Source organism: Protopterus annectens, chromosome 5.part0 (assembly GCF_019279795.1).
Source record: "Protopterus annectens isolate FY-2018-M chromosome 5.part0, PAN1.0, whole genome shotgun sequence".
Lineage (NCBI taxonomy): Eukaryota > Metazoa > Chordata > Ceratodontiformes > Protopteridae > Protopterus > Protopterus annectens.
Window position 1 is genome coordinate 560,363,526 of NC_056735.1, and position 144,179 is coordinate 560,507,704.

A 144,179-nucleotide genomic window follows, 5' to 3' on the forward strand; every position below is an offset into this window, starting at 1 on the left:
AACCAACCCAGGGGATGTTGTCCCCCCTGGGGGCACACAGAGACTTGTTCCTGTCTCCTGAGGTCAGGTCCAGGGTCTGTTCCATAACTGGATCTACAGGCACACGTGGTATGTGCTACATCACCTTGAGGCAGCCAGCACACATTCACAGGGCCCAAATCTTCCTCCTGCTCAGCCTCCAGGCCAGGCACCTTCAGGATGTGGACTGCTGTTGTGAGTAGCAGTGGGTGGGAGGCTTGTTCCCATTGTGTCCATATTAGGGCCCATGGGGCGTTCACATCACAGAACACACACACCATCCAGGGTGTTTACCCACCAAATGTGTCACATACCACCCCTGTATGCTGTCCCCTATATCTACCAACCCTGACCACCTCCGCAACTATACCCGCCATAAATCCCCATATTCCCATTCCATACTTCACAGACAAGGGCAATGTCATCCCAACAAGGGGTTCACATGTGACAAAACCGTCCATGTTGCACACACTAACAGCTGTAGATATCTGTGTGTATTGCTATGTGTGCTGTTTCCTCGCACATAGCATGCAGCACTGTGGTAGTAATATAGGGGACAAGTATTTACATACATATATGTTTGTGTGTGTGCTTGTATATATGTAGACATGTGCATATAGGTATATATCCATATATGTGTAAATATATGTGATGTATATATGTGCTCATATATATGTCTACACATGGGAATCTGTATATTTGTGGATATATATATATATATATATATATATATATATATATATATATACACACACACACACACATATGCATACCTATATGTGGAGTACATTCAGACATCAGGTCCACAATCTCAAAACACCTGCCTGCACAGCCTGCTGTTCTGCCTTGCTACAACACCAGGATGTGGACTGCTGTTGTGAGTAGCAGTGGGTGGGAGGCTTGTTCCCATTGTGTCCATATTAGGGCCCATGGGGCGTTCACATCAGAGAACACACACACCATCCAGGGTGTTTACGTATGTGTAGGGCCAGATTGCAGGTAACCCTATTACACACCAATGGCAATCCTGCATGTTACATTACAGGTTAACCTGAGTATCCTGCAAGAGGTGGGCTGTGGAACCCACATGTCCATCATAATGGCATTACTTCCACCATCAGCTATTGGCCATGTAATATACATACTTCCCGTTACACAACACAAACTATGATGGCTTACATCTTATCAGTCAGTGCTGCTCTGCACAGTTGACGGATATGGCCCACTACCCACAGGGATGGACTCTATTGTCCTTAGCAGTTGTTCAGCTGAACATCATTGCAACAACTACACCTGAAGGCACATATAAATCATTCCACATCATCTATCCCATTATTATGGACCAAGTACTAAGGTCAGTTACATACATGTATAATTCACATACCTGTTATGGGAATGCAGGCTCTTCTGGATGATTTTCTTTTTTTGTTCTGTGCCTTATACACATTCTCTCTCTCTCTCTCTCTCTCTCTCTCACTCTCTCTCTCACTCTCAGTCTCCCTCCAGTAAATGGAATGAGCTGCTTTGCATAGATTGCAGCATGGAATTTGTAGGTGATGCACATGATCAGGTGATGGCCTCTGCACCAATCAATGTCCTTCACTTACTACCTGCATGCAGCATGCTGTGTAGTACTTCCAATCACCACTGTCTTGGCAACCAACTAATATAAATCCCTACATCTTGTAGGCGTGGTCCCTTTACCTTTCCTGTATGATGGACATCATTCCTGTGTGTGGGCAGCAGGTTAACAGACAGCAGGTAGCAAACTCAGGCCAGCTACATATCTGTAGGAGGTTCCAGAACTGCAGACAGAGTGTGAGTAGTGTTGTGGTATGCATTGTATAACACAGGTATTACAGGGCTTGTGTGTACATACTAGTTTAACTTGGAATGCAGTCTGTCTGCATAGCTCTCAACTGTGGGCCTATTCTCTTGATGGCCAGAGGTGTGCTTATTATGTTTTGTCTGTCCACCACACAGGTCTTGTGTCAGATATATCACTAGCATATCATATATCACTATATCACTAGCAGTGTGTGTGTGTTGAGTGCTATCAGTACATGGCTACATCAGTTTCTGTTTCTAACTTCATATGCCTGACTAAAGGTATGCTGCAGACTATCCTGTAACACCAGCAACTTGCTTAGTGTATGAAAACAGTTTTAGACATATGGGCCTGTGTTCCAGCCTCTGTCCTCCACCTACATACCAGGCTTTGTACATATGACATGCTGTCCAGGGGTTGTTATGTAGTGGGCTGTGAGTATGTCATGCTGCCATTCCTGCCATCAGTCCACTGCTGTTGTGTCCCCCACACATAATGTAAGGTTGGGTCCATATATGTGTGGGCTTCACCTACACAATACATGAAGGCCTTTATGCACTGCAGAGGCCACTGTATGTAACAGTGGTATATGGCCCTATATTATTGAGTCGGGGGGGTGCACCATAACTAACCTAGGCTGTTACAACATGTGGGGGTATCAGGAGTAAGCTGCCTTAAGGTATCTGGATGTACATTATCATGCAATTCACCTTGGATAAATGCAGACCTACTGCCTCCAGCCCTACAGACTGTTCTGTTTGTCAGTGTAATTATGATGGTGTCAGTTATGCCTTGTTATGTAACAGATACATCCCATTGTGTCAACTGAGGTCTTTACCCCCTAAGGATTGTGTGCAGAGTGTAGCTAGAGGCTGCTGGACTATACATCTGCATTACTTACTGTTGATTGTTTGGTTTTCTGTGGCCCAGTCTGTCTTTACTACTGTACTACTTGAAGGCCTCAGCCTGGACAGCAACATATGTAAACCTTTCCAAACTACTGTATTAGTATAACTGCTTCACAGTTGCATTAGTCTGTTTATATGGATGCCGCTGTCTAAACAGCTATATGACATGGCATATACAACTGTAATAGTACAGAAATAAAGCTTTCCCATGTATACAAACCTGTGTATGGTGTTATATCCTTTGACATCTCTGTGGGTATATGTTGCAGGCAACAACTGTCATTTGCATGGGTGGCTCATACAGTGTCCAGTTGGTAAGGTGGTAACGGTAGGCATAGTGGCTGTTCCGCATTGTGTGCACCTTCTACATATGTATCTTCTTATACATATCTGTGTGTGTGCATGTGTAGTTTTATATATATATATATATATATATATATATAAATATATATATATATATATATATATATATATATATATATATATATGTATATCTGTATCTGCATATATGTGTCTGTGTATATGTATCCTAGGGATGTTGATTGCTTCCACATTGTACATTCCCTATGGTAACCAGACTGTACTGCATGATATGTTACTTATACTGGCCTGACATTATACAGGTGGGATGGAGTACTGTTAACATCCTGTGCCTATGTTGTGTCAGGTCCTGGTTATGGGATCTGCAACAGTTGTTAGTGTATTGCAGGGCAGATGTGTTTGGCTGTGGGGGGGATACCTATTCGGACAAGACGTATGTTGCTTGGGCCCCCTCAACCCCATTAATGGTACATGTGGAGATATATGTTTTTGTTATGTTCGCATTTTTATCTACAGATGTATGTCTGAATATACCTATATAGATATCTGCTTATATATATATATATATATATATATATATATTGCTGTATATGTATATACATATATATATATATATATATATATATATATATATATATATATATATACACACATATAGATGTAGACATATATATCTATAGACGTATGCATATGTGTGTATGTATGTATGTTTATATATACATATATATATATATATATATATATATATATATATATATATGTATATATATACATATAGTCTACTATCAAATGACTGAAAATCAAAAGACTGAATCCCAAAAAGACTGAAAATTCAAAATATTGAATACATTTTAATGCAAGGGGCAACCCCCCCTGCTCCTCTAATGTGGGGGCTGCACCCCCCACACCCCCTGCTAAATATATATATCAACTCTAAGATCGCACAACAGTGGAGAATGGGGCAAATTCCATTATTCAATATTTTGAATTTTCAGTCTTTTTGGGATTCAGTCTTTTGATTTTCAGTCACTTGATAGTAAACTTTCTCTCTCTCTCTCTCTCTCTCTCTCTATATATATATATATATATATATATATATATATATCTTCTTGTCCATTAAATAATCCCTCTTCCCCCTCTCATATTTTTCCCCTACTCCATCTTATGTAAGCTCCTTCCTTCACCTAACAGGATATTCCCCTACAGAGCTCCCTGTTGTATCAAACTGACTGTCCACTAGGTGTCGCTCCTCTACCATTTTGCTGTCTCTAGTTTTTTTCCCACTCTTCTCCTTATCTCATCCATATAGTTCATAGACAACTCTTCTACTGCTCTCTGCCTCAATCTTCTCCCTGGATTACCTATCCACTTCTCCACTCTACTTATACCCATCTCTTTCCCTCATAAAGCCTCTGACCTTCTTCTACTGTTATTTCTTTTTATATCTAACTACAACTCTAATTTCCTGTCAGTCTTTTAACTTAGCATAACAGTGCAAACTTACCTTCTGACTCTCACACTCTACTGATTGTTTTCCTCCCATTTTTCCTTCCTTTGGCTCTTCCTGCTCCGTTCGCCCTGCGGGCTCACTCTGCTCCCCTACCCTGCCCCCAAATCTCACCCGCCCCCAGCACCTCTACATTTATTCCTGACTTACCCATCCCACCCATACCAATTAAATAATCACAGTACTCTCCTTACTACCCCTCCCACTCTTACTCCTCCCAATCCACTTGACCCGCACTTTTCACTACACTTAGTCTCTTTTTCTCCCCCTGTAAAGACTCACAACCCCTTCTACTTCCTTTACCTCTCCTCCTCAATTTAGCCTGCTAACTTCCCAGACATTTCTCTCTTCAATCCCCCCTTTCTCCAAGTATGCCCTCCCATATCCTTTATACTATCCATGTCCCTTGCTCCCTTCTTGTGCTACTAATTCCTCTTTATTTTGCTACTTCTTACTCTTCCAAAACAACCCAATGCCTACCTCCTACTCAAGCTATCCCTTGCACTCACCTGCAACCACTTCTAGCAACCCACTTCCATACAATATCATCCTCTCTTATTCCTCCTAACCTACTGTACCTATTCCACCCCAAACTTTTCTTCACTACAACTAATACATTCACTATTAAACCACTACTAGCCCCAAACAGCTTCCTTCTCAATAAACCCAAAAGACTAAAAGTTATTCCCAAAAATAACCTAGCCTTATCTGGAGATATCCATCCTAACCCTGGCCCTTGCATCACAACTAACAGCTCCCTCCCGCCACCCCTACTTCATCCATTGCACACTCCCATGCCCCCTCCCTCTTCTTCTTCTACTTCCTCTGTTAACACCCTTAAGTTCTTTACAATAAACGCCAAGATCCTTAATAACAAAATACACCAAATACAAGCTTGGATTAGCCACAACCAACCTGACATCCTAGCCATCTCTGAAACCTGGCTAAACCCCCATATTGCTGACTCTGAAATCCTACCTCCTGGGTTCCAAATCCATAGAAGTGACTGTTTAAACAGAAAAGGTGGAGGCTCTGCACTAATATACTCCAACCTTCTTTCATTAATCCCTCAACAAACTCCAATTCCACAATTCAATAATACTGAACTAACTGCTAGTCTCCTACAGCTAAATAAACATAAAAATATCTGCATTATCTCCCTATATATTTCCCCAGGTGACAACAACTCTACCCTTGAAAATATTCTTCACTGGTCCTCAACTGAAATAAAATTTGAAACCTACATTCTAGGCGATGTTAATATTGATTGGAATAAAATTAACTCACCTTCCCCCTCCTTATTCATTAACCTCTACAATTTCACCCAAGTAATTCATACAACCACTAGCCCAAAAAAACACCATCCCCCAGTATCCATCATCGACTGGGTCCTAGTCTCCCATCCAAACAAAATAACTCTCTCTGGTACTATCCCAGACACCTTTAGTGACCATCTCCCTGCTTTCATACATTGCTCAACCAACACCACTAAACATCAACACCACTACATCCACACTCGTAATCTCAGCAACTTCAACCCCATAAATTTCTCAAACACTTTTAAACATATTAACTGGCAAATCCTAAATACTCTTCCCCTTGACAATCCAGTAGAACATTTTAACTCTATCTTCCTAAAAACCCTCAACTCCCAAGCCCCACCAAGAAACAAACGAATCAAGACTAATTCTGCTTCTTGGCTATCCAAAGAAACTAACAAATCGTGCATTGCAGGGACAAATCCTGGAAGCTCTACCAGAAAAATAAGATGCCTTCTACCTTGCTTCAATACACCCAACTTCGCAACCAAGTAAAAAACTAATCACCTCTGACAAAAAAACTACTATAATAAACTTCAGTCCAACAATAACAAGAACCCAAAACAATTCTGGAAATCTGTTAATTCCCTACTGCATCCGGGATCCAGGAATAATCCCTGCCCTGACACTAGCATAACTGACTCAGAACTAAGCTCTCACTTCAACACATTTTTTACAGAATCCATAGCTAATCTAACCAAATCTTTTCCTGACAATAATCCATCCTACTCTCTTTCCTCTACTCCTAACAACCCTCTTAAATGTCCTCCTAATTTCCAGCTCAAACCTGTTCCAACTACTTTCATAAAAATACTCCTATCCAAATTAAAGCCTTGCTCAAATGCCCCTGACAACATACCCTCCTCCTTCCTCAAATCTGCTGCTGAAGGTATTGCTCTCCCTATCAGCATCCTAATTAACAGATCATTAAAAGAGTCATATGTACCCAATCTTTGGCGATCTTCCTTCATTCTACCTCTTCACAAAGGTGGCAAAAACACCAATATCTCCAATTTCCGCCCAGTTGCCCTACTCTCACCAATATCAAAAGTTCTAGAAAAATGTGTCCACCACCAACTTATGCCTTTTTTAACTCAGAATCACCTCATAACTCCTACCCAGCATGGCTTCCACCCTGGCCACAGCACCATTACTGCCTTAATATCCTTCTTAGAAACAGTAAATTGAGCCCGTGATTCTGGATTACTAGTATCCACAGTACTGCTAGATCTTTCCAAAGCTTTTGATACTATCTCCCACAAGCACCTTCTCTTTCATCTCTCCAACCTTCATCTCTCCCCTGATACCATATCCTGGTTCTCCAGCTACCTATCAGACAGATCTCAAGCTGTCAGATGGAAGAACTCTACCTCCTCCTTCTTGCCAACACCCACCAGTGTTCCCCAGGGGTCCATCCTCGGACTCATGCTTTTCAACATTTTCATTAATAACCTGCACAATAGTTATCCAATACGCTGATGACTCTACCTTAGTCTGTGCCGCCACTAACCTACCTGAACTCCTGACTAAAACTCAAATAGCTTTTTACACTACCGAGAACTGGATGCACCACAACCATCTCTCTCTCAACTCTAATAAATCTAAAATACTTCTCTTCCCTCCCACCAGGGCTTTCTCTTTCGACAAAAATGCTTTCAAAGTCCTAAGCCATAGCAACACTGCCATAGAAGTGGTCCCTTCTGCAAAACTCCTTGGCATTACCATAGACGAACACCTTAAATTTGATATCCACATCCAACAAAATATAAAGAAAACCCACCAAAAGCTAGGTATGCTATATAGAAATAACCACTTTCTCTCCAACTCCTCCAGGCATACTATAGCAACTACCTACCTCCTACCTTCTTTACTATATGGAGCCCCTCTTCTAACTAACCTGTCTTCTTCCAACACCTCTAAACTCAAAATTTGCTACAATAAAATCTCCAAATTCACAACTAAATCCAAAAATTCTACTCACCACTGCCTTACCCTACAATCTCTGAACTGGCTGGAACTCTCTAACCACCTAGACTATATCCAACTAACCTCTGCTCACAAACTTATATTCTATCCAGATAAATGCCCAGCTTTAACAAACATCTTTCCCCCTTACATCCCAACCAGATCTCTGAGATCTGAACACCAAAATTTAATCTCTATCCACAAACCCAAACGTCCTGCAGGCCAACTCATTCTCTCTTTCACTGTAGGCAAAAAATGGAACTCTCTCCCGCTTTCACTTAGGACTATACCTAATTCTGAATCCTACAAGACCCAACTTTACTCATACCTATCTACTAAACATAAATGTTCCTGCTTTCACCCTACATAAATTCATAGAAATTTCCCCTTTGAGCGCTCCATACTCCTACTCCTCAATGCACTATAACCCATTTTTCTTTTTCCCCTAAAACAAACCTAAGCTACCATTTTCAGATTAAGCAAGTTCTCTCTCTTGACTCCAAGTATGTATATATTGTAAATATCAAGTAATCCACATATGCTTATTTTTCATACAGTGGAACCTTATTGCTCTGAATGTAAATACCTGCAAACTGTGCTACCTTTGTCTAAATTGCATTATTATGACAATTTATTCACTTGCTGTACCTGATTGTATGAATTTATATATGCATTTTACCTTAGCATTATATAACCTTTTGCAATTGTATTGCTTATTGGAGCTTTTCTCCCCAGGTCTCCACTGAAAATGGGCACACTCTGGCCCAGTGGACTTCCCCGGTAATCAAACTGAAATAAATAAATATATAAAATAAATATATATTATATATATATATATATATATATATATATATATATATATATATATATATATATATATATATTTATATCTATATCTACATATATAGATATGTATATATTTATTTAGATAGTAATATATGTACATACACACATACATTTACATGTTTAGATACATTTCCTGTACTGTTGAATGACTGGGCTGGATGATATGTTTGTGAAAACATCAGGGTTATGTATATCTGAGATGGCTTAGTGATAAATCAGTTTGGCTATGGTGTATAGGGCCCTGGGTTTGAGCCTTGCAGAGGCTGTTTATTTTGTTGCTGGGCAGAACAAGGGCCATTGGATACAGTGTGATTAAGGTACTTTTAAGCAGTTGTAATCGGGTTTGCACGGGTTTGCATGGAGGTAAGCACTGCTAACTAGCGGTTACAGTTTCCTGTCCTCAGCTTCTAAATTGCTTAACATGTGTAGGCATTGCTTACCCCTGCGCAACCAGGCTTAAACCCGCTTACTGTTGCTTAAAAGTGCTTTCTCCTGCTTACCCCCACTAATTTCATTAAAAGAAAAGAAAAAAAGGGTTGATAGGAAATTGGTGAAAAAGGGGCACAAAGAGGGAAAAACAGTAGGGAAAATAGCTAGGGATGTGCTGGAGGGTGTAGGGAAGGTCCATAGCTGCCCATTTCTTTTACAGCAACAGCTATGCACATACACTGACTTTGGAGGTAGATTTGAACACTCAAACCCCTGAGAGAGGGGTGAGGACAACATTAATATGTTGTGATGCCAATTAGGCCAAATTACATGTGTCCAGTGGGCACGTGTGAACTGGACAGCTATGTATAGGGTGTATATCTGGGGAGGTAGGTTGGGTAGGTTAACAGACAAGACAAACAAGATGCATACAGGGGTGGTATATGACACATGTGGGAGGTAAACACTTTGATGAGGAGGGATGTTGGGAAATCGGAAGCCCATGAGCTCCCTAGTGGAAACAGTGGGACTGAGATCCCCACCCATGGGCAGTCACCACTGTGCCTTCACGGCCCCAAAGGTGGCTGTGTTGGGGGCTGAGTCAGAGAGCCAGGCCGACCCTCTAGTCATGACATGTGGCCCTCGAGCTGGCACAGAAGATCTCCAAACTGCTGATCGAGCTCTCTATGCACCATGACCCGGACCTGGCGACAGGTGACAGCTTCCTGTCTGCGCCCACTCCCAGGGGGGTGAGCCCTATCCCCTGACGTGGTTCCACCAAGAGGTGGTGCAGGACCAATGGATGAGAAGGTCCTGGGTTGGGCCTCAGACATGCTGGTGCCTGGTGCGACGGCCAGCTGAGGTGGGACAGGTGGGTCTGCTGGGACCTGCATTCCCATATATGCTATGGTGTTTATGGTGTATCAACATATGTGGGTTAGTAATAGTCAACACATTTCAGGGTTAGGTATAATAGCATGCATAGATATTCCCATTAACCCAGACAGCAGATACGGAACAGTTGCCTAGCAAATGGAACACATGCATATATGGGACCACAGTGGTAATAAAAACAGCATGCAGGTACATTGATGGCACCATGCCACCAATGTTGGAGTAATTCAACATAGCACATGTATGGAAACAGATTTAAATAATTATCAACAAATAGGACATATGTCCCAATAGAACAGTGATGTCATCACATACCGGTTGAGGTGGGTATTTAGTTTATTGTTGGAGATATAGTGGGTGGAGAGAAAGATGTCAATTAACAACTAGTATAGTCCTGTAGTTCGCACTACTTTCCTAGTCAGTGCTGTTATCTGTACCTTACAAGTATTATTACACTATCCTATTGCCTTAGTTTGGGCAGTGATATGGTTATCGTCATCTTTATACATGAACTGGTTTTACCTGCAGTATACACCTCTTACCTGGTATACCTTTGGAGGAAATGTTTGTTAACACTAACTGTTTCTACACATACTCCCAGATTTCAGGTTGATGTTGTGCACATACCTGTCCATTTCTTTCTGCACAGACTCTGGCCATGTCTTGACCACATGCAGGTGAACTGGGACATATCTAGACTATTGCCCTCTTCAACTTTTAGTGACCTACAACACTCTTATACATACATTCCTACACAGTTATATTATGTAGCACAGTTTGGGTGACAGTGATCAGTGATACCTTATTATTCAGAACAACTGCAACACTCACAATTCCATACAATACCAGAGTAATCAGTACCAGTACAGAGTATCAAGCTTTTTATTTCTCGGCACAGTGTTTGTATCTGACGTACCTGTGGGAGCAATGTTTGTTAGCACTACCTGAATGTTGCCACACAAAGTACCAGATTACACATTAGTGTTATGCACATACATCTCACTCTGTTACTGTACACACACACTGGTCACAGCTTGACAACATGGGGGTGTAGATAGGACATACTTGGCTCATTATTCTCATAAAAGTTTCAGGAGTTGCTAGAGTGACAGGCTTGTTGTCATAGATGTGTGACAATCAGTTGTATTCCCTGTTTGCTGTGTAAACATCTGGGATCATCCCACTGACTTCCCAGGGGGACAGGTTGACAGGCAGCAGATATGGCCCATACAATGGACATCCTGGTCTTATCTGTACAGTTGTGGGGTATGATTCTGTATGCAGCCTGCTTTCACTCCCAGGATTCAGAGCATAATTGTGTCTGCTAAATCTAAAACACTGTCCATCACAGTTGTGTGTGCTATATAGATATTGCTGTATATCGCCTATCTGCTTTCTGTCTTATAATTCTCCTGTGGTTTTAAATTCTGACCTTGTATTATAACACTCTTATACAGGATTTCCTAGACAGTTATATTTTGTAGGACAGTGTGGGGGATAGTGATGAGTAATACCTTATTATACAGAGCAACTGCATCAGCCACAATGCCATACAATACCAAAGTAAACAGTACTAGTACAGGGTATCCTTCTTTTATTTCTGGGCACAGTATTCGTATCTGACAGACCTGTGGGAGCAATGTTTGTTAGCACTACCTGAATGTTGCCACACACTGTACCAGATTCCCCATTACTATTTTGCACATACATCTCACTCTGTTACTGTAGACACTCTGGTCACAGCTTGACAACATGGGTGTGTAAATGGGATATACATGGCTTATTACTCTCATAAGATTTTGGGAGTTGCTAGTGAGCCAGCTTTGTTCTCATAGATGTGTGTCAATCAGTTGTAATTCCTATTTGCTGCCTATGCACCTGGGATCATCCCACTGATTTCTCAGCGGGACAGGGTGACAGGTAGCAGATATGGGCCACTTTACTGGACATTCTGGACATATCTGTACAGTTGTGGGGTATGATTCTGTATGCACACTATTACCACTGCCAGGATTCGAACCATGGCTGCGTGTGCTAAAAATGCAACAGTTCACTTCTCAGATGCATGTGCTGTTGGGATTTTGTTGTCAGCCTTTTCACTGTTTTCTGTATATGTGTCTCTCAGTTGTACTAAATGACCTCTGGGGATTACACCAGTCATATACAGACATTCCTACACATTTTATTTATGTTGCACAGTGTGGGTAACAGTGTTTAATACAACAGTACTATTAAGTGATTGCAAATCTACATTACCATATGATACCAAAGTATACACATGCAGCCCAGCAGTTAGACCTTTACTGTCAGGCTATTATGCTTTTATTTACATACAAACTATATGAGACTCTTCCTACCATATTCCTCGGTGTATGCTGTACTTGCCTTAAACAATATAGGTTTTATACTGGCAATTACCTTGCTAATGCTTTTAGGTTTATTTCCTCTGACAGTACATGCAGGAGTATTACTGACCTGCCTCACGTCGCAACCTCTCCAGGTGACAGCCATGGGCTTCCTGGTTTGCGACCCGCTCACTTGTCGCTGTGAAGGACATAAGAGGAATATTTAGCCATACCTATCCATAATATACATGAGCTGGCAATTATTACACATGTAGTGGATTGATACTTACACATAGCTGGGACAGCCTCTGCCATCCTAGCCTCTTGCATCCACTGCTCCAAGAGGTCCCCCTTATACCGCTTCAGGTCGGCATAGTGATGCTTGACCTGCTCACCAGTTTGGAGTATGCCAGTGGCACTGGTGAGGTCATGGGCAAGACAGTCCCAGGCTTCCACCTTATATTGGGAACCCTGGTACTGGCCCTGCAGCAGTCTCTGCTCATGGTCTTTGACAAGGAGTCCTGCCATGACTCTGGACACCTGGATGCCCCAGCGCTACAACCAGAAGTGCACTCCCTCTCCCCTTTCTGCCATGGTGCTAGCAAGGGGGCGCTACAACCAGTTATGAAATGTATTCCCATCAATCAGACTAGCCACAAGTGTAGGAATCCAAACCAGTAAATCCAAAAAAAACGGATACGGACAGGCAGGAAAAAATGACTTTAATAAAACTTGATTTAAAATCAGCTTAAAACAGTTAAATAGCTTGTAAAAATATTTACCAATACGCTCAACAAGTCAATAGCTTAAACAGCTAAACAGCGTGTAAATAAATTTACTATATACGCTCAAGAAACAAATTAAATGAATAGTAAACAAGTAGGTAAGCGCTTTCATTTGTCCTGAATGACAAACTTCCTCTGACAAAAAATGCATCATTTCCTTTACTTTTTAAAGCTATAATAAAATTAGGTTTACGTTCTCATTCGCCCATCTCACTGATGATTTAATAATGCCCATCTTCTTCTCATTAGGGTACCTACTAAGCAACAAAAGTAACCTAAACATTTCCAATGACAGTTATTTTTTTTTGTTTTTCCCTTTGTTCTATTTTTTATAGTAATACACTATAAATATATATGATCGTATTTTTAGATCATATAAAAATAAACATACTTCTTATACACATGGTGTATACTATACTGCACATGTATTTTAATAACTGTCTATTCATTTAATTTGTTTCTTGAGTGTATATAGTAAATTTATTTACACACTGTTTAGCTGTTTAAGCTATTGACTTGTTCAGCATATTGGTAAATATTTTTACACTCTATTTAACTGTTTTAAGCTGATTTTAAATCAAGTTTTATTAAAGTCGTTTTTTCCTGCCTGTCAGTATCCATTTGTTTGGATTTAATGAAATGTATTCCCACCTGTTGGGTTTAACTAAGGCCGAATTCCCACACTTTGCTGTGTTTGGCCAGTTTTGAAAAGGCTAAGCTATGGGCAATCCTGCTTACCTAAGGTTGGCATTGTTTAAAGGGGTATACCACTTGGCACATTGAGTTAGCTGGCCTAAACATTGCTTACACCTCCTAAGCTGGCCTGTGCCATGCTTAGCGTTGCTTAAATTTGACTTTGCATTATATTTGCTTTTTGGCATTGATTTATTCTTCAGTACATCTTATATATATTTCTGGTATCCATGATTCATATGTACATACACTGTATGAGGTCCTTGTGTTTAGTAGGGGACATCAACACTCTGCTACATTTACACCTCACATCTGGACATACTTCAGTACTCCAGTTCACATATTTCTGTTATGTAGTGAGTTATAGAACATTTGACTGTATACTGATTCCTTTCAAATGTTCAGTTTGATTTTACTATAGTGAGGATTTGTTTGGTGATACCTTATTCTTATGTACTGCTGTGATGGCTTGGTGGTTAATTACTGTGACTATAGTGTATAGGGTCATGGGTCCAAGACCTGCAAGGCTGTTTATTTTTTTTTGCTGGGCAGAACAAGAGCCATTGGATACAGAGTGATTAAGGCACTTTTAAGCACTTGTAAGTGGGTTTGCATGGGTTTGCGCGAGAGTAAGCAATGCGAAACTCCGGTTTAATATGCTTACAGAGAGTTAGCTTCAATATTACTTAATCTGTGTGCGTATTGCTTACCCCTGCGCAAACGGGCTTAAATCCACTTACTAGTGCTTACGTATGCTTACTACTGCTTAATAGTGCTTACACTTGCTTACTAGTGCTTGCTCCCACATACAACTGCACTGATTTAGACAGTAATATCTAATGGTTATTGGGAAGGTGGGGAATTTGTGAGCTGCATGGAGTTATCATTCATTACACATTTTACCTTCCATTTGTATCCATGATTCCTGTGTGCATATACTGTATGGGGCACATGTGATTATCTGTGGACTTTGCAACATTATGACACTGACACCTCACATCTGCATTTAATGCCTGCCCATAAGGTGAATGCTTTGCCCACTACACTATTGCTATACTGCTTCATCTGCATATATCTTCCTTGTTATCCTCTTCAGCCATTTAAGCTGTATTAACCATAGCTAAGTGATGTGGAAACCCGCACACCTACAGACGGTTAGCTTTAATCGGATTCATAAAATAAAATGGTATGTTTATTTTCTTTGTATTTACTATTGCTGTTGCACACATGGGTGGATGTTGCTGGGGGTATATGGACACCTAGCTGCTTCCATGAAGGACTAAGCTAGTCCTGCATGGAAGATTAGTAAATCCAGGGGATAGATGATGGGATGGGAGATATCAAGAACAAAGTAGGGAGTAGGGAGCTAAAATGTATCCTTAGATTGAGGGCCGACAAAGGATATTGATTAAACACTAAAGTTTCAGTAAAACCCATTCTAGAGTCTAGAGGGGTGAGACATTAATGGTATATAGAAGGTAGCTATAGTACACATCCCACAAGTAATAGATGGTTACATAAATACAAATATATGTCAACCTACATGAGTGTAGGTTGATGAAATAATGATGGGCATGAAAATATATGTTTGCATATATTTAAAGACTTTTGTATTAAACGTTAATATTTTAATTCAGTTTTTAATTTCATTAATGCATTTGATGGCATATAAATATTATATATATATCTGACGTATGAATTCCATGTGCAATATACATATAGGATATAATAAGTGAGTAACTTGAATGTTTATAATGACAAATGCATAGAAGTAATATGTTAATGAATCTACTTATATGAATGCAATTTTGAATATGCGTAATGTTTCTTATTATTGAATATATTTACAGTGAGTATTTTTAAGCCCAATATTAGCGTCTGATACACAAAGCCATATATGAACCACAGGCATGTATAGAATATAATAGGTGATGTCCAACGGTGTTGGATGAGTATATAGATACTAGTTTACATTTTTATTTTTATCTCCATTAGTATATACGATAGCATATAAGTCTGATGTATATATTAGATATATGAATTCTACGTGAAATACAAACATAATATGCAAGTAAATTTAATAGTTACGGTGAATGTATAGAAGCATATCCAGCTGAATATATATTTGTATAAGTGCAAGTATTATGCATCTTTAAGCTGATATAAGCAGTTGATATACAAAGTTTTAAGTGAACTTTATGCATATAGGTGTATAGTCTTCTATATTAAGCATTTTCTAGCCTGATAAAAGCGTTTGATATATAAAGCTCTACATCAACTATATGCATATATGGAATATAAAAGATGGTCAATAGAATGTTTAGTAAAGCTGTATGAATATATAGAAGCACATGTAATGTAGAGAATATATAAAAAGTTATTAAGAATTCTATTATTAAGTGTTTTAGATTGTAGCTTATATATTTATATAGTTCATACATTTTAGAATGAACAATTATGCATTAGGCTTAGTGATGGTTTATATATAATATACATTAAGCAGCTGATATATGTATTTTAGAAGTACTTTTTTTTTTAAGAAATCTCAGACCAGATACCGAGTGAAGTTAGGGAGCATGCGTTTGACTACATTGAAAGTTACAGGATGGGATTACAAGCAGCGTGTGAATTTAACCTATGAAATGTAAGTGAAATGGTATTTAAATGTGTTTGAATATGTTTATTTCATTGATGGTCTGAGAAAGCCACCAGGAAGGTGGTGAAAGTACTCACCTTATTTTATTTATATAAACCATTTATGTTTTTAGAGTCGTACGTTTTGCGACCACTTTATTTTTCTTGCAAAATTAATACTTAGTGTGGTACCCCATAGCAAAATCTACATTTTTATTTTAGTTTAATTTAATTTACTTTAAACAGAGAGTTACAAGCAGCCCTATGGAGCATTGTCATACTGAGCTAAGAAAAAAATATATATCAAAAAGCAGAAACTAACAGACAAAACAGTTGTAAAATTACAAACAAGAAAATTCCTGAGGGGATTACACACATTCTATCCATGTACAGTTTATGTAAACTATGAAGACAGTAAGATAGTATGTTACTATTCAGGGCTGTAATTAGGGCAAGGTGAAGGTAGTGACTGCTACAAGTACAAGGTTTTAATGTACATTATCAGCAGGTGTTAATGGTGCGGGATGCAGTGCCAGCATTGCTTTATGAGTGCCAGTACTGCACTTGTGGTCATGGCTGAAGTGCTGAAGCACTCACTGTGTAGTAACTGTATGGTAATAACTGTAGCAAGCAGTGTCTTACATTTGTTGCATGCAGCTTGTGATAGTTAGTTTTTTTTTTCGATAGATAAGACTTTTGGGAGGTGCCATATTAAGGAATTTCAAGAGTTGCCAGGAAACCTAGCTAAATTTCTGTTACCATTACACATAGTTAGACTTTATATTACTTTTATGTATAATTTTGAACTCAGTAAGGATGACCTTGGCACAGGTATATAATTGATCTATTGTCTTTTGAAGGTATCGTTGCTCCTTAAAAGAGCTGATCTTTGAGGTGTCTTTAGCATCACCTGCTGGATTGCCTGACTATGTGTGCATGATACCTAGAACAGTAGATACAAAGATAGTAAAGTGCACATGACCAAGGACAGAATCCTAAGGCACATCCTAAAATACAGGATGAGGGGGCTGTGAAACAAAATCACATTTTAACACAGGATTATCTATTCTTAAGCCAATTCTTTATCTAGAACATTACATAAAAGTGAACGTCAATGGAGGCTCAAATACCTCTCATTGTAAAATTGGAGTCATATCACATTTCTTGACTACATCAAAATAGGTTAATTTACCTGGAACACCATTGTCAGTAGCTTCCAGCAAAAGGCTAGGGAAGCTTATTAAGTTGAATGTATATGAGTGACCCTTTGTAAATTCATGTTAATATAGAAAGACAGTAAATGTAAGTTGAAAAGTATAACCTTAAGTAACAAGCTTTCAAAGCATTTACTAATAATGCTAGAAAGGCTGATGAGATTATAGATATTAAATTCAGTAACATCGCCAGCTCTTGTGAAGTGGTATAACAGTAACCAATTTCCAATATTCAGGGATGTATCTAGATTGTACGTTTAGATGGAAAAATGTGTTACACATTTCAAAATGTAATATTTGACTTCACAAGTAAAACGCCCATTAAAGCCATCTAGAACCAGAGCTGTTTTCTGTCTGATTTTATACAGAGATACCTGAACTCAGTCAAGTGGTACCATTGGGCAATCAAGACAGATGACAACTGATGGTACCCTTTTTAAAGAAAGTATTAGTAAATAATCAGTGAGACTTCTGCTGTGTATGAATATATTATCAACTTTTACTGACAAGTGTTTAGTTGTTTAGCAAAAAAGCTTAAACATTTTTAAAAGTGTGTTTTAGTTCTTAGCTTTATGAGATGCCACATTATATACTCTTAACTTTCATTGTGTTTAACTTCAGGGCCTTTTGGAATGTTTTGTACCTCATCTTGTTTATGCATCAGGGAACATTTGGTATATGGCCCAGTGCTGTTTCCTATTCTTATCAATCTTATAAAATGTTCTGGTGTATTTCGAGCTGTCAACAAGATGAAAAATACTTGCAAGTACATATTTTGTTTCCGATTCTTTGATTTAGTGAAACATTTCTAGCTGTCTTCTACAAAAAATCCACATCCTTGTATTAGTCTCACACATCAAGTTCCTGTAAAATGTAATCATAATCCATCCAGCAGGACCTTCTTACCTGAGTGGGTTTTGAAAGCTTCATACCTTTGGTATTGGTATGATTCAAGATACACATATGTGCCAGAAAATGGTTTAGTTTCTGAATGTTTAGCACTGGGTGAGATAAAATGATATCTAAGGTACTATGACACCTAGACCAAAAGATTACACTTTGAGTCAAATCATGTTTGGCCATGTCTTTAATTACTTGCTTGGTTTGATGATGAAAAATATTTCCAAAAAATAGGAGTGCATTAAGATCACCCACAGTAATAAAAGATTTTATGGTACATACAAAAATAGTTCTAAATTACTGAAGATAAAGTACAGAAATCTGGAGGTTTAGGAACTGGCCAGGGAAGGTAGAAACAATTGCCTGCTGCTGACTACCTGCTCCTATAAGAGGGATTTTCTTTGGCTCTAATAGAGAACTTTCACTTAATGGCTGCTGGGAGGATCAGCAAGTAGGAAACAGATCAGTGACATGCACTCATCCTGGCAAACAACCTCACACTGCAACAGGAATTAGTGTGTAAATAAAAGCAGGTATGCATTTCTGGGCAAGCATTGTAGGTGCTCACCTCAGAAACGTAGGCATTAAGCTACCAGGTGGCTACTCTGTGATCATTACAAGCTAGTTATGTGTTCTAGTAATGGACAGCAAGATTCACCTCTCAAGCTTTCCTTTTAAGGTAAATATTTTGACATATGTGTCTTGAACTCATAAAACAGATGATTACGAGTGCTTTGCCGATCTTAACATGGTTATTATGTGTTTGAGACATGGATGCCAAGAAATTCACCTTGAGAGTGAATGGCAAGGAGGAGGAAGATGAGGAGGTGCATGTGGAAGCAGGGAATGGAATTAGTTACTCAGACTAAGTAGGAAATTAAACTTGGTGAGGAAAACTTGTCATCAACAAATTAGAATCCTGCACCAATGGTATAATGTACATCAGAGGACATACAATGTAAAAAGAAGGGTTACAAGAAATACTGAAGATCCTTTCATGATAGTGCAAATATGTGATATATGTTATGGGGATGTGAGGGTATATGAGCATATGGATTAGAATTTTGGATGAAGTGTTAAAGATATATGGACAGCTTCTACAAAAAAGTATTTGTAAAGCTGTTTATTTGGGCTTAAGATAATAAAAGGTGAGACGCGAAGGAGAAAACAGTTTTGATTATTTTGTATGAGGGTTAACATAGGAAATCGGGAAAAGTAGAGAAGAGTTTGAGAAGGCAGATTATGAAGTAGAATAAAATGGATACAATATGATGGATACAATATTGCAATGGTGATGAAAAACAGGTAAACTGAAGTTAAACTAGAAAGAAATGTAGGATTGCTACAGAATATTTATTTGAGATAGGAAGGGAGGGAAGAAAAAAGATGGATAAATCTTTAAAGGAAGAAAACAAACAAAAACATGAATGAAGTTAACAAAACCAGGAGAGAGTGTGGAAGAATCAGAACAAAGGCATTGCTTTATTATTGTATGAAAGCATTATAGGGAACATTTTGGTCAACAATTTGGATTGCATGTTTATGTAAGTGGTTATCGGTGAATTAAAATACAACATTGGCATTAAAAAAGATTTTGTGCTCTATTACAATGTGCAATTAAGGCAATTAACAAGAGGGAAGTAAAGAAGGAGTGAAAAACTTAGCAAATGATCTGAAGTTAAAGATAAATGAAAGTTACATTTTTGAATAAAAAAACCTTTTTCACCAATAGGAAGACATCCTACTTAGCCCAGATGCAAACAATTATTTTTTGGGTTAGGTGAATTACCATTGAATCTACAGATTTCCTTCACTGTTGCGTGCAGTTTATGGGAGTTTGTAGGATAGTTAGCTGTAATAACAAGTAGTGCATATTCCAGTGTAGGGGAAAGGACTCTTTTCCACAGAGCAAAGTTGACTTCTTTAATAAAATGGTTTTGTAGTTGTTATATTCCCTTAATAGTCCACATAATGTATTTAACATTGTTGAAAATGAGCACTAAAGGTCAGTATACGCTTGAACTTACTGACTATATTAGGAGTCTCACCACTTGAAGCAAAGCTGATTATACTAAAGCTAGTTTAAAGGTTTTTGAGCAGCACTACTTGTATTTATTTATTGAAGGATATAATGAGACCAAGTTACTTGAATTTGGTAAAGATTTTTTTTCAAAGCCTGTGGTTAAGGGCTTACTGATAAGTACTTGTAAATAGCTAACAATTCATATTGCTGAGTCATCAGCATATATATATATATATATATATATATATATATATATATATATATGGGTAACAATGGCAGCAATGCAAAACATGATGGCATTTATAAACAGAGTAAGGGGAAGTGGATATTGGGTGATAAGTGGGGTATGCCATTCAATAAATGGCATAACTGTGACTGATTTACTTGACCATTGAAGGCTCCCCTTGAGTACACAGCATTTAAATCAATTTAAAGCAAGTTAGTTTTGGGGGAAGAAACAGTGGGAAAGGCCTGTTTAAGGTCCACATGGATTTATTTATGTGTTTATTATCATTGACCAGGATAGTGTGATAGGGCAAGAACCGCCCCCCCCCCACTTCAGTGGAAGCCTGAATAGAAAAGCATTGGACAATGCAAATATAAAATGTACACAGGAATGTTCTAATATCTAAAGTTCCAAGAAAAACACTACAAAAAAATAGACAGGATACAAGAATGGTCTAATACATCGGGTTCTAATTAAACATTGCATCATAAGGCAAACAACACAGAACAATTATCTGATATGTAACATTGTATGGAAGCATGGTATTACTATAAAGACCTGTGAAAGCGGTATTCCATTTATTCAACATTAAAATAGTATAACTTTATGTTACAGAATGGAAGAAAAGGAGTAAATAGGTGAAAATAGTGAAAAAGTGTGATGAAGCAGCTGGAAGATATGAGAAGGAAAAGTGTCAATTTAGGCAAATTGAAGGAAAAAAAGGAAAAATTTGTGGAGAAATGTGATGACATAATACAACTGTGCAAGTGAGCTGTGATGCATGCTTAAGGTGTGTGTACACCAATGTCTTATAGGCATGGCAGTGGCTTAAAGGTCCCACGTTATCTTGATGAGGTACATACACTCAGCCAAGAATCACTCGAGTGTTTTAATTTGGATATGAAGCCTTTTAATTTGTCTGTCTTAGTGGGTGTGGTAACATGTTCCAAACTTTGGTGGCACAGCACAATGGATCCCTCTAGTGACTTTATTAGCATCAGACAACTTACCTTTCTTACAGGTTTGGGATAATAATGAGTAAATGGTGATTTTTTTTTAGAAACTATTTTATTGTTTGCACATCAATCCATAGCTTTTAAACATGGATATATGCAGCTTCTTCTAGACAATTTGAGTGGAAATATGAAATGCAGAGTGGTCAATAGAAGGATTTTTTGTCAAATTGTTTCAGGAGGAGATAAAAGATAATACATTCTGCAGGTATTTCATGGCATCATAGTCAAAGAAGTGGTACTATTTTAGAGGGAGATGGCAAAGAAGATAGTACAGGTCTAGATAAACTTAGGGGACATGCTATCACACTCTGCATTGCTGTATCTGAGTATAGCTTTAAGCCACTTAAAGTATAAAGGGGTGAAGTTAAACAGCCTGGAGGAACTAGGAAAGGCAGCTCAAATGTGTTGACATCCAAAAAGGAACAAACAACTTCTACTGTTGACAGAAGTTATGGATATGTACTCATTTTGACATCTTAAAAGTGCAATGATGTAATTATTTATCTGTTTGCTAGACAACATATGACATACCAAAAACTTTGAGATTTCCTTGGAAACATGATTGCCTTCTTTGTTATTTCTTTTCTTAGGGGGAGTAATTTTATTAGTTTTTTATTTTTAAACATCTCATAACTATTCCTGTTTGAGCATTATTAAGGCAAGAAAGGTTAGTTGTTTAAATTTTTGAAGGTAAACAAAACTTTTTTTTTTCTTATAGCAAAAGGTCTTCAAAAATCAATGACCAGTTTTAAGTCTTCCTGAAACTTATAATAATGTCTATCCTTTTAATGCAGGAAGACATTTAACAGATATTTTAATGTAATGCAACAACTTCACAAATAGATCTGCGGTGTATTAAAACACCACACTATGTGACATTTGAGAATATCAGGAAATTGAATGAGGGGGTGTATGCAGTAAAAAGGAAGGAGAGGAATATAGAAAACTAACTTACAGATAAGGAAGGCTGTCTGAAGATTTTATCTTGGAAAAAGGGAGTAGAGGTAAAACTCTGCATGACTTCATAGAATACATGCAACAGATTGAAATCTTACACTTTCAGGAAACTTGGAGTTAAATAGAAAACGAGGTTACAATCAATGGATATGGAATGTATGAAATTAGTGGAAACTGGTAGAACCAAAGGTGGTCTGAATGCTTTTGTAATAATAACTAAATGACTGAAATCAACAATGATTTATAAATCAGGCATAAGTTACAGTGATAAAGACAGAATTTAAAAATAGAAAATATATTTTGGGGAATAAATAAATGTGAGAAAACAAGTAGATAATGAATCATGAGAGGACCTTGAAAATATTTTGATAAATCTTTAAAATAATGAGCATCAGATAGATTTTAATAAGTTGCAAATATTGTAGTTTTAGAAATGGACAATATAATGTAAGTATGGATATTAAGGAAAGACGGCAATCACAAGATTAATATATAAATCATGGAGAAAAATATAAAAATTTATAGGGAAATTTAATTTGCAAATACTTATTGGAGACGTGAGAGAAAATGGAAACATACATTAATAACATGGATAATCTGTAATATATTATAACAGATTCATACAAGTCAGTAAGACTACATATGGAATATTGAACTGAATTTGATTGATTGCCTATTCAAGTGAAAATAGATATAAGTAGCTGACTACAAAATGAAAATCAAGAGGAAAAAGTAGGAATTTAGTGAGAATATTTGAGGGTTAGTGTTACTGGCTATAAATAAATGATGCAAAAATATATTGAATGTGAATGTCTGCATATATAAATAAAAAAAAGATAATTAAGAAATTGCTATAAACAACTTATACTTCTCTTCTTTCTTCTTTCCAATGAGAGCTCACTCAAGATGACTCAATAAATGCCTCAGTGTTTTTACTAAAACCTGTCTCCATAAACTTCATTAGAAAACTTAAACCCAGATCAACCTCTGCAGATAACCTTCCAGCTAAATACCTTACATTAGCTGCAGAAGCCATAGCTTATCCTGTTGTGATCCTTATCAACAGATCCATTACAGAAACACATGCTCCAACTCTCTGAAAAAAAAGTCTTTCATCATTCATCATTCTGCTGCATAAATGAGATAAATCTATTGAAATGTTTAACTACCATCCCAATGGGATCCAATCCCCTTCTCCAAAATATTAGATAAATGTGTCTATAAGCAACGTCCTAATTATCTTCTCCCAAATGAATTACTAACCTGAACTCAACATGGCTTCAGGTCTGTCTACAGTACCACAGCCACTCTACTTTCTGTTTGGATACTGTAAATCACATCAGTGGATCTGAAAAACTTGTCTCCTCAATATTTATAGATCTCTCAAAAACATTTGATATTGATTTTCATTCTAAACTCTTACACCAATTGTCTTTTTTTGGTCTTTTCTCCTCCTCTGTCAAATACTTGAAAAAGTGATTTATGTAACAGTAAAAAATCTGTAAAATGGCAATGCTACCTATCACTCTACATACCAAATATCACTGGTGTGCCCTAAGGCTGTATTCTCAGTCCCACATTTTTAACATCTTTATCAATAACTATTATACTTCTTCCTGTCAAGGGACTTTAGTTCAATAGGCAGATGACTCAAATATCATCTGCTCCTCCAAAAACCTGTTGCGTCTTTAAAAAATAATGCAAGAAGCTTACTCTTCTCTCAAAACCTGGCTTAATAATTCCCAGCTATTAAAAAAACAGACTCCTCCTCTTTACCTCCAAGATACATTTTATGGCCAAGTCAAAGTTTAAGATTCACTTGCAAAATAATCCAGAAACTGAAGTAATTCCACATAATAAGTCATTGATGAAAATCTAAAATTTGATCTTCATACTGAGAATAATGTTAAAAAACATGAGAAGCTGTGGTTGCTCTAGAGGCATAAAAATTAATAAACTTACAAGAGTCATTCTCACAAATACCCACTTTTTACTTTCACTCTTATATGGAGCTTCTTTTCTTATTAATCTCAGCATTTCACTCAAATCAAAACTAATTTGCTACTAGCTCCACTTATTATACCCATTACTACACTTCCCTACAATCCCTCAAATATCTTGAACTACTGTGGTGCTTCACCTATCAACAACTCTTTATGGCTCGTACCATTTTTTTATAAATCCACTGCCTTCCCTCCCCTCATTTCTGTTCTACGTAGCAATATCCCGACAAGATCTTTAAGATCAGAAGACAAAAACTATTGCATAAACATAATAAATCAGCTGGTAAAAAAAACCTTTATTATATCTCTGTAGCCAAAGAATAACTTTCCTATTAATAACAGATCAATCCCCAACCTCCTGGCCTTCAAACACATATTAAAAGAATTCTTAAGCAAATATGCTCCTGATCTAAACCTGGTTAAAAGTATTAGCACTTTACCCTTCCTAAGCATCAGCTCCTTATACTTCATAACATGCCCATATAGTTCTATTGCATTATTACTTTTATGTACCTAATATACACCTATATTTTCCACATTTTTCTCTCTTGCTTTCCCAAACTTTCCATCAAGACTGCTTTCTCTGTTTATCTTATTCTACACCTTCACCCTATATCATCTTCTTTCTCTTCTAACATCACCTTTCCCTGAATAACCCGAGCACATTTCAGCTGTAATTGACTTGACTTCTCTTGACTTCATTTGAAATACTTGCACATTTGCCTATCACTCTATCTTTTTGTCTCATCTGCTTGTCAATGTTTTCTATCTGTGCAACTGCTTTATTCAAACAATTAATGCATATTGCAAAATATTATATCATTGCATATTTCTCTATGAAATTTGCTGCATTTGGAACTCATCCCCCCAAATCTCTGCTGAAAATATGCAATCTGGACCAAGTAGGACTTTCATGGTAAACAAATGTCAATAAAAAAAAATGTAAGAAAGAAAGAAGAAAAGAAAAATGATATAACTGTGTACAGATAGCTTTGAGGGAAATGAGGACGAAGAAGAAATGTAATAGATATTTCACATGAAGAAGGAACGTTTTTTGGGGGGAAATTTAACAGTGAAAAAAATTGCTAAACAATATGCAAGTTGAAAAACAATAAAGCTCCAGGTCCAGATGAAATTCCAAATGACTGTCATAAGCAATCAGCAGAAAAAAAACAGGCCTTGGTATGAGAAAAAGACTTTACATAAAACAGTTTTTTTTCATACTTCATAGAATTAAAGCATACAATATTTCCTATTTATAAAAATCAAGCAAATCAGTCTGAGAATCTGTCATCTTATAACTTAATTAGTTTCTTCACTCATTTTTTACAGATGTTATTATGTAGCATTTAAACAAGAAAATAAAACATTGAGGGTTCTCAAATGCCAGTTTGCCTATGCTGATCAAAGACTGGTAATTTTAAAGTTGTTATTTACTAAATCATTTGATAATAAAATAAGTTAACCTTAGAAGTTAAATGCTATTTATAGCCTTTATAGATTTAGAACCTGCTTTTGATAACATAAATAGGGACATTTTATTGGAAGTAATGAGAGAGGGATCTCTTTAGGTTTAATGTCAGTGATAAGAAAGTTAAACAAAATAAATACAGCCTGTGGAAAAATATCTATAACAAGGCAACTCACTTGTCAGTTATACATTAAATAGGGAGGTAGACAAGGATGTATGTTGGCACAATGACTGTTTTTAATATACATGGAAACTGGTTTAAAAAGTTACTATAAAGAAAAGATTTACATGCCTAAGATCAATGGGATCACATGTCTTGTAATCTTTTATGAAAATAATATGATATTGTCTCTTACAAATTGAAGACTATACAGTTAAATCAATAGACTGAAGAAATATTTAATGGTTATTGACTTAACAGACAGCAAAAAGTAAATATGAGACCTTTAGTTATATGAAAATGGAATATCAAATTTCCATAAAAGGGCAAGAGAAAGATAGAGTTTTGAGCATAAAGTACTTCGGTATAATTTTTGCTGAAACTGTCAAATGGAATATATATATTCATGTTTTGTAAGTGCAAACCCAGGAATTTATTAAAGGGCTGCCTTGCACTAGAAAGCCCTGCTCCCACAATGTGGTAATTTCTAATTTAGAGACATGTTAGCCATGATGAGGTAAGACCTCATTATTGACTACTTTGCATGTCTCTGAATCACATTTACTAACATGACAAACAGATCAGCATTGTAATAAACTACTGCTTATGTGGGCACTGACATTCTCACACATACAAATAACTTTTCAAATGAAAACATACACACACATATACTCACACCAAACAATTCCTGTGCCTGTGCCTCTGGCCAGTCTTCCCTCAGTGGTTTTGCTCACCCCCAACCACAGTAAAAGTTTATGTGTGAATAGGGCATGCCTCTAGAATCCCTGTGACTAGTGTTTCCCCCAACACCTGATCCCAGTAATGATGGTGTCATGAAGGCACTTAAATATAATGAATCCCTGGTGTCTAGTGATTCTCCCAGCACCCTGATTCCAGTGGTGATCTCAGTGCTGTGAAGGCAATTAAGTAACTAGTCATTTTTGTCATCTAGTGGTTACCACCCCCCCCCCAATCTGCATACCATAGTTGGTTTGGTCGCTGAACATGGCCATTTGACCATGTGCAGTATTGGGATATGTTGAGACTGGCAATTTTGGTCTGCACAGCTGAGCAATTTCTTTAATTACTTGGCAAGTCGATTCCTTCCTGGAGGTAGTTCCAGGGGTGAGAGTACATGGCTGGTTAGCGTATACCTCCCCCCATCTGCCTCATTAGTATTCAGCGTTGCACTGTGCTTCATGTCTTTTTGCACTGTGCAGCAACACATTAGCATGGCTTCTGAATAGCAAAACGTGCATACAATGGCACATTGATGAATTATCCCATTATTTAAAGATAAATGTATGAGGTGTATAAACTAGACAAAAGATTAGGAAGAAAAGGTATCAAACTATTGATGTTTATGATGAAATGCAAAATTTATTCTATAATATAATTTGGTATAGAAATATGGTGATTGATCAAGGATACCATACACATTGATGAAAAACACACATCAGTTAATTAAAAATATTTTCAATTTACCAGTGTCTAATATCCATGAATAATTTTGAATATGGGTGGAGGAAGAAATTATGGAATAACATCTTTGCCTAGCTAGATTAGGATTATGAAATCTGCAAAGCAAGATTTGGTGAGGCAAGTGTGGGCAGAGGAGAAAAATTGGAATTCACAGTGTTGAAAATAATTCAGAAAATAACAATCTGGTCATAAAAATATTTACAAAACAGGGACTATTGTATTTGGAAGAATATTTATAAAGGGCACCCAAATAAGTAAATCACATATTCATCATTTGTGAAAATAATTATAAAGGATTGTAGTTCAAGTGATAATGAAATAATAAGACAAAGCAGATATTCTGATTTTTTTCACAAGAAAGTTATTTTCCAAAAATAATATGAAATGTCAAGATGGAACTGAGAACAGTGATGCAGTAACAATTTATTTAAAATAGAAATGTGAGCCTTTTGAAAACATTATTCTAAATAAGATATAATAAAGAAAATTAACTCCAACTATGTAAATGTATATTAGTGAAATATACTGTATTAGTACTTTTCTACTTGTATTGCAAAGTAATCAGGAAGAAAGCTTTAATGAAGATATTGGGCTAAGGCTATCAAACAATTCTAGATGGTGAAATGGAAGATTTATGCAAAATGTTGTTTAAGATATCACATTGCAATACCATTTTGGATAAAAAAACATAAGGAAAGAAAATTAGGTGGTAATACTAAGAATTAATGAGATTAGGCATGAGTGCATTATGAAATGTTGATGTTAGCTGATTTTTAATTGTTATATGCATTGCATTACTTATTTTATGCAATGCATGTTTTCATATTGTAACAACCTATATCATAACTATAACTATAGCTAGAACTAAAATAAAAATAACTGTAACTATGACTATGAATATAACTATAATAAATTATAACTAATCTATAAATATAACTATAACTGTAACTATTGTAATGCAAAATTTTAGTCAGTATGTCTTGTGACATAATATAGGCCAATAAATGCACAATCTTTCAGTAATGCTGCAGTTCTGATGACAGGAGTCATACATTGCAGTTTCAAAACTTTGCCTGAAAAAAATAAGGTTGTTATCATACACTAATCAGCTTGCAAGGATGGGTGCATGGTTGAGAGTAAAACTTTTGTTTAATATCAGCATGCATTCAGTTTCTAATAATGTTCTTAGAGAATAAGCTTCATCTAATGGGTTTTAATACAACTTTCAGTAAGGAGAATTATACTAACAAATTTGTCAATGTAACATTGGCATTAAGGTCAGAGTAGATGTCAAAATCATCCATGATTATGGAATTTTGTTTGCTCATAGGTAATGAACACACATTTAATAATTTTCTAATACTTTTCTGGTTATCAGTAAGACTAGCGGGATCTAGATTCTACACCAACTCAATAAATAAGTTAAGGCCTCCAATAACCCAACATTCACAGGGCAGTCAGCTTAGGTCATGATTATCATGATTATCATGTTTGGCAAGACTATTATTAATGCACTTGCTTTTGGTCCTGAACTTTGATTCTGTATTTGTTGATACAGTTTGCTAATTGTATGATGAAGGAAATTATCTGTTTTTGGCCTTTACTTGGTTGATATAATATGTGAATTGTGATCCATGGAATGGAGTATCAGAATGGGAAGAGGTGGTGATGGAATCCATAGAGGCATTCAAGATGGCTGGAGACAGATGTAAGATTAAAATGGAGAATATGGGCAATGGAGTGGAGGTAGAAAGATTTTATACTTAAACTGTAGACTAGATAGGCCTATTGTCTTCTTCTGCTGTCAAACAAATGTACTGTAAAGCAATCCAGCTTTTAGTATGGCTTATTTATGTTTATACCTCTTGTCTTTGTTTCTATATTCTGTGAATGTCCAGCTAGGCTAAGACATTTACACTTGAGGCCCATGAGGAAAGTTTCATATATGAATATTAACATGATCTGCAGTACATGTGATGAAGAATATAAATAAAATTTCAACAGGGCAATCCGACAAATAACTTATCAACTTGGGGCAAGTATATTGTACTTTATTAAAAGTTCTAGAAAATGCTCATATTATTTATTACATTTTCAAATATATAATGGCTTCCAGTGTGACAGCATAAATAAGTTATACTTAATAATTAACCTTAACTTAATTGAAGACAACATTAGAATGATTTAAAATAGTACAGACTAAGTGGTGGTTGAGGAAAAGGGAAGAAGATATGGGAAACAGTGGTAAATTGACCAAAATAATCAAAGGTTTAGCAGCAAATGAGCAGGAAAAGAAAGAAAGAGATTGGAAAAAAGGTGAGATATGCGACAGAACTGAGGGATGTTGTTATGGAGAATGAAGGTAGAGTCTGAAGCATATTAAGAAGGGAAGTATAAGAGACAGTGTTAAGTATAGCATATGTAAAGATATTATATTATAATACCCAGAAGAATAATACGTTAAGAGGTAGAAAGTATGTCCACTGAATGATGTTGTAACAGAGTGATAGGAATGTGTCTTGTATAGCTGGTCTTGTGAGATATTTATAAACTTCAGAAGATGAGCAGTTCTGAAATGTAGTGGAAAGCATTCCTCAGGTTAACAACATGGAATTATTAACTATCATCACTGTGTAAAATGTTTGACTTTAGTAATTAGGGAGTTAGTGAAACAGACAAAATTTCATTTGGGATATGTACATAGACATGATTAAAACAAAAACATGCATTTTGTAGAGGATTTGGGGGGAGTATTAATTTACACATATAGAAATATGTGTGCATCAGAGGGTGGTTCATTTGTAAATTTAGTTATTTCATGATATATGCTTTCAAGTTTACTGAAGGAGGCTACCAAAATGTTAGTCAGAAGAACTTAGCCACAGTGATGTTTGGCCAGAGGTGTTGCTATCTTCAGTAATACCGATGTGTTGTTTGATAGAAAGTGCTTTGATTAGTAGACTATTTATTGAGAAGTCTTAGGTTTTTATATGGAGGTGTGGATATAGTATGATGTAGCAAGGAAGTTCTAAAGTAATACTTTCCTTGCTGGTGACTCATTTTATCTTAAGATAAACCCTTTCCAGTAGTACTCAGACAAATTGCACCTGAAGTTAATGGTCAGGTTAACTGATCACTATATTTATATATATATATATATATATATATATAGAGAGAGAGAGAGAGAGAGATCATACCTGTCAACTATCCATATTTTTGCCTCATATTTTTAGTCTGCTCCTTAGAAAACTTGTCATTTTCTGGCAAATCACTGGGATGATCGGAGGACTGAAGTCACTAGATAATGAAATACATTTGAGTTTCAGACTATAAATGCTTCAAAAATACATGTTAACACAAACTCTGCTACTCTAGGAACTTTCTGAGTCTAGAATAAAATTTAGAAGAGCAATATTTAAAATTTGTACCTATTTTTGAGCCTTTATCCCCCATTTTGTCATTTTTTTAAAACACCTTTAATGAATTATCAGTTGTGGCATAGGCACATTTACATTTATACAAAAGTAATCATACTGTATCAACAAATTAACATTAACAGAGATTATACTTTACATATATTGCTATATATCATATAAGCAACATTACACAAATTATTCAGTTCCCACCCTCTTTTTTAAAGAAGAAAGATCTTTAGTAAACCATCACTTACAACAAAAGTAATTATACTTTTATATAAATGAAAACAATCCACACCAACACAATCCTAGTTGCAAGGATATTACATCACAAACCATGCTGACACATTCCCAAATGCAAACATTATACATCATTTTAATCTACACAATCATTTTCAGTCAAACACTACATGGCTCATTTAAGGCCTGCCTTTTTTTAAACTACATTCCTTCCCTGCATGTATTGTTCTCACAATTCCCATTTTTCCCTATGTAGTTGGCATCTATCCTTTTCTAAACATTGTAATTCCAGTTGTTTTCTCTGTTATTATATTTAATGTTTCTAATATAGTTGGTTTAGATTTTGATTTCCATGTTGTAATAATTGCTTTGCTGGCAGCCACCATATACCATGTCTAGGCAATTCCGTTTCTGTATCATACCTCAAAAAATCATCTCCCTTGTCACACCAATCCACAGCTTTGTCCAGATTTTCTTGCACTAAGAAGTTGTGAGGTATGATGTGGAACTATGTCAGTTGATCAAGTTTTCAGAAACTCAAAATTTATATTGACAAGAAGATATGATCAAATTTCTGGAAACTCGAACAGAAAAAAAAAATCTATCTTTTGATATGGCTTTGCAGGGGTGCAAGCCCCCCAACTCTGAGATTGAACTACATTGAGGAAAACTTTAAATTTCCAAATCCTCACTGTACTGCAATCTCTATTCAGAAGCTTTGATTTTTTTGGAAATTCGATCATATCATCTCACTGATATGAATTTTGAGTTTCTGAAAACTTCATAAACTGATAGGGGTCCCTATATATATATATATATATATATATATATAGAGAGAGAGAGAGAGAGTTATCCACTGATTTTTTTCAAGTATGCATGTTTTGATGTGCCAGCATTGATCTTCTATGTTTCAATGTTTGTGCATGTCAATATTTCAACACATACTTATATATGTATACTTACTCATACACATACATATTCATATATGCAAAATACATATCATATATGAGCATTGTAGAAATGAGAAAGGGAAAACTATCTATCTATCTTTTGATATGGCTTTGCAGGGGTGCAAGCCCCCCAACTCTGAGATTGAACTACATTGAGGAAAACTTTAAATTTCCAAATCCTCACTGTACTGCAATCTCCATTCAGAAGCTTTGATTTTTTTGGAAATTCGATCATATCATCTCACTGATATGAATTTTGAGTTTCTGAAAACTTCATAAACTGATAGGGGTCCCTATATATATATATATATATATATATATATATATATATATATATATATATATATAGAGAGAGAGAGAGAGAGAGAGAGTTATCCACTGATTTTTTCAAGTATGCATGTTTTGATGTGCCAGCATTGATCTTCTGTGTTTCAATGTTTGTGCATGTCAATATTTCAACACATACTTATATATGTATACTTACTCATACACATACATATTCATATATGCAAAATACATATCATATATGAGCAATGTAGAAATGAGAAAGGAAAAACGAATGGAGGCACAACTGGAATGTTAAAAAGTAATGATTTTATCCAGTGTTTATTCACTTGCCATTCCCTTTTATCTAGCCTCCTACAACATTAAGTATTGAACTTATCAAGTGGTTAAGTAAGGCACACACTCCATTTTCCTTGTTCTTCTTCATAAAAATCTTCATTATTTTTGAAAATAAATGAGCTGTCTTAAAATTAGAACACAATAGAAAACTGAAGTTAAAGGATTCGCCCAAAAACCTAGATGTGCCTGTTATCACATATATTGTTACATATCCAAATCAGTCACACAGACAGATATGTCAGCTAAAATATAGAACTAAATGTTTAATTTTTTTATATCTGCAGTTTAATAAGTTATTTCCTATAAGACCAGGTGTACTGATTATGCCTTCATTAATTCAGCACTATATTCTACAAGCTGAGCATACTGAAATAACAATGCACAGAATTTCCTAAATCCCAGTAGCTTTCTGATGCACTAGCTAGAGTCTATACACAATGTTTCCATGTATCTGCTGCTGATTCAGATCAAGGCACATGGGTTCTTTCTTTCCTGTTTTTAAACTTAAGTTCTATTTTCATTTGAAATCATAAGTTTCTCTTACAAAGTGCATTGTGGACTACCAGCTTTGCTTATAATACATACACAGTTTTATATTTATTGTGTTTGAAGAGAATTTCAGAATGTGAAATATAATATTCCAGCTTAATCATTGTTGATGCTTGAAATGGGACACAGAAATGTAATAAATCAGGCAGTTATTTATGGAGCGTGGTGATGCACTGTGATCAAGAGAAAAATGATATCTTAATCAAACCCTTGCCTTCAACTGTTAATAATTCTTGTTCTAAATCTGGCCACATGGCTTTGTTTCATAAAATTCCGGTTGACAAAACTATGTGCTTGTCTTCCAGGCCATTATCTAGTTTCTGTTGCACAGAATACTTAACCTACTGCTGTATTTGTCTCTGTTAATATAAACCATTAACTGGTGTCATGCCAAATTTCTAATTTATTACAAGTAGGGTTTTAAAAAATCTTGCTGGAATAGTAGACAATGCTCAGTATCTAGGAATTCAACCTTTATAACAAGTTTCTTCTGCTGTGAAGCAGCCAACATTGAATGCTGTTTTCTTCTACCATTAAACATCAGACCTGGTCCAGCTGGTGGTGACAACAGGAGCAATAGAAGATCTGGACCTTCTTATTCTCTTTTGTGTTATGAAATATATTAGACAACCTATGTTTATATTTTCCCTCAGGTTCTCTGAGATACATTTTTATTTAATCCATGAGGTCTAGCAATGGCTTTATCAACTGAATGTAAATCTGAAAAAGGCACAGGAGATAAAACCCTACATATAAAAGAACTCATAAGCAGTTTGTCTCTGTAACCACAAGTGATGGTTATTCAGCACAAACATATCCAGGCTATACTACTTATTACCTATTTTCCAATAATGAGAAGCCATTACTTAACAAACAGAGCAAATGGAAGGTCTGTTTAGCTTACATATAATGAACTTCTCAAAAGGTGAGCTCTCTTGCATGATTTCAGCAAGTTAGATGTGTATTTGAAATGTTTAAAAACAAGAAAAAAATCTGCAATCCACTGTGTCATTCCATCAAAACAACACTTTATTACACACAGAGTGAGTGTTTTCATCTGTTCACATTCAGATTTTTTCAGACCATGACTGTAAGATAAAACTCAGCTCATAAAATAGTAAAAAAGTCATGACAACATCTAAAACATATCCAATCAAGTACCTTCTTTAATATCAGTTCTTTCACTTGATCTTAACTCACAGGGTTCATCCAATAATTTCCTTTCTTTAAAATAATTTCTTGTACTTTATCCTAAGTTTCTCTTTATTCGAAATATTCTTAAAATTAATAGTGTTATTCAAGCCTTCAGAATTTGTGGCATATAATCTTATTTGACACTTACACTCCTTGGTGTCTATCATCAACTCTGCATCCCTGCCCCTAATATCATGTCTATATCTCTGGACACTGTAGGTAGAACTGTTATGAGGGTCCACCTATACCTTCAGGAATCAGAAATTCCACTAGTAAACTGCTTAATGCTGAAACTGTGAAAGGTATTTCAAGTATACCTAATTCTGATGTCGTCATGGATCAAACACAAGGAGTCAGAATATAGGTGATATGTTTACAGAAACAGAAAAAAACTGCTATACAATATGAAAGAGTAGAGTAGAATGTTCTATTTTTCAATTCAAGCATAAAATGTAAAAGAGAGCCAAGAGGACCAAGGCTCAAAATATGAGCAAAGACCTCAACTCTGACCCCTGTCTGAAAAAAGAGTGGGATTAGCTGGACCAGTAGTTTGCATGGCTAGAGTTTGGATGTACAGTGTATTTGCAGATTTGAATCTCATCTCCTGTTCAAAGATGTTGAAACCTACATATAACACTGAAAAATGTATAAGGCGATTATTTAACATTCTTCATGAATAAATTGTCTAATAAATTTTCTGAATGATATATTTCTCTGTTATGAAAGAAGGGGGCATGGTGTAATGGTTAAAGTGTTAACCTTATAGCTATAAGGTACAGAGTTTGGTTCTCTCCTTTGAAAGGAAGATTGTCTATACTTAAAACAACAGCAACTAACCTAGTAATTAACCTATGAACAATACCTAAACCCTAGTAACTTCAGTTTGGCAGTTTGCTCAGAGGAATAAGAAGCTGTTAACAAGCTGTTTCCATTAGTCCAGTGGTGCAAGGTTTGATAAATGTTGTGGGATGGTATAATGGTTAACGTGTTTACCTCACAGATGCAAGGTACATGGTTTGATTTTCACCTCTGAGAATTTGTCTAGGCTTAAAATGACTCACAAGTTCAGCTAACCACATACTTTCTTATGAACCTATGATGAAAATTGAATGTGTAAATATAGACATGATAGTGGAACATGTTATTGGAGGGGTTGGCATAATGCTTAAAATGTTTTCCTCACAAACACAGGGAATAAGGCTTGACACTCACCTTTGAGGGCAATTGGCTAGGCTCAAAATGGCCCACAAGGGCAGCTAGCCTAATACCAACCTATGTCCTAAAGAGATGTTAGAGCAGGTTTAGAAAGAGCAGCAAATGATTAAGTGAAAAATGAATTGACGTGACTTATAACACTTTAAAGATACTGTTAATTCCTCAGAATATAAAAATAGTGTGCAAACATTTCTGATTGCATTTGCAAGGAATATTCAGCTCTCATGAAATGTAAAACAAAGAAATGTATTATAGGCTTGAATGATTATAGTGATATCTGATTCAATCAGAAGATGAGAATAGATGTCCCAGTCAGACAACCAAAAAAGGGGCTTCATCCTCAAGAGGATTATTTTTAGAGATTGTTCTCCCAAAATACTAACATAATGGCAAAATGAGAGGACCCAGCAAGAGGAACAGAGGAAGAAATATGAATTGCCAACAGAGAACAGAATTTTTTTATTCCAAAATGGAACTACATGGAGATTTTACAGCAGAATTCAGCACACACTGAATGATTTCTGGAACTGAAGAATGACAGTTTGAGGCATTAAGTATTGATCTCTTTAAAGTCTATAATCTATCTGATAAGAATTTGACTGACTTTGAGATTAAACTCTTACAAAGAGGCTTTGTTTCTTATACCCTCCAATTGGGAATCCATCACAGATACTATAACTTCACTAAAGTTATTTACTAGAAAATTAAGCCTGGTTGTTATTTTTCATAATAATGCCAAAGAAAGGAACAACAGTGATAAATCCTTAAGTAAACTCTGTGTTTCATGCCACCACCTAATAATGTAATTGGGTGCTTTGAAAACGTGTGTGAAAAATAAATCAGTTTGACCCTGATGAAACCTTGTAGGAGGAAGTTCTATAATAATCTATCTGTAGAAGGAAAAAATGTGTAAGTAAAATTATCTAATGATACTGAGATATGGGTCATGAAGGCCAATAAAGGTGGGGCTGTAGTAGTCATGGATACATGTAATTATAATACAAAGATGCATGAACTCTTAAGTGATGGCTCCTTTAACAAACAAATGGATAAAGGAACAATTAATGCTGAGGTACAAACAAATTAATATATCTTTATACTGGAGTTTACAAGAGGGGTATGCAGATGAAAAGCTGAAATACTACTTGACTGTAACCTTTCCCAGAATAGGAGTGATATTTGGCACACCTAAACATGTTATGGAATGTAGCAATCTGTCCATAAGACTGATAGTGTTGACTGCAAGATCTAAAACAGAACTTTTCACTATTTTGTTTCTTAAACATAAGTTGAAACCTGTTGTAAGAAACATAAAATCTTTCATATTAGATTCTGTTGACTGTATTAGCAAGTTTAAGAACATTGCAGTAACAAGTCAAGACTATTTAGTATCGGCTGATATTCATAGTTTATATACAGTCATTCCTACTGACATTGGTCTTGTTTGGTTTAAAGAATACTTGCTTGAAAACTGGGTATTTAGTAATAGAGAAGCTGACTTTATCACTTGATGTTTAGAGGTGGTTTTGAAACACAGCTACTTCATTTTCAATAAGAATTCTTACCGGCAAATTCAAGGAGTTGTCATGAGGGCTCCAATGGCCCCCGGTTTTGCTAATATTGTATTGGCTTACTGGGAAGACTTGTATGTTTATGACAGTGGTTTTTCCTTCATTTTGAAAAAGCATTGCTAGTAAGACTTCAGAAATATTTGAACAAAACAACCAAATTCCTGAAGTTTACTTTTGCTATAAATAGTTACAGTATAATATCCTTGGATATTAAGCTTGAGAAATGTTTCTCAAATGACAAGTTATTTACAACAGCTGCAATGAAAGCTGTTACCAAAAATCGTCATTTACATTATGGTAGCATACACCCCACCCATCTAAAGCGTAATATAGTAAGGGCCAGATGATGAGAATTAGTAGGCTAACCACAAATTATTCTTATTTTGAAAGAAGAATGGTCCACTTAAGAAGAATGTTTAAAGAAAGGGAATACCCTGTAAGTGTCATTGAGAAGATGGCCAGTGAAATACAAGAATGATGAAAACTTCAGAATAAACTATTGACTGACAAAGATGAAGACTTTGCTAATCCCTCTGTGATGCTTGTTAATGATGCAAACAGGTGCACTTTAGGTTTAGTATTAACGTATAGGCTTGACACTTCAGCAATTCCTAATATAGTAACAGATTACTGGTAGATTTTGGCTGGAGATCTTGTAGAGGATAAAGTGGAGGGTGCACCACCCATTATTATAAATAAAAAATATTAAGAATTAAGAACACTCGTGAAAGATAGAAAGTGAAAATGGAAGGAAGTGACTTAAAAATAAAAGGAGCATACTTGCAATATGTGCAATCAATGCAGATTTATAGCAATGTTTTTTTTTCTGTTTTAATATGGGAATAAGTTATGCTGCACCAAAATATTGCAACTGCATTTTTTATGTAATTCATTTCACTGTGTGCTTGTCAGACCAGATATTTTATATGAGCAGAACTATTAGGAAACATAAACATATGCAATGAAGATCTATTTTTTATACGGGGGATATGTCACATTATTGTGTAACTAATGGTCATAACATTATTATAGTCTTCCTTATTGAATAACACCACCCTCCCCCTTTATCCAGCTTCATAACTCATATCTTTATTGTTCCTAAACATATTTAAAATTTCCCTTTCCTTCCTAGTCAGGTTTGAAAGGAACGATTTGTTATGGCAAGAGCTTGTTTTTATATACAAAATGGGAAAAATTTTAAACAACTTTTTGAGAGTAGTGGACGTAACCTTACATCTACGAGTAAGGGGACTGGCTATGTGGCAGGTGCAAACAATGTTCTTTTAATATAAAGGAACATTGTTTCACTCTGGAAAATGTGTTACAGAGTAGGGTTATTTTTCAGAATGGAAATTGTGGCACTTGTAGAATAATTTATTTAGCAGAATGTGATGAGTGTTCAGGCTTCTATATAGAAAAGATGGAGACAGCATTGAAAACCAGAATATATGAACATGTTTATGATATTACTACAAAAAAATGAGACTAATGCCTTGTACAAACATTCCATTATTTGTAGTAATTTTACGTGATTTAAGTTTTCAATTTTAGAAATTATAAAAATGAATCCTAGTGGAAAAGTTTATTAATGAAGAGAGAATTGATATGGCAGCTTAGGCTGAATGCCATGTTACCCCCTGGGTTAAATGAACATGTCCCTTAAACCAATTTTAAATAAGAGGGCAGCTTCCATATAAAAACATTTATTTATCCATTTTGTTTTAATGATTTTTTTTATTGGAACATGGGGAAGAGAGAATTCAAGTGTTTTATTTTTTTTTTTAGTGTTTAAGTGTGAGATATTTGTAGTGAAACGTGCATGGATTGTTAATAAGTGTGTTTTTAAAAAGGATTGGGTACTTTAAGAGGAAGTATCTTATTTTAGTAATTAATTATTCAATTAGTTAATTTAGGAGGGATGTAGTTTTGAAGAGTATTTATAGTACGATTGCAGTTGGTGTCTATATCTGAGGAAGTCTCTTTTTATGGGATGTAAGTGCATATTACTAGTGGATGTTTAATTTTAATAAACTGTCAGCCCTCAACCTTCTTGAGAGTCAAATTGGGCATTATTAATTTCACCATATAGTCTTTGCTGGCTGTCACACAGTGCCTCACCAGAATCAGCATCAAATGGTGGTATAGAGAAGGAGCACTGAGTGATCATGACCTATCTATCCTATGGGATGTACCCACTGTGGAGCAGATCAGCAGAGACCATAAGAACAGCACTGGCCCTGACACATAGAGGCAGATGGCTCCATAGAACCAATAGAAGCACTAAGATGTCTGATGAATAGGTCAGTCAGTTGATTTATGTATTACATGCCCATACATATGTTGTCACACTGGCCACACAATACATCAATCATTTCTGCTATGGCAGTGGTGACATCGACCTGAGTTTGGGTGGCTATCCATCTCCAGTACTATGTAATGCCCATTGAGATGCTCAACTCGGGCAATGAGTAGGGGCCATGGTATTGCTGATCCTGACTACTACCCCAGTGTCTGTGGTGATATCACTGCCTACTGTTGTTGCAGGGGCAGGAGATGATACTGATTCTTGAGTAGAGATGTCAGATATGACCTATACTTCCACAGGTTGTGGAGAGTTGGGATCAGGTCACACAGATGACACAGCTGCATCAGTAAACTTGGGTGGAATTCTGCCTTCCACAGTTATCATTAATAAGACAGACAATAGACAATTTGCTGTCATACTGTGTTAGAGTTAGGCCACAACAACCATCAGTCTTTGGTGCTGCACTCACATGAGTCATGTCCTGCTACATGACGGAGGACTCCACAATCATAGCAGCTGTGACAGCAGAAAGATAAACAACCATGTGTAATGCTACTAATGTCTGGCAATCTCATTTTCCAGTGCTACAACAACAGTACAGGTAAAAGTGTATGCATGGAATGGGAACAAACATACCTTTTGTTGCATTTCTTTGGACCTGCATCAGGATGTGCATGCTTAAGAGATATGGTGTTGTAGATCATCTCTGTGCTCACAGCAACATGTTAGTGACAAAGTACAAACCCAATGCATTTAGTTCAGCTCCCACATCCAGGACTTCACCAGGTATCAACATCCTATTACTCTTCTGCAACATGGGCATCAGGAACTGCTCCAGGATGTTGAGAGAAGACTATAATGGGAGACCCCACCTATGGCCATCCTCTCACATACAATGGCATGCAGAATCATATTGCTGACCCTGCAGCAGACCTGATGTGTTGTTGCCAGTGACTACGTTAACATCCATAATCAGCTCAAGCCATACATATTCCTAGAAAGTCTGTTTGGACTTATCTGTGCTCATTATCTGCCATCCATGCACACAAGACACACACCAGGCTGCATCTCTGATGACATTTTAGGTGCCCTGCTCTTCTTGTTTCATGTATGCACTTGTAAATTTGGGTATACACCTATGTTCAATGAGCAGGCACAAAATATGTGCAACACCATCTGCACTGGTCATGCACTTAGGTTTCAGCAGTGCCTTAAAAGGTACCATGCCTATCAAACCCTAGTATTGTAGTCCACGTCCCCATAATTAACCAGTAGAGTAGCATAGGGATCAACTATGTTATAACATGCATCCTGTTTATACCATTCAACCTTTTGGCACAAGAATTATGGACAAAGTCAAAAATAATAGAGGGATAAAGGCCCAAAATCAGGGATAAATTGTAGATATTGTTCTTACAAATTTGGGAAGCTGCTAGAATAAAAGGTTTCACATTGGTATGCATTATCTGAAGGATATGAAGTCTGAACTCAAATGTCTGTCATTATTTAGAGACATAAATCCTTAGTAATTTTCCATAATACCACATACTTTATGAAGGGGAGGTCAAAATTCTGGGCATTCTGCAAAATTCTAGATAGTTGAGATGTATGATCCTATCATCAGCTTACGCTGACCTCCACCCAACACAGCACATCCAACTTGTGCCCTGCATACTCACCGACACCCTGTAGCAGTTATCCAGTATGCCATCCAATCCAATGTGAATTACACCCGATCCACTCTTGCAGACTTTGTGCATGACAACACATCCTCTCTACATTTGAGTTTCCTAGAAGGGGGCATAATCCATCTCACACTTCTACTAAGTCACACACCTAGTGGGCTACTGTCACCTGCACATGTGCTCTGCCTTTTTGCATTAACCATTTTTATTTTCACTATGGTTTTCCATGCCAGTAAATTGTTATTGGATACAGTTCCCCAACAATAAAAACAAAAACAAAAACAAAACAAAACAAAAATGAATAACATATCCAGTCACCTTCCCAATCTACCACTAGCCCAAATACCCTTAACACAGGAGATGTATAACACTTCTGTTCTCTGCAGACCAATATAATTATTTAATGCAGAGATCTGTCACAACCTTCTTTGTGGTCCCCATCATCCACTTTATCCCCAGTGGTCTCCAGACCCACCTCCATACATGGTGATGAAGATCACTCAGCAGTACGGGTGAATCACAAAGATTGTGGGTGCCTTCTGGTAATATGTCTATGGTGGGAAGATATAAGCTTTCCATCAGTGGTCATCAACAGGGTGGGTGCTTGATCATGGCCATGGGTGACTGGTGCCTGGAATCCTCTATTAGTAGCTTGTGCTGACATACTGGTGGCAGTGGTGGGATTAACACATCACATGCTGAGATTCAATGGTGTGGATATTGATATTGAACTCCTGTAGCCTATAAACAGTAGTCACTAAAATAGGTGTTTGTACTCTCAAGCAGCCACACGGTAGACATTCAGTTTCATATCACAATAGTTTTATTTATTTTTATAAGCTTACAGAGTCAGGGAGAACAGGCAAAGATGTCAGCAGAGGATTATGGCAAGTAGACACGGAGCCAGTTGGCTGAGTTGTGCCAAGCCAAAGGACTGGTGCATGCCAACCTGATTAAAGTGGAAATTATTGCAGCTTTAGTCACAGCTGCATCACAGACCAACAACAAGGAAGATAGCCATACTGGTCTTGAAGATGTACAGTTCTCAGAAAAACAGTTCAACTTTACCTCAGAGGACTTAAAAATGTTAAACATTTTCCCACACATACATTTCTTTTTCAGGCTATAGAACTCACTTTGATAAATAATAGAGGAGGTGATATAAAGAATTGAACAGAAACAAGGGAAATAAAATGGATTATGAACCTAAAGGCCCATAAATCACCAGGCTTAAATGCAATGGTACCTTTAAAACCTGTATTAAAAATCAGATGCTTAACTATTAAATAAAAGCATAGGGTTTGTCCTTGAACAGTGATTGGTTTTATCAGAAGGTGTGTTAGCAATATGCTTGTTGATTGGAGGAGTAATACTTTATCTCTACATGTTTCAAACTAAGGAGTTACATGAACTGAAGAAGGCTATTAGCTGAAAGTGCTTTTCGTCCTTTGAAAACAGTTATTGTCTCTGTTTTATTTGGAGTCTATGTTTTACTTTTGATTAAACTGCTATTTTATTCTGTTTTTGTGCTGTGTCTTGGTGGTGCACTGAGATTTTATTTCATATTTCTATAGGTGGGTGAGTGGCTGTCATGTCATCACTATTGAAGGGCTGGCATACCTTTTAGTGAGGAACAAGTACTTAGCAATTTGCTTGAGGACATGAGAATCTGATTGGCAGATAGAGAATGCAACACCACAGATGGGTTGGGGAAAAAGGAGACCTATACTTAACAAGCAGGGTATCACTGCACAGGAAAGGGATGCCCAGTGCTGCACATGGGTAAAATGGAACCCATGGTGGGCAGCCTAAACCGCCCCAACAGAGTATGCCAGTAACAGAGGAAGCCACTAGTTCAGGTACATAGCCAGAATCAAGGGTTAAATGTTTTAAATGCAAATAGTGGGGCCATGTAGCATATAGATGTCCAAAGAGGCAAGGTGGGGAGCAAAAGGTGGGGTGCCAGCAAGTGGGAATAACAGAATGCCAGTGGTATGTTTTCTGGAGACAAGAAGGGTGCCAAACTACCACAAGAGGTTATATTCTATCTTAGTAGATGGGGAACAGGCCACTTCTAAGAGAAACACAACCCCTGAACTAACCATTGTGAAGCCTGCAATGGTTAAGGAGGGGCACTAATTGCTTGGGCAATCCACTCCAGTCAGAGCTTTAGGAGGGACTCCATTCCAAATATCTTTGGCTAGGGTTCACCTTGACTGGGAGGGTGGAAAAGAAACAAGCACAAGCAATTAGGTTATCCCTGCAGAAGTCATGATAGGGAATGATTTTTGATAATGCAGTACCTTGTATGCATGCAGTTACATGCACACATGCTTCGAAACAGGCATGTGGATCTGGTAGCCTTGGGAGGACTCAGACAGACTGCACACTTGAAGCCAGGACTGGTAAGGTGGTTACTTGAGAGAGGGAGCTACACTGTAGCAGTGAAACTGAACGTGAGCCACAGCTGCTGGTGGGTACTGATGCTTCCTTGGACAGAGTGACTGCAAGGGTAGAGGAGAGTAGTAGTACCCAGGCTGACAGTGAGGCATCACTGTCAGAGGAAGCAAGACTTCCTGTGGAAGGGAACTGGGAAGGGTTACAAAGAGTGAGCTGTGACAAGTTCAGCTCTCATATCCTACATTATAAGGCTTGAGGGAGGTAGCTAGGAAGGTGCCTGATTCTCAAGGAAAAGAGGAATCTGTATACCTGAACAAAGAGTTACATATAGAGAGTGGACCCCTGAGGGAGGGCTAGAATGTGCGGTAATAAAGCAGTTGGTAGTGCCCAGAGCCTACTGTCTGTCACTTCTAGCCATAGCCCATGATATTCCCTTTGGAGGTCATATGGGCATAAAGTGTACCAAGAGACGAATTATGCAGAACTTTTATTAGCCATGGATTTCCAGGGATGTGATAGGGTTCTGCAGGATTTGTGAGCAGTGAGAAAAGGTTGGCAAGACAGGAGAAAATGCCAAAGCTCCTTTGTTGCCTTTGCCTGTGATTGAGGTGCTGTTTCAGAGGGTAGCAATGGATATTGTAGGGACTCTGAGTGCCCCAAGTTCCACAGGGAAGATGTATATCCAAGTGGTACTAGATTATACTACCAGATGCCCTGAAGCTGTAGCCCATCCTCCATCGAGGCAGAAAAGGTGGCAAATGCTTTATTTGAAATTTTCAGCAGGATAGGTTCCCCAAGAGAAATACTGACTGACAGAGATGCCAATTTCATGTCAGACCTGCTGGCTTGTCTGTGGAAGCACTGTCAGGTGAAGCACCTTAAGACCACCCCCTACCACCACCAGACTAATGGTCTGGTGAAAAGGTTAAACTCTACACTAAGGACCATGCTACAGGCCTTTGCAGAGCAGTTTAAGAGGGAGTGGGACAAATATTTGCCCCATCTGTTGTTTGCTTACAAAGAGGTGCCCCAGGAATTCACAGGTATCACACCTTTGGAGTTGCTGTATGAGCATAGGATGAGGGGACCTTTAGTGTTGATTTGTGGTCAGTGGGAGGTTAAGTGTGAATCCCACAAGGATTCTGTTGTGGCATATGTTCTAATTCTCAGGACATAGCTCAGAGAACTCATGGGCTTGGCTGAGGAGAACTTGGCAGGAGCCAAACATCAGGGAAAAGGTGTGGTAACACAGGAATACTTTAGTCAGAGAGTATGCTGTGGGGCTGCAGGTTATGGTTCTCATTACTGTCAGACACAATAAGCTGCAGGCAGCTTGGGAGGGACTCTTCAAAGTGGTAAGGAAGGTCAGTGATATTAACTACATGGTAGAACTGCTAGGCAGGTGATAGGGGCACAAACTGTACCATGTTAACACGATGAAACCTCACCATGATAGACAGGCCCTTGTGCTGAGTATTTGCAGTGGATGGCAGGATGAGTCCAAGGGGGATCTGGTGACTGATCTCCTTAGTGAGGCTTGGACTGACACCTCAGTGGAAGGGGAAGCAATGTCCCAGCAGCTGTCCCTTATCCAGGTTCGAGAAATATCGGCAGTGTTATGGGGCATGTTCACTGAGAAACTAGGGTGTGCCCACCTGGTGCAGCCCCATGTGGATGCATTAACCCAAAGGCCTATTAAGCAGGCCCCTTTTAGGGTGCCTTAGAAAGTCAAACAGACTCTGATGTAGGAGATACAGAAAATGTTGGAACTGGGGGTAATCCAGGAGTCCAGCAGTCTATGGGCCTCCCCAGTGGTGCCGGTACCAAAGAAGGATAGCAGTACGAGGTTCTGTGTGGACTACAGGAAACTAAATAGTCACACAGAGGTAGATGTTTACCCCATGTCTAGGACAGATGAAGTCCTGGAGCACCTGGGTGGGGCTAAGTATCTTTACCACTATTGATCTTACCAAGGGCTACTGGCAGGTGCCCTTGACTCCCAACACTAGAGAAAGTTCAGCCTTTGTGACTCCTTTTGGCTTGTAATGAGTTCACAAAGATGCTGTTTGGGATGAAAACTGCCCCAGCAGCTTTCCAGAGGATGTTAAATCATATCCTAGCAGGAGCAGGAGATTTTGCTCTTACTTACCTGGATTATGATGCCATCTACAGCTGTTCCTGGCAAGAGCACCTTCAGCATGTCAGGGAGGTGCTGGGCAGACTACAGAGGGCAGGGTTGACCATTAAGCCCAGTAAGTGTCAGGTGGGTATGACAGAGGTCTCCTACCTGGGACACAGAGTGGGGAGTGATAAGATCAGGCCAGAACCTGCCAAAGTGGAAGCCATTCAGGCATGAGCTGCTCCTATTATGAAAAAGCAGGTGAAGACATTCTTAGCGACAGCAGGATACTACAGAAAGTTTGTCCTCAATTATAGTACCATAGCTGCTCTCCTCACAGACCTGGCAAGGCAAAACATGCCAGATAAGGTAGTGTGGACCCCAACATGTAAACAGGCATTCCAAAAGCTTAAAGGAGCTTTGGGAGGACCCCTGGGTTAGCCAATCAAGATTACAGCAAATCATTTGTTGTGCAGATGGGTGCTTCAAACCATGGGATGGGGGCTGTACTCAGCCAGGTTTTCTCAGAGGGAAGAGAGGACCCAGTAGTATATCTCAGCTGTAGGCTCCAACCCAGGGAGGAATGCTATGCAACTATAGAAAAAGAATGTCTAACCATATTGTGGGTACTGCAGAAACTTCAGCCTTATCTGTATAGAAGGAAATTCACTGTATACAGACACTGATCCCTTAACATGGCTACATCAAGCCAACCAGAAAAATGTCAAGCTACTAAAGTGGAGCCTATGGTTGTAGGCATATGATATGAAAGTACAGCACTCTAGTTGGGTCAGCAATGCCAACACAGTTGGGGTCTCAAGACAGGGAATGGGGTAATGTATTCCCAGATAGCTTCAATCCTATCAAGCAACGTTTCTCAAGGGCCACTTGAAAAACTAGCTTGAGTCTTCGAGGCGGGGTGGGGGAGGTGTGATGAAAGGAGGTACTGTCAACACAGATAGCTGGAGTTTTGTAAATGATTATATGCCATTTGTGAACATCAAACTCATTTATACAGGATGCTGGTGTCATGTCATGTGTATATCAAACTGATTTGTACAGACTTGAGTGTTGAAAAGGTATTTGTAAAGTGCTGTATTTGAAATGTAACTGCAGTGTGCCTACTGCAGAGAACAGAAATGTACAAGCACCACTGTAACTGTTTAAATGTATCTGTTTTAACAGAGGAAACTGGAGGGTTAACCTCAGTCCAGCAAACTTTAGAAACATTTCTGAAATTAAATCACTTTATAGGCTAGGCAATAAAGATGCTATCTCACTTTCAAGGCAGCCAGAGACACAAAGTCTGTACTAGTAACATTTCTGTATTGTCTTTGGAGTGAGCTAATTATTACTCTGAAAGCATGAAGGAATGCGATTGTTTTATGACTTTCAGCTCCTGCCAAAGATCTGACCAAAAGCTTTTGTATGCATATTTTTACAGGTAGGTATTAAGTCCTGCCAGTTTCAGAAAAGGGGGTTTTGCCTAGGAACTAGAAGTCAGATGAAAAGAAGTGATGCCATTCTGCAAGCTATTACAGCAGTAATATTTTACATATTATTTTGAGAAGTCTCTTGGTAAGACAGGGCATTCTGTATTCTGTCTTGGACCTGAAAACAAGAAGAAGAATCATTCACCACATCATCTGCCTTGCTCTATTATTAAGTTTTTAGGGTATAGTAATTTTCTTAGATACAGACAAGAATATAGTAAAGCTTAGTTTAGATATTATTTATTTATTTATTTATTTGAGACTGTCATTCAATGTTGTTTTAAATGTTTCCTGTGATTTTAAACTCTGGTGTCACTGCGAAGATATAGTTAGTATTTTCTTGTTCTTGTATTTCTTATTATTAAAGATTTAAACCTTTCATTGTGGCTGATCTTTCTATGGATATGTATGTTTTGAGAGTTCTTGCATATTTATCTGGTAACACTTTCTGGGACACTCCTAACAATCTTGCTCTTCATCAAACTACAATTTGTATTAATATTAAAATTACACAGTAAGATTTGACACCCTTTGTTAAGGGCCTTAAGGTAGCTGGCAGGAATGACTGGTGGCAACGTTATCTACCTTACAGATTGGGCAGAAGGGCCAGAGGTAGTAAACCTGTGCCAGTCTTTCCCAGGTATGTGCGTGTGTGTGTGTGTGTGTGTGTGTGTGTGTGTGTGTGTGTGTGTGTGTGTGTGTGTGTGCACGCATGTGTGCATGTGTGTGTGTGTGTGTGTTTGTGTGTGTGTGTGTGTGTGTGTGTGTGTGTGTGTGTGTGTGTGTGTGTGTGTGTGTGTGTGTGTGTGTGTGTGTGTGAGCTACTTGGACAGGGACATGAAACACTGGTTGGACAGAGAGGGTGCTAAAGATCTTGACTCGGTCACTAAGCTGAGATCTCAACTCTATAACTGTGGCAGTGGGGAGTCTTATTGTGGATCTGGAGAAAGAGTTACCAGCCCCAGGCTGACTGTGGTCTCTGTGTGCTCTTAAGGAAAATTGCACTTGATATAGAGCACTACATCTGGAAATACTGTGTGTGTTCCTGTTATCCTCCCAGTGAACATCCCCCCACAGGTGCCAGTGGTGAGGACTGAGTCTCCTTTATTACTGGGCAGAGGTGGGATATCCATGTCACATATTGGTTGGCAGTAGTGGATCATGACATAGTCTAAAGTGCATTCTTGTGTGACTGGTAGAGTGGCCTGGCCCTGAATAGCAGGCCAAAGTGGTTGGGACTACCTGTGAAAGAGGTCACAGAGGTAACTGACCTCTGGTTGGCTATGGCAGTGTATATATCTAGAAAGTCAACCTTCAAACCTATTCCTACTCATGGTGTTCCCTGTTTATAGCACTCAACCTTGTGTCTCACTTTCCTTCCTAGTTGGAAGTCCCATCATTCCCATCACCATTTTTTTTTACCTTTATCTATCTTGATCTCTGTTATGTGGTCCAGTTTTTATCTGTGTCAGCATCTTCACTGCCAGGCTTTCTCTGTATTTTCTGTTGCTTGCCCCTGCTGCCATCCCTGCACTCTATTTCTTACCATTGCCTTCCCTTATAGGATGCATAGCCACATGCTTTGCAGTAGGACATGGCAGGTATCATAATATCCATTGCTAAATCACATCTGCCATGTTCTATTTAAAAGCCATGCAACTATGTATTTTATAAGACTGTGTTAATACCTATATTAATACCTAGTTGTATTTGTATTTATAATATTGCATTAATATATATATTAATACCTAGTTGCCTTAATTTATTTATCACTGTTTTGCATATAACCCTATCAAAGATTAAAAAAGGTCTACATAAATTACATCACAACATCCATTATTATTTATTGTTGTTGTTGTAATAGTATAGAAGTTCATGCTACAGATAGTAATAGACTTATATTCAACACATATGTGCTGATATATGGTTTCAATTCCCACACTTTCAAATTCTGACAAAAGTGTACCAAAATAATCCTCACCATAGTTTTTCCACAACAGTATACATTTATGGGTCTGTATAACTCTTAGCTTATCTTATTCCCCTCTCCATTGCATATAGGTTTTAATAAGTGCGTTTTCTTGAGGAATCTCTCCATACTTAAACCACCTGGTGAATAACAAATGTCAAGGTACTGTGTGATCATCCTGAAGTGTAGTCAGGGCATTGTCTCTAATTCTAGCACCTCTGTCTTTTTTTTTTTTTTTGGGGGGGGGGGGGTTGGTGAGTTTGAAGGATCCCAGCACATATATGTGGACTTAATCTATGAGGTCTTCATGTCTTAGAAGTACAGAATACTTTACATTCCAATATTTTTGTAAAAAGAACCATGTGCATCAAAAACAAATTTACTTTTTCCATTTATTTACTAACAATATAAGTATGGCATTTAGTCAGACCTCTCCCCTACTAGATTAATGTGGAAATGCCATATTGTATACTGCATACACAACTTGCAAAATACAATCTACCTATAAACAAATTTTGAGCATTAATCCACCTGAAGTACAACAAAATATAATCACACTAGTTAATATTATGGTTTCCAGGTAAAAAGAATATAATTTTATTTCAACATATCCCTATCCGAAGCTCTTTCTAATGTACCCATTCAGGTTCACCATGTGATCTCTACAATACTCCCAACATTTATTCACTCTAACATTATCTAGCTAACAGTTTTCTAATTTCATAACACACTTGGTCCGGAGATGTAGATATTCAAAATATAGAAGATGGCATAAATTAAAATCACTGCATATGCAACTTGTGAAATACAAACTACCTGTAAACAAATTTTTAGCATTAATCCACTTGTAGTAGAGCAACATATAATTACAGTAGTTAATATTATGGTTTCCAGGTTCACAGAATATAATTTTATTTCAATATACCCCCATCTCAGCCCCTTCCTAATACACCCATTCAGGTCCACCATGTGACCTGTATAATCCCAACATTTATTCATTCTAACATTATCTAGCTGACCGTTTTCTAATTTCATAACACACTTGGTCTGAAGATGTAGATATTCAGAATATAGATGACACAAATTAAAAGTGTTTAGCATATTATTACTATTTAGAGTCAGAGAGCAAAGAAAAAAAAAACACAATCACAGAGGACAAATAACTGGCCACTTGTAAAGGAACAGAATAATTTCAATGTCTTGTATGTGGAAATAAAAAGGTTTTTGGAGTTCTAATTCAATAGCATTTTGATTTTTACCAATTGAAACCAACATTTTAAACTGCTGGAACTTTGCTAAGGTAGTAAAAATTAGGCAACACTTATAGTCATTTTTACAATTTGTTTTAATTGGATCTGGTGGGCTGAGGTGGTGCAGGGGTTAGTGTTGTCGCCTCACAGTAAGAGGTTCTCCCATTCGATTCTCGGCTGGAACACCTTCTTTGTGGAGTCTGCATGTCTTCCCCGTGGTCAAGTGACATTTAAAGACATACATGTAGATGCATGCATGGATGGGTGTGCCTTCTTTGAAGGTTGGGCGTCAGGCTGGCAATTGGGCACCGTAAAAATCCACTGCCAATCCTTAGCGGATCGGAGTTTCACTGTGGCGACCCCTAACCGGGAAAAGCCAACAGTTTTACTTGGATCTGGTGAAGAAGACTGTAAATAAATTACATTCACTGAAATGTAAGATGCACTCAACATTTCCTGGTGGATAAAAAAAAAACTCCTTTGCACTTAGGATCATTTTTAGGTTGTTGGATGTTGGCTGTTTTATCATTTGCTAAATAAATACTCCTGTTAGGCACATGGGCTTTTATCAGCATCAACACTATTTTCTTAAGTGATGCACACAGAACTTCAAAGGCTGCCAGTGAAATTACATGGTAAAAAATATTTACTGCAACGTTAAAATGTTCCTTAAAATGGAGAACATCGTTATCTGCAGTGACTGAGACCTGGTTCAAGGATCCATAGAGCACCCCTGCACTACCAGGCTATAACTCATACCACACTTTTCGGCCATGTAACCTGGATCAAAACACCAAAGGTGGAGTTGTGTCCATATTCATTAAGGATATCCACACCTCCAGGCTAGTTGCTCAGCATAATGCATCTGAGGTCATCCAAGAGCAACTAGCTCTGGGCAAAACTGCAATCCAAATTGTAGCTTGCTACAGATCCCCCACCATGCACCAGGATTCCCACTCCTCTTTTCTTGATGTACTGGAAAATATTCGGGTTCAACCAAACACCCTAATAATGGGTGACTTCAGCTACCCCACCATTAACTGGGAAAACTACTCGTGGACCAACTCCTCAGGTCAATGCTTTCTGGAATTCATAAACTCCAATGCCCTGGATCAACTTATCCACACCCCCACCAGGGGCAACAATATCCTAGACCTAGTCATTACCAACATGTGTGACTGGTGTTCCACACCTGAAGTCAACTCCTCGTTGGTCCGATCCGACCATAAGCTAATCACCCTTGATATCCACATCTCGCCCCCACCCCCCATTAAGGAAACCACGGTAAAAGATTTCTCCAAAGCCAACTTCATGCTTCTTAAGACAGAAGTGGTGAACTTCATTACACCCATGCAGATGGACAATACAGTTACAACTGCTGAATGCTACACAAATGCACTTTCCATGCAAATAAGCACTTACACGAGTGCATGGATCATGCTATCCCAAACAGAACCAAGACACTATCCTCCAGAAAAAGGAAGCTAATCTGGTGGTCCACTGCCATCAAGACACTGTACAACAGAAGGAAGAAACTGTTGCAAAAGAGAGTAAAATCCCATGAAAGGAGGAACTCCCTGGTCAGCCTCAGTAAGAAGCTGAGATCCCTTATAAGATCCTCCAAAGCTAGCTATGAAAACAAAATCACCACTAATTCTAAGGGCAACCACAAAGCATTCTATAGCTATGTCAAGAATCTTGATGGCAACACCCAAATCTGCTCTGAGTTATAGCACAACGGCATGAAAATTACAGAACCAATTGATATTGCCAACATCCTGGCAGATAGGTTCAGTGCTAACTTTACTCCCCCCACCCCATTAAGGGCCCATGCCTATACAGAAAGAATGCAAAGTCCCTGTAATCACAACTACGCAGGTAAAAGCTGCACTCTCTAAAGCCAAAAACACAGCATCCATGGGACCGGACAAAATCTTAGGCTACATTTTACATGAACTTCAGAATGAACTGGCTCCCCACCTAAGCACCATGTTCAATAATAGCCTCGCATCAGGTTTTGTGCCCAATGAATGGTGCACAGCAACAGTTATCCCACTCCACAAAGGGGGAGCTGCCACTGATCACGGGAACTATTGCCCTCTTAGCCTGACGAGCCTGGTCTGCAAGGCTATGGAATGTATCATCGCGGAACTCATAAATAAAGACATTGCTAACCTCCAAACTCTGGATCCCACCCATTTCAGGTTTGTGAAAGGCAGATCATGCCTCCTGAACCTGATCGACTTCTTTGAGGCAGTCACCAAAGCTGCAGATGAGGGAAAGGTGGTTCACACAGCCTATCTTGACCTCGCCAAGGCTTTCAACACCATTCCCCATTCTGGAATTATAGCTAAACTCACTAAACTAGGTATAAATCCCTACATCACAAGATGGGTTGCCAACTGGCTCACTGACAGAACCCACACTGTAAACGTTGCAGACTCCAAATATGACCTCAAACCAGTGACAAGTGGAGTACCACAGGGTTCAGTCCTGAGACCTCTCCTGTTTGGTATCTACTTCTCTGAAGTACAGGCTAACACAGAAGGCCTCTGGCTAATGAAGTTCACAGATGACTGCAAACTAGGAGCCATAGTCAAGTCCCCAAATGATGTGGACATCCTACAGAAGGGCCTTGCTGAGACAGATGTCTGGTGTCAGAGCCATGGCCTCAAGCTCAATGCCAAAAAGTGCAATGTCATCCCCTTTGGTAAAAACTCTGTACCCATGAACTACCACATAGGCAGCAATCTACTTAACACCAAATGTGTGATAAGAGACCTTGGGACCCAGGTGGACAGTAGTCTCTCCTTTGATAGCCACATCGCCACAGTAGTCAGGAAGTCCTTCTATGTGGCACACCTCATCATAAAAGGGCTCTCATCCAGAAAAAAAGAGGTCATTGTTACCCTCTACTCGACACTCCTTAGACCCATTATAGAGTACAATGCCACTTTTGGAATGTACCTCACAAGACATTTGCAGCAGCTTTAAAGGCCACAGAAGTACCTCACAAAGAGAATTACTGGCCTCAAACAAATTCCCTACTGACCATCTCAAAAAACTCCAGCTTTACTCCATAGCATATTGCCTACTCCAAGGTGATCTCTGCCTAACATATAAAGCTATGTCAAGCCTAGATCTGTTGGACATGCTACACCTAAAGAAATCTTAATCCCTCCGTGCTACACGCTCTAGGGACCTAAACCTTGTCACCACAATAAACAGGACATGCTGAAGGGATAGATTCCTGTCCCAGAGACTTCCCATACTCTGGAACAGGCTACCCATCTATGTCAAGCAAAGTTCTTCATTAGCACTCTTCAAGAAAAATCTTGATAAGTAGATGGGAAATAGGAAATACACCATGGGGATCACTTCTGTGTCTCTGCTCGACGGTGGCACAGGAAAATTAACTTTCTTGGGTGGCGTAAGCCATGGAACCTTGTTGGCTAGGCTTATGTAGGCCTTTCGGCCGATAGCCTAGTACCTACCTATGAACCTATTAATCTCGCTAAAAACTCACAGTCTTAACCTGTGAGTTCTAATGTGCTACAGTTTCAGAATATCTTCAACGAAAGCAGTCAGATGAATTTAGTTTCACCCACCCACTTAATGTCACTTTAAAAATAAAATCAGTAAATCATGCAATAAGTTAATATTACATCAAGATGTCATATTCTGTTTTGAGAACTGCAGTTTAGGTTCTGAAATCAAGAAAACATTGTTGGATGACCAGATTGGTTACTGATTGAGTTTATAAGTTGCAAAGGTATCTGCTAGGGTGTAGGATCAAAATGAGTTTTTTTTTTAAAGACTGCACCCATGAATGTGCCATATTAAATCTGTTTAGTGTGACATCAGCATCTAATCCTAACCCTGCCCAACAGCCACCTATCACCACATCCACTTTCACCTTCAAACCTGTGACCACATCCTATATAAAACTACTTTTAAACAAACTTAAACCATGCTCTTTTGTTAGCTGATGACCTTCTTAGTGAGTACCACAAATGTCAGCCAATAGCATTGCCTATCCTTTCTCAATCCTTATAATAGGTAATACAAGAATCCCACATTCCCTCTCTCTGGAAAAAGGAATACATTATCCCTCTGCACAAGGAGGAAATTCACCAGGCATAAATAACTTTAGTCCTATAGCAATATTATCTCCTCTCGACAAAATACTAGCCTATGTCCTGTAGGAAAAACTCCTATCCCCTACAAAACATGGTTTCCATTCTTTCCACAGTACTAGCACTGTCTTTCTAGCATATATATAGATACTGTCAATAAAGCTAGAGATAAATGGAAAACTAGTCCCTTCCATGTTTCTAGTCTTGTCTAAAGCTTTCAACACAACTTATCACAGCAAACTTCTACTTCAAATGTCCTCACTAGGTCTCTCTCAACTCATCTTTCTGTGGTTCAAAGGCTACCTGTCAAATAGGTATCAATCAGTAAAATGTCACTCCATGTCTCTCCTCACCTCCCAGTCACCACCGGTGTACCACATGGTTCTTTCCTTGGTCCCAACCTCTTTAATATTTTCAACAACAGCAACTTCCACACAACAGGCCTCCTTAATACAATACTCAGATGATTTCACTCTCATTTCCACATCTGACAACATGGTACACCTCCAAAAAATTACTCAGGAAGCTTTAACAGCCACTGAAACATGACTTCATAACCCACAACTCATGCACAACCCAAAAAAGGCCAAACTATTACTTTTCCCCCCAAATCCCTCTCTCATGAAATAAATAAAATTTAAGGCCCTCGCTCTTGATAATGCAACCACTGAAGTCACATCTCGTAGCAAGCTATTAGGAGTGATAGTGGATGATAATCCTAAAATTGACCTGCATATACAAAATCGTATAAGAAAAACTCATCAAATACTAGGGATGCTTTACAATGTTGAAAACTTTCTCACCGATGCAACTAAAACTATACTTGCCACTAGCTCTTCCCCACACTTCTTTATGGTGCTCCCATCCTTACTAACCCACCGGCTTCACAAAAATGAAAACTTGAATAATGCTATAATAATGTTGCTACATTTGCAACACATACCATTTTCAGAACCCACCATTGTTATGCACTGAAAAACATAAATTGGTTATAACTGCCACATCAAGTAACATATACACAACTTCTTAACACCTATAAAATTATCCAGCATCCATCTGCCTGTCCAGCACTAAAAAATATTGGATACCACTATGGTCCCATTCAGTCATTGTGATCCAGTGACTAAAAATTCCTGTATGTCTACAAACACAGCAAATTTGCTGGGCATTGTGTGTACTCATACAAGATTGCTATGGCCTGGAACTCCTTACCTGTATCCATCAGGTCAATACCCTCCTACCCTCCCTCCCATCTTTCAAAACCATGCTGAAAGACTTTCTAGCTAGAATTTGGCTTTGTTTTTGCTCAAAACCAGTATAAACTGTAGTTCTAAATGTGCACAAGTACCTTTTCATTCCTTATACTTCCTTACTCTCCCTTCTTCACTTACTTCCTTACTGCCATCTAATTCTCTCCCCTGACTTTCTCTCTAAATGTACCATAAGCCTGTTTTCTCCTACTTCATATTGCAAGTCCTATTTGTACTAGACTAACTTATCTTTAATTTTTTTTACAAACTGTCTACAATTTCTTTAAATATTAAAACGCTGTCATATACCTTGTATCAATTCTTAACCAGTGTTTTGATATCATGTCTAATTTGTTATAATTATTGAAACTGCAGATGTTTTTCATGTATTTTTGAAGGTTGCAAAATTACTGTTCTTAAAAAGCTTTGTAATTATTTGGAGCTTTTTTCCCTGTGCCTAAGTTGAAAATTGGCTTTTACCTAATTGGACTTTACTGTTAATCAAATGTCAATAAATAAATAAATAAATAATAAATAAAATGTAAAACCAGGGATCATTTTGTATATTATGGCAAAAGATTATCAGGCACTAAATACTTCTGCCTGCACAAATATATCTAAACACTAATATATGCATATGTTGACACTTTATTTATTTATTTATTATTTGTTGACCGGGAAAGTCCGACTAGGACAGAGCTTATTTTCAGCAGAGGCCCAGGGATAAAAGCTCCAGATGCATGACTTTGGAGAAGTAGAAGGGAGTTTATAGGAAACTCATAATTTTGTGAGTTTTTGCTCTGTTGTGGAAAATCCATCCTGTAACTAAGGACAGATTGGTGTTTTTATTCATGGTTAAATGCAACTAGCGATGCAAAACTTAATGACTGAGGAGGTGTTATATCAGATCACAAATCCCAATGAAATTCGCTGGTACAGCACAGTAGTAGATAGCCTATACTCCAATAGAGGAATGGTGCCAAAAATTAATATGAGTTAAATCTGACTTGTAGACCAGTGATGTGCTTAGCCATTAAAATTTGTGTTCTTCTTTTAGTATGTCATTTTCTATCTATTTTGAAAAGAAACAGTACCAGAGGAAATCACCAAGGGAAAAAGAAAAAAAAAAAACATTTTGTTCGGATGTAAATCCTTTGAATCCTCTTCCCAATTTTGGAAAAGGTACTCCCCCATCAACACTTCTAACTTTATATTAATTTAATATGGCATCACCAGAAGGCCTAAAAAGAAAAGCAATTTCTTCTGAGTTGCAGTTTCTCCTGAGTTCCACTCTAATTACACAGCTGTCATTTTTGGTACTGTCAGTATTTTAAGTATTTTGATTAATGACTTCTATTTAGTGTAAGTAATTACAAAAGGTTGACTATATACTAGAAAAAGAGGTGATTTTAGAGTAAAGCTTAATATAAAAACACCAATCATTATGAACGAGGGACTATAGATACAGAAGGTGATGTGGGAAGGGCATTACAAACATAGCAATTGCTATTCTACTAGTATGAATCTCTCAACTGTGTTTTCTAGCTCTGCTACTGACTTCCACATCCTACCTGCTAAATCTTCTAATACAAAGTCTAAGGTGGGGAATTATGCCTTGTTTAACTTTTTTATCTTCTGCCCTATTAATTGACAAACTAAGTTTGCACTGAATTATTATTTGTATGCATGTGACTGTATAGTTTGTTAAGCTGTTATTTATAGTAACCTTTACTCTATATAGTAACCCCTACAAGCTTCATTAATATTGTATCTGTCATCTCCTGGTTCATAGCTGAAAATGGTCATTTGACCAATCCTCTCATCTGTTTAACAAATATAAAATTAAGTAAATAATCTGTTTTGTAATCATCATAAACTGAGTATCTCTGTCAAGGAATTCATCAAATGGCTATACCATTCTCAGAGTATGAAAGAATGACATTTAATCTTGATAAATGTGCAAAAATAGTATTTATTGCTGGAAAACTGAAACACCAATAAAATATTAACTTGGGACAGCAATATAATATAAAATAATATGAACAAAATAACATACCTTAAAATAGCAGTTGGATAGCAATGCCTACTCCATCCCAATCCTTATAAACAGGTCAATCCATAAATCCCATGTTCTCTTTCACTGGACAAAAATCACATATTATCCCTTTGTACAAAGGAGGCAATTCAACAAACATTACTAACTTTAGACCTATAGCAATTTTAATCCCCTCTTCAAAATACATGAAAAATGTATTCAAAAACAATTGCTAAAATATATCCTGCAGGAATAACTCCTATTCCCCACACAAAATGGCTTCTGTCCTTCCCATAGCACTAACACTGTACTTCTAACCTATATAGATATTCAGTAAACCTAGAGATAGTCACAAACTAGACTTTTCCTTATTTCTAGACTTTCCTAAAGCCTTTGAGACAATTTGTCACAGCAAACCTTTGCTTCAAATGCCCTCATTAGGTCTCCGTCAGTCAACTCTTCTATGTTTCAAAAGCTACCTACCCAATAGGTATCAGTCAGTAAAATGGTACTTCACCTTCTCTCCATACCTCCCAGTCAGCACTGGCATACCACAGACTCTAGTCTTGGTCCCTTCCTCTTAAACATTCTCGTTAACACCCTTCACACATCCACACAGCAGGCTTCCCTAATACAATATCCAGATGACTCAACACTCATTTGCGCATTTGACAACAAGGCACACCTCCAAAAAATTACTCATGAAGGGTTAAGAGCCACTGAGGTATGGCTTTGTAATTGACAGACATGCTCAACCTTACAAAAAAAAAAAAAAAGAAAGAAAATAATACTTTTTTTCACCAAATCTCGCTCCCATGAAAAAAATGTAAATGTGAATCATCCCCTGCTGGTCTCACAGCGTGTTTATCTCTCCAAGCCAGCTGTGTCCCATAGCATTCACAGCACCTATCCTGAGTGAATAACACCCCTAACATAAGTAAAGCCAGTGGGAATTCCAACTGTACTGAAGAACCTTGCAGAACTTAAATCCCAAAGCCAGCTGTGTCCCATAGTATTCATGGCACCTATTCTGTGGCAAATAACTCCACTAACATAAGTAAAGCCAGCGAGAATTCCAACTGTGCTGAAGAACCTTGCAGAACTTAAATCCCAAAGCCAGCTGTGTCCCATAGTATTCATGGCACCTATCCTGTGGCAAATAACTCCATTAACATAAGTAAAGCCAGCGAGAATTCCAACTGTACTGAAGAACCTTGCAGAACTTAAATGTATGTCTCATTATAATACAAAAGGCATTAGTAGTTTTTTTTTTGTTTTTAATTTGCTGTAATCATTAATGCACTCAGCATAAATGCATGAGCCAGCAGCAGGGGTTTCAGTCCCCACCCATGCAGAAACCCTTCAAGTCTGTAAAATGCTCCACACTAAACTGTAATACTAGCCCTTCTAGTCTCTAAAGAAACATTTATCCATCTGTTTTTTTTCTATGTGATATATCCCCACTACCCTCCCAGTCTGTCTCTGAGTCAACAATAGTTGACTCATTCAATTACAGCCCCAGATAAGACATTTTCTTAGGGCATCCAACTGGTCAAATTAAAAGTGCTCTATTACTTTTGAAAGAAAAAAAAAACAACAGTAACAAAAGAAGGACTAACATTATAGGTGTGACTTCAGAGCAACTGATAGTTTATTTTTTAATCACACATACCTTGCTTGGCTCATCCCACTCCATTCATCCTACGGGCTCACTCGAATCCCCATACCCTGTCCCCAATTCTCACCCACCCCCACATACTCTAAATTTGTAGGTAATCTCGTTTACAAAGACCCTGCCTTCATCCTCCCATTATCCAATAATAACATCCCTCAGCACCATTTACACATGCCCTCCACTTTCTAAGTCCTATCCTCTTTCCTCACACCCCACCCTCCAATTTCTACCCAATCACAAGAGAACAACTCAGCTTTCCCCTCTGACTACTCTGATTAAGATATTCTCACTTCTCTACACCATCTTCTAACTAAATACACTATAGACACCTCCATACCCATCACACTCATATCTACTTTCTCATCAGCACATCTACTCTTTTCCTCCTTACTAACTGCTACATCCCTATATATCACTTAATAAAATCTACCTCTCTATTAACAATGTCATTTCCCTCATCACTTACAAGTCACCCATACAAGACAGCAGTATGCTACTATACCTCCTCTTAACACCCACCCTACTTTTCCTCTCTGGGTTGTCATCCTATCACACTATCCTACTATACCATCCAACATCACCCACTCTTACCCACACTGTATTGCCCTTCTATTTAAGTCCGCACTTCCCTGTATCCTCATCCCTCTTTAATTTCTCCTACATTCAACTTCATAAACTAAAACATTTCAACATTCTTCTCTCCTCTCCTAAACATAGACTCAAATCCACTGCCTACTACATTATTTTTTCACTAAACGAACACTATTTCCTACTACACTTTTACAAGATGGGGACATCCACAACAGTCCTGTACCATCCCCTCCCACCAAAACTACCATCACTGCAACTCTCAGAAGGCAACAACCCTCTCTACCTAAATACCTATCACTATTCCATAAACCTACAAAGTCTTCCAAACAAAATAACAGAATTTCATGATTGGATTTCCCACCACTCTTCCCAGATTTTAACTCTCCTAGAAACCTGAGTAAAACCACATATTACAAACTTCAAAATTCTACCTCCCAGATATAACATCTTCCGGCAGAATAGACTTTCTAAAAAAAGGGGAGATGTTGCGATCATATACTCAGAACAACTTAACCTCTCCCCACTCTCCTTACTACTCCCAGAGTTCTCTCCAGCAGAACTTATCTTTCTTAACTATCATCTCAACCCTCATAAAAAAACTGGCCATAGTGTCTATCTACATACCCCCTGGCAACAACATTCCAGTCCTTGAAAATATCTTATTTTGGATCTTCCAAAGCGGGTCTATATTAGATCAGCGAACGCTTAAAAAAGCGAACGCTGATTGATCGACCTTATGTAAGCGAAAGCTTACAATCGCGAACTGTCAGAAAGGCGATTTTTTTCCCTAGGAAAAAAATCGCTGATCCTAAATACATACGCACAACACAAGCACACCAAACAAACAGAAATCCACACATATACACCTAAAATCTGACACCTAACCCTACACTAAACTATGCACACCCCACTAACTATCTACTTACCTTAACCCAAACCCTAACCCTAAGGTCTGTCACTAACGCACACTCACCTCAACCGCTCCCTAACCCTAACTCACCTAAACCCGCCCTAACCCTCACCTCCACACAATTGCACACATACCTAACCCGAGCCCTAACCCTAACTCACCTAACCCACCCTAACACTCACATCCTCACAATCGCGCACTTACCTGAATCCAACCCGTAACTTTCCACCACAATACTGAAAATACCGAAGCAACAGAAACGGACAACTGAATTCTTTCCCTAGGAAAAAATTAGAGTTTCTGTTGCTTCGATATTTTTAACTTTTGCTAAAATAAGATTGATCAATCAGCGTTCGCTTGTTTAAGCATTCGCTGTTCTAATATAGACCCTTCCAAAACATATCATATGGAACAATTATACTAGGTGATGTTGATTGGAATAAGTTCTCCCCCAACCCCCTCCCCCCCAGTTCCTCTATTAACCTATTCAGCTTCAGTCAACTTATTTCTTCTCCTACTTGCATACACAAAAACTCCAGCTCCATACTTGATTGGATCTTAACTTCCAACCCCAATCAGTATCATAATCCCACCACCTTACCAGACTCAATAAGTGATCACTCCCCCCCATCTTGATATTAAGGCTATGTTCTCAACCCCCTAAAACCCAACTCTGTAGACAGTGCCATAATCTGTCCAAATTCAATGCAGAAACTTTTAACTACCAACTCTCCCTGATCAACTGATCTCACCTGTATAACCTTCCTCTAAATAATGCCGTTCTTGAATTTAACAAAATTTTCCTAAATGTACTAAATGCCCTAGCTTCCATTAGAAAAATTAAGATCAAACCAAATCCCACCCCCTGGCTCTCCAAAGATACCCTTTCTACCATGAAACTTAGAGGCAATACATGGAAACAATGGTCTAAGTCAAAATCTCCTTCTCTCCTCCTTAAATATAAAGAATGCAGAAACATCACAAAAAAACTTATTATTCAGGACACAACAAAATTTTGTCAAGAAGTCCAATCCACACAGTATTCTAATCCAAAAACAAATCTGGCACACTATGAATGGTATACTCCAGCCTGGTATACCCTCTACTGAAACCCCTTCCCTGACAAAACCCATTTTGAAACAAACCACCACTCTTCTAAATAACTACTTTGTAGACTCTATCAGAAAACTAACCCCCTCCAGGCAACAGCCCAAAACTACCTTTAACCCCCTTGACCACTCAACCCCAATCAGTCTTCTCTCTGAAACCTGTTTCTACTGCCTATATCAAATCTCTTCTGCTAAAACTGAAACCTTGCTCACCCTCTTTTGACAACCTACCCTCACAATTTCTTAAACTTGCAGCTGAATCTATAGCATATCCCATCTCAATTCTTATTACTTGTTCTATCAAAGAATCCTCAGTCCCTGAGATCTGGAAATCCTTCTATACTATTTCAGTTCACAAGGGATGTAACTCCACCGAACCTGCCAATTACTGACCAATAGCCATCCTCCCCCTCTCTCAAAGATTCTTGAGAAATGCATTCATAGGCAACGTATGTTCTATTTACTTCATAAAAGCCTCCTTACCCCATCTCAGCATGGATTTAGACCTCACCACAGCATATCCACAGCCCTTCTGTCTTTTACTCAGACTGTAGCCAAAGCAAGGGACAGCAATAAACTCATATCATGTGTCTTTCTTAATCTCTCTAAAGCTTTCAACACCATCTCCCACCCTAAACTTCTCTCTAAACTATCCACACTAAATCTCTCCACCTACACTATCCTTTGGCTCTCCAGCTATTTCAATAACTGACAACAGTCTGTTAAATGGCAGACTTCCTAGTCACCCTTCTTACCTATCCAGACTGGTGTCCCCCATGGATCCATCCTTGGTCCAATCTCTTTAATGTTTTCACTAACAATCTTTGATCTGTCTGCACCTCATCATCACTAATCCAATACACTGATGATTCTACCCTTATTACCCTCTCTAACAACCCCACTGACCTAAAATCTCTCATGCAGACTTCCTTTAATATCACTGAACACTGGCTAACTGACAACCAACTAATCCTTAACCGAAAGAAAACCAAACTCCTTCTTTCCCCTCCCAAAATCTTTATCTTATCTTAAAACTTCTTTCAGTCTCTCTTCTCTAGGCAACACCAATATTTATGCAGACTCCACTACAAAACTTCTAGGAATCACAATTGACGATCAGCTGAAATTTTACCATCACATTTTACAGTCAATCAAAAAGAGTAATAAAAAAATAGGTTTGCTATATAGACACAAAAAATTCTTAACTAACACCACCTCACTTGCCCACGCCTATCTCCTCCCCTGCCTATCCTATGCATCCCCTATATTCACACACATCCAAGCAAATCTCCTAACCAAACTAGAACAAACCTACATCTAGACAGCCAGATTTGCTTGTAATCTCCTCTACAAATTCCATCACTGTCTTGCACTAAAAAAACTTCAGTGGCTTGAGGTCCCACAACTACTCCAACTTTCAGAGCTACAAATTGTACATTCTCTTTTCCACAAACCTGAAAACTGTCCCTCCCTGTCCACCCTTCTATCCCTCTACAAACATTCATGATCTCTCCATAGCCCTGACCAAGCACTACTGAATACCTATAAGTCCAACAAAACTATAAGCAAATTACTTTATAAAATGCTTCATATCTCAAACCTGGAACAAACTCCCATCAAATATACAACATATCCAATGTTTGCTCTTCTTCAAAAAAGAACTGAAAAAATACCTAGCCAACTCTCCCTCCTGCAACTGCCATCACCCCACCTAATCTCCCACTACCACACCAGAACTATTCCCTTCATACATTACATATACTTACAATCCTGTGGATCAATATCCTAAGAAACGACCGTAAAACCAAAAAATGTGGCGGAGTAGCCATTTTGTACAAAACAGGACTCCAAGTTAGCACCTTTGACATGCACCTTCCACCAACTAACAATGTAGAAATCCTAACTGCCAAGCTAGAAGTTAACAACTCTAAATCCATCTATGTTATTTGTATATATCTTCCTTCAGGAAATAATATAAATACACTTGAAAACATACTCTATCACCTCTCCTCACACCTGCCTCAAGAAACCATTATTCTAGGAGACTTTAATATAGACTGGATAACTTGCTCTTTACACAATCCTATCAATCACATAAATCTACATGGTTTCTCTCAAATAATTACCACTCCTACCAGAATCCATAAACCAAGTAATAAAGCTACCACCTTAGACTGGATCCTTCTCAATAGCCATCTTCCTACCTATAAACCAGGAATCCTTCCTGACGATATTAGTGACCACATGATAACCTATCTTATTAGGCAGAAAACACATTGTCCTAATTTCCATAATATTATAACCTGCCGCTCTAAAAAATTCTTCAATCCCCAATCCTTCCAAAATGAACTCAAAGCATGTGATAGGTCTCCTATGCTAAACCTCCAACTAGATGAAGCAGTAACCTTTTTCAATACAAAATTCATACAAATATTAAACTCCCATGCCCCAATTAGATCCTCCAGCCTAAAGACCAAAATTGCCCCCTGGCTAGCAAAGGAAACTAGACAAAAGATCCACCTCCGAAATAAAATTTGGAACAAATGGAGAGCTTCTAAAAGTCCATCAGATCACCTTTATTTCAAACAATTAAGAAATGCCACCAAGAAAGACATTCTCAGAGATAAAAAAGACTATTACTCTAAACTCCTTCAATCCCAAAAAGCACAACCTCAAAAATTCTGGTCAGGCATTAACAAACTACTTCAACCAGGACACTCTAAAACTCCTTCACCTTCTGGATTCCAAAATAACTCCAACCAGATTCCAGATGCTTTCAATAACTATTTTACTGAAGCCATTCTAAACCTTGCAAATTCTATACCACCAAGCACCACATTGCCTCTTAACACCCCTAATCCTACAACTCCTACTTTTCATTTACAACCTGTTCCGACATCCCTCATTTCTAAATTCCTTCAAAAACTCAAACCCTGCACTCCGTCTGCTGATTGCCTTCCAGCAGAACACCTACAAATAGCAGCAAAAGCCATTGCCTACCCCATCTCCATCCTTATAAATAGAACTATCTCTGAAAGCAAAATCCCATCCATATGGAAAGTTTCCCACATTATCCCCTTACACAAAGGCGGCTCATCTACTGAGCTATCTAATTTTAGGCCTATAGCCTTACTCTCACCCATTGTTAAAATAATGGAGAAATGCATACATAGACAGCTACTTGACCACCTTATGCACAATAATCTGCTTGCCAATTGCCAACATGGCTTTAGACCATTCCACAGCACTACTACTGCTCTACTATCCTTCACCAACTCTATTAATGAAAATCGCAACAACAATACTTTCTCTTTGGCCCTATTTTTAGACCTCTCTAAGGCCTTCGATATGGTGAACCACAACTTACTCATTGAAATCCTAAAAGCCCAATCACTTGACTCACAATCACTTATTTGGTTTAAATCCTATCTTGAAAACAGACAGCAGGTTGTCCTTTGGAATAATACCCTTTCTTCTTCCCTCCCAGTGACAATCGGTGTACCTCAAGGCTCTATTTTAGGTCCTCTTCTCTTCTCATTATTTATTAACAATCTACATACCAATATTCCACAAGCCACTTGCATCCAATATGCAGATGACTCGACATTAATTAGTTCTGCCAAATCCATTCACTCTCTCCAACTCCAAACCCAATCAGTATTAAACACTGTTGAAAAATGGTTCATGCAACACTGCCTCCTTCTGAACCCCAAAAAAACACATGCAATACTGCCTCCTTCTGAACCCCAAAAAAACAAAGCTACTACTCTTTGCTCCTACTCCTAAGTCATCTATCCCTAACTTCACAGTAACCTCTAGCAATAGCACTAATATAGTCCCTGATACCTCTATCCGCTTACTGGGAGTTACAATTGACAACTCCCTTACCTTCGATGAACACATTAATTCAACAATAAAAAACTGTCAACAAAAATTTAGGCACTCTCTATGGAATCAAGCCCTTCCTTACCCCTCCAGCTAGAATTACTCTTGCACAGACCCACCTTTCCTCTGCCCTCTTCTATGCTTCTGCTATTTATACTAATCTATCTAGAAATAACATGAATAAACTTTCCACCTGTTATAACAACATAGCTAGATTTGCTATCTGTTCCCCCTATAGAACTCACCACTGTCATAACCTCAAACAATTGGGATGGCTTGAACTGCATAATAAGCTACTCTATCAGCAACTTGTGATAACCCAAAAAATCCTCCATCACCCCAATAATACACCAATCCTCACTAATCTAATCACCCCCTACAAAAATCTCCCTACACTTTGCTCAGCTAGCAAACCTCTAATTTCTAATGTCAAATCAAACAACAAAGCAGGGGACTCGCTCTTTTCCAACACAGTAGGAAAAAACTGGAATCAACTTCCAATTGTACTTCTTCACTTGCCTCCACACATCTATTCAAAAGCATCTTAAAGAATATCTAAAGAATCATTGGCTTTGTCCCTGCTCCAACCCTGACTGATTATACCCAATATACAAAAATTTCATAACTAAACTTGGTTCCTATTGCTCTAGCAACTATAGTGTATACTTCCCTGATAATAGTGAACTGCTACTCTCATCTGATAAAAAAAAAAAAAAAAAAAAAAAAAAGTCTTACTTCTTTTTTTATGAGTATCCCTTACGAAAATTGTTACTAAGTGTTTTTATTTCATGACATTTTTTATTGTATCTAACAATTATTTTTTTAAACTTGACTACTGTTATATTGCATACTTGTCTTTGTAACTTGTAGGAGCTTTTCTCCCCGGGCCTCTACTGAAAATGGACATGTATCCAGTTAGACTAGCCCAGTCAACAAATGTAAAATAAAATAAAAAAAATAAATCTGTAGCTACACCACTGAGCACTCTTAAAAACTAAACTTTGCTCCCAGTTTTGCCCCCCTATTTTACTTCTTATTTCCCTGGCCACTCCAACTCTTTCCGCCTCATTTCCTTCTTTCCCCTCTATTTTACTTTACCACATCTCCTTTCACTCTACCCACTATAACTGACACAACTACCACTCTTTGCCATTCTCTGTCTCTTCAATTATTCTTCACTCTTCATTGCACTCCACTTACTATTCCTCTGTTTTGTTCTTTCCTCCTCATTTCCTTCTCTCCACTCTAACTTTACCACCTCTCCTTCCACTCCACTGGCTATAACCAACACAACTGCCACTCTTTGCTATTTACTGTGTCATTAATTATTCTTTACTCTTCTCTGCACTTCACATACTGTTCTAATATTTTGTTCCACCAACTCGACCTCTATCATTTTGTTGTTGTGCATGCACAAAATGCATACTTTTGATGATTTCTACAAGGCATCAATGTATTAATGTTAATCACGTCTCTTAATCTTGCCCTTTTTTTAAGGTTCTTATACTTGCAATTTAACATGGTATGATTATGATATATGTGTATTATTGTTTTGGCATCATCTTTTTATTTTGTGTTTGTGGAGCTTTGTAAATACTTGTAATGATTATCTACAAAGCATTAATGTTGTTAGTCACATGTCATTTTATCTTGCCCTTTTTTATGTTTTTAGACTTGCAATGTAACTTGGTTTTGTTATGATATATGTATATTATATTTTGGCACAATCTAGTTTATCATGTGTTTGTGGAGCTTTTCTCCTCAGGTCTCCAATGAAAATGGGCCCCCAGTCCAGTGGAATAACCTGGCTATAAACAAATCCTGTCTCTTGATAATACAACCATTGAAGTCACTTCTCATAGCAAATTTGTAGACATGACAGTAGATGATAATATTAAATTTGACCTGTATATACAAAATTCCATAAGAAAAACTCATCAAAAACTAGGGATGCTTTATAAAACAAAGACTTTCTCACTGACATAATTAATGCTACACTTGCCACTACTTATCTCCTCCCCACACCTCTTTATGGCTCTCCCATCTAACCTTCAGACATTACAAAAATCAAAACATGAGCAATGATATAACAAAAGTTGTTAAATTTGTAGCAAATATCACTTTCAGAACTGACCAGTGTATAGGACTAAAAAGACTAAAATGTTTAGAACTACCCCATGAACTAATATATGCACAGTTTCTTACCACTTATAAAATTATCCAGAATCCATCTGCTTGCCCAGTACGAAATAACATTCTCCACAACTTGTTCCCAATCGGTAATTAAGATCCATTGACCAAAAACTCCTAAATGTCCATAAACCTATCAAATCTGCTGGTGTACTCATGCCATGTTGCTAAGGCCTGGAGCTACTCATCTCTATCCATCAGGTCACTACCCTCCCAACCATCCTTTAAAACTATTCTGAAATACATACTCGCCAAAAGCTGTCTCTGTTCTTGGTCAACACCAGGATAAAGTATATCCCTAAATGTGAACAAATACCTGTCCATACCTTACATCTCATTACTCTCCCTTTGTCATTCACTTCCTTTCTTCTACCAATATCTCTCCCCAGGCTTTCTCTCTAAACATACCATAAACCTGCTTTTCTTTCACTTTGTATTGCAATTCCTGTTTGCATTATGCTAACTTAGCATTAATTTCTTTAAAAACTGAAAACAATTGTCTATTGAATCATTATCATATAACTAGTATCTGTTCTCAAACAATGTTTTCATATTATGTCTAATTTAGTATAATTATTTAAACTGCAGTTGTTGTATTGTATATAAAAACTGTAAAATTATTGTTCTTAAAATGTCTTGCAAAACTTTTGAGCTTTTCTCCCCAGGCCTCCACTGAAAATGGACTGCTACCCATTCAGACTTTCCTACTAAATTATCAATAAATAACTAGCCAAGTGGGAGTGTAGAAATATCTGGGAACAGATGAAGGGTCAGCAATAAAACATGAATTAATGCGAATAAAACTTAACAAGAAAACTTCACAAGACTAAAGTTAATATTAAAAACTGCCTTGTAATCTAGGAATAAAGTTCGAGCTATAAATCAGCTTGCTCTTCCTGTTCTAACTTACAGCTTTGACATGCCTGACTGACTCAAAAGAAGCATTGGATCAGATAGACAAGAAAACAAGAAAAATGATTCATGCTTATCAAATGATCTTTATATATGTATATATATATATATATATATATATATATATATATATATATATATATATATATATATATATATATGTGTGTGTGTATATAGTCTTGCCATGCGCTGTTTTATATATATATATATATATATATATATATATATATATATATAAAATAACAGCAATAAACACAGCAGGAGACTAGAGAAGTAACAAATTTGACTTTCGTATGAGTTCTGGAAGTGGGGCTAGCCAGCAGGACGGTGGGCAGCAGTGCCTAATGGACAGGATAAAGTCATTTGAAAAAAGGCTTTTCAGTTTGAAGAAACTGCAGATTGAGAATGGGTATTTGGAAAGAAACATCGAGTTGGGACAAGTGCCAAGGGGCCTGCGTTTTTGGAAGTCTCCTAATGGCTCAGAGAGCAATGAGGAGATGCTGGATGAAGTCCACCGGCTGTTCAACAGAACTGGTATAGATGTGATCAAAATTATGATCAAATATAACAATTGCAAAATCAAACAGCTTTTGGATGAAACAGAAAAGGAAAATGATATTATTACAAAAGACTTGTTGTTTGATCATTATCAAACAGATTTTCATAATATATTAACCAGTTTAGAGACTAGTTGCAATAATATATTTCAAAGAAAAATCAATAAATTGAGGAGAGACACCACTGAGTACACCAAGCACAAAGTTTACCCACTTTTGGTTGATAACCGTAGCAGCCAGGAGACTTCTACCAATCAGGAGGCCAGTAACAACCAGGAAGTGACGTATCAATGGAGAGCTTATCAGGGGAATCAGTCGGAGTTCCCTTTAGAGGAGGGCCCGAGGTGGTCAGAGCAGCTGAAAAACAGGGAGGAAAAGGATATGAGCAGTGTCAGCATTGAGCAGTGGTACAATGAGCAAGGAGCCAAGCAGAAAAATTGGAGAAACCAGAGGTATTACTGGAGTTAGCATCAGGAATTTCCATTGCAGGGGTGCAAAGCCAAGTAAGTGAAAGCAGTGATTTAAAAGTAAATGTCGAGTTAAGTACTGCTCCCTTATATGGTACAAATCAGAATAACTTTTATGTTTGGGAAGAAAGTACTGAACTAATTAATGGAGAGTGGGCTCTTTCCCAACCATTTCCCACAAGCAGTACGACAGGCACTGATGCATCCGTAGTTGTAAAGGACTGTAGCAGTAACATTAACAATGGTGGAAACGAGTTAAATGAAACAGCAGTTGAAACGGGTGAATAGATGCTGGAATGAATCAATGTAGGAGCTGGCTCAAGTTGTTTTTCAAGCTCATATTTCATTTGCGACACCCCTGATGGATTTAATGCTAATGCAATGCAGTCTATGGGTCGAACTGAATTTGTTAGATTCAAGAGTGGTGCTGATTTTGCAGGTAATGCGACTGACCATAACAGTGGTTTGAATATGTACAGTACTAACGTGGGAAATAATGTTGGGGACGTATGTGATAGCAATGAGCCCAGTATCCTCAGTCAGTATACTGTTAATAACTGCAAAAGTGACTTTAATCCTGTTGATACACTCTTAGAGAATAAAGGGAATCTTTTTCTGTCTGGGGTGTTGTTTATAGGCATGACATTACCAAATCCACAATTGGCAATGGACTTTCTCACTTGAATGATCCCAGTTATGTTTTTAATACACATAACGCTACTGTACCATATGTTTGTAGTCAAGTTAATGTTGGACAGACTGATGATATTATTGATAATATGTATGATGACCAAAATGCTTTTATTGTTAGTAATTGTAGTGTTCATTTAGGCCAAATGTTAAATAATGATATGGGAGTCTGGGGCAGTAATGAGCAGGCTGAATTTATTTCAAATGTTTTTAATGTTGAAAGTGGTTTGGATGGTGATGATGTTATTTTTGACAGTAATTAGAGTCTACATACAGTTCAGGATTTAAATATTAATACTGAAGATATTGTTGATACTACTACTGACATTAGGTCTTCTATTTTGAAATGATTTTGCTTAAAAAATGACCATGGAGTCATTTAGTGACAGTGGACAGGTAGACATTAGTGTGTTGGTTAATGTTATGGCTGAAGTAAATAGTGTAAGTGATAATAATGGTCCAAACATTATAGTCAATTCGGCGGGTGACTATAAAGTATATAATTATTCTAAGAATTCTTTTAATACAACACATGCCGATTTATTAGCAAAGGGATTCACCTTTGTGCCAAGCAGGTGGGGGGATTTGGTGAATACTCTAATAGATTTTAAGTTATTCACACAAAAAATTAACTTAAAAGCATGGTTTAATGGGGTAAGGCATGTAGAGCCAGGCAAGGTGTTGAAGAAACCTAGTGTTTTTAATCCCCCTTGAATGGAACTATAGGGACATATGAAAAGGTCTGTCAAACAGACATAAGGGACATTTACAGACAGAGGCCACATAAGCTACACAGCAATCTGTCACATGAGGAAAGGGATTTATTGTTGAGATTGGCCAGGGATACCAGCATCTGAATAATGAAACTGGACAAGGGTAGTGGGGTTGTGATTCTTGATAGTAATGATTATTCCGATAAGATGAATATATTGTTAACTGAAGACACATATTGCGAAAGCAATCTCAATTAAATACATATAGCCTACAGAAGATTAGATTTGCTGATAGAAGATATGTTATATCAGGGGCAAATAAATGAGAACGATTATCACTACTTTAAAAATGACCACCCGGTTATACCAAATATTTTTGGTATCCCAAAAATTCACAATGGCCTTGAATTTTGCAATTCAGGCCCATTGTGGATGCAAAAAGAGCCAAGGCTTGTTTCATTAGCAAATATCTGGACCATCACTTGCAAAGGGGGTTGGGGGCCTTCCCTTACATAACAAAGGATTCTTGGCAATTCTTAGAAAACTTGAATGGAGTTATTGTTACTGAGAATACATATTTAGTTACTATAGATGTATGTAACTTATTCTCAGTATTACCCCATAACATTGGGATAGAATGGCTGGAGACGCAATTGGGGAGGACCAACCTTTTTGATCAGGATGAAGGCAATGTCCTTACTACACTAATGGATGTGGTGTTAAGTAACAATTTTCAAAATTTCAAGGGACAATATTTCAAACAAGTGACTGGTGTAGCTATGGGGGCGGCTTGCGCCCCCATATATGAAAATTTAATTATGTCCCACTGGTAGCAAGAACATATTTTCCCCAGTGAATTTTGGGTTTTCATCAGACATTACACCAGATTCTTGGATGATATTTTTATTGTGTGGGAAGGTAGTGAAGAGGTATTATATCACTTTTTGCAGTATATTAACCACACGGTTGACTTCTTTAAATTCACTCATGAATATAGTAGGGTCAACATCTTATACCTGGATGTTAGCTTAACCATTGACAATAGGAATAACACCTTGAAATCTAACATCATCAGGAAGCTCACATTTTCAAATTCTTACTTAGAATTTAGTAGTTGGCACCACTATCATCAGAAAAAATCTATTGTCAAAGGACAATTTGTAAGGGCTGCCAGAATGATATCAGTTGACTAAGATTTCTTATTGGAACTTGAGTATATGACAAGGTTATTTACTAAAAGGGGTTATCTTGAGGCTCTTTGCAAAATTCTGGCAGAGGAGGTTAGATGTAAAAGAACTTAGGGTGTGTATAAGGCCATTTTGAGTGGGAATGTGGTCCATAATAATGGCAATGGTTTTAGTATGTCACGGGACAACCAGGTAGAGACAAGAAGGAAAATGGGGAATGATTTGTTGTTCATCACCACCTTTAACCAAGATTCTGAGTGGGTGGTTCGTATAATCCTGAAAAACTGCAGGATGTTGGTGGCTGATGGTTCCTTAGTAGACAAGGTAGGGGATCCCACAGAATTGTATTTGGAAGAGACAGATGTTTCAAAGAGATTTTGGAAATGGGGGCCCATATTGATTTTCATCCAAGCAGTAAAACGCCTGGTAATTTTAAATGTGGTAGATGCAATGTATGTGCATGTATTTGTGAGATAGGTGGCACTGCATTTATTAATGGCAGAAAGGTTTATTTCCATGGTCATTCCATGGTTGTAATAGAAGAAATTTAATTTATATGGCTAAGTGTCAGCATTGTCCTGCCTTTTATGTTGGCAAGATCAGCATGTAATTTAAAGACAGTATTAGGGAGCACAATGCTGACATAAAAAATATTAAGTCAGCGAAAGCCCTAGCCAGACATATAATGCAAAGTCCAAGCCACAAGTTTAAATTTGTGCTATTACAGCAGTTGGTGAAGGATAGGCAAGGCAGGGTGATTGACTTGAATTTAAATGCATGTGAATTAAGGTGGCAATTGAGATTGGATGCCTCCATTTTTCCTGGCATTAACAACAGTGTCAGTATTTCAGCCATATTAAAAATTAAGCATATTTTAGGTTAGTATATATAATACTAGTGTATGTAGCATTCACGTATTTAACTTGGACAATTAGGTAGTAAAAAGGTTTTGGACATTGTCAAGTACTTTATTTTATTTTCAGAATGTGGTTGTGTTCTGAATTTTAAACAGGCATTTCATATGTCTGAACAAATAGGTGGGGTTGTTGTAATACTATGCAATTTTAACTGATGTTTAATGGAATTTTAACCTACCAATTAGTTTTAATTGTTTAATTGGTTTATGGGGAGGGATATAAAAAGGTTGAGTTAGTAATGTCCATTGTTCTGAAGAAGTCCAACAGAACTGGATGAAAGTGCTTAACCTGTGGATTGTGAATTGTGAATAAAGAAGTGTGCAATATTCTTGGTGTCCAGGGTGCCTTCGTATTTGTGAGTGCAAGACTATATACCCCCAGTGTGATGTAGGTATGGGTCTCATTCAAATTGACTCTATGTATAGGACTGCAACTGTGTGACATTTTACATATTTATTGACATTTATTGACATTATCAGATTCAAGCATTGTCAAAGCCCTAATCCATGAAGAAAACAAGTCTAAGATGACATCTTTGGTCAGATCAGCAGAACCATTTTGAAAATGAGGGAGAATGGAAATCAAACCAGAAATAGACAAAAAGCTGGTAGCAACAGAAAGTGCCAGAAAAAAATGAAAAAAAATACGAAGAGCAGGACCAGAAAAAAGGAACTAAACTAGAAAACCCACAATTGTAATGGCAAGTATACACAACTTCAAGGACAGCTGCATGATAACATGTTGTCATTAATGAGAAGTAAATTCAAACCAAATGATTAAATGTTAACAATGGCAGCTCACGTTAGTCCACTATATATATGTTGACTTACAAAGTAAACATATAAGGAATGGATCCTGTTTGTAACCACAAGTGAATCCACAAAGTGAACTTCAGGAAAATATTAATAGCATGAACATTTGTATTTCACACACACTAAATGAATTCAGCATTTGTTACGTGCATTCATTCTTAAAATTACAACAGACTTTATCAGAACAATTGAATACATGCACCATCTAGTATAAATAGAAAACAGAACCAATCACATTATGCAAAAATGAATTACTTCACAATCAGTTTATGACTGATCTTATGATTGGCGGTATTATGTAGCATGCGAGACGTAAAGCCATAAAATACTTAGATATGTAAGCAGAAACTGTAGCAATATGAAATAAGGATACTGATATAGCTCTAATAGTAGTAGGCACAACAATGCTATAAGCTGCCAATACATGTAAATCCATATGAACTGCAGAAAAAGGTAATTCTGGCTAATTTCAGGTGCTGAGAAGAACACTCTTTGCAAACATCAAAGACTGAGGCAATACTAATTTCATGAACATTAATGATTACCCTGATCCATGATTGGGGTCAATTCATGTCATGGCATTAGAAACTAAAATGTTTTTGGAAATTAAACAAAAGTATGTCAGTTTATACCACACGCAAGGTTCATTTTTAAGTTAGTCATTACTTGACCACATTCAAGTGTAAGACGGAAACTTAATCTATCTGGATAGTATGTTTTCTATCCAGTATACACAAGGCATACCCATTGTTCAATATTTTAAGAGAAAGTTTCTACTTTCTTGGTGAGTACCTAATGAATTTTTAGTATGGAATGCCATCTTTTACCATTTTCCATGTATACTGGTGCTACAGTAAGGTGAACTGAACTGTCCTGACTTATAAAGGACTATGTGTTTTTTCTTGAGTAATTAACCTGCACATTTCTGAAATAAGTTTCATGTGATAATTCAAAACACATACATAACACAAATGCCTGTAAAATTAGGCTGTACTAAAGCAAACCACAATTGCAGTAGGGCTTCTACCAGTCAGGAAATTTCCCTGACAGGCAGGAAATTAGGATCTCTGTCAGGAAATCCAGAAATTGGGGTTTCTGTCAGGAAATTCAGTTATGATGAATACAAGAAATGTGTTTTGAATCATTCTGAGAGCCAGTATATTTCTGAAGTATGTTTCTTAAAATGCTAACTGTTCCACTTGGATTTCCTTTCTGCATTCAAGTTCATTTCTCATCTGGGGTGTTTCCTGTGAAGAGTCTCCATAGTCCTCGTAGTGTATGTGTGGGTTTTCTCCAGGTGCTCTGGTTTCCTACCACATTGCAAACACATGCAGTAGGTAGACTGGACACTCTGACCAAAGCATGCACATGTGTGTGTGGTGTGGAAGAACAATCTACTGCAGAACTAGCCACAAGGTGGTGTGAACATTGGCTCTTGATGATTATCACTGTTGATGTGATACCCCAACCCTATATGTAAAAAATGTAAACAAAGGAGGTTTAGATAGATGGATTCACATGCAGTTTAAAAATAATCATTGCTGTGGCTTGTGTGTGTGTGTGCGTGCGTGCGTGCGTGCGTGCGTGTGTGTGTGTGTGTGTGTGTGTGTGTGTGTGTGTGTGTGTGTATATATACATGTGTGTGGGGGAGGTTGAAATATACATAAGTTTATACATGAGCAACAAATTGGTCATACTTTCTTCCACTTTGTGTCACTTTCAAGCATCAGGTCTATATTCCTAGCTTGAAACTTTAGTTAGTGGAATAACTAAAGATTGATCTGGTAATATCGAAATCCAAAAACCGTGAATGGCCGATTTCATGCAGGGAAAGACTTCACTTGACCATTATGCAAATTATGCCCTTTTGTCCAATGTAGAACAATCTTGGAGTTGGTATATTTAGTTGGGGGGGGGGTGTATGGGGGGTGGGTGAAACCCTCCACTTGATTTGGGTTTAAAAGTTTTTTTTTTCATGTGGCCAAGGGAATTCTTTCCCTGCGTGAAATCGACCATTCACGGTTTATGGATTTCGATATTACCAGATCGATCTTTAGTTATTCGACTAACTAAAGTATTGATCTGGTAATATAGACCCAAAACATCAGCAATGCACACAATAAGTGGCTATTTTAGGTAGTCTGGGCAAGATGTGTGTGAAAGGAACAGATCATTGGTACAGTGAGTAGTGTTGCCATCTCACAGTGCTTATTTCCCTGTCTGAGTTCTTGGTTCTGGCTCCATCTGTGTGGAGTCTGCATGCCCTACCTGTCTCTGTGTGGGTGGTGCTCATGTTCTATCCAGCACCTCAAAGACACACCATAAATAATAAGATGACCTTTCAATTTGCATAGAAAGTATGGTGTGTGTGTGTGTGTGTGTGTGTGTGTGTGTGTGTGTGTGTGTGTGTGTGTGTGTGTGTGTTTGTATCTATAATAGAGTTGACTTTTCATTGATAGTGCCAGAGAGTGTGTGTGTGTGTGTGTGTGTGTGTGTGTGTGTGTGTGTGTGTGTGTGTGTGTGTGTGTGTGTGTGTGTGTGTGTGTGTGTGTGTGTAAACGGGTTCATGTTACACCGTTGACAACTGACTACATCGACAACCAGCCCTGTAACACGAATTTAACGAAACCGCACAGCATCGACACTTTAAATAACCGACACCGACTCCATCGACAATGCGCTACACTGACATCGCGTATTACAGCTAACAGGTATTAACATATGTGAGGTAGGGGATGTAGTTGTAATGTTAGACTGAGTGACATAAGTTTAGAAATACATCCCTTACCTCACATATGTTAAAACCCGTTAGCTGTAATACGCAATGTCGGTGTAGCGCGTTGTCGATGGTGTCAGTGTCGGTTATTTAAAGTGTCGATGCTGTGCAGTTTCGTTAAATTCGTGTTACAGGGCTGGTTGTTGATATAGTCAGTTGTCGACGGTGTAACATGAACCCGTGTAAACATATTGGTGGATGCATACATACATCTCCTGAGTAATGAAAAATAGGATATAAAATGCATCACAGAACATCTAGACACTTAGGGTTTCTGGGGGCCATCATTCCTAGCTAAATAAGTAGCTCAGTAGGGTCTTCAGCTGTGGGGCCCAACCTAGTCTTAAATTGACCCCACTCAGAACTGGGTACAGAAATTGCTATAGTTTGTGTTGGAGCTGGGGATACTGTGGCCATTATTTCTTTAATTGTCCTTACAAACTTCAGAAGTATGCAAAGATAGTCACTACAGTTTGCTTAAGGCCAGTGTACTGTATAGGGATAACAGGTTGGAATGAATTACTGCAAGTGTTATTTTTCCACTTTTTTCACAATTGAAATCACATGTGTATAAAGGTAGATATCAAACAGTAATAGGTTGAAAAATGATGTGCTCTATTTTTTCTTTCAATTTCATCCTAGTTTGACTTCAGAGAGGTACATAGTCTTTTTTTAGTCTGCCTTTTGTGATTAGGAATAAAGAGACATGCTGCACAGATGTATGACAGCAGCAACTTGAAATATATGACTGTTCATTTGTCCTTTCATTTCCATCTCAATTGACCATGATATAGATACAAAGAAATTAATTCCCCAGGATTAAATAAACTCTGTGTAGGCACAGTATAGAGTCTACACAGAATGTTACCATGTCTGTAAATACAGTTCCCTCCCAGCAGCGCATCATGCATAGTAATGGTGTGTTGCCGAGGTACAGCCAAGGAACACGATTATTTAATCGGGTCAATATCATGAGATTGACAGGTGAAAATTTCAAATCTCACTTGTTCAACACGAAAATGTCTAACTCCAAGTTTCCTGAATGGCCAAAACACCGATTTCTTTCCAACAGAAAGAAATCGGCCAACACCACACTAAAACAAACATATTTTATATATTTGCATTTTGGCCGTTTGGGAAACTTGAAGTTTGACATTTTGGTGTCGAGCAAGTGAGATTCAACATTTTCACCCATTGCTCTCATGATATAGACCCATTTAATCTGTGTAGTGAGTGTAGTGTTAAGTGTATCTGCAGATGAGTTAGACACTCCCTGCACTGTTCAATTGCATTATTCTAATGTTATTTTTTTTTTATTTCAAAAGCATGCTTGAGCATTGTGGCACTGAGCACAGCAATGCTAAGTGGTGCCATGAAATCTGATGTACATCTAAAAAGAGAAACTGGATGCATTTAATTATTTACTTAAATGTCATGTTTAAGCATAGCTGAATGGGATTGCATAGTGCAGCATGATGCTCAGCAGTACTTATTGGTAGCTCGGAGGTATATGTAAAGGTATAGCAGCACTCCATACATCCACATAGTTAAATTGGTAGAGTTATGGCCTCATGTGCAGTACACCCAGGGGCTGAACACCTGGAAGGGAAAAAAAGAATTAATTTTTCAAAATATAAATTATGCCAATTATTTTAAATTATGGTCCTCTGCTCTGTTTGGCTGATTAGCGCACTGCTAAGCACTGCTAAGCATATGTTTCTGTGGGTTTTCCCACTGCTCAGCTCAGCTGCACTGGTTTGTGCAATGCTAAGTGATGCAGCGCTTTTTTAAATGTTCCCCAATGGTGTGTAATGGTGGGAAAACCCAATAGGCTCAATAGGTGGGAATACAGCAGAATCCATTGGAATTCTGTTTCTGAAGGATACTATGGCAGGTGTTGGTGAATGTTCTTACTTCCTGGTGCAGAGTTGGGGTATTCTGAAGTCCGGGGTCATGGTTGGACTTCTAGTAAAAAAAAAAAAATATGACTGACTGCTGCAGGGAGGTTTCCAGGGCTCAGAGTATAAGGCGGAGGTCTGGGACAGGCTGGCAAGGGAACTCACCAATGCTACTGGTATCCCCCACACATGTGAGCAGTGTCGTCACATGATGACATGAAGAGACCGAAGGGGGATCTCCTGGCTACCTGGGTCCAAAAAGCTCAGGCAGGGAATGCCTCACAAGTATTTAAGTAATTTTACCTCTGTTTCACCAATATCTAATCTGAATGTCTGCTAAACTGGCATGCATAACAGTGTGCTTCTCTCCCAAGAGCTGCAGAAGAAAGGGCTCTCAATGTTGAGGCGCATGCCAGGCACTTGGCCAGGTTGCACCATGAGTGTGGTGAATATGGATGAATTATGCTAAATCTAGTGAAATAAGCAAGAAAGAGAAAAGCATTAACTGCAATAAAGTATATACAGTAAAGTTTGTATTGCAATAAATGTGGATTTAGAGCTGTAGTGCAATAAATGAATAATGCCAACTGCAGTGCAATAAAAACATGAAACCGTACCAATAACTGCATTAAAGTATATACAGTGAAGTTTGTAGTGCAATAACTGTGGAAGTATAGCTGTATTGCAAGACCTAAATAATGACAACCATTGTGCAATAAACATTTGAAACAATACCAGAAACTGCAATGAAGTACATACAATAATGTTTGTAATGCAATAAGTGTGGAATTAGAGCTGTTTAGCAAGAAATGAATAATGCCAACTGTTCTGCAATAATGCATGAACCATTATCAATAACACCAATGTAAATTGTGTACATCAGGATTGTCTTGTTTTAACTAATGCTTTACAGTTGTATGGATTCAGGCTGCAAGGTAAGGAGCTGCAGTCAAGTATAACACTGTAATAGCTGCAGAATGCAAATATAATGACTGCCAAATGTATTGTGTAACACATACAATACCATTCAAGGCTATTTCAAGGCCAATATTCTTCACATAATGCTCTGTCATCCACTAACAGCAGGCAAGCTAGGTATATGGGTGAGGTAGCCCACTCCATAATCTGATACTGTTTATTGACTTCCCAGATATTTCAACCCATGAGCAATATATTGTGTACAACTAAATTCTATATACTAATGCATAGATTACCTATCTCTGTCATGCTTGTATTTCATACATGTGTGTTCTACTGTCACTGCAGTCTAGTATAAAACTGTAATACTACTACCAGGTCATATTTTGGTTCCAAGTCAGCTCTAGGTAAATATCAGTCAGCTAGTAATCAGTAGTGTCTCAGTAGCTCAGTTTGTTAAATGCCCTGTGTGTAGTACATTTTGACACAAACAGACCAGGGTTCGAATCCAATGGTATGTAGCAATAAATATTACAGTATCAGTCACATAATGTTTACAGATGCTCTCTACACAGGAAATACAGGTAAATGGGTAAGGTAGCCCATATTATGAGTAAATAATTGTGTGTTGAGATGTCAAACTGTTAAAATCATTAGCACAGATGTGAACATACAGCATAAAATAAAGGAAATACATATAATAATAATAATAAAAATAACATGAGATAAATAAAATGTGTACTCTTGGTATGACTATATGTCTGGCGTGTCTGTTAAACAGTGCTGCAGCCAACTCATACATTCCATGCAGATGTCCTCTGCAGTCACTGCTATTTGTGTTATATTCCCATGAATGCCAAGCAAGGCATGATAGTTGTTTAGTTTCTGTACTGTACACACATATATCTCACATGTCATGCTGTCATTTAATGTAATTAGTAGTGCATAATCCATCTGAAACAGGATTACTATCGACATGATTACCTAAATTGCAAAGTATCACTACATCAGCCCACAGTACACATTGGTAGTTATATAGGTCCACCTTATGTGCAAGTGTTCTGTGTAGCTGTGTACACACATTTGTTACTGCTTGGCCCATACTGTCCCATATGAATAGCTTGAGAGGTATGTACATGCTACAGCAGCTATAGGGGACTTGTACACATAAAGAAAGGACAGACCCACAGAGTAGATAGTAGTACTTTTGTCTAGTAAATAGCCTGTGATTGTGCCAATGGACTGTTTTCCACTCTCTCTCCCACCCCTTATCTTCATTTATTTATTATTGTTCTCCATTGGTTATGGGTTACTATTAACACATGTTGTTAAATTAACTGCATTTTGGGGCATGCGTTTTATTATTGTTATGCATTATAATGGTTGCATATTAACCTATCTTGTTGATTTACCTATTTTGATGGTCTTATGCTGTAACTGTTACTGGCATGCTGTTAACTTACTGACTGTTCTGTCATTTATTGTTGTGTTTCACATAATATGCATTGATATGTAATTGGGTTATTTCTTATGTTCTGGCATGCTGTTATTACTAACAATGTTTTGTTCATAACTAACCTATACTTATCGCTATACCTTCATCACCACAGCCCATCAGGGTAAGTTGGTTCCCATTGATCTGCCTACCTTGCTTCAACTGACAGTGGCACCAGGTCCTAGCACATCTGGATCCCAGGGTTGTGGTGCCCCTTCTGCTGCCACTGCACCACCTGCATCGTTGGGTGGAACAACCTCAGGGGATGGGGCCCAGCCTCCCCCTGGGAGTGGTGGCAGAGGGGCTGCAGTGACCTAAGAGTAACTGCTGGTTATTATGCGCAGGATCATTCATCAGACCTATGAACATTGGACGCACTGGCCAACCAGGTGGGACAGGCTGGCCCTGGCACTAAGCCTGCAGCACAACCACCTTCAGGCCAGTAAAGGAGCAGTGTTAACTGTCTCAAGGGTGGAGACATGAGTCACGCTGCTGCCATCTGGTGGCACATGCATCTCAGAGTCCACAACAGCCACCCCATCCAAGGTGTTTACCCCCCTCGTGTGTCACACATTGCCACTGACTGCTGTCTTGTCTGTCTTGTCTGTCTGCAAATGCATCCTCCCCTACCCAACTTACCTCCCCACATGTACCTAAGTCCCTTCTCCAGCATTCCACTGTCTCCTTATAAAAAAAAGAGCACCTGTCTAACAAAAAATATCACCCCATACATAGCTCTCCATTTCATACATGTGTCCACTGGACACAAATAATTTGGTCAAATTGGCTTGATAACACATTTAAGTTGTCCTCACTCTTCTAGCTGAGGTTTGAGAGTTCAAATTTATCTACAAAATCAGTCAAAATGCACAACCATTGCTGTACAAGAAAGTAGTAGCTATGTTTCTTTCCTACATCCTTCCTGCACATCCCTAAATGCTTTACACTATCTTTTTCCCCATGCTTGCCCACATTTCACCACTTTCCTGGCACCCCCTTTTACTTTTATTTATATTTTTTTAGCACTCATTTGTGAGGAGCTAAGCAAGTGGCATGGTGCTGCACGCCGGGCTACTTTGCTTATTTATGCTTAAATTAGCTTTAATGATTAAATATGTTTCTTCCATTGTCTGACACATCTACAAAATGAACACCTCTGCCAAGGTTTGAACCAAGGCCAATCAAATCTACAGCCCACTGCATTAACCCAACAGGCCACACAGACCTAATGTACAGTATGTGTTTCCAGCAAAACATACTGATTGCCAGTTGCAGTCATTAGGCATGTAACTGAAATAAAAACTAATGGGAAAAATCAGAGTGAACCTTGGATTCTGGTGGAATACTTCACCAGTAGACAACCAAAGACATAATAATGGATGTAAGTGAGGCTTGTGATACCAGGTACATGTGCTTTTTTAACAGCAACTTGTGGAAAGACACTTGCTAAGGCAGCAGTGGAAAAGTACATGTACAACTGGGTCCCTGGTGTAGAAATACAGCCATATAAAGCCATGCATACTGATGGATGTAGAAATGGTTCTCACAGCCTGTATATGTGCACATATATCTTGCAAATAAACATGCTTTTGCAGTGACAGTGATGCGGTCTGTTAAATGCCTTGCATGTACTGCATTTTGCCACACACACACAGTCCTGGCTTTAAATCCAGTTTTGTGTGCAGTTCAATTACATTATTATGAAGACAGCAAGTAATGACTGAGTCATGCAATCCCAATTCACACTGGTTACTGCTACCTGATTTTACAAGTCAGAGGCTTGCAGGTAGGAACAAATTGCACATATTCATATAGCCTACCTATATGTTGCCTCTTACTCTGTTATTGGCACTGTTGCTTAACAGATGTACCTTAATCATATGCCTTATTCAGACTATACAGGGTACCCATACCTTGGCTGTGCTGTAATTACAGGGCTAACACAGTTTGCACAGTTACATCTGCAGCTTGCTGTCCTCAAAAGTGTCCACACTGCCCCCTGGGTGTGCTAGGCTGCTGCAGCTGCAGCCTATAACATACACTGTTGTATGTAACGGTAGCTGCTACTGATCTACCATACCTCACAAGCCCCTAGAACATGGGATCCGGACACAGCCAGCTGTAATGAGAAGGGGGCTAATGTGTGTCTCATTCCTTACTGACCTAAACCCTCAATGTTTGCCAGTGAGCTGCCACATGACAGTGGTCATGTGGCAGTGAGCTGCCACATGACCACTGTCATGGGACACTGGCCATACATATGAGGTGAAACTGTGGATGTACTCCATAAATCTATACAGTTGGCAGTTATGGTACCTTCCCTCTGTGATGCTGTACTCTCCACATCTCAGTGATGTCCATCTGAACAACTAAAGAAAGGGCCCAGGTCTTAATAAAGGCCTTATATATTGCACTGTGGTGGCATGTCATTGGCCAATAATAGTGCAATTCAACTATTTTGGCTGCAATTAGCAATTCTAAGCAACAGATTGGTGCAGAGGCAAGTACCTGCTAATGAGCACTACCTTAAAAAGGCAAGCAGCTGCTTTTGTGGAACATCTATATATGAGACGTAACACATTGAGAGCAGATTTCCAAAAGTATAATAGAAGTAAAGTTCATCAAAAAAGGAGTATTGCACTCCAACAGGTATGTAATAGATTTCTCCATAAAACAGGATGTGGATGAGAGGTTGTAGGTATGGGGAATAGAAATTACAACAGTAAGCCTGTCTTAGATCTATAGTAATGACATGTCAGTGATACTCCGTTGTCTGACACCTACAGGCATGCCTCTCAACTGTCCCTGAGTTTTAATCACATCTTAGCTCTGTCCCTGCCAATCCCACCTACAATGTTTGGCTGTTGTAGGAAAGGTAGTGGATTACACATAATACATAGTGACAATGAGTAAGGGTGTGTACTCCTGTAATGCCAAACAATGTACTGTAATTCAGCCCCCTCATTCAGCCACTGCCTCACATATATAGTTCTAACATTTTAAAAGTGCTCCTGAATGTCCTTGATGTACTCTGGCCAGGTCCCTGTTTCTGTTGACATATGTCCCAGTTTGATTGACGGCTATGCCTAACATACCTGTCAACCTATTATAGCTTGAAATCAGGACAAAGCCATAATATATGGGAGGGAAAATGCCCAGACTCAGAGACACTGTTTAAATATTGGTCAGAGATCCACAAGTTTGTGTGGAAATGTCCACAACTATGAGGCAAACATCCTGACCTTCTGGAAACATCTGTGTAGTTGAGAGGTATGATGCCTACAGGGAACATATACTACAGCAGGTTTGGATTATTGTCAATCATTGTGGCACACTGGTGTTGCTGGACTGTTCCCATACAGTTGTAATAGCACACTGTTAATTGTATGTCAGTGGCCATATAACAATTTAGTGGGGGTTCACCTTTAGGGGACACACCACAGTGGACTGCTCTGCTGGGTGTTGGAACATACAGCAGAATCTGTCATGGCACACAGTGATATACCCCAGTATTGCTACTGTCTCAGTGTTAGCCACACATGTAGAGTTTTGCTAGACAGTGGGGTATGACATGTGAGGGAACAGTGGATAATGCAAGCCATTATGGGTTTGCTGGATCTGTTAGTGAATGTCCACATATTTGGTCTTCTAATGTGTTCCCCTTTTGATGTCTTTCAGGAAACATGTACCGCCAAAGACATGCCCCCTTCTTAGAAGTAGAGAATGACATGCTAGCCGAGGGACGGACACATCACCATTGCATCTTGTTGTCCAGCAGTAGGCATAATCAGGAGCAGCAGGCAGCATTATGGGCAGACTTTGTGAGTGATGTCAATGAGATTGGCCGATAGGACAGGACCTATGAACAGGTCCAACAATGGGCCACACACATGCTGAATGCTACATGATGAAGGGTAGCTGATGTTGCCAGGAATTGTGCCATTACCGGTGGATGGCCTATGACAGAACATCCACTCACAGCCACAAAAGAATTTATGGTGAACCTGGGAACACACAACAGCTCCCAGGCATCCATCACACCATACATTGTGGAGGTGGGTGCCACAGTGTTCACAGAAGAGAATCGTCCAGGTAAGCGTTCTGTGTTCACCAGTGTATTACTGTATCAGTCACTATGGTAGGCTGTACATACCTGTACATGGGTGTTAGGTCTATCTGCATGGGGGGGGGTTAGGGTTTATGCACACTTGTGCACACATACTCAGAATGTCATCAATATAGCCAGTATCACAGCAGATATTGTATATGTGGGAATATGCACATATTACCATGTAGTGCTGCAACATTTGGTGGTGCTGACAATACCTCTTCATCACCTTTTCATAGATCCATCAAGAGTGGCCAAGTCCATGGTCCTGTACCTGGTAAGTGTGATACATTTTTTTACGGATCATATATACCCTATGAAAGTTAAGGGTTGCCATACTGCCCTATGTACAGATGTTGTGTTTTGCCAGTGTAGAATATTTGTGTGTTCCATTCTGGAAGAGATAACAAAGGTTCATTGCATGGTTAGTCACAGGTGTGTATTTGAATGACCATCAACACATCTGCACTTATAGTTATTAGTGGCTACGCAGCCTGGTATACATGAGCCAATTACTCCAAGATACCTGTTCAAAGACAATAGGGAGATGCTATATACCTTAGACAGTGACATTAGTACTGGCGTATCATTCTCAAAATAGGTGTACTGGGTTTATGTGTAGGTCTATCTTGTATAGTGTCATATTTCATACCATACAGACAGATTGTACTAGCAACTTTACCTGGATGTGGCTGACATGCATGCTATAAATGACTTAACTTGTCTGTATATGGTGGTGTGAAGTTATCCATTGTGCATGGGAGTGGAAATGAGAAGATATGTGACTGGTAATGCAGTTGTGGATCCTCATTTGTATGAGTCTTTGTGGATTACCATACATAAAAGTGTAGGTAGTAATGTACTGCTTTTGTCTTGGTTTTCACAGGTGACTGGGAGGGGGGGGGGTCTGTCCACCTCCCAACCTGATGACAGTGTCTCATCAGACTCTGATAATGATGATAGTGGCCATGAAGTGAAGTACAGGTGAGGTTGTCAGGGGATGAATCTGTCCAAGAGGTTGACATCCCTCTTCTGCCCCCATTGTCACTGCACACAGTCATTATGCCCACACATACCCATTCCCAGAGGCCACATATATTGGACAGTCAGAGGGTGGCAATATTGAACAGGACAGTGTGGTAACTATGGCCTCAGTGGTGCAGACACTGGGCATAGCCAGAGAGCTGGTGAGGTCCCACAAAGGTGGATTGACAGGGGTGATCATAAGAGGACTGCTGTCCATCCACCACCTTTGGCATGAGTCAGATCATGGGTCACCTGGTGCATGTTTTGGGCCATCATGGAGGCACAGGCACACTCTAAACCCAACATCAGATGGATGCTTAGGGTTATGGATGCAGCACAGTCTGACATCTGTGACTGCCTCCACAGCAATGGGGACACCCTGGAATGGTTCACTGATACAGTGGATAGACGGTGGGCTGAGACAGTGTCTGTCTTGGACCGCAAATTGTCTGTGGTGGAACATCTGGTTGGAGTTGGGTGTCAAACATGTGGATGTAGGGCAGCAACCCCATCTGCTGAGAGTCCATGTGGCCATGTACATCCACGCTCCTGTAGTGGCAGTAACTCCAGTGCAACAGAGGGAAGTGTGCTGTCCATGCCATAATGTGGCAGGCCATGGGCACATGGTCCTGTGTGGTCCCGTGGGAGACACAGCCCCGGCATTTTGAAGTCATCGTCAGGTACTTGCACCGCCAGACAAAAATATGGGAAAAATATTTTACCGTCATTCAATTGCTTACTCATGGAACAAGCTTTCATTGTCCCTTTGCTCCACTACCAAAACTGGCAAATTCAAAAAGCAACTAAAAATTAATTTTCAGTGTGCATGGCTCTGTACTTGTCATGAAATGACCTAATGAATTTTCTTCTTCTCTCAATTAACATATCTGCTTGAGATCTACCTAAACTGTCTACAGATATTACTCTCTCTGCAGTTAGTACCTATGCTATTAAATGCATCTTTGTTGTACTATGTCATGATGTTACTCTGGATTTTTTTTATTTTAGACATTGCTACATTCCTTGTAAATAACTTAACGCTAACCAAATTTCTCAAACATATTGTTACTGCATTCTCAAAATACTGTAGTTTTGCGTTGTATATATTCATATTGTATATTTCTCTCTGTTTTTGTACTGTTAAGTATCTTATAACTTGAATTGTTAGGTTTTTCTTATTTTTAATTACTTTTCTGGAGCTTTTCTCCTCGGGTCTCCACTGAAAAAGTGCTCTCTGGGCCCAGTCATACTAGCCAGGTTAACAAATGTAAAAATAAAATAAATAATAAAAATCTGACCTTGTGCATGGTGGTGCCAGTGCTACTCTTGGCAGAGCCCGTTCTCTTGTTCTTGGCCGGAGACGATGAACTGTCCACTCTACCATGTACGGTCCACAGCTGTCCAACATACACATGTGTAGGGCTAGCACTGGGCTTGATTGTGTACACACACACACTCAAACACTACTGTCAGATGCAGGTCACCTACAGACACACATGGCACCTCTCAATGGCCTATATAACAGGCACCCCTCCAGACTCACATACATGTTGTCAACTGTTTGGCACAGTCTAGCCATACGGCTCACTCACACCACACCATGTGCATGTGATGATCACTGTGCCACATCCCTGCCATCCATGCCATCAATGCAGGGCAATGCTACTATGTGTCTAATGCACAGGCTGTATATATCACTTGACATGTACTTGTGTAGTGCAGTATTGTTTTGCCATGCCACTTGCTGTGGGCAACTACAGGTACTGTATGGTGGCATGTGTCATGACTACACAGCACATTTTGTGTATCTTTGTTGCATGATGTTGGATTGGTGGTAATGTTACAGAATGACAGTTTTGTCATGGACCTGTGTATGTTTTTCTTCCAGGAGTCTGAGGTGATACACTATGGACACATGGTGGTAATACTGCAGCACAGGAGGGCATGGAAGCACAGTAGAAATATGACATCAGCAAGGTACAGCCGTATATGTGCATGGCTCCCTAGATGCATATGTGTAGAACAGTCTATCAGGGACAATTGGGGAAGTTGGCGTATTCATGCATTCATAGTTTGTGATAAGGTCTGCTACCCTGGCCACATGTCACTTGGGTTATCTGAACTTACAGATCTAGAAGGTGTGATGATGGAGTCGACATGTCTACAAATATCCTGTGTTTGGGTCAGACAAGTGGCAGACTTTGGTTATGATAATGTATAGGAGGGCAAATTAGGGACAGCAGCTACTCACAGGGCCATACAATGCATAACCATTGCACAGACGTAGCCCATGCAGGCTTGTTTATAGTACTGTATGGGAATGTATTTACACACACACACAGTTGACTTGTCTGTATTGCTGCATGGGGATATATTGACACACGCGCACGCACACACACACACACACACACACACACACACACACACACACACACACACACACACACACACACACACACACACACACACACACACACACACACACACACACGTTTGACTTGTCTATAGTACTGCATGGGTATAATTTACACACACAGTTGCCTGATGTGCAATTAGAATCCTTACCTACCTATAAGGCAGCACTCTTGAGGTGGATGACATCAGCAGGCCATGTAGAGATGAGCAATACAGAGGACATCAGCAAGTCACAGGGCCACAAAAATGCATAACCATTGCACAGAGATAGCCTTTACAGGCTTATCTGTAATGCTGCTTGGGGACATATTTACCCACACACACAGTTGGCTGATACAAGATTAGAACCCCTACCTATCTACAATTACACACTATAGCTCACAGTACAGTACACAGTACAGCTACATCATGGGTTACACTTGTTGTATATGTGATTGCAGGCACAGTACTTCAGGAGTACGTAAAGTAGCTTTGTGATAGACAGAATGTGTGGCTTGCAGAGTGATATTGCTTGGTACTATTATTCTATATATTGTCCAAGGAGCGCTGTACCTGTTAATATCCCTGCTATGTGTGTACAGTTAGCAGTATGGCCATATGTGGCTAGATGCAGTTAGATAGGCAAACATATGACCAGGAACAATATGGCCTGTCCAAGGCATGTGTTGAACCATTATACATTACAACACTTGCTCACCTGTGTCTGCCTAAAAGGTGACATTCCTTAGGTTAGTGGATTATGTACTGTTGCAGCCTTGGTTTGGTTCCTCTTGGCCACTGTTTGATGTGTGACTGCAGATAACCTCAGCATTCTGAGGGTATGTGGAGAAATACATACATCCCCACATATTTATATATATATATATATATATATATATATATATAATATATATATATATATATATATATATATATATATATATATATATATATATATATATATTTATATATGTATATATATACACACACACACACACACACACATATATATATATATATATATATATATATATATATATATATATATGTACACACACACACACACACACACACACATATATATATATATATATATATATATATATATATATATATATATATATGTATATATAAAACTGTGTATAACAAGGATGTCCCTATAAATGTTGCTGTGTGTGTACGTTATGTATATGACTTCTGTAGATATATGTGGAGAGTCTATGTATCACTGTAAGATATATATATCTATATATATATATATATATATATATGTGTGTGTGTGTATATATATATATATATATATATATATATATATATATATATATATATATATATATATATAAACATATCTCTCTCTCTCTCTCTATATATATATATATATATATATATATATATATATGTATGTATATATATATATATATATATATATATATATATAGATAGATATACATATTGGTATCTGTATATGGGTTACATATTGATAGAGTATTATTATTATTATTATTTTTATTATTGACATTTGTTGAAGGGGAAAGTCCACTGGGTCCAACGACCCATTTTCAGTGGAGGCCTGGGAAGAAAAGCTCCATACAATCACAGAACAACACTGCAGGAAAAGCACTATTCTCTCACACCATAGCCAGCATCTGGAATAACCTCTCCTCTGCTCTAATTTCTGCTTCTACTACTACTCCGTTCAAAAACTCACTCAAATCACACAGTTAATAAATCCCTGGTTGTGCCTATGCATTACATAATTGCTCTGTCTTATCACTATATATACCTCACTTCCTATAACACCTAATGCAGTATCTGCTACAGTTTTAGGAAACACTTTACTGCTGGAAGAAATTGTGTTACTGTATAAAGTCTTGTTATTTAATACTAGCCAAACTATAATAACTTAAATTATCTCTGTACATATATATAAATGTATATTCATATATATATATATATATATATATATATATATATATATATATATTCTTGTTATTTGCTTATTAGTATATTGTGGTTTTTTACTTTATTTTTTTCTTATTGTATAATTTTTTTATCTCAGTGTGGAGCTTTTCACCCGGGCCTCCACTGAAAATGGACCTGTGTCCAGTTGGACTATCCCAGTAAACAAATGTAAAATAAAATTAGCTTAACTTTGAAAGTCAAGAAAGTTTTTACATAATACAAATTGAAGTAGGTATACAAGACAAATACATATTATAGGGGTATACAATATAAGAAAATAAACCCAGTGTGTTAAATGTTTAGTAATTCTGTTTGTATATTGTCATAAATATGAATATTGTTTAATCAATTCTGTTTATTCAGCCACAGAAATGAAGAAAGCAAGAGAGATATACTACATAGATACACTATGCATGCAGGAGGGGGATAGGGTCAGACAGATATGTAGAGGTAGCTGTCTGTATGTACAGACATATTTCCACATAGCAGGTCTTTGTGAGGAAGAGGCAACAGAATTGCACTCAAGCTAGCTAAATGTAGAAGCAGTCCAGTGGGGCTGTCAGTACTTACAAGGTAACTCCAGGCCAGAGCTACTTGCACTTCAGGGCAGGATTTTGTATGGAGCAGACATTGGCTGCTGCACCTGTTTTCACAGTACAGCACTTGCCTGACATTGTCCAAGGTATTTTTCAACTGTGTGCTATAATTAGTATGCGACTGGGATACATGATGCAACACCACATACAGGGTGACAGTGTGCATACACTTTTTCTGACTTTCATGATTTCTGGCTTTCATGCTGTGCAATCATTTGTCTGAGAATGTGTGTGATAAAGCATCAGGAAGGTACAAGTGTTTGCCCTTTTTGTAAACAATATTGAAATCACACTTTTGCAATTTTAACATCATGCATTGCAATCGAGCTGGGGCTGTATGCATTACCTTTTTCAAAATTGTCACTATTGGTTGGCAGTCAGGTAGATTGGTCTGCATTAAATATAATCATTGAACTTTGAACATGGTCAAGGCATTTTCAAAATTGCATAAAGATGAGATATATGAGCTATTTTGTGAATGTCACAGGAACTCTTTCTTTGATTTAGATAGATTGCAGTTTGAGACTCTAAATGGATTAATCCAGCGTAATGATTTATATATACTCCCCGCTGATAAAGGGGGTAGAATCATTGTTATGAATACTATTGATTGTGTTAATACTATGATGGCATTGTTATTTGATTCAGTTACATACATTGAATGTAATAGAAGTGATGTCACTCGATTGATAGATTGAATGCTTCACTGTATGATATGTTTATAGAAGGATCTATTGCAAAAGAATTACTAGATTATTTTTCTGTTGAATATTCATTGTTATCAATGATTTTTGGACTTCCAAAAGTTCATAAAACTTTATTTAGCCCTACTATGAGACTTATTGTATCAGGGAGGGGCTAGGCAACAGAACCACTTTCAATATTTGTAGAGAAACAGCTGCACCATATTATTGAGAAAGTGGATACTGTATTAATGGACACTAAGCAGTTTTTAAGGAGACTAGCTCAATGGTCTGTGAATAGTAATTCAGTTGATTTTCTATTAGTGACTATGGACATTGTCTCTTTGTTTACTGTAATTCCAAATGACATTGGGATTGAGTATGTGAGACTATTTTGAGTCAACATTCAGATTATCTGTCATGTAAGATAAATTTGATTTGTTGTTTATTGGAACTCATTTTAATGAATAATATGCTTGTTTTTAATGAAAGGTTGTTTATTCAGAAGGTAGGTGGTTATTGGCACCATGTGTGCAAATAGCTATGCAAGCATGATGCTCATATATTGGGAAGCTACATATGTTTTTGATTCACTTAACCCTTTTTCGGGTAAGACTTTGCATTATAGTCAATTTGTTGATTATATGTTTTTCATATGGGCTAGTACAGCTGATGAATTGCACTTGTTTTTGGAATATTTGCACAGTACTGCACAGTTTCTTAGGTTTACTTTTAATTATTCTGATTCATTTATTGAGTTTTTAGATGTACGTATTTAAAGAATGAGGGTGTTTTAGATACTGTCTTGTATACAAAGCCCTGTAAAGTTAATAGTAAATTGCATGCACATAGAATGCATCTGAAAGGGCTCAAGTTGAATGTAATGAAGAGACAGTTTTTTAGAAATGCCAGATTACATTCAAGGGATAGCAATATATATGCTTCTTTTGATGTTCTGGCTAATGAATATAAACGATGTGGCTATTCTGTACAGAATGAAGTCTTGTCATTGAGACATGGTTGAGCTAGACCTTATTTCACTAGTGATAAAGTTGTTTCTATGAATGGAAGTCATAAGGGTGATGATCTTAGGATGTCCCTCATATATTTGAGTGACTCCAGTGCTATTTGTGACATCATTAGGAAACACTGGAAGGTTCTTATCTCAGATGTTAAATATAAGTAGGCTCTTGGTCATGAACCATGTTTCGTTTTTAAAAACAATCCCTCATGAGAAGGTTGTTATGCTATAAACCTTTAGTTTATACATCATATGAAGGGAATCTTTATAGAGGAAAAGGAACACACCCCTGTGGTAGTTTCAATATCTGCAGCTATATTAGGGTTAATAACAATTTGGTACTTTTGTGCACCCTCTGCACTTTTTTTATGCTTGTGCAGACTGTAATATGAAGGATTTGGTCTATTAAGCTGCATGTGGTTTCTGTGTGCCCATTACATTGGTAAGACAAACAGATGCTTTAGGGATTGCATAAGAGAGTATATATATATATATATATATATATATATATATATATATATATATATATATATATATATATGTATATATAGTATCAGTGAGGGTGACCCTAGGAATGCACTAGCAAGGTATAATGTGAAAGAAGGGGTATCACATACTTTTACATTTTTAATGCTACAGAAATATCGATCTACCATAAGAGGAGGAGATGCTAAGATGCAGACTGAATATCTAGAGTCAAAATGGATTCTTATTTTAGCTGCAAATAGGAACACTGAGTTGAATGGTAATATCCCTTTAAAACCAGCCCTTAAGTTAATGAAGTTTTGATTAATTGACTTTATTATTTAAATCAAATGTGTGATTATTATGTTTTGATCTGATGAAGCAACTTCATTGTGAAAGTAATTATGTATTGTATTTGACTTTGATTTTATTAAAAGTTTATTTTATTTTAAGAGTGGTCTCCCATGTATGCTGACTTCTTAGATTGGAATATTGAAATTGTACTTTTGCAATTCTAACATCATGCATTGCAATTGAGCTGGGCTGTATGCACTACCTTTTTGAAAATTGTCACTAGTGGTTGGTAATCAGGAGGTCTGCCATAAATATAATCACTGAACTTCGAAAATGGAAACACTGCTGCCAAAAGTTCTTTCTATTTGTGCATAATGCATCTCTGAGTTAAAGCTACTGGTATGCCTTCTTGAAGAGATGCTGCACCAAGGCCATACTTTGAAGCATCACAAGAAAGAGTTACAGGTTTGTGAACCTATCTGACCCTCTTCAAGCGAAATCTGGACGCGTGGATGGGAAATCGCAAATTCACCCCTGGGATCTCTTCTGTGTCCCTGCTAGACAGAGGCACAGTAAACTAATCTTAAAAGGGTACCTTCTGTGACCTACTTTACAGAGGCACAGTAAGCTAATCTAATAGGGAGGCAGAAGCCAAATACACTCTGGCTAGGCTTATAAATGCCCAAGGGCAGATAGCCTAGTATCTACCTATGAACCTATGAACATATAATATCTCAATGTGGGTGGACTGGCAGTTTTTTGCTTCAGAATATGAAATGCTGTTTGGTGTTGTTCCAAAAATGACCTGTGTAAAGTTTTGCATATCAACTCATGTAAGAGTGCAAAAAGTTCACTCAGGTCAGGGATGAACTTTTCTAAATAGTTGACCATAGCTAGAAAATGTTGCAAAGATGCAACATCTTCTGGAACTGGTATTTCCGCAATTGCTGTTTGCTTGGATGGATCTAAATGTAAGCCAGAAATGGTAAAATAATATCGCACATAACCATAAGTAACTTCTTTCAGTTTGAATTTGCATTTCTGAGGATTTGGTTTAAGATTTACTTCATGGTGCGTGGTCTGGCACTTTCCACCTTTGCCTCCAACAATAATGTCATCGACTATACTAGCACATGGATAACCAGAAAAAATTGGTTCCATGACATGTTGAAAGACTGCACTGGCAGAACTAATTGCAAATGGGATTCTCAAAAATCTGTATGTATTAAATTACTACTACTATTACCACTGAATGTAGTTAGCAATGATTTGTGATCCAGCAAAATTTGCCAAAAGGAGCTTTTTGCATCTAAGACTGAAAAAACAGTGGAATTTGGCATGACAGCGGCTACCTCTTCTACTGTACACAGTGGATGATGAGGACACTTAAGTGCTTTGTTTAAGTCTCTTGGATCAATACATATCTGATTATCATCTGAACTTTTCTTATGAACTGTGACCATGGAGGATACCCATTCAGTTGGTTCTTCTGCTGGAATAAGGAAACCTAAATTCATCATTTTATCTATTTCTGCTTTTACTTTAGTCTGTATTGCTACTGGGATCTTCTGTACTGGTCTGACAACTGGGCTTACTTCATGGTTTAACTTCATGGAATATGTGACTGGAAGTTTACCAAGCTCATCTTTGAAAATATTCACTAAAAATATTCTGTGTAAAACTATCATTGTTATTCATATTTACATGGTGAACCTCTTTATTCAACAAAATCAGTCTTATTCTCAGACTGTCTTTGAGGCCTAACAGTGACTGCATGTGTCTTTTGACTTCATAAAACTGCAAGTCATAGCTGTTTCTAGCAGAATGGTATGAAAGGACTACTATGCCATCTGTTTGAATCTCTTCACCTCCATAAACAACTCACACTTTGCTGAATCAAGTTTCTCACCAGCTTTTACTCTAGCAAACATTTCTGCTGCCATAGCATTGCACTTAGATCTAATGTCTACTTTAAGTTCTACAGGTTTCCCATTAATTTGTGCAGTACAAAATATTTCATTTTTTGCTGACAACTGATAGTCTACTGTACTAACTGTTTCATTGATCACAGAGGCACCATCAACATAGAAGGTTTGCTCACAGCTCTCAGAGTTTGTTACAGTCTCTATCTGATCTACTTGCTTCTTCAAATACTCTCTTTTAATATAAGTCTGTGATACTTTAGACTCGCAAAGCCTTTTGAAATGATTCCACTTTTTACATTGCGATATTGCTGACCAAAAGCTAATCACTATTTCTATTTAGGTTCATGACTGCCTCCACAATTGCGACAGTTAGCAATAAGATCAGTTGCCACACCCTTTAGTTTATATTTCTTTTTCATCTTAACTTTCTGTTGTACAATATCCACATTCACACTAGCAGATACTGCAAACATGCTTTTCTCATTCATAAGCATATCCATATGCTCTTCTGTAACTTCATATATTTGGCAAATCTCAATGGCTTTGCTCAATGTTAATTCACTATCTTGAAGCAAAATCTTTATCACCGCATCATTATTACCCCACATAAAAGACGGTCTTTTACCAACTCATTTCTTAGATCACCATGTTTTCGCTTTATTTCTTAAGTTGATAATATATGCTGCAATAGTTTCACCAGGCTTCTGATTTCTTGCATAAAATGTATGCCTTTCCATTGTAATATTAATTTGAGGTTTACACATTTCTCATAATTTAGGTTTTAAGCACTCAGGGTCTTCATTTCAGCCTGTATCACAATATGGTGGTTCATCCCCTCCCCTGCATACATGGCAGGTGCATACACAAATGAGCATTCTCACTCAATGGCCTCAGAGCTAGCTAAATTAAGAAGCATAAATACTTTTGTATGTGCATCTTTATCAGAAAATGCAGCCTGTAGGAAAATATATTCTTGCTCAAACACTCACCAATTCTCAGCAATATTATTAGCAAACATTAGCAGTTCAGGTCTACAAAATCCCTCTGTCATAACAACAAAATACTTTTAACTTAAATATAGACCTGGTACTTCTAATTTTGCTTAAATGCACAACAATCTCTCCAAAAATGCTTTATTTTAGCACTGCAAATATCTCAAACACTCTGGTCATTTTGGACACTTTGAAAAGTCTTACTACTGCTAAAAAAGTCATACATTGCAAAAATATTTGAAAATTTTAGCCCTTTCAAACATTTTAAACACTTTGGAGATTATTTCAAACACTTTAATCACTATGCCACAATTTTGGACATTTCAAATATCTCAGAAATTATTTTGAACACTTTGAAAGCCATGCCACATGTTTGGTGACTGCAAATCATTTGTAACGGATTTAAGTACCTTAGAATAACCACTGACCTGTTAGCAAGTTTGCTCCTGGATATTACTCCACTTCTAATTGTGTGCTGCATGGTTTGTGAGCTGCTTCAACTTTGGATCACATTCTGACACCATGTTGCATGTCTTGTGTATTCAAATGAGACACGGAGGCACCAAATGCGTTTGAGTAATTTATTATACAAACACACATCCGGAACTGTAACTAGTACATATACTTCAAACATCATATGCTTACTGACTGACTCATTACTTCTAACACATTCACATGTGCATCTCCATTCAAGCTTACCTTCCACTGGCTGACTACACAAAATGACACTGATCTCACACATGCTCACTAACTTATATGCATGTGCTATTTAATTACAATGGCTGATTAGGTTCAATATACACACTGATATACAGTGACATGGGGTGGGAAGAAGGGTCTATATTGAATCAGTGAACGCTTAAAAATGCAAACGCTGATTCATCAACCCTATTTAAGTGAAACCTTACAATCACGAACACTCAGAACAGAGATTTTTTTTTTCCAGGGAAAAAAATCGCTGTTCCACAAAATTAAAAAAAAAAAAAATCTTAAAACACTATATAATCCCCCTACTTAAATATACCAACTCCGAGATCGCTCCACAGTGGAGGGAATGGCAAAGTCCCGAAACCAGCCCAGTGATTTATTTTCCCTGGGAAAAATTTGCTGTTCCGAATGTTCGGGATTGTAAGCTTTCACTTACATAGGGTCGGTGAATCAGCGTTCGCTTTTTTAAGCGTTCGCTGGTTCAATATCGACCCGTGAAGAAGGCAGGTCATTCCAGATGTGATTTATTTGCCCTCATAAGCAGTTTAATCTCAAGATTAAGGATAACAACTGCACAATTTTGTGCAACTTCTGGGTCATCAACCGTGAACTGTAAACCTTGGACATAATATATCTGTTCCTTGAAAGAAAAAATCAGTTTCATTCCTTAATCATTGTTTTTCTATATCCAGACCAACATTGGACCATAGGTTGTGGGGGGGGGGGATATAAAATGCACCTCAGAGCATTTAGAACCCCATAGCTTCTGAGGCTTAGTGGTCCCTAGATCCCCAGCATAAGTAAATTTCTTTCTGGGTAGTTATTACTGTACAGTCTTGGCCATTTAGGATGTGTTGCAAGGATTAGTAAAATGTTAACAAGTAAGACAAAGTGCAATAAAACAAAACAAGACTACTCTGGACAGTATGAGGGAAGCAATGTGCATGAAAACAGTAGATAAGTGGGATGTATGTCAGGCTGACAGTAGACAGCAGGGGTGGCAATTGCCATGAAACACCTTGCATAGGATCCATATCATCTAAGGCTGCCCATGCAGCCACTGTATATGGCATTTAAAAACTGGTGCTCTGGATGTGGAGCGCTAAAAGGGATGTGGCTAGGGATGTGTCTTATTTGTCAGGAAATGGAAGTTTGCAAAGATGACAATCCTAAATGGCAGGGATTCAAACACAAATAACTCCTCTTGATGTTTTTGTTCATTTTTTGTATTTATTTATGTTTTTGTTGATTTTTTAAATCACTGTATAGTGCCTTGGCTTAGGGACTTATACTTGAACTTGAAGTGAAGTATCTTATATCAGGTATTCTACCACTGATCTTCTTAGCTGTGTATACAATGTATACATCACTAGGTGTCCATGGTAGTAAATGAAAAGCTTCCAATACATTTTCTACCTGGTCCAGTCTTTGTGTCAAAACTACAAGACAAGAGTGGTAGGGTGCTGCATAAGCAGAGCATGTAACTCCACTGATGCATCAGTGCTGTCCAAGCAGAACATTTGTAGCCCTTTCTCTCTCACACTGATATGTTGACATATGCTCGTGTGCAGGGTATCACCCCCTGTGTAATTATTAATGTGCTCATAGCCTACGACCACTCCTTACCACTATGTGACTTTACAATAATACTGTATTCATTTTCCAGTGTTCCTCCCCTCCAGTCATTTAAAATTACAATGTACACTGCTCATGCCTTATGATTCCCCCACATATGTTTACAGTGCTTAATTTTATTTTTCATGTTTAAGTTTATCCCCTGTGGGTGGCCTTGGTGGTGCAGTGGTTAGCATTGCCACCGCAAAGCAATACGTTTTCTGGTTTGATTCTTGGCCGGGGTGCCTTCTGTGCAGAGTCTGCATGTCCTCCCTGCAGTCATGTGGGTTTCCTCCCCCCATCCCAAAGAAATGCTGAAGGTGGATTGGACACTCTAAACTGCCCCTAGGTGCGAGTGTGTGTACCTTCATTGAAGGTTGGGTGTTGGGGTGGCAACTTCACTGCTAATCGTTCTGTGGACAGTTGTTCTGCTGTGGCAACCCCTAACAGGAAAAGCTGAAAGGAAAATAAGAAGCTGTTTATGTTTATCCCCGCTCATCTTTTTTATAAAACTTACACTGATGATGCCAGAAATCACTCATTCATACAAATTAAATCAAATTGCCAAGTGTCAAGGTTGTCTTACCCTTCATTAACGATATGTAGCAATATGTTTGGTGGTACAGTGACTCATCCCCATACACCATATACACCATGCTTTAACACTGAACAGTAGAATAACTCATGCATATGCATTTTATGCATTTTATTCAAATATGATTTGAATTCTGTTGGATTGACGTGGTGTATTTACAAATGATAATACCAGAACATGCATGTGCATGTTAGAGCCAGGAACACCGAATGCATATATGCAGCAATGAAAATCACTTAACAACATAATCATGCACCCACCCTTCCATTATAACATCTGAGAGGATATACCCAAAGGCATCTTTGGGGAACTAAGTTGCTGTATACCATAATATTCTGGGATACGGGTGCTTTTATATTTCGGGGATGGCCATGTTTGCTATAAGGCAATGGGCTATAAATGCTTTGCACCATACTTCACCACGCCAGAACCTGTAGGAGGGTGTTTTATGAATCACACTCTCCCATCATGTTGGCACTTGTATCATACCTATAATAGACTGATGCCTTATTTATCCAAAACACAAATATTAATGAATCCTACCCATCAACGTTAACTTTGAAAAGACTTTTCCATAATTCCTGTAGTTTTGCACTGTTCAAAATTTTAAAAATGCAAGACTATTTGGTACTACAATTGCTTTTCCTTTAAGTGCACATATCTAGTAAGATATTAAATTATTAAACTGAACAGTGGCAGTGACTCAGAAAGGGCATGGCTTAATGATGAGATTAATGAAAGAAATAAGTCTTAAAATTGCACGAGCAAAAGAAAAATTATAAACATAAATAGCATTAAAATGTGGCATAATAACTTCAAAGAAAATAAATGTAACTTAAGAGCGATGTTGTTACATGTATAGCAAAGTCATAGGCATTTAAGCCTATCAATGTGTGCATAGGTTGGACATTTGTATGATTTGACAATAACCTTAGCACCCAAACATGTTTAAGGGATTAGATGAAATTACGCCACCTGCAAGAACAAATTTGGAAAGCAAAATTAACAATGATGCCAAGTTTAAAGGATTTAAATGAGTCACAGAGACACTAAAGCTAAAGGGATTTTTGTGGTTTTGGAACAGACATTATTATTACTGCAGCATGACTCTGAACCACTTTGAGTATATAACATTTCTCTTTTTAGAGAACAGAATTAGTCTTCCAGTGCTCATTGTGACATTGTCTTTGTTTTCGGTGTCTATGGGATACATCAGATTTCCATTAGATAAGAGACTAGCAGGGAGATCTCTTTAATTGTAACTCACTTTCACAGGAATACCAAACTACATCATAAATGCTCTACTCACTGGAAAAAAAAAATAAACGTGCTGATAAAAGTGAATATCTCAGTACTAAAGTCTGAAAGAACAGTATAATCACTGCAGCATCTGAGCAGTTATGTAAGCATGTGTGCTTGTGTGTGTGTGTGTGTGTGTGTGTGTGTATGTGTGTGTGTGTGTGTGTGTGTGTGTGTGTGTGTGTGTGTGTGTGTGTGTGTACGCATGTGTGTATGTTTATTTGTAGATCCATACAAATTTTGTGAGCATATCTTTTGTGTGTAAGTCAGCATTACTGTCTTAACTGTTGGAAAAACATTCAGTCTACTTTAGTGCAGCTGATTTTCAATGATTCAAATAATCACAAGATCCAATATTACTTCCAAAAGGTTGACACCCTATCTCCAGGGCAAATTAATTCCCTCTCCATAGACCCACTGGCTAAACTTCATTAACACTCTGGTACTGTAACTCATTAAGCTTACATTCACAATTCTGTTCATATTGGTCCCTGTTCAGCTATAGCTCAAACTGACATGAAATTGGTAGAAGCAGTAGAACTTCAGAACCTAACAGTATAGTTTAGTATTGTTATTTTTCAATTATTATGAGTGCATACTTACTTTATGTCTGGGGATGGTATGTGAATAGTGTTACAAATCATCTGCCATTGCTGGTATGACTTTACTTAAGAGCAACATATGGTTATATAACATCACAAAAGCACAGTAATACAATATAATTTTATTAAAATGTACAAAAGTGAATCACTTTCTGTTGCTGTTTTTTTTAAAGGGTCCAAAAATCAAAGCTAATTTTAACCTGTTAAATGAAGCCTGCTATCCATTTCACTCTTGCACACACAAAAATAATTAGAAGCAGACAGACAGAAGATTACTATAGTTCAGTTTCAGTGTATACAGTTTTTCACACACAAGTGGGGGACTGTTTACACTCTGAAGCTTCCATAATAGTTTCTATACAGTGTGACTAACATTTTCTTTCCCAGAGTCTCGTGTGACTGAAATTAAATTCCTACTGGGGCCACAATGTCAACTGCCGGCAGAACATTTGCCAATTTGAGTATAATGATGGTGAGTGAAAGTGAGAGAGAGAAATAAGAGATCTAATCGATGGTGGGCCCATTAGTCAAAAGTAAAGAGTTCATCTGGTGTCTTGGTTTAAAGCAGCCCCAATTTTCTTTTAAAATATTCATAACCGGATTATAAATCTAATAAATATGTTAAAATGTGCAGCAGGATAAAAGGAATTTATGTAGAATGACATTTGCCAGTAGGGTTTTGAAGTATCATTCTATAGACTGGCTGGCAATATCTGGAAAAGCAGTGTCAAGGTGACTGAGAAGTCTACAGAATCTGTATGTCTATGAGACAGCCCACCAGTTAATGCAAGACTACTAATTATTAAAAATAATAATACAGAAAAGTAGTGAGTGGACTCAACTTCATAGAGTTTCCTGCTATGGTGATTAATCAAGCCGATGGTTGGTGTCTGAAATGGGCAATGAAATCATATCAATCATGTGAAGAACAAAGAATGTCACAGGGTCCAGTATCCAGATGTCACTGCTAATAACAATAATATTCATTCACACATTGAAAAAAGACTGGAGTAGTGAAATATAATGAGTTAAACTGGCAGGCTAATATCTGGCAGGTAATATTCTCATATACCCATACCCCCCTTCCCCCGTCTAGTTATCTACTGACTATAGTCAATTAATCTTCATGGCCTTAGTATCCCTCATTGCTACTGCAAAAGAATGATGCAAGAAGTCAGTGATTATTCATATGCAAAGACAAATGTCAGAATGCTGCTGTTTACATTTTGTCATCTGTGAGAGAAACCTAAGCATGCATGTTCTGGTTTGTAGTTTGTCATGGTTTGACAGGATGAAGTCTATGTAATCTCCTTTGGCATGGCTGTGTCATTATGCACCCCCCTTCCCGGTTAACCAGTAAAGTAAAAACAATCACAAATTAGTGCTTCTAACTTTCTTTTGTGGCTTCAGATCTCTATGAGAGAAATACAATTGTCTTCATGTGAGGATAGATGTCTGCTGTCTATTTCTTGTAATCTGTTTGTGATTTCTGGGGTGGTGTTCACCGGCATTGATGGTTTTGCTGTGTAGCACTTGAGTAAGAAGGTGGAAATGCATTGCATGAGAAGTAGTTACAGATATATTGCTGTCAGTTCATCCTGGTTCAGGACTGGCATGTTAGGGAGCAATGCTACAAAGCAACAAGTGTGGTAAATGGAAAGAATCCCTTGGTAAGAGTTACAGCAGAGCAATAAGAACATGTGGGGTATAGGTACTTCTCAGTAGTAAACTAGGCACTGACTTTTCACAGCATAAAGTTATATGCAGTAAAATACGATTGTAGGAATCAAGGGTGTTTGGAATACTTTAACATAGTTGAGAATATTTGTGCATTGTGGTGCTTCTTGCCACAGTGCATCATGACTTGCAACTTTCAAGTGCATTATTTGAAGAGTCCTTCTGGAGTGGCTAAATTTATATGGCCACAACGATCAGCATAAAGATAAAATGGAAATAGGGTGCATATGATAATAGAATAGGGGATAATCCAGCAGTGAGAGACACAGAGAGAACACATAGGATAGTGTAAAGTGGAATGTGGGAAGGTAGTGTAAATTTTATTTATTTTTTTTTTGTGTGTGTGTGTGTGCGTGTGTGCGTGTGTGTGTGTGTGTGTGTGTGTGTGTGTGTGTGTGTGTGTGTGTGTGTGTGTGTGGATAGGGCCATCTTTTTCATAGATAAGGAAAGGGAGAGAAGAAATGTGAGGTAAAGTAAGCTAGGGAAAGTAATGTGGGTAGAAGGTGTAGGGTACGGCCAGGCCTATTCCTCCCTGCCATTCCGTCAATCACCATCGTTATTAATCAAACCCAGATCAACTGGGCTATAGTCAGGGCTTTATCCCTCTATGCCACTGGAGCAGCCTCACTATAATGTGTATTTCAACTTTTCTTGAGATGCAGTTATCTTGCTATTATAGAGAGATGGGGTACAGGGGTAGCATCCACTGTAAAAAATACATTTTTTTAACTGAATATTTTTAGAAGATTGTAGTTATGAGCAGTCTGACATCTACAGTAATACACTGTTATATATTGCTCCATAATGATACAGCGGACTCCAAAAAGATCTATGCTACCTGTTCTTTTGATGGTATTCCATTTTACTATCATAAAACTTATTGATTTAAGTTTCCCTGACATGTTCATCGATTCTTCTTTATACAGAGGAACTGTTATTTCCCTTTTCCAGTCCTATGGCACTGCTTTGGATCACAAAGGCAAGCTGAATAAGTTGTCCAATGACTCTCTTATTGTGATTCACAGTTTCTTTATCTCCCAACAGATTGCCTGTCAGGGCATTTTTGCCTTCTCCATCTTTTTTTCAGCCAGCTCTTACCCTTCTTCAACCCGTCCCTACTTTTTCCCATCCACCTTCTCACATTCTATATCTTCCATTCCGTGCTTGCGTTTCTATTCTCCCTTATTATTGTTATGAAAACAATTTAGGATTCCTGACATCTTTGCCACATTATTCATAACTTCCATTTTCCTTCAGTTGGATCCTCATATCCTGCCCTGTTTGTTTATGAATGTAACACTCACATAAGTGAAGATCGTCCTTTGTTTGATCTACATCTTTGCTCCCCTGCCCCCCACCCCCCCACACACACTCAGACACAAATACTCCTTTACATAGCTCTGTTTTCTCTTCTTTTTTGTCTAAGAGGCTTCCTCTTTGCTCTCTCAGTGATCCTAAATAACTCTCTTTAAACTTGTCAATACATTTCATTCACTTCTAGCCCCCCTTCCTCCATCTTCTCTGCACCAAATTAATTTGCCCACAGCACATATTACATCCATATTTCCTCATATTTATTGCCTCATGTATCTGCAAGTTTCATCTTTTCAATATAGTCTACCATGATTTCTTGATTTTTTTTAATGTCACTAAAGAAGTATGAATAATGGAGTTGTTCAGCAAAAACTCAAACTAGCATCATTCATTATATTTAAACTGACTGTATCATATGTCAAAATAAACAAGATAACTTTAGTTTTTGAAATTTTAAGTAAACATTCAAGCTACACACATACACTTACTGATGCTTTTGTACAACCAATTATAAACTTTCGTATGAGGCCTGTTATTTCTGTCCATGTTGCTTAGCTGTGAAGATATTTATGAAAACTTTGATCATTTTCATAATCATGTACAAAAATTTCACTTAATATCGCAGTCTACCTGATCTACACAGGATACAGCATCATCAAGAGTTGTGTTGTCCACCATATAAAGTTTAAGTTTATCTTTTCCAGATATTGATATAAAGATGAACATACAACTAGGTGTACTGAGACATTAGAGAATTTTAAGAAGGTGAAGAAGAGATCCCTCCATCAGTTGGAGGGTTATGGTTATGACAAAGAGGTAAGGAAAAGAGACCAGAAGGAACAGAACAACATGAGAAAATATGCTGATCACAAGATGTGCAAGGGGGTGTTGTTGTTTTCATAAAGGACAAACTGTGTCTATGAAGAGTGAAAAACAACACAATAATGACTCTTCATTCATCTTAGAGTTGTACCAGACAAATAAGATAGAAGGGTTAATGTTATGTGCCAAATGGAAAAAACAATTTCACAAGTCATTGTCATTTTTTAAAGTCTTGCCATATCAGATCTAGCGCTACTGAACTAGTAAGTGACAGTTCCAATGAGATGTTTTTGCTTACAGTAAAACTTTTACCAAGACTGTCCCACAAAACTGCAAAAGGAAATTTTCAGGGAGCGAGATCCTATTCTAATAGCTTCCACTATGAGCGGAAGAAGTTCAATGTACTGATGATCCAAATCCTTGAACTGTACCCCACAAAAATTTTGTTTTTTTACATGAGGGTAAGTCCCCCTGCACCCCTTGATGTGGAGGTAAGCCCCTCTCACCCAAACTATATATGCCAACTCTATGGTTGCACCAACTGAAACAGCAAAACAGTAATTTCCTATTGAGGAGCATCAATCCTCATCAAGTTGAATTTTGGGAAAGTGACGCCTGAGAATTTAATCTTCCTCCACCCATAGGTTACTCATCCTAACATTAGATGCAAAGCAGTTAAACTAATTTGGGATAGGATGCAGTCGAGCCTGCAAGATTTTTCTGCAGGGAGGGTGCAAACCCAGAGCCCCCCCCCCATGCAGCCATTCCAGTGTCCCCAGTTGCAATAAACTATTCAAAACTCTCAGTGTGCATACTGTTTCATGCTTATAATGATTACCGATATTTGGATTTAATTTACAACTTTTATTTCAAATTTTGTAAAACAAACACTGATAGACATTTGCTAAAAAACAATAGTCTTAACAATGAAAATAGATCTAGCATTAAAAATTATCTGTCTTTGAAACTCACATTCACTGAAACAGCATTGAAACCCATAATCAAAGAAGCTGCATCTGGCCAGTGGTGGACTAAGTTTATCTTTGGGCTGTTTTTAGATTGTAGGGAAGACCAACCTGAAAGAACATATCTTAGAACATGTAGGGGATGTGATTAACAAGAGGGCTAAGAGTGCATTGGGGCAACATGTAATAGAAAAGGGTGATGAGCATAGTTTTAGATTTTTAGTTTTAGGGATTATAGCTACGAACATTAGAGGGGGTGATATCAAGAATTTCAATTTAAAGAAGAATGCCCTTAAAAAGAAAAAAAAACATTATTTTGTTTTTTAATTATAAGAAAATTAATTTCCCGGCTAGCTGGTTCCTGGGGGGTCCTTCTGGTGCCCTTGGTAGAATGTAGTCTTTCATAGGACAACCACATACAGAGACCCACAGACCAACAGACACACACACACACACACACACACACACACACACACACACACACACACACACACACACACACACAGACACACACACACGCACACACACACACACACACACACACACACACACACACACACACACACACACACACACACGCACACACACGCACACACACATGCACACAATCACTCATAGAGAATACACCTAGGGTCAGTTAAGAGATTTTCAAATGTACCTATGCGAATCCCTTGTGATTTGCAAGGAAACCAGAATACCCATGGAACCCACATGTATGCAGAGAAAAATGCATACTCAGCATATAATGCACCACTGCAAAGAATCAAACTACAGAAGAAAATGTAATGGGCCAGCATTACTATGTACAGTGCCACATTATAACACTTCAGTTGTTCATGTGTTACTAAATGCAAGCAACGTGCGAATAGTATTTTTGTTTTTCTTGTCTTTTGATTGCTTTTTTCAGCAGATTTCTTTTTGCTTATAAGTGAGAGATTATTAATATTTGGTATAAAATGCATATCTGGTTATGGATCTATGTCAATGATCGACTTTTTGGAAACTCGAAAAAATATCAAAGAGAACATATGATTGAGTTTCTGAAAACTTGAACATCAAAAAAAAAAAAGAAAACCCCATAAAAGGCTACCTTTTTTTACATGAGGGGGTGCACTCCCACATTCCCTGCAAATTATATGTACCAACTCCAAGATCATACTACAGTGAGATAAAGGATGATTCCCATTGTACCGCAATCTCCATTCAAAAGTTTTGAATTTTCAAAATCTTGATAATATTGTCTTGACCATTTGGAGTTTGAGTTGCTGAAAATTCTATCAACTGATAGGAACCCCAGTTATACATACGAATATCTATATGCCTGCATAAAAAAAACTGTTTTTGTTCAATTTATAATAATTCATTGTCAATAATGATATGTGTAGAATGTACTCCCCCGGATTCAGCAAGCTCTGCATGGAGTGCAGGAATAGTGCAAGAGCTGCTGCATGCAATATGGCCGACAAGCGATCCAGGAACAAACACATGGAACGTACACGAGTGTCCCTACACTGTTTTTGCACGGACACCACTGCTATATGCTAATTACCCCATTTGCTGGTGAAAACCATGCAAATGAGATGAATTAGCAATCCAGGAAGCAGGCAAGCATCTATGCAGGAATAGTGTAACCTGCAGAAATGTATTCGGTTACTAACTGAATACATTTCTGCAAATTACAGAATGGAAGCATGGCAGCTCCAAAAAAGCATGTATTCAATGTAGTAGGCATGCCAATGGCAAAATATATGGCCATTGGCATAAGAAGAAATAGTTGCAAAATTATAAAAAATAACTTTTATTTATTTTTTTTTTTTTTGGCCAATTTCGGCCTTTTAAGCATAGGGCAGTGGTGCGCAAATGGGATTAGACCGAAAATAAGAAAAAAGTTGGAAGTAAGCTTTAAACCCAAACAGCATTTTGCCATAATAGTCAATGGCATGCATAACACAACAACACCAGAGAATAGTGGTTGCTAAGGGGGAAGGCTCAGTGTGAGTGTGGTAACTATGAATTAGCATTCTGTTTTATGCAAATGAGGGGACTGATACTGAATTACAGATTTCCTCTCGGTGTTAGCTTGCACCCAACTGTGTAGGTGCAGCAACACCATTGTATAAGTATAAGAGGTAGATGACCTCATAAGGAAGAGTGCCATGCATGTTGTAAGCTTATTAGAGCTCTGTGGCCCGTGTTTTCCCTTAGCTAAGCCCAGCTAAGGAAGTGGGTGTGTCTGAGGCTGTCTAGCAGTGTTTACATTACCTAAACAGGTGTGCATGCCAAGCACCAGGTTTTACACAAAAAAAAAAATAAAACAGGAAATAGCAGCTCTGCACACATCTGAGCACTGGGTATGCACACCGCACCTCGGGGCTTAAACAGGAAGGCAATGGGAAGGGAAAACCGTAGTATGAAGGCATTCAAGGAGAACTAGCATAGATGGCAGATGAAATGTATCAGAATCAGCCAATTATACACGGAACAGCCTAGCGCACTACTATAAACTATGCAAACAGCTTCCAGTCTGTTTTTTCCCACAAACTCTATACCACCGGTGTACACAGATGGGGAAATTTTACCTGACAAAACTAACAAAATGTTAGGGGCTGCTGTTGCTCTCATACATCAATATGTAGAAGAGGCTGAGGGTGGTGAGGATGTGAATGCTGGTGACCTACCCACAGTGAGGAGAAGGAAAAGAATGTACAGACCCAGGCCTACTAGGGGCTACATGAGCTGGAGATAGTGGAGTGCTATAGGGTGGACAGGGACATTCTACAGCAAATTGTTGAGCTGTGCTGGCAATGCCTCACACACAGAACAAACAGAGGGGAACCCAGGGGAACCCATCCCAGTGGATACAAAGGTATGTGTAAGCTTAAGAATACTAGCCACAGGTACCTTGCATAGGGCAACTGGAGATATCATGTGAATCTCACAGGCATCAGCATCCAGGGTACTCCAGTTCCTGGATGCCATGTCAGCATATGCCAGTGAGCACATATATTTCCTCAACACCCATGAGGCGTTGACCAGCAATATGTGTCTCTTCCACCAAAAAGCAAAATACCCTGAGGTAGTGGGTTCTATAGACTGCACACACATACACATCAAAGCAACACCCGTTGAGTGGGGTAGGGTCTACATAAACCGCAAGAGCTTCCTCTCCATCAACTACTGGGTCATGTGCGATGCTCAGGTAATTATCCTGAATGTGTGTGCTGGCAGCCCTGTTATTTTTCAGTCGGGACATCCCATATGGCCACCTAGTAGGGGATACTGGTTATGCACTAGAGCTGTGGCTGATGACACCCATCAGAAATGCACACACACCCAAACAAGAACTTCATAATGAGGCACACGCACAAACCAGAATCATCATAGAACATATCTTTGGGATGCTGAAGTCACAGTTCTGCTGTCTGGACATATCCGGTGGAGCCTTGCAGTACTTTCCAGCTACATGTACACAAATGTCCATAGTATGTGCCATGCTACAGAATGTGAACCAGTGGAAACAACTGCAGCAGGAAAAGCACAGGCACAGATGGACTTGGTGGAGGAATAACCTCAGCCTGCCCATGTAGGCAGAAGGAGACATGCCCAGTATGCCCAGGCTTTGGCAAAGAGGCAATGCATAGCACATACATTGACACAGCACGGACCCAGGGAATGACACCTTTCTCTGACTCACACATTACAGTAAAAAGGATGCCAAACAAGGCACTGCCTGTGCTTTGCCATGTATACGGAGACTACTATGTGCATCTGACATAGTCAGCCCTCCAGCACTGTCCTCAGTACTGGCACAGCCACAAGGTAAGTCACTCTTCCTATAAATTGCTGAATGGAGTAGTATGCTTTGATAGTTGTATCTATGGTATGGATGTGATCATGCAAGGGAATCGGGTAACTGAATGGGATGACATCAGATAGTGGACACCTATATGGGCATCATGAAATCCATAACAAATACTGGTGTCAACATAGTAGGCAGTACTAGACAAGGTGACAAATCCCACTGCAGTACATGTGGTGGCCCAAATATGTGTACAATAGACACACACATGCATGTCAGTGAGGCTCACATACCCAACACCAGCCTCAGCCAGCAGGACAGGTGTAGATGACCATAAAAAAATGCTGGGCTTAGGCATCCAATTGATGGCAATGGTGAACAGCCCCCCTCCAGACCTACACAGACAGACTACAACAGGTCTGACAGTTGTATGTTAGTTCTGAAGAGTAAGAAGGCTGAAACTGAAATGTAGGTCAATAAAACCTAAGAGCTGTACTCTACTGATATGCCTCCAGTCTGTATGATATGTCAGAATACAAAATGAAATGGAAGCCAATAGAGTACCTGAAATACCAGTACAGTCATAGCAAATGTTTAAAGTCATCAGGTGTGCCCCCCACAATTGTATGTAGAAATTCAGTAACATGTACGTGTGAGTTTAATAACAGTGGAGCACAGATTACCTGAGCTGGTCCAATCTACAGGATAGACTGTTGCATGTATACAATATGCAGGGGTCCATGTGTTAGGTTGTTGTGTGTTCAATATTCCCTGGAAGTGGTCAGCATGTAGGCATGGAGGGTTGAGCTTTGATGGCCTATGGCCAGTACTGTTGATGACAGGGCCATGTTTCGACAACTGCAGTGCCAACCACAATGCTTCTCAGCAATACCCATGTCAGCAGTCATCCATACTCACTGTCCAGATGTCAATATCTGTCACCGTCTGAAAGATGAACATGCCATGAATGTGGGCCCAGACATACATACAGTACACAGGTGGAAGTACACTAGACAGAGTACATAAAATGTAACTGTGATCTACACACACCTTTGGAATTGTACATACAGGTTAGTAGCACAATAGTTGTCTGTGTACTATGGAATACTGAAGTAGTCAGGCCCATCAGTGGCAGACCACAAAAGGCACAGTTATGAAGTAATGAGAGACTGCCTATGTCCCCGCAGCATAAGGGGAATGTCCCATGTATATCTGTGAGTCAGCTGAAAGAAGCTTCCATATCACACATGCACTCAGCTCACTCCACCATCAGCCACAGGTTTATCACAGGTCATATCCTTGCTTTAGGGAATGAGTACAGTATGACCCCCACTTCTGTATGGGAATTCCCACAGAATTCAGCATGCAGAAGAGGTGTCCCATGCAGGTGTGTCCCTAGCTGTAAGCAGCACCCTGCCAGCATCCAGACTAATGGATTAATATGGACAGGAACTATTGCCATTAACAACCTCGCACACTTAGCCTGTCATCCCAGGGGAATCCAGTGGCTTGCAGCCTGGGAATGTAGGAGTAACAGAATGTACTGGCCTGCTACAGATGGCCTGCATCACTACCAAATGGCCTATAGTCCTCTATCAAAGGCCTGTGCCTCACCCATTGTGCCAATGTATGTTATCTCATGGGGTCCCAACTAACATAACACAGTCAACAGTACACAAATACAAGGCCATGTTGACAAATCCCAGTAGCATGCCCACCATGTCCTACTGCATGAACTGTGGACCAACCCCTAAATACTGCTGTGATGAAGGGACAACTATAGGGATACTTTTCAGATATTGCTCGAATAATGTTAGGAAGAGTATAGAATAACAGAGTGGGAGGGGTGTAGAAGCATGGATGCCATGGAGTGTGTGAATTCTGAAACTCTGACGTGTGCCCATACTACCCCTGCCTGCAAACCCAGTAATAGGTGGCTACAAACCTGCTCGTAAACCACTGAAGGGGAACTGACCAGATATATGAGCTTTGCCTCTGGGTAACCTGGGTGAATCTGTACAGCTGAGAGGTATGGCCACAGCAGGATATGGCCATTCTGTTATGTTATGACAACATGGCATATGCTTCTAAAATTTATGATATTTTGCATTCTACAGGCAATTACAAGATTATTTCTGTAAATGAAATGAATTTGGCTTATAGAAGAATTAATATGCATATAGAGGAATTCCTGATAGATAAATGTTTAACCTTGGATACATATAATTTTTTGAAAGTGGACCATCCAGTGTCAGCATCATTGGTAGGAATTCCTAAAATTCATAAAAATATGGAAGACCCCCCCTTCAGGCTTATCATTTCGGGAAGCAGGTCTAAGACTTTTCCCTTAGGGGTAGCCATAGACACTATGTTGAAATCTATTTACAGCAAAATCCCCCATTTAGTTAAGGATTCATGGGAATTCTTGAGACATTTTCCTATACATCTTTATAACGATGACGTATTATTTGTTACCATTGACGTCATCAACTTATTCTCCTGCATACCAAAAGATGAGGGCTTAGAAGCCTTTGCAAATAGTGTAAGAAAATATGCTGACTTGGATTGGGATAAAGTATGTCTTATAATTGACATGATGAGTATAGTCTTGGAGCACAATTATATCTTTTATGAAGGTGAATTTTTCCAGCAAACCAAGGGCGTAGCAATGGGAGCAGCTTGTGCTCCCATTTTTGCGAACTTGGTTATGCTGGACTGGGAGGAGTTAATTGTATTCCATAGTGAATATTTCAAACATATTAGATATTATTCATGCTACCTGGATGATATTTATATTCTGTGGGAAGGAAGTTATGATATTTTTACCAGATTTCTGAATTACCTCAATTCTAGTAGTAGGTATCTTAAATTTACTTCTTCCCACAGTCAGGAGGGACTACCTTATCTTGACACATTTATATTTAAAAATAGAAAGCAGTTTTCATCTAGAATTTACAGGAAAACCACATTCTCGAATAGTTATCTTGAATATTCCAGTAATCACCCTAAAACTTTAATGAGAAATATGTATAAGGGACAGCTTATTCGAGCTCTTAGGATGACCTCTGCACACTCAGATATGCTTACAGAAATCACTTATATTACATCTTTATTTAGTGACAGAGGTTACAATTCAAAAATGATGCAGAATATAAGGAAACAAGTTGTAGGTGAATGGGGGAAAAATATGTCCCTCTATTAGGTCAAGGTCACAAAAATACTCACACTTTACATACTGATAGGCAAGATGTTACAGTAAGGAATTATAGTAGAGCATGTGTATTTGAATATGGACCTTACACGATTAAAATTAAAGACATATTGAATAGGAACTGGAATATAATTCTTGCTGATAACAATGTAGTTAATATAGTTGGACACCATCCTTGTTTTATAAACAAAATAGGACCAAATATCAATAAATATTTGGAAATGGGCCCTATATACAGCAATCTTTCTTCAAAACATACTAGTAAATGTGGCAATTGCAACTGGTGTCACACTATTAATTTAAAAGAAGGGGTAAAATTAGACAATATTAATAGATCTAATATCAAGTTTCATCAGGGGAATTGTAGATCTAAACTTTTAGTATATTTAGCTTTATGTGGTATATGTTCGGCTTTCTATATTGGAAAGACCGAAAGACAGCTAAACAAGCGTATTTATGATCATATGTACTGTATTAAAAAGAGAGATGAAAAGAACGCTTTATACAGACATATTAAAGTGGCGGGAGATAACCATTATTTTTTATTTTCTATTTTGGATATTATTAAGTTGGACCCAAGAGGGGGTAATTACAAAGGACCTCTATCTTACAAGGAAATGTGGTGGCAATTATTTACTGATTCCTCCAACCCCCTCCCCCCCGGGTTGAACGACTTTATTTCCATCAAACCGCTGCTTAATCATGCTTGATTAATAATTTGTAGGTTTTTATTCTAACTATTAATAGCTAATAAGCGTAGGGAAATGATTCATGTTGAATTTTATATTTTATGTTTTAATGTTTAGACATATGAATAGTAACACATTCGTCTGCTATAGCTTTAAATTTGGCTACATTTTTGGCGCCAAATAATTAATTTAAATGGCAACTGTTTCATTCATTGAATTTAGTTCTGAAGAAGCCCGTATTGTAAACGGGTGAAAGCGCTTAACTCTCATTATGTTGTCAGCCGTTTTTTACTTCTGTCTTCATTAAATGTTGGATTATTTTAAACGGTCTTCTTGAACTGTTATTTAACAATGGCAAGGTTGGAGTTTCGGCATCTCAAGACAGCATAGCAGTTGGCGTAAGCTTTATTTATTTGTTTGCTGGTTCAGTTGTTTTTCGAACACCATTCTTTGACTGTATTTGTGTGCATTCTGTTATGTTGATATATGTACAAGAAGGGGATTCTCAGCCACCATAGTACCAAGGTGCTGGACAATTTACACAGACCCATCAGCAAGTGTCTGCAGTTACCCCTCCAAAATGGCAAGAGTGTGCAAGAATAGTAGGCTGCATCCACAATACTGGACACTTCTTCCTTCATGTTGTATTTCCCAGGAATAACTGTGAGCAAATAAGTATATCTGTCAGTAGTTGATGACATAATACACCACAGTGTAAAACAGTACATATGTCTGAATATCTCTGTAAACACCAACCATGTAACACAAGCAGCATAGACAGCAATAGTTACAGTATCCCACTATCTGTCACCCATTGTGATACCATATTGTCAACCTATTTGCATATATCCTGCAGAAACAGGTTTCTAGCTGTAGGTGTGGAACACCAAACCCTGGACTGGAGTACAACCTACCTGGAATAGATTCACAAACTCAATACAGAAGGTCATACTCGGCATGCTCCTACACTTGGAGAAATGAAGCCCATGTCTGACAACACAGTAGACTATACATATCTGTCAGTCGCAGATGTCTGTGCACACACACCACATTATGGACTATTCATGCTTTGTGCACACATTGGATAGGAATACTCACATATATCCAAGGACAACATACTATAATATGTCAAACCTACACAGAGATATAGGGAAGAGAGAGAGACATACAGTGACAGAGAGATTTCCATCATGAGGCCTGTCCCACCCACCACACATACAATTGGCTGGTATAACATGATCTACTGATGTCAATCACTGTAAACATTGGTTTTGGTAACCCTCAGCCCTATAGTGTCTGTGGTGCTTGTGATAACTGTGTAACACCATAGTACAAATCAGTATTTATCTAGCATTTGTATACCCAGTCCTGTCAAATGTAAAGATGTGTATGACTGAGTGTGTGTGTGTGTGTGTGTGTGTGTGTGTGTGTGTGTGTGTATGTTTGTGTGTGTGCCTGTGTGTGTGTTTGTGTGTGTGTGTGTGTGTGTGTGTGTGTGTGTGTGTGTGTGTGTGTGTGTGTGTGTGTGTGTGTGTGTGTGTTTCTAGAGGAATGCTTTATGGCCCCTTCACACACACCACACTTCCCAATTGATTATTTTAGCACTCTTGCTGATGTCAGTCACCTTGAACTAACCCTCTGGCCAAGTCTCAGCCCTATATGCTGTGTGGTGCTTGTGATATATCTGTAGTACTGTAGTGCAGAAAGCTAGTTCGGTAGGAGTTCTAATCCCAGACATGGCAATTGTAAAACTCTGTGTGTGTGCGTGTGGAGATGAATGATATTGAGGTAATTCACAGTCACTGCACCTCCCATTGCCCTACTTTGGCATGCCTGCTGATGTTAGTCACCTTGAAATAACCCTCTGGACAAATGCCAGCCCTATAAGCTCTGTAGTGCTTGTGATAACTGCATAATTGCTATAGTATAGCATACTATTTAGGTAGGAGTTCTAATTCCCAGACATGGCAACTGTGAAACTGTGTGTGTTTGTGTGAGAGAGTGTGTCTGTCTTTGATGATACCTGATTTTATGGACATTGACACTTACTACTCTCCCCTTACCCCTCCTTTAGCACTCCTGCTGATGTTAGTCACCTTCAAAGATACCTTGGCACAGCTCTCCAACATGTACGCTCAGTGGCATTTGTGATAACTGTGTAATACTATAGTGTAGCATACTAGTTAGGTAGGATTTCTAATCCCAGACATGACAACTGTGAAACTGTGTGTGTTTGTATGAGAGAGTTTGTGTGTCTTTGATGATATCTGGTTTTACGGACATTAACACTTACTACTCTCCCCTTACCCCTCCTTTAGCACTGCTGCTGATGTTAGTCATGTTCAAAGATATGTTGGCACAGCTCTCCAACATGTAAGCTCCATGATGCGTGCCATAAATGTGGAACAATGTAGGAGCATTAACTACATAGATATGGGTTTGAATCTCATCCATGGCAAATGTTTGTGTGTGTGCATATGTATGTCTGTACCTTAAAGTTTTTGACCCCATTTACACCCAGTACACATCTCAGAGCCTGACTTTAGCAGTCCTACAGATATTGTCCACCTTAGAAGTACCTTTTTCCAACCCTAAACTGTTTAAGGTCAGTAGTGCATGTGGTAAATGCATAACATACTAGTCTGTGAAGATTGTTAGAGGTTTGAACCTCGCTGCTGGCACATGTAAGTGTCTGTGTGTGTGTGTGTGTGTGTGTGTGTGTGTGTGTGTGTGTGTGTGTGTGTGTGTGTGTAGGGTAAAATTATTTTTGTGATCTCTCACCCAGTACATCACCCAATGCCAGTATTTACAAGGGCTGGTGATGTTCCTCACCTTCGAAGTACCTTGGGACAACAACCATCCTGTAAGCTTCATGGCACGTGTGATAAATGCGGTACGCTATAGTAGCAATACATAGCTAGATAGGAGTCTGAATCTTATTACTGGCAAGTTTGTGTGTGTGCCATCAGTATTCTGTGTGGAGGTTGCTGCAATTGTGTAATAACAGGATCCACTGTGGGGTGGGTTTTGCTAAATTATTATGTTGAGGACCTGGTATATGTCACAATGTCCACCTTACAAGGACAACAGATGTCAAACACCAGAGAAGTTGGTGTAGACAATCCATAGCCCTACATGTGACATTATGGATTGGTTAAAAATATAGGCAACCCTTCTATTACTCAGGGAATACTCTCCACCCACATCTCATGCACACACTTGGCTAGGCAAAAAACACTATATTGGTAGATCCCTGCATATTGTCACACAGATAGTAACCACGGTGTGATTGCAGTGGACTACATGCCTGTTGACCACAACAGTGCCACTGACATCAGAAAATACTTTGATGTGTTACATCTCCTGCTGAGTGTGTGTTATCCAGCAAGTAAAAGGACATGGCACTCTGTTCCATCCGCTCAGTAGGCAAATAAATGTGTACAGTGGCCCTTTTGTCATGTTCACCACTGGATGCCTGCAACAACTGTACAGTCTGTAAATGTAACCCACAAAGGGAATACCATGCCTTATATACATGTCCTGTATGGACAGACGCCACTGACTCCACTGAATACCCTTATTATGCTGTCAATGTAGTTGCAAGCATGACCTCAGTTACATAGCCAGGTCTCACCAAATGAGGTCAGGAATGCTACATCAGAAGATAGCAATCTGTCCACACAACATGACCCAGAGACCTCAAGTGCACTTCCACACGTCAAAGAACATGGGTGTAGGACATGTGCACAACCCAGACATTGTCCATGTTATGGAAGATCACATACATGGGAAGCAGTGCACATCACTGGCCATCTACAATAGTAATCCAGATGAGTGGATAGTGAATGCAATACTCACCCCTGGGGGCCACTCCAGGGACTACACCCCTCAGCCACACTGGAGACTATTGTTATGTGGCCTGATGCCAAGTTATTCCCTTGGCCTAGCCTTGTGATATGGATCTCAGTCCTGGCAAGTGTGTGTGTGTGTGTGTGTGTGTGTGTGTGTGTGTGTGTGTGTGTGTGTGTGTGTGTGTGTGTGTGTGTGTGTGTGTGTGTGTGTGTAGATGAATGATTTTGAGGCCATTCACACTCACTACACCTCCCATTGCCTTACTTTAACATGGCTTCTGATGTCAGTGTCCTTGAAATAACCCTTTGGCCATGTTTCAGCCCTATAAGCTCTGTGGCACTTGCAATAACTGCATAATACTGTAGTGTAGCAAACTAGTTAGGTGGGAGTTCTAATCCTCATCCTGCCAACTGTGATAATGTGTGTGTTTCTGTGAGAGTGTGTGTGTGTGTGTCTTTGTTGTCACCTGATTTTGTGGACATTCACACTTACTACACTTGTCTTATCCCTCCTTTAGCACTGCTGCTGTCACTCACCTTTAAAGATACCTTTGGACAGCTGTCCAACATGTAAGCTCTGTGACATGTGCAATATAACTGCATGACACTGTAATAGCAATACATAGCCAGGTAGGGGTCTGAATCTCAGTACTGGTAAATGTGTGCTTGTGTGTTTGTGTCATCAGTATCCTGTGTGGGTGTTGGGGTGATTGTGTAATGACAGGATCCATTGCAGTGTGGGTTTTGCTACATCATTATATTGAGGACCTATATGTCCCAATATCCACATTACAAGGCCAACAGTTTTCAACAGAGGTTGTTGTAGACAATCCATAGCCATAAATGTGTACTGCCATGTGCAATTACTATGTGACAGTATGGATTAGTGAACAATATAGGTAACCATTATAATACCCAGATAGCACTCTCCACCCACAGATCATACACAAACACGCTTGGCTCTTACTCCCTTCCTTTCTTACTTTCTCTCTGTCTCTCTGCCTCTGTCTCTCTCTCTCTCTCTCTCTCTCTCTCTCTCTCTCCCTCTCTGGTGGATTTGGAAAAGTACATCTGTTTTGTATAGTCAGCAGCTTGACTTTTGTAGGTAATGTTCACGATCAGCCGATGGTCTGTGCACGAATTGGAGTCATCCACTTGCTAATTGCATGTGGAACAGCTGTGGTATCATTCCTATAGCCAATTGCATGGAAACACACTCCTATAACTAAGCACTTAATCTTGGTTTTGGCCCTTTTCCTTCACTGTGAGCAGGAGTTCATGTGAGTGTCTGACAAACAGAATCACAGAGCGTAGTTGCAAATACCTCTTACAACATACACTGTGGAGACAGGCCAACAAACAGGAGGGGGATGTTCCAGACATGGGGACAGAATGTAAGTATTGCTGTTCTACATTTGAACTAATGTTGGTTTAACAGGGTTTGTGTGGATATGGCTGTTCTACATGATTTAAAGTCTGGCATGATAGTGTTATGTGGTTGAGGAAACTCTCACCTGTAGGGCATCTGCAGACTAGCAAGAGTTTTGAGTCTTAAATGCGGTTTGTTAATCTCACATTTCCTATCTTTAGAAATGCAGTAGCATACTCTGATGATTGCAGTCAGTACATGGTGACATCCATGTGTGTTACTGACTTCATATCCCTCAGAAGAGATATGTCATAACAAACCCTGTTACACCAGGAATTCTCTCAGTTTATCACAGCAATATGCCAATATTGGCCCGGTGTTTGTGCCTCTGTCCCCCAAGTCTGTCACCCTTTGTCCATCTGTCATGCAGTAAGAAGTGCATATGTACAGTATATCATTATTTACTGACATCATTCCTTATAACAAGCCAGTGATATATCAGACTGCTAGACATGTTATGTATTGTAGGCCTTATATTTGAGGACAAAACCTGGACATTCTGTTGTAGTCTGTACAGTAGTGAGGTCTATGTACTTATAGTGATTGATGACAGAGTGTCAGTATTGTGTAACATGTATTGTGAATATGTTACTTGGCCTGTGTACAGACTGTGGTAGGTGTCAGTGTTCTTTGTCCTGTTCTATCTGACATTGCATGCTGCTCCAGTTTCTGGTACCCTATCAGCATATATGTTTGTAGGGCCAGACTGACACATGCCCCATACCACAGTCAGGCATCAGACTACACTGTGAATTGGGGCAGTATATGTAGGGCTGGTGTGTGAGTGGCAAATATGAGGATTGTTTTGTTCACAAAGTCCATATACTGCACTATTAATTAGGCTTACCATAATGTGACTGTGACTGTCTTGAGATTGGTTGTGGGTATGTACTTTCACACTGGTGTCTGTTACTCCATGCTGTTACATGCCTGCAGTGCCTGCTATATTTGCAAGTACATGTGTAGTCCCCCATAGATAACTTGGGTCAGTGTTGTGGCAGTCTGCCTGAAGTTTACACAGTGCTTTGTGACATGTCTATCAGCTCAGTGTATTTACCTAGTGTGATGTTATGTCCAGATATTTGTCAGATGTACTGCTGCCTGGCCAGCATACATGTGTATTTCTAAAAAAGTAGTGGGATGCTGTGAAGATGTATGTCACTAACTAGTGGGAAGTATGTGGGCTTGGCACCACTGCTCCTCCAGTTAAAACAGACAGTGGGGTGTGATTGCATCAATTGCGTGAGCTTATCTATTCCAGTATTTGAGTGATATCTCCATTTTCATGGCTGCAAACATCCCCTTTGTCAGGCTTAGTCCACACGTCTTGCACTAAGGAGTTCTATGTGTACCTCTGGACTGACCAGATTGTTTCAGACTGTCCGCATTTATTGGTCATATTTCTGTTGTATTCCAAAGGATCATTTCTGTGATTTGTGTGGTGCTTCACTATGATGATTTTATGATGTCTGTCAGTAAATTATGGTGTACATGTCAGCATCAGAAGTGAGTTCCTACAGAATATGTCTGTTGACACAACCCCTGCTACTGTAGCAACATTCTACATTTATAACTGCAATACATATGTGTGTATGTACATGTATACATATATCTACATATGTGTATATATATATATATATATATATATATATATATATATATATATATATATATATATATATATATATATATATATATATATATCCTTGTTATGTGTAAACATGAGTGTTATATATACCTTCTCAGATCTATTCCACCGTATTTATCCGATATGTATATATTTAGATATAAAAACATGACTGATTCAACACTATCTTCACTAACAAGTAGCAAACAATTGTAGTAGTCAAATCAGTTGTTCACTACTCTTCAGTACCTGTGCTGAATGATATATTTGAACAAGCAACAGACATTTGTATAGCTCAGATGGCTTAGTGGTTAAGTGCTGTGTTTATGGTTTAGGGAGTCCTGGGTTCAAGACCTGCAAGTGGTGTTTATTTTGTTGCTAGGCAGAACAAGGACTGTTGGACACAGAGTGGTTAAGGCAGTTTTGAGCAGCTTTAAATGGGTTTGTGTGGGTTTGTGCAACGGTAAGCAGTGCTAATGTATAGTTAAATGGAATGGCGCTTACACCATGTAGGCTTCGCTTATCAGTGGATAAATCTGCTTAGCATTTACATTTAAGCAATGCTTAGACCTGCTAAGCATAGCACAGCCCTGGTAACCAGTGATCACATTCCAGTCTGATAAAATAGCAGAGGAATGACATCTTTAATAAGTGTATTTAATTCCATGTACATAACATACTTCTATGTACTGCCATTACAGTAGCAAAGGGTGTGAATATACTATATGGGACACCTGAGTATACATGACTAGTACCACAATCTGTTCTCTTTGTATGTGTTTCATACATGGGTAGTATCCCAGGTTATATGCAGTTACACTTGCATGTATTTTATCATTACGTTACTATTTTAACAGTGCTTTTCCAAGTAAGAGTAGATTGCAGATTGTAGTACTGAAACCATACACCTGCATGCAAAGCTGGACTCTGAGTACTGACTATTATGTTCTTGGTGTGTGAGCTGTATATTATTAAGTATCCCCTATTGGATATTGATCTGATATGTGAATATTAACTGTAGACTACTACGTGTTTAGGACATGTCATTGAGGGCTGCTGTCATGTAGTAATGGCATACCTATCAGTGTCAGATGTCTATCTGTCAAAACATTCATCCTAATGCATAACATGTTGAATAGCTAATTTATGTCTGTCCTCTGTCAACCTTGACAAACAGTCTTTTAGTGTCATCAGCCATTCTAACTCCTCTATAGAAATTGTCTCTTCTGCTAAACTTCTTGGGGTAACTATAGATGAACACCTAAAATTCAACACACATATTCAGCTAAAATTTACAAAAACACACCAGAAACCTGGCATGCTATATAGACACTCCCATTTTCTCTCTTCATCTACCAGACAAATTCTTGCCACTACCTACTTACTACCTTCTCTTCTCTATGGTGCTCCCCTACTTACCAACTTATCCTCTTCCATCTCTTCAAAACTAGAAACATGTCACAATAAAATCTCTAAATTCGCAACTAATGCTAACTACTCCTCCCATCACTGCACATTTTCCCCACCTGCTAAAGTGGCTAGAACTTCCCAATCACCTCGACTATCTTTAACTCACTACTGCCCACAAATTAATTTTCAAATCAACTTCATGCCCTGCTTTAGCAAATATCTTACCCTTTTACACCTCTCACAGAGCCCTAAGATCTGCCCACCAGAATCTCCTCTCTGTATACACACCTAATCGTTCTACTGGTCACCTTCTCCTATGTTCTTCCTTAGCCAAAAATGGAACTCCCTCCCTTCTTCTCTTAGGCTGTCTGAAAACTATGAATACCTTAAAACCCAGCTTTGTTCTCACCTCTCCAGCATTGGAAATGTAACTGCATTATCCCTACTTAACCTGCTAAGACTCTTCTATGTATACTTCCTCATGGAACTTCTCTACATATTCCTCCACCCTAAGCTGTTCTCCTAAACAGCTGCCTTACACTAAATCTAATGACCTCCTAAACAACTGCCTCCCTCTGATTCTAATGTAATATTATACTATTAATATTGCATTTATACTTTAAATGTATATAATGTAAATACTGTATATAGTCCTCAATCTCATCCCCTCTTACTGAGAACAATAATCTTTACTAACTACCTATATTAGCTGATGCTGTTTAACTATGTCAACCACACCTGCCATGTGTGAACTCCATTTTTACTACTGTTCACTATGTCTCTATGAATACCCCAGAAACAATAATGTATGCTCAAATAACAGTGTACGCCCACCTTTATCTCTACCATTTCTTCTAAACTTATATTTACTACAACCTTCAAATATCTAGTCTACAACTAATAACTGTTTCTCTACATTTGTGAACTCTTATAACTAAGTAAACACTATTCTTTTGCCTCTGTCAACTTAATTATTGTACAAATGGTTCTCTAAACAACTTTGTAAATATGTTTAAGAATTGTGTTGCCATTATGCATTTGTACTTTTTCACATTACTTTGTATAACTTTATTTTTGTTTACTTGTATTTAATATGGAGCTTTTCTCCCCGGGCCTCCACTGAAAATGGGCTCTCTGAGCCCAGTGGACCGCCCTGGTAATCAAACTGGAAATAAATCAAATACATAAATAAATAAAATGTGCAGATGTCAGGTATCCATCCTTGCTGCTTACAGGCGATTTCTGATTGACTAACACTGACATGTCTGCCCAGCTGTGTTATGAATGCCACAGCTAGAAAACCCCACTCTGTATGCACCACATACCATGGATACCTCAATCAGACTACCACAGTCAACAGAACATCCTTGGGTACAGGTCTCTAACCCCGACACTGGACATGTTATGTAATATATGTTGCATACATATCAATTGGAGTACCTCACTGGCTCTCTTCAAGAGAAAACCAGATGATTGGATATTGAATTTAACTGTCACCTTGGGGATCACTCAAGTGGCATCAGCTGATAGCTGGCCTGCTGACAAATGTCAGGTGGCATGATACCAGTGTACCCACATGACCTACACTTCTCATCTCACCATGGACATTAGCCTGGTACACACCTAGGAACACCTGCACCTGTAGACCCCAGTACTGACAAATGTGTCAGTGTGCATTACTGAGAATAACAGTGTCTGTGTGTTTGTAAACTTGTAGTTGACAATACTCTGAGGGCCTTCTCACCCACTACATCCCCCATTGCCATACTTAGAAATAGCTGCTGCTGTAATTGACGTTAAATGTACCTTGTTACACTCTTCACCCTTTGGGCTACCTGGAGCTTGCAGTAAGAATAAAACTTTTCTACATGTGGGTAGATAGGCATGAGTTATCCTCTGAGTCCTGGCAAGTGTGTGTATGTGTGAGTGTGCATATTTGTAAGAGACAGCATTCTGAGGCCACATTCACCAAATACAATAAACCTTGCCATACATTTTAAGGGATAGTGATGTTGCTGACATTAGGAAAGCCATGACAAACCCTCAGTCTACTATCCCTGTGGCATGTGCAATAAATGCATACCCCTGTAGTAACACTGATTATATAGGCAAGGTGTTATATTGCAGTCCTGGTCAATGTGTGATTGTGGGCATGTCAGAGCATTATCATGGATTTCAGTGAGTACAATATCCAATGTGGGGTGTGGGTGCTGGGTATACTGTCTTTACACCACGGTACCCCCAGTACATGTCCCGAGGTCCACTGTATGAGGACCCCTATCACAATTAACCATAATGGTAACTGATTACACTATCCAGCCCAATGATGCATGTGCTGTGTGCAAATCCTTTGTAACAGAATGGACTCACTGACAAGGTAGTTAGCACTGTTAAACCCAGGTCTGTCAAATGTGTCTATGACTGTATGTGTTTGTCAATGTGTATATGACAGTATGTCATACTCTGGATTGTTCATTAACACCCAGTACATCCCCATTAACATATTGTACAAGGCCTGGTGATGTTCTTTACTTAACAGGAAATTCGGTACACACCTCAACCTAAAAGCCCTGTGGTGTGTACAATTAAAGCCAAACACATTAGTAGGAATAAGTACCTCAGCAGGGGTTCTACTCTCAGTGTTGCCATGTAAGTGTGTGTGTATGTGAAGGGATCTACTTCAGTTTGCAGAAAACATATGTCTCAGGAGATCATTTGTCCAAGAACTAACTGACTAAAGGTAATATTGCAAAGCAATCATCTTGTGGAAATACATTCAAGCAAAACTAGTAGTGGATGTGTAAATGCTCTCTTCCCCACTGTACAGTGGTATAGCAATATAGGAGTTGGTATATATACATGGGTGTGGTTGTTGTGGCCACAGCCATCCACATTGGGGTTATTGTTGTGGGTACCCCCCACTTAGTGTGCTGTTATACTGTACAGTTTATGATAACAGGTTAAGTAGTTGTTAATCACACTATGTGTGGTTCTACGCCACCCCTCACCCTCCAAAGTGGGGAGCTGTGCCACCCACACCAGCACATCTATGTTTGCCAAATCCAGGATTGCACTACATTGGGGAAGAGGACATATAACCTGCCAGTACCATCGTCAATGACATTAAACTGGCAAACTGATTATTTCCTGATGTGATGGTTTGGTAATTTGGTTTTTGTAGAATTACATAGGCCAAAATGAGTTCACTGCAAAATGAAGTACATCCATGTGAAAAGTATTCACTGTGTATTGCATCAACACCAAAGCCTCTATGTGTGTGTGCAGGTTATTCATGGATATTTGGTGTGTGTCACCTAGTACACTTACAATTCTCCACTGTAGAAAAGCTGCTGACATCAGCCACCATGCACTCACCTGTATACACCCCTCAGATCTATCAGTCAAGTGGCACATGCAGTAAATGTTATACAGACCTGTTACCTGTGTTCAGCTCTACCCGGGATATGACACAGTCAATGTGTCACAGTGCTACACCCCTTGTAGGACAGGACAGCAGACCAACATCCTGCTGACACATAGACACTTAGAACACAAACAGAATAGATTATGGAGACCACATTCAGTCACTGTTAATAACATCTCAGCTATAATGCATCATAGCTAGACAGCTACATACCCTGACATGTAAGCATTAATCATTCCAGCTGAAAACACGTTAAACAGCATTACATTGCTAAACCTTAAGACATTCACCCTGTACATCAGAACCATAATGGCATGTCCCTACATCGATGGTATGGATGACAGGGATGTGGCACAGGTATCATCATATGCACCATATGCACAGGGTGTGTTGTGGGTAGTAAAGTGGAGAGTGGAATTACAAAAGCAACAGCAACAAAAAAGTATTCTCTCCACAACTTTGAACCAAACACAATTTATTAAAATGACATGTTAGACACTGAGGAAGGATTGTTTGTATATCCAAAATCTTTGTCATTTTAATAAATTGTGTTTGCTTTGATGTTGTGGAGAGAATACTTTTTATTGTGTTGTGGGTTTGCCAGAGGCCTAGGATGAGCTATTTGGTTGACATCATGTCTGTGGGTTACGGGGTTCTTTATTAAATGGGCTGTGCAGATGTGGTGTGTGTAGGTATGGAGGTGACCTAGCTGTGTTGGTGAAGTGTGTGTGTGTGTGTGTGTGTGTGTGTGTGTGTGTGTGTGTGTGTGTGTGTGTGTGTATGTGTATGCACATATGTCTGCCATGTCACTGCCCTATACAGGGGTTTGTTGGACAGCTGCAGACCATACATGGCAGGGTGTACAGTTCACTGTCTCCAGCCATGGATATGGGAACTGTGCCTGCCAGGGGTTACACAGGCACTACCAGGTAGAAGCCCAGATATGGTACTCTCCCCTAATGATGACAATTGTCCACTGGATCTGCATCCATGTTGGGACCAGCCAGGACCACGTCCACGTGGACTGCTGTGTTGTGGTGTGGACAGCACCTCCCCTGCAGTGCTGGTGCTGGTACTGCCACTACGGAAGTGGCCATGAGTTGTTCCATGTCCACGTAGACCTCCACTTGGTGTTGCTGACCTACCTCCATGTGGCCACTGCCCTACTCCCACCAAATGCTTTACCACAGAAACCACATGGTCGAGGATTCCCACCATCTCACACAACTGTCTATCCAGGACCTCTGCAAAATAATGGTGGGCACCTGAAGATCATGGATGTTGTCAAGTACAGCAGAATGAGTAGCCCTCTGAAGCCTCAGACTCTGTCTGGTGTAATGTTCCATATGTACCTGTGCCTCCATTACTTCTGCCAGGGGCATGATGGCCAGCAGTCCGCCTATGAGCACTTGTGTACATGTGCCTGTGTGGTACCTCGCTGGTCATGCGGCTATGGCTGCTGTGTACAAACACACTTGTGGAATGTGGCATTTTGATTTGCCGTTGTTTATATAAGGAACAATTGCCATTGTAATAGTGGTGTATACACTGTTGTAGCCACTGTATAAGGATAATGTTTCAGACATGTCTCACTGTAGGCCATTTGTTCCACCACTATGTTCATCTCTGTCCACACATCTTGCACTGACAGGTTGTTAGGTATACTGCAGGACTCTTACATACCCTTCAGATATGCCACCATGGTGACCACTGTGATGCAGTGCAGTTAACAGTAACAATAAGTGGCCATGTACAGCATGTATTATGGTAAGGTGTGTTAAATGTGTGCATGACAAATAGCATGGCCATAACATGGCCGGTGTATTGGTAGACCTAAAAAAAACAACTCCATACTCTCCAGCTACAGGCTGCTGACCCAGTTGTATACCAGAGGGACCTAAATAGTTGTGTGATAGACATAATATCAGTAGCCACACCTTTGGCATTGGTACAGGGTGGGAGCAGCATTTCAGCACATCAACAGTACAAACCCATAATACTAGACATTATGCACATCTGTTCATTACTACACTGCAGCAACAGACTATCTTATCTGACATATGCATGTAGATATGTTATACATGAAAATGGATAAGCAACAGTGGCCTAATAATGTGACCTTGGGGCCTTACCTGCATGCTACTCATCCATTCCCACCTCCACAATGCGGTTTTCAGCTTGCTGGCTTGGCTGGTGGGTGGGTGCCCAAAGGCTGGTGAGGAGCTCCTCAGTATGTGTTAGTGGGGGCTGGGTGGCATGACCCCCACCTGTGGCTAACTGATCCCTCCAAACTGTAGCAGCATGCTGATGGGCATGGTGGATCAGATCTATGCAGCGATGCCGCACCTGCTCATAGTTGCAATTGTGCAGGATGACATTGTTTGCCCTGTGGATGAGCTCATTCCACAGGGTGGTCCTCTCCTGCAGATCCTGGGCCCTGTGCCCTAAGATGATGGCATGATGGACAATGAGGTACTGGATTATTGCATCATTTTCCAGGGGTCTGCATGCTGGCAGGGGTTCCCGGGACATTGTACCTGGAAGAAATAAACATGAAAAAAGGTCAGAGGATCTCATACAGTTAAGAAAACACACGACCAGCCAGTAATTCACCAGTATCTTACTTTCTTTATTTCCAGCAATCTGGTACCTCGGCAATTCGCCTTCAAGGATCACAATTAATTCAGTGCAACCATCACATTTATATACATACTCATTTTAACAATTAAATCTCCTAATTAATTAATTAAACAATGAAAAAACTTTTAAAGTGACCATGAACTGATTATAAACTTTTATGATGTAAATGTAAATATAAATATAAAATAAATAAATAAATAAATAAATAAATGTATGAACATGTACTAAATATAAATAATTAATTAAATACCTAATTCTTGATTCATGCCATTAGGCTTTAAGGTATGAAACTTAAAAATCATTCTAGTTTCAAGCTCCAGTAGTTTTACTACAATATCATCTCCCCTCTGAAGGAAGGGCTTTCCTAAAACACTGAATATTAAACTATTAGAAGAGCCACCATGTTTCTCTTGAAAGTGCTTAGCAACAGGTCTAACCAAATTTTGGTCCCTTATATCTTTAAGATGCTCTAAAATCCGTACCCTTACCATTCTTTTTGTTTGTCCTATATACCACATATTTTTACATGAACATCCCAAAATATAGACCACCCCTGTTGATTTACAACTAAAATGATGTTTAGAAATAAAATTTACATCATTAATAACACTCAGGTTCATAACCTTATCACAAATATTGCAAGAACCACAGGGATAGGTGCCCAACTTTGAAATTATGATATTCTCTTTCCTTTCAATTAAATTATTATTTAACAATTCCTTAAGATTTTTCCCTCTTTTATATGAAAACGTGATATGTTTAGGGAATAAATGACCAATAGATTCATCATCACTGACTAAATACCAATATTTTCTGACCAATGACACTAGTTTATCAGAAAAAGCAGTAAACTTGGTTACATAAAAAAGCTTTTCAACATCTTTATTCTGTTCCATAGTGAACTCTTCACGTCTGGATTCAGAATTTATCACATCTACTTTTTTTCCAAGTAATTTATCCCTACATGCTAATAACTGTGTTTTATTGTAACCTCTTTCACCCAACCTCAACACAACTTTGTTCAATTCATTAGCTTTTTCACTAGTATTACTAGTGTGGTCAGAAATTCTCTTAAATTCACCATGAGGTAATGCCTTCAATAGATGATCAGGATGCATGCTAGTCGCATGCAAAAACATGTTAACTGAAGTAGATTTTCTAAAAGGCCTAAATCCTATATTTTCCCCATTTACAAATAGTGACAGATCCAAAAAATTAATCTGTGTTCTATTTAATTCATAAGAAAAAGAAAGATTGTGCCCATTACTATTTAGTACCTCAAAAAATTCAAAAAAATTCAATTATATCTCCCCTACAGATGGCTGGTAGTGTGTTTTCTTAACTTCTATTGACTGTGTAAGGTGTTTTGGAATCTCATACAGTTGTCCATGTGGACATCAACAGTGGGTATTACTTGCAAATAATCCAGACTATACCATAATACTGTAAGCTATCATGGCTTGTACATCTTGCATTACACTCCTGGTACTGACCTGTCCAGTTCCCCCATGTTGGACACTTAATCACATAACCCACTACACACCATTCATTTCTGTGTAGAGGGATGACTGTGGCCATCTTCCATGTGGATGGTGGCATGTGTGTGTTTGACTGTAGTGTGTGATGGAACTATGAGCACATGTCTGTGTTCATGTAGGAGGTAAACTGTGTTGTTCTCATGCCCCATGGAGACTTGCTTTTGTTGCCATCAGTCGCCATTATGTCCATACTCACTATTGATGTGGGCAAAAGCATAGGTGATGTGCATAGGCCCCTGTACTACTGTTGTGGACAGAGTGTCACTGTTTCCATCTATCCTGTCTGATGCAGGTTGCCTGTATCCATGGCATGTGTGTATGAGGTGTGCTTTACCCCCCAGTACAGGTTGACTTGTGTTACTGGCTCTGAGACTGCATACATATGTGTAGACATGGTTGCAATTGGCCTTGGTGATTTGCATATGCCTGATTTCTGGTCATATTGAGCCTTAGAGGAGGTCATCTTTGAACCTACATTCTTGCTCTGATAGAGGTGCACTTGCTTCCAAGTTGTGGATAAGATCTCTGTGTCCCTGTACAGCCACTAAAGCAACCTGTTATGTGCTTTGTGTCATGGTGGTGTCCACCAAGGGGGATTACTCTATCGTTGATGGAGGATGGTTGTACAGGTAAGGTACTGCTAATTCTATATAGCTACAGTGGATATGAAGTGTACACATCCCTGTTACTATGCATCGTACTTGTGCAATTGGAGCATGACCACAAAAAAGCACATGTCAACACAATCCCCACCTGTGATGTGTCCTATAGCCTGCTCAGATCAATAGGGAACATAACAACCTGTCCTGTGGAAACATATAGGTTTGGAGATTCATAGGTGCATACTAGGCTAATGGCCATGGAGCCTTTACAAGCCAAGCCCTTAAGATTACCCTGGCATCATGTCACATGACCTTAGTTCTCAGTGCCTCTGTTGAGTAAAGCTACTGGAGTGATCCCTGTGGTGAATTTCCTATTTCCCATCCACTCTTCAAGATTTATCTTGAAGAGGGCCAATGAGGTACTCTGCTTGACATGTATGGGAAGTCTATTCCATAGCATGGGCTGTCTCTGGTTGTGAACCTGTCCCTCCAGCATATCAGAAGTAATACTCAGTACAGTAAGCCAGTTGAATGTGTTCACACCCTTACAATGGTATGTTGTGTAAACACCTGCTGAAATGATTACAACATCCATTTGTCTTGGTTTGTACTCTAACTTCATATCACATCTTTACTTGGCAATGGTTGCTCACCTTCCATGAAACAGCTTTGTTTCTTTTTCAATAGAATTGTACAGGTTATGGGTCACATTTGAGGTGAGAAACATTTTGACATGAGTTCCTGTGGTCTCATTGGCATAGAGCACACAGACCTGCCATTCCAACAGGGATGTGTACAGTTTGATATGCAGTGTATATGGGTGTTGATATAGCTGTTAGTGGAAGGCATGGACAGTGGGTCATATCACAGTTGTACACTTCTCTGATTACTATGTGATAAGCATGCCTACTGTAGTGCCCATATCAGTGTCATGGCAATCCAACAATCAGTAGCAGTACACATTTTATTTTGTTGTATGCAGTGACAGTGATATTACACACATGTGCAACATGCACATTTTATTTTCCAGACTGCTTGTGACCCATGTTATTACTTTTGTGCCTTTCAGTTTAACATACGTATACATACACATGCTCAGGGGATACCTGGGACACATTTGTGTTTCATGTCATTATGGCACACTGTATTTACAGTCTTGCAGCTCAATCATATGTCTCAACCTGTTATACCGGGACTTCTGGTCATAGGTCCACCTCACTGGGTGGCAAAACAGGGAAGTCAATTTTGATAATGTATCAATACAGCTGCCATAAAACAAGTATATGTGTAAGTGACTACAGATATCTGTCAAAACTGTGAACTTTGTCCAAAAGAACACTGTACAGTTGAATGCTATTAATTCAATATATCACATGCAGTTTAACACACATCTGCAATAGTGCTTTACTATGCTCATGCCCTATATAGATATCCTAGATTTACAATACAAACTTGTGTAATACTCATATTCACAGGTAATATAAGTATATGGGCAACATCCCATTAACTGGCCTAGCAGTGGCACAGACATGACTGTTTGACAGACACTCTAGAGGTTGCCATATGTGAGGTGTCCTTTCCCAGGGTATGTCAGGCTCCTAAGCTGTGACCCAACCTATCCACCTCTTACAGCATCACATGTGGACAAAGTCTAACATTATGGGGGGGATATATAGGGAGAGATCGTAGATATGCCTATTACAAACCTATGAAGTTTGTGTATGCTACATTTCACATTACCAGGACTGTTCTGAAGGTGGTGGGGTCTGAAACTCATGTGTCTGTCATGACTTCATTACTTCCACCTTCAACTATTTGCCAGACTAATATAGATGTTTGGAGGAACAGAACAAATGCTATGATGGCTAAATCTTGACATTCTGTGCAGATCTGCCCAGTTGACAGGTATGGCCCACCGCAGACAGAGCCAGAAGCTATGTTCATAGCATTTGTTCAGTAGGACATCATTACAGCAAGTATTGATGACACATATACATCTTTCATAATCATCTACCCCATTATTACAGGCCAAGTACTACATTCAATTACATGCTTACATGTTTCACATACCTAGCTTATTTTCAGGTTCTTTCTGTGTACAGGATGTCTTCCTGTTTCAAATTTCAAGGTTTGGTTTATGTTTTTTTTTTTTTTTTTGGTATATGTGTGTGTCTCTCTCTCTCCACTACTGGGATAGAACTTGTTTGAGTAGGTTGAGGCATGGCTTTTGTAGGTGATGCTCATGTTCAGGTGATGGCCGCTGCACCAGTTGCTGTTCCCCACTTGCTAATTACATGCAGGCAGCTGTGTAGGTCTGTTCGTATAAGATTCCAGATCTAGGGACAGTGTATGAGTATTGCTGTTATATGCACTGAATACTGCTAGTTTTACAGGGTTTATGTGTACATGCTAGTTTTGCATGGAATGCAGTATGTCTGCATATCTCTCAACTGTGGGCTTATCCACATGATAGCCAGAGGATTGGCTGTTATGTTTTGTCTGTTCCCTGCATAGGTCTTGTCCCTGACATAGCAGTGGCATTCTCTCCATTGATTGCTATCAGTACATGGCAACACTCATTTTTGTTTCTAAATTCATATTCCTGAGTAAGGGTATGTTGCAATCAATCCTGTAAAACCAGATACTTTCACAGTGCATAACAGCAATATTTCAAATATGGCCCTGTGTTTCAGCCTCTGTCCCCCACGTATATACCAGGCTTTGTCCAGATGTCATGCAATAAGAGGACGATGGGTATGGGCTATCATAATTTAGTGCTGACACCCCTGCTATCATTCCAGTGATGTTGTGGACTCCCACACAAGTTGTGGGGTAGGGTCCGTATATATGAGGGCTACAGCTGGGCAAAACATGTGTGACCCTGTACAGTCTGGAAGTCAGTTCATAGGTTCATAGGTTCATAGGTTCATACTAGTCTATCTGCCCAAGGGCATTTATAAGCCTAGCCCATAGTTATGTGGCTTTCGCCACCCCTTTAGTTTGAATAAAAACTATGCCTATCATTTTTCTGTGCCTCTGTCAAGCAGTGACACTGAAGTAATCCCTGGGGTATATCTGCGATCTCCCATCCATTGGTCAAGATTCCTCTTGAACAAGGCCAGCGAGGTGCTCTGCCTCACATGTACGATTTTGTTCCACAGCATAGGAGTCTCTGGGTGATGAATCTGTCCCTCCAGCATGTTCTATTTATAACCGTGTCAAGGTTTAAGTCTCCGCCCTTGTGGTTCTGAGGGATCTAGATTTTTGAGGTGAAGCATATTCATCAAATCTGGGTTTGACATGGCCTTATATGTCAGGCACAGGTCACCTCTGAGCAAGCGGTATGAGACTGAATAGAGCTGGAGTTCTTTCAGTCGGGCAGCATAAGACATATTTTTGAGACCCTTTATCCTTTTGGTGAGGAACTTTTGGGGCCTTTCAAGCTGCAGCAGGTGTTTGGTCAGATACATTCCAAACGGGCATTGTACTCAATCATAGGTCTAATGAGTGATGAGTACAGGGGATGATGACCTCCCTTGATCTAGATGTGAATCCCTTCATGATCAGGTGGGCGATATAGAAGGTTTTCCTAACTACTTTAGCAACATGAGTGTCAAGCGAAGGCTACTGTCAACTTGGGTCCCCAGATCCCTGATGACTTTTCTGTGCTCAGTGGATTGCCACCTATATGGTAGCTAGGGGTAACCTTGTTTTTCGAAGGGTATGACTATGCATTTTTGGCGTTTAACTTCAGGCCATGGCTCTGGCACCAGTTATCCGTTTCTGTGAGGCCCTTCTGGAGGATATCTGTGTCAGATGTGTTTTCAACTATAGCGCCCAGTTTGCAGTCATCTGCAAACTTTGTCAGCCATAACCCTCCTGTGTTTGCTTGTACTCCAGAAAAGTAGATGCCGAACAAGAGTGGACCCAGGACTGAGCCCTGTGGGACACCACTTGTGACAGGCTTTGAGTCTGACATGGCTCCAGCAACTCTGACCCTGTGGGTTCTGTCACTTAGCCAGCTTGCAACCCATCTTGTGATGTATGGGTTTACATTCAAGCTGATGCGTTTTTCGATGATACCTGAGTGGGGTATTGTGTTGAAGGCCTTTGCCAGGTCGAGGTAGGCTGTATGGACTGCCTTTCCCTCATCAATGGCCTTGGTGACTGTCTCGAAAAAGTCAACCAAGTTTAAGAGGCAGGATCTGCCTTTGACAAAGCCAAACTGGGTTGGATCCAAAGTCTGCAAGTTCCCTATGTCTTTATTCATGAGTTCCATTATGATCCTCTCCATGGCTTTGCAGATAAGGCTTGTCAAGCTAATGGGGCGGTAATTTCCAGGGTCTGTGGAGGCACCGCCCTTATGAAGTGGGACCACAGTCACTGTGCGCCACTCCTTGGGTAATGTATCCTGAGGTGAGGCTAAGATTAAACAGCTGTCCTAACTGTGGGTTTAATTCCTCATTGAGTTCATGAAGCACACAGCCGGGGACACGATCCGGTCCCATGGATGCTGTGTTTTTTGCCTTAGTGAGGGCAGTTCTCACCTGGGCGTTGGAGATGTTTGGGGGGGCTACAATCCTCTGGAATAGATATCTCTCCTTTTGGGGGAGGGAAGAAGTTTGCACTGAACCTGTCAGCCAGTATGTTAGCAATGTGTGTAGGTTCAGTAATTTTCACATCATTTTGAACTAATTCTGAGCATATCTGGGAGTTTCCTCCTAGGTTTTTAACATAGCTAAAGAAGGCCTTATGATTGTCTTTAGAGTCCTTGGCGATTTTTCTCTCAAAATTTGCCTTGGATGATTTTATGAGAGCTCTTAGTTTTTTACTTATAATGATCAAAGGTGTCTCACCTTTCAAGGATTTTGCTCTATCTTGTAGTAGCTTCCTCCTTTTGTTGTAGAGCTTGTTTATGGCTGGGGTCCACCAGACTGGATGCTTGCCTTTGGTACAGAGAGTCTTAGTTTTGTTTGGGATTGCCTGATACATGCAGTCCTGTAGGTGCTGGTAGAAGGCATTTGTAAGTGATGGAGAACACTGTTATATGCCCTTGTAAGACATTTTATGGGGGAGGGTTAGTAAATGTTTTAACCTAGCCTGTTACAACATATGAGGGATATCAGTAAAAGAAACATTAAGGTATATAGCTGTATATTTTCATTGTTTCACCATGGGAACAGTGATGGGCTAGAGCTTACTGTGTTGCACACAGTTCTGTTTGTCAGTGTGATAGTGAGACTTTAAGTTAAGCATTATGTAACGGATACATTTACATTGTGACAACTGATACTTTTGCCCCTAGGGGGTTGATCACAGAGTGTAATTGGAGGCTGTTGAACTACATCTGTAATTAAGTGTTGATTGATTCTTATCTTCAAGGCAAGTGTGTTTTTTACTGTTGGACTACTTGAAGGCTTTAGCTTAGACAGCAAAGTATGTTATGATTTGCAGATTGCTGTATCATATGTTTTCTTTGAGAGTTGCATTAATAAGTTATGTATTTCAAACACCTAAATGCTATAAGAAATGGCATAAACAACTGAAATAGTACACAGACATTTATATGTATGCAAACTTTGTGTGGTGTCATGTCCTTTGCATTGTGTGTGGGGATATGTTTCATGCAATAATTCCCATTTGTAGGAAAGAATCAGACATTGGCCATTTGAAAAGGTGGCAAGTGTAGGAATAATGGCTGTTTGATATGCTGTACACCCTCTATATATACTCTCTTTATATATAAGTATATATATATATATATATATATATATATATATATATATATATATATATATATATATATATATATATATATATATATATATATATATATATATATATGTGTGTGTGTATGCGTATATGTATCATTAGAATGTTTAGTGCTTCCACATTGTACATTCCCTATGGTAGACAGACTGTTCTGCATGATATGTTAGAGATATATTCCCAGAAGGTTACAGCTGAGATGGCTTAGTGTTAACTTGTTGTGGCAAAGTTGTGCAAGACTTGCAAGAGCAGATTATTTTGTTGCAATACAAAACAGTTCAGCTGTGGAGGAAGGGATAATGGCATTAATTACAAGAGATCCATTTTTTGGGCCCCTTCACCCCCTTTTACAGTGCTTTTGGTCAGATGTTTTGCAGTGAGAGGTTCAGAGTGTGGATCCGATATCCTAATGCACTACACACACACACACACACACACACACACACACACACACACACACATATATATATATATATATATATATATATATATATATATATATATATATACATACATACATACACATACATACATAAATATATATATATATATATATATATATATATATATATATATATATATATATATATATATATATATATACACATACACATACATGCATATATTATATATATACCTGTAGCTCAGATGGCTTGCTTAGTGGTAACTTGCTGTTGTTATGGTGAGACTTGCAAAGGCTGATTATTTTGTTGCTGGGTCGGACAAGGGCTGTTGGATACAGAGTGATTAAGGCACTTTTAAGCAGTTGTAAGCAGGTTTGTGTGGGTTTGCATGGTGGCAAGCAATGATAACTTCTGGTAAAATATGCTTACAGACAGCCTGAAAAGTGCTTAATCTGTGTAGGCATTGCTTAGCACCAAGCAAACAGGCTTAATCCCAATTACTACTGCTTAAAAGTGCTTATACTTGCTTAGCCCCACACTAATTTCTTTAAAAGAAAAGAAAAAAGGGGTGATAGGCAAGTGGTGAAAAAAGGGGCACAAAGAGGCAAAGACAATAGGGAAAGTAGCTAGGGTTGTGCAGGACGGGTGTAGAGAAGGTCCATAGCTGTCCATTTCTTCTACAGCAACAGCTGTGCACATATACTGAATTTGGAGGTATATTTGGACAGTCAGACCCCTGAGAGAGTGGTGAGGACAACGATAATGTATTGTGAAGCCACTTAGACTAGATTAGATGTGTCCAGTGGACATGTGTGTGGAATGGACAGCTATGTATTGGGCAAAATTTTTTTTGGGGGGGGGCAGTTTGCCCTTTTTTTAAGGCAAGAGTGGGATGTTGAGGAAGGATAGTAGGTATATTTGGGGAGGTAGGTTGGGTAGGAAAACAGACAAGACAGGCAAGACAGCATGCAGGGGTGGTATGTGACACATGTGTGGGGTAAACACCTTGGACGGGGAGTGGTTTTAGGAAATCAGAAGCCATGAGCCTCCACATGGAAACAGTGGGACTGAGTTCCCAACCCATGGGCAGCCACCACTGCACCTTCCAGGCTCCAAAGATGGCTGGGCTGGGGGCTGAGCAGGAGGGGCAGGCTGACATTCTAATTGCACCATGCAGCCCTCAGGCTGGCATAGCAGATCTCCAAACTCTTTTCTGAGCTTTCTACACAGTAATCCCCGGACCTGACTTCAGGTGACAGTATCCTGTCCTTGCCCACTCTGTGGGGGGGGGGGCCTATCCCCTAGCGCAGTTCCACCCAAAGGTGATGCAGGACCAGCAGATGAGGAGGTCTTGGGGTGGATCCCAGATGTGCTGGGGCCCAGTGCCACGGCCAAATGAGGTGGGAGAGGTGGGTCCGCTGGGACCGGCTTTCCCAAACGTGCTATGGTGTTGCAGTTTTAGAACATATGTGGGTTAGTAATAATCACACACTCCAGGACTAGTTATAACAGCATGCATAGGTATTCACATTAACCCAAAACACCAGATTTGGAACAGTTGCATAGCAAACAGAACACATGCATATATGGAACCACAGTGGCCATTACAACAGCATGCAGGTTACATTGATAGCTTCTGGCCACCAATGATAGTATTACAACATGGAACATTAATAGAAACATATTTCAATATTTGTTGAACAATAGGACATATGTCCCAACAGTAGGTTTTGTGCAAACATGCCCATTGATTTATAGGTTTAGATTGTTGTTGCAGATATGGTGGTGGGGGGGGGGGTCATTTAACAACTTATATATTCTTGCAGTACTCACAACTTTAATGATCATTGCTCTAATCATTACTCTACATGTATTATTACAATACCCTAGGGCCTTGGTTTGGGCAGTGGTATGTGTCTACACAGTGTATACTTCAACTGTCTTATAGCTAAATTTCACTTCTCTTACCTGGTAGACCTGAGGAGAGAATGTTTGTTAACACTACCTGACTGTTTCTACACATATTCTCAGATTCCTAGTTGTAATTATGCACATACCTCTCAATCTCTTAATTCACAACATCTGGACAAAGCTTGACAACATGGGGGTACAAATATGGACATACTTTAAATATTGCTTGCTCGTATAAACATTTAAATAGTTGCTAGAGTAACAGGATTTGTTTTAATATACATTTTATGAAGGATTTGAAGTTTGACTCTCAAATGTATGTCATTATTTGGTGACTACAATCTTGAGATCATCCCACTGATTTGCCAGGAAAAAAAGAGGAACAGGCCAAAAATATGGGCCAAATATTTGGACAATCTGGGAAAATCTATACAGTTGAGAGGTATAATTAGCCATACAGCTTACAACCACTCCTAGGATTTGAACCATGGGTGTGTCTGCTAAAAATACAACAATTTCTGTTTCATCAGAGTAAGCTATTTAGACATCGCTGTCTGTTCCTTCAGTGTTTTCTTTCTAAGTCTCTCTTGGTTGTACAATCTGATCTTGTAATTACAAGTCTTCTACAGACATTTCTAGACATATTTTTATGTAGCACAGTGTGAGAAACAGTGGTTGACACAGCAGTACTATTCTGATATCAGATGTTGGTGAATGCTACATGTCAGGCCATACAATACCAGAATAAACACTACCAGTCCAGGATTTAAAACTTTATTGCCATGCAGTTACAGTTTTCTTATCGGAAAGACCTCTGGGGGGAATGTTTGTTAACACTACCTGTTTCTAAACATATTCCCAGATTCCTAGTTAATATTATGTACATACCTCTCAATGTCTTAATGCATACTCTCTGGACAAAGCTTGACAACATGGGAGAACAAATAGGGACATGTTCTGAATATTGCTCTTATAAATTTAGAGAGCTGCTGGAGTAAAAGGATTTGTTTTAATATACATTTTCTGAAGTATTTGAGGTCTGAAAATCAAATGTATGTCATTATTTAGTGACTACAATTCTGAGATCATCCCAGTGATTTGGAACAGGCCAAAAATATAAGCCTATTATCCGGACATTTTGGTAAAATCTGTATAGTTGAGAGGTATGATTATGAATACAGCTTACTACCACTCCCAGGATTTGAACCATGGCTGTGTGTGCTAAAAATACAACAATTTGAGTTTCATCAGAGTGAACTTATTTAGAAACTGCTGTCTGTTCCTTCAGTGTTTTATGTCTAAGTCTCTCTTGGTTGTACAATCAGACCTTGTACTTACAACAGTCTTATACAGACATTCCTAGACATATTTTTTATGTAGGACAGTGGGGGTAACAGTGGTTAACACAACATTACTATTCAGAGACTGCAACACTAAATGCCATACAATACCAGAGTAAACACAACCAGTCCAGGATTTAGAACTTTATTGCCAGGCAGTTACAGCTTTATTGAAATATCACCTATATGAGACTATTACTGTCATATTGTCTGGTTTATTCAGTACAACCCATACACAGTTTTTATACTGCCAGGTGACTTTCTACTACTTTATATTTATTTGGTATGACTATTACAAGCAGGATTGTTACTCACCAGCCTCGTGATGCAGCCTTTGCAACCTACTGGCATGGGCTTCCTGATTCACAGCCCGCTCATCTGCAGCTGTAAAGGGAATAGAGAAATATTTAGCCATACCTATTCATCACATATACAGGCTGGCCTTTGACAAACAGTTATTGATATGAATACTTACACACTGCTAGGACATCACCTCTCTGCCTTGCTTCTTGGACCCACACATCCAAGAGCTCCCTTTTCCTCCACTTCAATTCAGCATAGTGGTGCTGGACCTGCTCACCAGTCTGAGGGATACCAGTGGCACTGGTGAGATCATGGACGAGATGATCCCAGGCGTCCGATTTATATTGGGAGCCCTGGTATTGTCCCTGCAACAGTCTCTCATCATGGTTATTTACCAGGTGTCCTACCATGACCTTGGACTTCTGTATGCCCCAGCGCTGCACCCGGAAGTGCATGCCCTTGCCAACACCTGCCATACTGCCTACAGTGGGAAGCTGTAACCAGTTATGAGCTATATTCCCACCTGCAGGGTTTAAATACAGCAAATTTCCCACCCTTTGCCATGATTGGATGGTTTTGAATATGCTGAGCTAAGCTAAGCTACAGGCAAATCTGCTTAGCTAAGGTTGTCAGTGCTTAAAGGGCCAGGTTCAGCACTGCTTAGCAATGGGAAGATCCACTTAGATGGGCTACGCATTACTTAGCAGTCATATTTCCACAATGCTTACACCTGGTAAGCAGAGCTGTGCAATGCTTAGCATTGCTTATTTTTTATTTTATAGACTATCTGCTGTATGGGATTGATTCATGATTAATTACATATTATAAATTTGTTTACTGTTCCTGACATCCCTCAATGTGCTTTCATTACATTTATTCATGTGTGACTCTGCTGTATGGGGCATGTGTGTTTATATGGGGGTTTCACAACTTTATTAAACTGATACCTCACATCTGGACCTACTACAGTACTCTGGTTAACAAATACATGTTATTTAGTATGTAATTATTAAAAAAAAACTTTACGTACTGCTTTCACATGTAAAATACAAATTGGTTACAGTGGGGAATCAAACCAGGAATGACTGCTTGCAAAGTGTACACTCTAAACACTACACTATTGCAGTATTATTTATAATGGATGTCTCTTGCTATTTATCTTGTTGTGCTGTTTAAGCTGGACTAAGCGTAGCTAAGCAATGGGCACACCAGCGCAACTGCGTTTAAACTTTATTGCATGTTTGAAAATAAATTGTGTTTTTTTTTTATTTTTGCCCTTCAGAATATCCCTGCTAATGCTGAACCTGTTATTCTATCGACTTTATGCTTTGTAGGACTATTGTCCCTTTTGGCTTTGTCCATATTCCTTACTCTGACAGGTTGGGAGGTTTGCGCTATGTGTTTATGGTAAATGTGTTATTCTATCAACTTTTGCTTTGATAAGGGATGATTGTCCCTTATGGCTTTGACCAGATTTCTTATCCTGATGGGCTGGGTTGTTATGAGCATTCTCACTCGTTTTAAATTGCCGAAAGGCAATTCTGGATTGTAGGGGCTGTGTGTATTGTGAGAGCTCTGCTCTCAGCCACACCTCCTGTGCTCGTACACGGAACTGTGTCCATTTTAAAGCATGGCAGTGCACCTTCATACATATGCATGGCACACTGCCGTGCTGAACAGGAGCGGTCCCTGCCATGCAGGAATAACTTATTCCTGCATGGCTGCTTGCTGAATCTGGGGAGACCGTCTTTTGAAATTGTTGACATTTCATTATATTTAGCAGACATCTAAATGCATGTTCTCTCACCCCTACTACTGTACTTGTCATCCTTATGGCATTATTATTATTTAATTTTAGTGCAGAACTTGTCTTACAATATATTCATTTTGCCACCATTTGACATCCTGTATTCAATGGGTATTCAATGGGTAATTGTTTACTTTACTCTTTTCACTGGTTATTCCTTCATATCTTACTCTTTTCTAATTCTTTCTCTCTTTTTTCAGTGAAATATCTTGAAGTCTGTTCCTTTAACTTTCATTTTACTAGCTCCCAATGGAAATAATTTATCTTAGAGTATAGTAGTATGTGAGTACCACCCTCAGTAAAATTGTATATCTGTAAATTGCGGTTTCTTTGCATCGCAAAGTTAGACTTCATGGTGATACAGTACATGCACGTTCTTTAAGCACAACATAACAGAACTTTTAAACATAATGACAATTCATTTTCTGTGCAGCTCATGAACCCTTACATATATGTTCTCCCACACACCCATTCATTTACCATCCATAGTGCATTAATCTTACTATTTAACATAAGAAAGCATCCATTCTCTATCAACATTTTACCCCCAGCAGTTGTTTACTTATGCCTCTTCTCTGGTTCTTTATTCCATCAATAATATGATTTCATTTCATTAAATATCTGGCATTAAAATCCCATATGTTAATGTGCTGCTTCCTATATCCAAGGTACATGGTTTGATTCCTTCCACCTTCATTTGCCTGTTATGTGACTCTGAGTAAGTCTCTTATCCCTGTTTATCTCTGAAAAGACATCCATATGGCCTGTGGGCTTATCTGATTAAATATAATAAACTGGTGCTTCTTTAATATCCTGCCTGGCGGTTAACACAGGGGATTAAGGCTATGAGCTGCTTCCTGTAGTATTGGTCTTGACTCCTTCAGCCTTCTTTTGCCTACTATCGGATTATGAGCACTCAATTTATTCAGACAGTGCTATAGGTCAATTTGGAAGTTGGGCTAAACTTCTTAAATGTCTCCTGTACAAATAACTAGTAACTACACATGAACCTATAATTACTACACAATGAATTACTATCTTCTTCTTATACTTCCCATTATCAGCCTTTAGAGACTTTTCATCTCCCAATTAGTTATTTCCCCTTTGTTTTATTAGTACTGTACCTCACTTTTTATCTATTTACTATATGGAGTTTATAGTTCATGCAGAATGATATACTTGTTTATATTACCTAGTAGTCAGAGCACTATGCTCAGTATACTCTGTATTCACATGCAGTTTGCTGTTCTATATTT